Genomic DNA, 144179 nt, shown 5'->3' on the forward strand with positions numbered 1-144179 from the left:
CACGCTGTATAAAATACAAGAAATCAAATTGCTGTAACCATAGTAACGAGAAATAATAAGTACTAAAAATGGTGATGGAAGTTGTGAGATTTTCTGCGCCTGTATTGTATTTATTTTAAATATAACAGTTATCGTTAATTACGCAATTTTATTTGCATTGATAATCGTTCTGCAAGTTTAAGCGCAGCGACAGTTATCAAGAGTGGCGACCCATGTGAAAACAACGTTCGATGAACCACATGTTCGAAATCGTGTTCGTTGGAAGCGAAACAAAAGGTTTATTCCAACCTGCAATGAGGAACATTATCGAAATAATATGTCACCTAATAGTGTACAGTTTAAGGATAAAAGTAATTATGAGATTAACAATATGCAGACAACTTCTAGATTGAATTCTACGGTTACAAATATTGATAAACATTCCAATGTTCAACAATGTTGTTCTGCTGATGGTGAAAATAGTTACATATATCAAATGTTTACATACTCTGAAGAACCTAACCTTCCTGTCGTTCATCGTAGTAATGTATCTGGCGAAATGTGTGGGTTTTGTCATGTTTCATCCTTGCAGACCATGGGTTCAAGGTGAAAGGCTTAATGAAAATTTAATGACTGGCACAAGTTGTCCAAATGCTAAAATTGGTGTTAATGAACCAAATACAAATAACAATTACTGTGATAATTCACAAAGTGTTTGATCGTTGTATTTCTCCGTCTTTACCTGTAATTACTGTTGGGGATAGAGGAAACAGATATGTAAAAATAAATGAACTGTCTCATTTACCCAAATTTTCTGGGAAAATAGAAGACCAATCGGCTCGAGAATATCTAGAACATCTTAATTCCATGCTTGATCTTATGGGCATTTCAATTAACAAAAGGATACAGAGTATTCAGCGGTGTTTCACCAACAGAGCTGCGTACTGGTATAGAACTCACAAACGTATGTTTTCTTCATATGATCATTTTCAAAGGGAATTCATGAAACAATTTGCAAGTCCGGAAATAATACAGTCTCAGTTATCAGTATTAAAGAACAGGAAGTATAATCCTACAGTACATGGTGATTTAGAAAGTTTTGCGTTGAAAACATATTCTAATTATTGTAATTTAGTTGAGAACCCAAACGAATTGGATGTTATTCAATTAGTTATTAGCCAGTTACCAAATAATATAGCTAATAACATAACTTGTCATGAGATACGTTCTATGGACCAGTTAACAACTATGTTAAGGAAATTAGATGTTGTCCGAACTAGTAGAAGAGGACTTATTTTCCTACCGGAAGAAACCGATAATAGTAGTAAGGTTAAACCCAACAAGAATCCTGACAGTATGAAATCAAAATTTAGTGTCAAGCAAATTAATGTTAAACACACCAAAACCACTTGCTCGTCTTCTACTCAGACTTCGTCGATGGGTGCTCAAGTACCCTTTACTAATGAATTTTGCGACGCTAATTCAAGATATGGACTGTTTAGAGGTAGCAATGGTAGTTTTAGAGGACGTAGAAATAATCGAGGCTATTCAGGATTTTCATATAATAACAGAAATAATTTCAGATTTCAAAGAAATAATGCATACTCTGGTATTTCCGGTGACATTACAAATAGGCATTATAATCAGGATGCTGCAAGTTCTCAGTTACCTAACAGTAGCCAGAATGGAAGGATTTTCTACAATAGGCAAGCGCAGTATACAAGTGAGCCTGCTCTCGCTCCTACTTACAGTCAACCTGTTAATGTGACTTCATTACAACCACAAGATGCATCTACAACTTCTGGAATATCAAATTCTCCTTCTGGAAATGTATCAAGGACCTTTACACGACAATCTGGTATTGGAACATCTTACCAATCAACAACAAATTTAAATTAAAGGAGCGGATGGAAGTGCCTCGTTCACTCTGCTTTCTTTCAGAGAGGCCAAATTTGAACAAACGAAATTCATTTCAACACAGGAAAATATGAATGTACGTGATGATAAAGACCTAATATCGGAACCACTACAAGTGAATTTTTTATTGGAATGGTTTGAAGAAAAACCTGAATGAACTGTTAGTGATTATGATATTCCGGTTCCATTAACTGAAGTTCCAGTTATTCATGGAATTATTTGTCAAATACCTGTAGTTTGTATTATAGATTCTGGAAGTCAGGCAAATGTTCTAAGTTTTGATGTTTGGTGCAAACTATCGTCTTTGATTGGCAACATTAAACTGGATAATATGGAAGATGTAAAACTCACCGGTTTCGCTGGATCCAAGAAGCGTAAAGTTGTTGGTAGTAAAATTATTAATCTGCAGATAAAACACGAATATTTTTCTATGGAGTTCTTTGTTCTTAAAGAGTTGAATGCCGATGTCATTTTAGGAGTTCCATTTTTGAGGAAATATAAAGCTGTAATTGATTTTAAAGAAGAGAATGTAAGTTTGCTAAATGAAAAAGGAAAGGAAATTTCCTGTTTTAACTCGGCAATGTTTTTCTACAGAAGATTCGAAGTATTGTACAAAGTCTAACTTTTGTTCCAAAGATACATTAAATGATAATGAAAGTTATTCATGTAGATTGTTACGTGATGCGTCAACTTTGAATGATGATGTAGAATATATGCCATCTAAGAAGTGAGTCGGTTTTTAGAAATGATAATTTAGACAATTTGCAGAAAGCTAATTTGTTCAAACTTCTGTCGTATTATCACGTACAATTTTCAGATAAACCTAGAAAAGCAACTGTTGAACCTTACAAGATTCAATTAGATACTGTAACACCTATTACAAGCACACCTTATCCCATACCAATATCAAGGAGACAATCTTTAGAAGAAGAGCTTTCCAAGTGGGAGAAATGGGGAATTATTTACCAGGATTCTTCACCATATCTTAACCCTCTACATATAGTGCCAAAGCAAGGAGGTCTTTGGAGACCTGTGATCGATTTTAGGAAACTTAATCAACATGTTATCTCTCCACAAGTGAGAGTAGAAGCAATTAACGAAATGTTACAGACCTTCCTAGGATGTGTTTACTTTTCTTCAATTGATTTATCATGCGGTTATTTTCAAATACCGTTGACTGAAGATTCATATCCTTACACAGCTTTTTCTTATAGAGGCAGACAATATCTTTTCTGCTATCTTATTTATTTATTACTTTGTTTACATGGATAATGTAAAGATAAATGAAAAATAAAGTAATGAAAGTAAAATGAAAATAATAATGAAAGCAATACAGTTTGAATACGAGCAGTCAGGCCCTGGATTAACCATTAATTACGTACATTGCTCATTATTTTTACTAACACAATGAAAAAATATAGCTTAGAAGAAATTAAAAATAAAAGCAATACAGTTTCTACATGCACACACACACACACACACATTCACACACAAGTACCTACATAGAAAGCATAGTTCGTGGGCTAAATGTATAACGTATTTCTTTCTGGGAATTTAATCTAGGTTCAATTGTTTAGCATGTATAATTTTAATTGTCCGTTTGGGATTCGATCAGCAGTCTCAGTGTTCCAGGACAGAATGAATAAAATATTCTCCACCGATTGCAGAAATTTTGTTGTTTGTTATTTGGATGATATTCTAATTTTCAGCAAAGATTGGCCTCAACATATGCAACATGTAGAACTAGTTTTACAAAAGATAAAGGGTGTCAATATGTCTATTAAATTTTCCAAATGTAAGTTTGCTTACAAAGAAATCTGCTTCCTTGGACACATAGTGTCCGGTGATAAAATTATAGTTGATCCTGCAAATAATTCAGCAATTATTAATTTTCCAGTTCCAACTAACAAACACTCCTTGAAAAGATTCTTAGGATTGGCTAATTGGAGGCGAAAGTTTATTGAAGGATTTGCTGAAATGGCACAGCATTTGTATGATCTGTTGAAAAGGGAATCAAAATGGCAATGGAATGATGTTCATGCTTCAGTTTTTGAAAACCTCCGCAAGTTACTGATATCTCCAAAGGCTTTGTATCAACCAGATTTCACGAAACCTTTCAATGTCAACACAGACGGTTCGAAGAAAGGAATAGGAGCTGTTCTATGGCAAGACTCAACTGAAAATTCTGAAGATGGACCACGTATAATTCAATACGCTAGCAGATCTCTTAAAGGCAATGAGTTGTCATACAATACTCACGAGATTGAATGCCTAGCAATATTATTTGCTTTTGAAAAATTCTACATTTACATAGCTGGAACTAGGGTGAAATTGTTTACCGATCACCAATCTTTATCTTGGCTAGAATCTACTAAATCTTTGAATCCATGATTAAATCGTTGGAGTTTGAAATTACAAATGTTTGATTATAACGTACATCACGTGCCGGGAAAATCTAATGAAGCTGCAGATGCTTTAAGCAGATATCCTGATTTAAGTACAATTTTTCCAACTCTATCGGAACTATATGTACATAACATAAGTCTTGATTTTCTTGACGAAGATAGTGTAACATTTTGGCAAGAAAGTCAAAATTCGGATTCTTATTGCAGTGCCATTGTACAAAAGTTACAAAATGGGAATTTGTCAAAGAATATAAAAAGGCAATATTCGATTCAAGATAATATATTATTCCTGAAACATTTGAAACAGGACAAGTGGAAACTTGTAGTACCTATTGTTGTTGTACCCAAAATTCTTCATAAATTACATGACTTACAAGGTCATTTTGGATACTATAAATTATTTAATAAGTGCAGAAGTTTATATTATTGGCCTGAAATGAAAGTTAGTATCAAGCAGTATTTGAACGACTGTTTAACATGCGCAAAAACTAAACAAGCTCACACAAAAATTAGTAAGGATGAATTGCATGTATATTCCACTACTCCACATGATATGTTATCAATAGATCTTGTTGGACCGTTACCCAAATCACAAGGATATAGTTACATATTAACAATAGTTGACACGATGTCCAAATTTTTAATGGCATATCCGTTAAGGAAGGCAACGTCACGTGAAATAATTAACAAATTCAAGCTCCAGTATTTTTACCACTATCCAGCATGTAAGGTAATATTATCAGATAACGGTTCCCAATTTAAATCACAAGAGTGGAAGTTATATATGGATGACTGTAACATAAAACATATCACCACGTCAGTTTATTCCCCTTTCGCAAATCCTGTGGAAAGGTACAACAAAGAGTTAATACGATTGTTACGATTATATACTTCGCAAAATCATCAGGACTGGGTAAAATATTTGAATCATGTAACAGGACTTCCCTGAAAACACAAGTACTTTATCGCCAAAGCACGTATTAAGGAAAGATATAAGTCCAAAACTATTGAGTGTGATGCAAATAAATTGAAGATAGTCCCAGGTGATATTATTTTAGTGAAAAATCATGAACATAGTAGTGCAATTAACAAGAAAATTCATAAGTTTATGGAATTATGGGGCTTGGACCCTATATAGTTGATGCTGTGAAAAACAATTATACAATTTTGATGTCTATGGACGGAAATAAGATAACAAGGCAGAACTTGTCAAATATCAAGAAATTTAATTGTTCTGATGAAAAAAAAGAAGAATTGCTTAAGCTAATGTAATTGTTATGAAGTGATGCATAAGTAGCTGTAAATTCGAACACTAAGATGACATTTTCAGTACAAAAAGAGTGTTGTAAATTTGTGAATTGGTACATTATGTCAAGTGAACTCTCATTATCCTGACGAGTGTATATTAAAAGCAGGACTCAAATCTTATATATTATATATAAAAAAAATGTTATCTTCTTTTTTTACCAGGAGAAGGGGAGAGATTGAGACTGTCCTATTCTCAAATTGTCATGTTCAAAGTTAATATTATTTATGTTATTGATGTTGTTTTAACTTATGCATGTTTGTTTTAAATATATATATATATATTGTTATAATCATCTTATCACGCTGTATAAAATACAAGAAATCAAATTGCTGTAACCATAGTAACGAGAAATAATAAGTACTAAAAATGGTGATGGAAGTTGTGAGATTTTCTGCGCCTGTATTGTATTTATTTTAAATATAACGGTTATCGTTAATTACGCAATCTTATTTGCACTGATAATCGTTCTGCAAGTTTAAGCACAGCGACGGTTATCAAAGCTCAGAAGAGAAGAAAAATCGAACGGAAAATGTGCAAAAAAATGTTCATATTAATAAGATGATGATTGCGTTTCAGGAGTAGGCAATCTTGCCCGCTTTCTTTGAAAATCGTAAAACGTAGAAAAGCTCAGTAGTAGTCCCGTGCGTTTAACATGGCAGTCATCTAGCATGAATGCAGTCAGTGTTATGAACCCCCTGATCCCAGCGTGGAATCTTCACAGGAATGGGGAATTTTGGAGTGAGGAAAGGGGTTGCTTATTACAGGGAAATTTCCCGTCTGAGCCAAGAACATCAGTTCTAGTGCAGACAATTAAGACAAGAGGGAGAGGTCATTGGCCTCTTCAAACTGGAGGTGAGGAGAAGTTGGGGACTTTGTTGGCTGCCTGGGTATGGTTTTTGCTTATGACCGCACCGAAAAATAAACGCACTGACAAAGGCTACCGCTAGATACTCTGTGGTCTGGTCTGTAGTGGATTTGCATCGGGTTCATGTCCTTGGTGCACGGAACTTTTTCATTTCAAAGCAGTTGGGGAGTATGTGCATGAATTATATATTTGTGAATGATATGTGCTGTGTTGTGTAGCAAACTAAAATAATTAACGAGCAATTTACTTGGCGTACGTATGATGAATTTCGATGAATTTTTGTTTTAAGTCCACTTTGTGCACAGAGAGAGAACTGGACTTCTAGTTTAATGTGGGATCCGAACCACTATGTGATCAGAGGCCTGCACAAGACCTGGAGCAGACCCGTTCGCGAGACATCGCTCCTGAAATGTCATGCAACCTGCGCAACACCCTCGCTTGAGCAGCTTGTCTGACCACCTGCCCAGATCGTTCCTGGCAGGCATTGTAGACCCGCCGGGTACCCGCAGTCTTACGATACCTAGTAGGTCTCAGTTCGTTCTTTCCATCAACTGCAGACCCCTCCCTCTGCATGACGTAGTTGCTTCGAGTAGAAACTGCAACGGGCCCACACCGTTTTGCGGTGTTGCCAACTGCAATAGATTTTCACTACTTAAAAAAGGGAACTCAAGCTTCGTAAGCCACATCACCAATGAAATGAGATTTACGAATGTTGCTACCCCCCCACACACACACACACACACATTGAAATAGGTTTTCCGTGGCACAGGATCCATAAGTATATGTCGTAAACAACCAATATACGTATATATAGTGATATAGGGCAGGACTGAAACATGTCACGTTCGACGCCGAGGTCGCGAGTCGAACAACACACTGTTCTACTGCGAACACCAGGGCCGTAGCCAGCCAGGGGCATTGCCGTTACCCTCGTTTGGGGAAGGGGGTTTCAAGTACTTGGATCAACGTGCCAAGAACAACAATCACAATAATAGTAATAAAGTAGCATGAAAGGCATTATTATCCTCATAAATCACGCAAAAAGGGCACGCAAAGAGGGGGTAGAAGTCCGTTCTCACGTATTTGTGTTGAAACAGAGGATTAGAAATATTTTTTTTCAACACGTCAATTTTACATTAGCTAATAATGGAAAACAAGCACACAAACTGTTTTTGAAAGAAAGAAAGTGCATGATAAATGCATTCCGAATGTACATACATATGGCATGTAAAATTTCCATCTACAATATTTTCTTTTCACATGGAGCGACGTATTACATAATCAATTCATCCAACTCGTAAGAAACCAACATTAATAGCAAATAATACCACGGGCCGCCATAGCATTCTCTGTTTTAAAACTTTTCTCACTTAGATCGTTCGGCGCTCAGGGCCGACTCCCGCTACCCCTTTGCTACGGCATTGAACTTGATGAGACTGTATAATATTTTATAACATATTTCTACTTTCGTAAAATTTGAAATCAAGGGGTTGCAATTACCCCTCCATTCCCCCACCCCCCCCTGCAGGTGCCGTTGGCCGTCTGGAATGAAAATGCAAGAAAAATATGAAAATTAATTCCATCTTGAGTACCCTTTAGCCCTGCTACTCTTAAATTCTGCTAGCCTGTTTTTTCTTGTACTTTAATGTTTGACCCCCACCCTGACCCTCCGCTATACTTACTTTCCGTCCAAGGTTGTGAGCGATGCACCCTGCCCCCTCTGGTTGCGCCACTGCGTGCCTGGTTAAGGCACCATGCAATGAAAAACAATTAGTTTTCAGTGAGGAGATTTTTGTTTGCTCGATCATTTATTTAGATAAATGAAGCTGTAATACTGCGTGCATTTCCTGGCAATAAGATAAAAACTGCTTACGCTGAACTGAAATCGCTAAGTATATAAATTCTCCTTGGAGGAGAGAGCTCCTCCTAGGACTTCGTAGGATTTAGGAGCTACGTAAGTAGGCAACACTGGCTGTAGCTGTCCACGTGGTGATTAAACACCTGGAGCAACACACTGCCGGAGGGCTGTTTCCTTCCAGCAGGTTTTGCAGACGCCCGGGTCTTGTTGAATGCCAAGTTACCTTGTAAGCGCAGAGCGCCTTGAAGACCAAGAACCCGGGTAAAGACTCAAGTCGACTCGTTGCCGTGGGCAGGCGAGCAGGTATACCTGTCCTCGCGGGCAAGCGGGCAGTGGGTAGGTAAAAGGCAGAATATGCAGCCCTCTATATGTGATTCCACCGAGTATCCATAATCCGGGATCACTATGCCAACGATGAAGATTGGTAGGTCTCGGATGCTCCAAAAGAAGTATTCGATGTATCAATGTAAGAAGTTTATTATATATTTTATTGTCATGTCTAAGCCTACATAAATATTTCACAATATCACATCACTTCAAAATCCCGAAAAATGAACAAAAAATACACCCCCCGACCTCCATGCAATTTTTGTCCATTCAAACATTATGATAGAGATAGACTAGATTCTGTACCCAGTATACACCACTGAATTATATTTCTAGTGGTACCTCTCATCATATGCTTAAAGCATATTTTGTGCCTTTCCCAGAAAAAAAATCTAGATCCGCCTATGCCAGTAAGCTATAAACTCAAATATAACTGTATTGCTTTTCTTGATTAGATTTGTTTTGTTTAATAAAGCACTTACTTTCCCCCTTTATTCACCGTAGGTACAAAGCATTCCCTGACATTCGCTACGAGACTCTGCAGCAAGCGGCCCAGCATCAGCGCTAGTCTTTCCCGGTGAACGGGCTCCATGACAGTCGCTAGAGTCAGCTATTAAAATTACAGTTTTCATATTGTGTACTAACCTTGACCTCAGAAGGTGTTGAAAATGATATCCCTCTGCTGCAACACATTCCTGGCATCTCCGAAAGAAACTGGCATTTACACGTGCAAGTTTGTCTACTGTAATTCTCCCAATTTCTCGTACAATACGGATGGTATGCAGATTGTCTTTGTATACTTTATTTTTTAGATTTAAGAATTTTAGCGGCTCTAAATGCTGTGGTGTTTGAAACACCCGTTTCTTGTGAGAGGCGGCGGATCGATTTCCGAGGAGACTGTTCTAACCCTAGTCCTATCTCATAGTTTTTCCTCAGTAAGTACACGTGGGTTTTTCTTTCCACTTTTATTCAGAACTGACCCTGTTACTCTAAACTTTGTTACGAGGTTTAATATAGTGGTCCTATGTGGAATGGGAACACCACGAAATTTCGTTGCAAAACGTTGTCGCACTTCTCCACAATTCCTCTTTCTGAAGTAACACTCGACAAGATAAATCCTTTGTTGTAATGTAAACTTTTGTGGTGCCATATTAAGCCACAATCTTCAACACACGGACACGACACAACACAACTTCCGAGGGAGGATTATACTGCCGTCAGTCTGCATCAACAGAAAGGGAAAGAGAGCGAAAAAAAAACACGACTGTAGCGTGCAACTGTCGCAGACACCGTTCACTGGAAAAGACAATCGCTGACGCCTACCCGCTTGCCGCTGAGTCTTCTGGCGAATGAGGGAATGCTCTCTACCTACCAACTGGTGGTGTCACTTCTCCATGCCTCAGCAGAGGTGGGCAATCATCCAAACAGTTATGGGGTGATGTGTGGTCAGCATGATGAACTCCCAGAAGGTGCTGTAGGTTTCCATGACAGGGTTAAGCTACTCATTCGTAGCTCCATAACTTCATGATGGTGAGTGGCCATCGGTCCCATACACTTGTCCCTATTTTAAAACAGGAGCACATTTGCACTTAATCCCAAGGCTACAGCAAACATCCCTCCACCTAACAATTTCTAGTTTGAGCAATGGCTCCACCAGGTACTGAAACTGGGACCCCTTGACTAGTGGCTCCTACACCATCGGAAAGGCAAAAGAATCTTATGCACCATGTCCATTAGGTAATGAAGGATTGAACTATTTTCCTCATAATAAACATTACATATATATCTATATACATTATACTGTATCTTACCAGAGGCTTCACTTAAAAGTTTCACTCATTGACATTTCTCCCTTAGTCACCAAGATGATTACAGTATATTACACATTTCAAATTGATGTTTATTTCTGTAATAGCATTTACCATACTTTTACCCAAAGCTCAGCCCATTTTCTGTAGAGGCACCCAAATGTGGCAGAAAGGTGACATAAAATAAATCAATCATTTTCTCTGGGGAGAGTTGGCAACACTGAATCGATGTTTGCGAGCATAGCGTTGAATTTATGTCCACCTCTGCCAGTTTGGCACTGATGGCAACGAGTATGGTATCTTTCTTTTGAGTCTTGTAGATAAGGGCACAGAAGGGTGCTGTTTAATGCACACCTGTCATAACTGATAGCTGAAAAACAAGACAATTCCCTTTGCTTGCATTGAAGGGAAGATAATTATTACATTTGGTTATTTAAAAGCTGAAAATAAAATAGAATACCTTTGAAATACATCAGTATTCCTCTTTCTCTGAACTTTGCAAGAAATAATTTGTGATTGGGAAGCAAATAACTTCTTTCCATCCCAGTTAAATGCCGCAAGTGTCACCCACCAGACGAAGGTTACAGAATATAACCTAGAGAGAACAAATCTTCCTTTGCTGGTTTATTACTGCTGAAGACACTTCCTTACAGTGGTTAGCCTCTACAACCTTGAATCATGTATTGCCTCTTGATTTTTACCATTACAGTTTTGTCTGCTAAGATAGAATATACATTATCATGTGATTTATTGATTTAATAACAGCAGTAATCTTCTATTGACTGCACTTAATATTAGGCACATCCAGAAAGTAAGTTTCCCCACTCGCACATAGGTGGCAGGCTATGCATATTGAAACCGGTTTTGCACATGCGTTAGAAGCACATGCCCTGGCTAGTGAATGTCCTGGAAGATGCCTCCCGAAAGTCCTCAGTAGCATCGCGGCAGCGATGAAACATGGTGGCTCTTATTCCATCTCCCGCCACGTGTGAGGTTCATTCGGTGATCAAGTTCTTGAACGCACAAAACATACAGCCGATCGAAATTCGTCAGGTGTATGGGGCAGACGTCATAAGCAAGCAGATGGTGCGTCGTTGATGCAGAACATTTACTGAAGGCCGGCAAAATGTGCATGACGACGAGCGCAGTGGGCGGCCATCGGCCATTATGGATAAGCTTGTGGAGCAGGTGCAGCAGCGAATATTGGAGGATCATCGCATCACAATCATGGAACTCAGCAGACATTTCCCGCAGATTTCTCGGTTGCTGTTGCACGACATTATCAAATGCCTCTAGTTCCGAAAATTGTGTGCCCTGTGGGTGCTGAAACAATTGATGCCCGAACACAAAGAAAAATGCATGGGCACGGTGCTGACATTTCTCCAGCGTTACCATGATAATGACTATTTTCTCAACCGGATCATCACAGGGGATGAAACGTGGGTTGCATACAGCACCCCCAGAAAGCAAGCAGCAGTCCATGCATTGACGTCACACTGGATCTCTTTGCAGGACGAAGTTCAAACAGACTGTGTCGGCATGAAAAGTGATGTGCACGGTGTTCTGGGACAGACAAGGCATTCTGCTAATCGAGTTTCTGCCCCGAGGTGAGCCTGTGAAAGCTGTTACTGTGAAACACTGGGGACATTGCGAAGAGCCATTCAGAATAAGAGACTGGGTAAGCTCAGTCCCGGATATGGATAGGTGCACTGCAGCCTTTCTGGACAGGTTCGGTTGGGAGGTTATCGATCATCCATCGTACAGTCTGGATCTCGCTCCCAGTGATTACCACCTGTTCTTGCACCTGAAAAAAAGTTCCTGTCCGGTCAACATTTTCACAGCGACGAAGAGATTCAGACGGCTGTCACACAGTGGTTCGGCACCCAGGAGGCAGACTTCTACGATGCAGGTATACAGAAGTTGGTCCCACGCTATGACAAGTGCTGTGTCTGTGGCAATAAATCATTGAATGAAATAATGTTTCTTTTTTGTGCACTACCCCAGGGAAACTTACTTTTTGTGCACTACCCCAGGGAAACTTACTTTCTGGATGCGACTAATTTATGTCATTGCATATTTTAACCTGTTGTACCAGTATGAATAAAAATATATCTGTTGATTCCCAAGGGTGCTTCCAGACCAAAGTGACAAGCGACACTTGCACCTTGGAAAAGAACCTTCAGATGTGAATGAAGCTTTTAGTACCAGAGTGGTAAGGCATGCTGCACATGCCACCTAAGTCTGGTGGTTGCACATGTGCTTTGCATACTTTTTTACATGCTGAAGTGCCCAGTGCCACTTGTCACATTGGTCTGAAAGCTCCCTAATAGAAAATCAATCATTGGTATGACCACCATAAATGACAGGGTGCCTACAATTTTGTATAATAATAATAATAAAAAAATGTCGTTTTTCCACACCAAGTCATTAGGGCAATTCAAATATTTACACATTTGTACAAGAAGAAAACAACATTTTAGCTAAACTCCACACTTAGAAAACCCACTAAACTAAGTTAAAAGTAATAACAAGATGAAAAACTAAACAAAATTAACTGTTGTGATAGGGCCATCAGGAGTGAGGTTTTATGTCATATTGACTGATAATTTTTTTACATAAAAAATCATAATTATAGCATAAATAATACATAATTACTGTAAATTTAGTAATATGTGTAGCAAACAGAAACCAACAATTACAACAAGAAAGTAGTAAATGCCAATAGCCACCTACTGTAGTAGATTTCCAGTTGAAAATACAGGGTGATTCTTACAGAACCGGCCTGATGAATTTGCTAATAATGCTGAAGGTGATGCATATAAAAACTCACAAGTAAGACAAAGTAATCCATAAGCTGTGCTGAGTCGAATGGTGTGCAGATGATCCGACAGGTGGCAGCACTTATGCTGCAAGGTTAAAGGGCACATAGCAGTGTACGTATGAACATGTTTGCAGTGTCCAGGCAACAGGCACCCAATATCCCCCCTTCCCACCCTGGATTTTTTCTTTTGGGGTTTACTGAAGGACAGCGTGTATGCAAACAAAGGGTGTATGCAAACAAACTACATAGGTTACAATTCATTGATTGATTTGGCATTTTAAGTCCACTTTATGCACAGTAAGGATAATTGGGACTGGACCTACAGCTTAAAGTGGGATCCGAACCACTATGTGCCTCCACCAGGTATCGAACCCAGGACCGCTTAATTACAAGGTGACAATGCTACCACTGTGCCATCAGGAAGGATCTCGTACGTTACAAGCTTTAAAGAACAACATTTCGGCTGATATCAGGAATATCACCGGATAAACACTACGGCGAATATGCAAACGCAGGTGGAGGCGTGTCTTCTTGAAAATGGCGGACACTTTCAACACATGCTTCATCACAATGAACAATCAACGGCACACTATTCAAGGTACATCATGTATAAATTACGTTAATATCTGTATGGTATATTTCACACAAATATTACTGCTCATTTTGTCGGGCCGGTTCTATAAGAATCACCCTGTAGTTCAAAATATGGCACTCCCTTTTTCTACAAGGAAATTTCTACTGTAATTGTCGGTAAAACTCAGTATATCAAACTGTAGCATAGCTTCTGCACAACATATTTAACATTTCTTGCTTGTTCTTTTTCTTCTTTATTCAAGAACCAACTTTTATTGTACTTCTGCAAAAATATGGATTTTTCCAGAAACAGCAAATTACCCAGACATTCCCCCCTCCCCCAAAGTAAATTCCCTGACCTTTTCAGGTTATCCAGAATTGTAGACACCCTGAATGAGTTTTGCCCTTTCCTTTTCTACCTAAAATCACTTGTTCAGCCACTCGGTACCAAACGGTTAAATTAATTGAAGATATTGTAACAGTTGGATGAAAGTGACAATATTTGACACTACACTTGTACTTTCTCTCTCTCTCTCTCGCTTTCTCTCTCACACACACACACAGGAAAAACTAAATGGAGTGGAATTGCTGGACATGAAGAGAAAACTTAAGTATATTGCTCATGCAAAAAATGCACTATATTATGTTTAAGTTAGATTTTTTAAATACGACACAAATCATATATATACAAGATTTCAAATATTCGACCTTTGTACCAAATAATTTGAATTTCATACTTTCTGTTTTCCAAGTGTTCTTCTGAATTCATTCACCATTTTCCCAGCTGCATAATCACATAATCATTGATTCTCTTATTCTTATAATACATGGAATCTCACTTATATCTACAGTTCAAACAAAACAAAATGGAAAGAGACTGAGACAGAGAAACAAAGAAAAGCAATGATTCCATTCAGTAGCAAACAAAATGCTAAGCATGTACTTGAAAAATACACCATAAATAAACAACACACACACACACGCACGCACAGACTGAACTCTTAGACGGGAGTCAGAATCAAGTATAAAATAACAATATAAATTAAAAAGTAACCACTGAAAAGGCCAAAACACTGATCATGTGTTCAACTTACATCACAAAATATTAGGAATTATTTTTGCATATGATTCCCCCCTCCCCCCTTTCCACATGTCTTTTAAAAAGCAATTTACTACAGCTAAGTTATCACCTGATTTATTATGAATCATGAAGACATGTCAGAAAATTAAGATATTTACAAGCAGTTTCTTTCTTCCCTGTGAAATCCAATACTGTGAAACATAATGTGGTCACCATGAAAGAATAAAATTAAACACATATCTCCTGTTTGACATTGTCCACAGAGCTTTCACATGGAAAATTTGGCCCTAAAGTAGGGATTTTTTTTGACTGTCCACGGAACATAGAATAAAATAGACAACTGCCACAGTGTAACAATGCATCCATGACGACGAGCTGTATTCACCTATGAATAGCTTGTCCTGATAGAATGTGGGGGCTTCCATTAACCACGTTTGTAGTAATGCACCGTATCAAGATGACCACTCACATTCTGGAGAGAAATATTACTGAACTGCATCGGTTGCGGCAGAGAGATGTCCAGTTACAGCCATTGCATAATCAGAGTATCAGAGTTTCGTATTGATGAGCAAGTAAGATATGCTGCATCGTAGCGACACACGTTCCGTAGAACTTACGCACTGTCTTGTCTATTTGGAAGTCGATTGCATGCATTCACTATTTCATCAAAATAATAAACAACAATGGAAATAGCAACTAATCACCACTTTTTTTCTCTATTTGAATCCAAACATAGCTGGAAGAGTTCTGCTAACAGATAAAACAGCTCTAAATTATGCTGGCTCCCCTTTGTCAAAATGAAAACTCACTTCAAACCCATTCCTATCACCGTTTATTCTTTTGATACCACACTTCCTTGCAAGTCGCACATATTTTCCTTAAACATCATGGCACATTACTGGGTATGCTGGGTAATATTCTATTGACTGGGTGAGTAATATTATGTATATGTATTTATATATAATTTACAAGGTTCAAAATCAACATTTCGTTTTTTTCGACACTTACCACTAAAGGATGGTTCTAAAGTTTCCACCACATTTCCCACTATGTAAATCAGATTGAGGAGCAGCAGAGGAAAGACACAGACACCTCTCACTTCCCTATATTATGACAGGAGGTTTCAACGCCAGCAGACAAAGGAAGTTTATGAATCCCTTTTAAGTTGCATAAAAATGGATAATAATAATTATGGAGCTACGTAGTAGTTCTACTTAAATACATTTTTACAATTAAACACACAGTTTCACTCTGCCTATGATATTTGTCTTTGTTCCAGCCTTACTTTTGCCAGCCTCTTCTTTATTTTATATATTATATATATTTATATATATATATAAATATGTATATATGAAAAAAAAGCACTAGTTTCATCAAGGAAACGTGTGATACATGCACAAGAAACCAACGAACAGTGGGACGAGGGACTACGTGTGCTGCAGTGAACAAACGAATAATTATGGCTCTTGCACCTACTCAGCCCCTCCTCCCCACTTGAACAGATCAGTGGTCTCCGATTTGCTGCATTGCTACCTCTCTTTCCCGTTCCTTGCTTCATGCAATTTCCCCTTCTTCCTCCTGGACTCTCTCAGACGAACACCTTTGCCTGGGCATCTGCTCCGGCACTTGCAATGTATGGCTTGGATGGGTGGAAGGCCACGTCGAATATGCTCTCATCAAATTTCTTCCTGTGGGCAGTGATTTCTTGCACGCACGTCTTGTTGTCAAGATTCCATAATCGAATACTACAATCATGGCCTGAAAATGGAAAAAAGAGCACATTTGTATCAGGGTGGATACTCTATGACTAAGAGTCCACGTATAACTCCAGATTTTAAATGCAAAATTTTCCAAAAATTCAAGATCGTGCATTGTTACATAACATTTGTGTTAGTGATAAGACACATAAGAGGAACAAGAAAAATAATTTGTATTTTATAGCATGTTATTGATTGGTTGACATAGTAACCGTGTGTAAGATGTATATGAATGGCATTCAAGTTATGTTGTTACAATCTAAACCTACGTGTTTTGTATGTCTTGTGTGAGTTTAGATAAGGATGAAATCACATACAACACAAGCCAAACATCTATGGTGCAGTCGTACAGGATATTCTTGGTGATCCTTCGTGAGAAGTGGATGAAGACGACACGATGAGTACACGACAATCATCATTCAAGCCTAGGTTTATGCAAAAAAAAAAAAAAAAAAAAAAAAAAAAAAAAAAAAAATTGTGTCTGCTTCATCAATTTCTACGGTAGGAAACCAAGATTACACGGTTTGTGTATCGTTTACAATAATTGTACAAGGGCAAGGTTAATCAATGTGTTACGGATTGTATCTATGGCGTATCATTTACAATTATTTTACAAGAACAAAGTTTAAATTAGTGTGATACAGCTTGTATCTACGATATTGTGATATTAAGTTTTCAACAATAATGAATATGTTTGGTATGAATTTATTCTCTGAGTTCCGGTCAGATTTGGAAGAAATTGAAGATTATTTAACGAGGTTTGAACAGTCTTGTTTGGCTCACGATGTTAATGAAACCAGAAAAGTATCCATGCTGACTGCAGTTATAGGGTCTGAAACTTTCAAACTGCTGAAGAATATCCTTGCATCTGAACCAGTCGAACAGCAAACGTATTCGACCTTCAGGGATAATCTGTTTAAACATTATGGCCAGAGAATAAACAAATACAGTGGAACCCCGATTTTACGTTCATCGATTTTACATTTTCCTGCATAATACATTCAATATTCACAGTCCCAATAGAGCAAAATGCTATATAATTTTCCTCGATTCTACATTTTTCCGCATTTTAAGTTTTTTCAGCTTGTTCCGCTGAAAAACGTAAAATCGAGATTCCACTGTGGAATGTTTGAAGTTCAGGCAATGCATACACGAAAGTGGCGAGAATGCAAAACAATTTATGCAACACAATTTATGGTCCGTGTTAAGCAACAAGCACTTAAATGTAGTTTTGACTAGTACTTACAAAAAGCCATTGTAGAGCAAAAAATTGTAGGCATTCGGTCTGACGCCATTAGAAAGAAATTACTGTCTGAGCCTACATGGACTCCAGCAAAATGTCAAGATATTGGGCTTCAAATGGAATTAATTTAACGGGAAACACAAATATTCGTACATCGTGAAAAGGAGTGTAGTCCTAACATAGTTGTATTTGCTGGGACACAGAAATTTAAATCAGGTTTCCAGTCTTCACAAGCACAGAAAAAGAACTTCGATAATTCTCAGAATAGAAGTTATAAAAGCACCGAAGAATGTGATAGATGTTCCAGAAGACATGATCCTGGACATTGTCCAGCAAGAAATTCGATACGTTCATTTTGTAAGAAGAAAGGTCATTGGCATGTAAAATGCAAGTTTAGGAAAAAGAATGGTGGAGTTGCGAGTAAGACAATTACAACTGATAAAATATCTATGTCGAATATTAAACCTTTAGATGTTACTGTGGGTGAATAAAGCATACATAACGTTACAAGTTGAAGTTAGTGATTCTCATGCACCAGAAGATAGCCCTTCATCGAACACAGAAAATACACAAGTTGAAGATGAAACACTCACTTGTTCAGAAGAAAGGAGAGTTAATTTCAAGCCAAAAACTACAGATGGCACCAATGTTCTTGTATCAGCAGAACCGTACGTAGTTGATCTGTGATTTGATAAGTGAATTGTGCGATGTGAACTAGATACTGGATGTACATTTACTCTGTTTAATAACAAGTCTTTCAAAGAATTGTTTCCTCATCGGCGAACACAATTCACGTCACTAACATTACGAGGTGTAAATAACGATATGTTACAGTTGAAAGGTCAATCTTTCGTTGATTTATCATTCAATGATGTATTGTATAAATTACTGGTTATATTAAGTGAAGAAGAACTGCATTGTCCGTTGAATGGGCATTCATGGCTCCACAGTATTCAACCAGGTTGGAGAAAATTGTTAACACTGTGTCGGCAAACACAGGCTCTGAACGAAACAATAACGCATACTGGAAAGTGAAGGTTTGAGAGCAGATAATTTATTATCTGGCAAATATGCATCGTTCAAGACAATTTGAGAAAATTGGTATTGGAACACCCCAATTTGAGTTCATTACAAATGGATGCCAGGATCACGAAAGTTCTTCTGTTTTTGAGGAATTCAAGATTAGGTGAAACACGAAGTTTGCCTTCTGCACTAGTGTTGGGATTCCAGCCAAGACTCTGGTGGATGGTAACAGATATGACTGAGCAGGAAAGGCGAGTGGATTGCCCACCATTTCTTGGATCACGATGGGGCTGAGTAGAGGAAGAGACTTGACCAAACTACATATCTTCCGAATGACCCAGTTTGGGTGCAGACCCCGAAGGCAAATTCGCCAAAGCATGTACCAGGAATGGTCTTGTCTAGAGTCGTTTTCACGTTCAGAAGACACAATGGGCTCTTATGGGCAATGTTTTTCTTATGGGAAATACGAGCACGCTGTTGTGAAATTTCTGGATTTACAAATTTAGCTTAAGTAAAATTGGTACCTGCAGTGTTGCAGGAAATTTTGTAGAGAATATGATGGTGAACACAAAAAACTGGTAACTTGCTTACATAATTTTAGATAAATTAAAAACGCAAATTTTCTGTGAAAACACAATTTTTACATTGTTTTCATTCCTAACGTTGAAACATGCCGTAAAATTGATGCATTCATTATTAAAAAAAATGACACTGTTTTTTAATTGTCATAGGTGATGGTGGTACTCAGAATTTATCAATACTTTAAAGCATATTTGCATTAAAAAATATTCAAATAAAGTACGTGGAGATTTTTTATATTTGTGCAGTAGAAAATGTCGTCGCTGGCCATTTCTTGTTCTGTAATTCCAAGTAAAAACTTCCAGCGACAAAGTTGTGAAGAAAATAATTAAATTATTTTTTATAACCACCCAAAGGTTCCCAGAAATATTACTTCCATGCATTTGGAGTTCCTTTTTAACCCGAACCGTGCGCGAAGGAAGGAGACGTTGTCTGGCCATCTTGAGCTGGCTCACCTCAGCATTCCGGCTAATCACCACCAAGTTTTCGTATTGTAATTTTATTTCCATTCAGTAAAAATATGAACTTCATGCAGTTTGTTATAATAGAATTGAAATTACTTAAATTTAATAATTGACAATTATTTCCATTGCTGCTGTTGTGAGCAACATTAGTGCTGTCGCAAATACACGTTTTTGTTTACATTACTGTCGACATTAATACTGAAATGAAGATCGCCTTTCAGTTTCCAACGTAAACATAAATTCATAGACACCATATTAACCTTTGAAAGGCTTTCCAACACGTGACAAAATATGGGGCTTCAAGATAGAAATATGACATGCCTTGTTTGCGTCAATCACATCTTATCAGTTCACATGGGCCATAACTCATTTGTTTGTTTGGGTTGCAACTTGAATCTAACCCATGTGCCAGGTTCCCCTTACTTGAGTGAGAGATCTGTTTTAGTCTGTTTAGACTTTTTCCCTCTCTCGAAAAAGTGTTTTCAGTTGTGTGAGCGTTCAGTGATTTTTACTTTTTTAAGTGATTTCTGAAGTGTCATATTCGTGCATTACACTCGCGTGTGTAGTGATCGCAATGTATCATAGTAAAAAGGATAACTGTAACGTTCACAGTATAATATTAATATTAATAATTACATATAATTATCATTATATATACAAAATATGTAACACCTTCATTGTGAAGGAAGGTCATCATTTCCCGGCGACATGAGCTAGTGCTGTATTGGCAACACTGTGCGGTTTCTCCATAAGCGCCGTTGTGTCTTCTGAACACGAAAACGACTTTAGAGTTGGCAACAGCATAATATATTGTCTAGAGTTGGCAACAGCATAATATATACAGTTCAATTGTTGGATGGATCGACATGCGTGGTACACATCAGGTGGCTACGAAAACGTGAGTGTGGACCAAACCCCTCATCAACAGATGTACCTCACAAACCTCGAATTGACACCAGCAGGACAGCCCGAAGACGCAGAGGGAAGAGAGAACGAAAACCAAGCAAATACAGACACTGGGTGCACACCACTCAGAAGATCGAATAAACAAGAAAAGAGACTCCAGGAGGAGATGATAGACGCATGACAAGAGGAAGAATAATAATTTGTATTTTATAGGATGTTATTGATTGGTTGTCATAATAACCATGTGTAAAATGTATGTGAATGGCTTCCAGGCATTAAAATTACATTGTTACAATTTGAACCTACATGTTTTGTATGTCTTGTGTAAGTTTAGATAAGGATGAAATCACATACAATACAAGGCTAACAGTTAGAAAGTTTTAAAATTTCATTGTTGAGATCTGCCCTTCAAGTAGCATAACAAAGTAAGGATTGGTTTGTGTTCTGTTTTATTTTTCCACTAGAAACAACTTACAGATCTGTCAAAAAATATCCTATACTTCTAGGTCAAATAAAAGGAAAGTAACTTTGAGTTGTTATTTTAAGTCTACTTTATGCACAGGTAGGTTAATTGGGACTCGACCTACAGTTTAAAGTGGAATCCGAACCACTATGTCTCTCCACCAGGTATCGCACCCGAGTTCGAGTCCTGGTCGAGCCTGTATTTTACACTGAAAATTCTACATAGTACACTATGTCCTGCTGAATATTACTGGGCCTCTCCAAAAGCATATATTAGCTAATTCTGTAATCTTGGAATCAAGATGCCTCAGGTTAAGATCCCACTTTATACTGTAGTTCCAGTCCAGATTAACCTACCTATCTGAGCATTAAATGAACTTAAAGAAAACTTTTTGAACTTTCTACCTTCTCTGTGAACTGACTTCTTATTGAGTAGAAATGTTTTCATAATATAAGAACATTTTAACAGAGACTAGAACAGATACTAGAGAAAATTTAGAACACCAGCGATTAATTGTAATGTTAATTCTCGGGCTGAGCTGAAACAGATACTGATGTTTTGGTATTGGTTCAAATTTAATAAGTGGTAAACAAAAAAAAAAAGGGTCACAGGGTCCTCAAAATACATAATACTAATTACTTTAGCAATAGTTTTGCAGGAAGAATTTGCATTTGTGATTCAATAATTTTCTCATGTGAAAATGAATAAAGTGGCCCGATTTTATATTTTCCCGCATTATACATTCAATGTTCATGGTCCCAATAGAGCAAAATGCTGTAAAAGTTTTCCCGATTTTACATTCTTTCAACTTGGTCCCCTGAAAGAAGTAAAATCGAGGTCCACACTATTTTAAAGCAAGACTCATTGATATTGTATATTTCAAATGGAAACTATACCTAAACTATACTTTAAATTAATATACTGAAAAAAATTACTCACTTCTCTGCAAAACTGGTTTTTATGATGTTCCACTAATTTCAGTGGCCACTGCCACAAATCGAACATCATAAAAAAACAGTTTCACATGTAAGTGAGTACTTCTTTCACATTAATTTGCTACCACACTCCACGAAACATGTATACTTATTGTTTAAATTTCCAAGTACAGTAGAACGTCGTTTCTCCGCACACTCAAAAAGCAGGCACAGTACTGTAATTTAGGCACGTACTGTATGTATAAAATAAACCTGAACTGTACATGTTTTTCTTTGTTAAACAAACACATGTTCGATTATCAGCAAAAATCGTTATCCACATAACCTTCGGTCAAGCAACCAACAAAAGGTGAGGAGAGAAGTGTTGATGTTTAATGCCTATTTTGGCATTTTTAAGTGCCCATTTTTTTCATTATTAATGATGTCTAATTCCATGCTTCTTTTTTTGTGCCTGTAAATCTAATTCACAGGTCTAACAATAAAACAAAAAAAACAAAACAAAAAAAGACATACTTCCTGACAAGAGGTACAATCCATTTGGATCCACCGCTAGACTTGTAACAGCATCTAGGTGAGCTACCATTGAGTGAACTAGTTTGCCACTAGAATTGTCAAAGAAACGAATGTGTCTGTCTTCATGTGCTGTTATGGTAAGAGGTAGTGTTGGATGCGTTACTACTCTGTTTATCTGATGGCCAATTATGTTGTTGTCCACCTCCTGCAAGAGAAAATAGAAAAATCAGTTCAATCCAAAAGAATAGCGACATTTTACTTTTAATAAGAATCTACTGGTTGATTTTTTTTTAATATTTCCTTTATTTACATAACTATTAGTGCGTTAAAAAACACAAATCAAAGAAAAAGATGATCCCAATATCGCTGATGGTTTCTCAATGTCTTTACACAGTTTCCTTATTTATTGTTACGCTTTCCCCAGAAGATTCGAACCAACATGCTTCCTGTAGCTGGAGCCCAAACTATGATGCCTTCGATTGCATGGCTATGGTTCGGGGACAGCCACTATCCATACTTCTTCCGAATTTCTCAAGTAAGTGGAAACAATAACAATGGATCATTTACTTATTATTTTTTAGTCAAATGTAATAACCACATACCTCAGTCCCTTAATGAATTGCGTAACACTGAACAGGGTGTAAATATCCATTAAATTAAGAAAAATGCACAAGTTTCATGAATGCCGCACCCAATCCATTTGCCAGAGGCATATGGTATTTTTGGCTTCTAATATTTTGACTATGAATAATGGACCTGGGAATATTTTACAGCAAAAGTCTGATGGATCCATACTGCATTTGCAACTATTCCAAACAACTTATATTTAAAGAAGCTGACTTTGTGAATGTGTTGAAGCAGATAATTAAAATGAATTATCACACCAACTGTTTCACACACACGGGAAAAAAAAAAATACAGTAGCTTTTCATTGAGTAACATGAGGTTAGCTCATTGAGCCCAATCACTGCTGCATTCTGGTTTTAAGACTGGAGCCACTACTTTTGTCTTTTTCAAGTAGGGTCGTAATTATCCTCATGATGCTGGTTCACTACCGAAATTTCAGAGATCTCACTGAGGTTCATAGTACTGCTCGCACCAAAGGTTACAGTACTAACCATCTGAATACGCAGAAGTTCGTAGTTTCACAGCTTATTTGAAATTATAATAAATGTTTACCACTTTTTTTCAGTACACTGTATAATTTTACTTACTTGGGTAGTCTCCAGCCTAACGATTGGTTTCCCGGTTTCCAAATCATACATTACACAATGTGACGAATTGTATGCAGTAACCATATGATTTGGTTCATCCCGAACAAAGTCTACAGACGTTGGGCTGCCATCTGAAAGAAAGGAATTTTTGGATTAAAGGAGGTGGAAGGCAATCACCACCACAACGGCATATCAAACTTCATTGTACAGTACATAATTTTTTTCCTTTTTCTGAACGTGAAAACAACACATGTAGTAATGTAATTCTGAAGAATATTAGCATTTCTACTACAGTTTAATGGTCTGCAATGGTCCAGCTCATAGGATGTTCAATAAATGTACATTCATGTATCAATAACCTTTATTCTTAAATTCTTGTGTTTTGAACTTCAGTATGAATATTAAGAAAATGTGCACTTATGTACATTCCTCTAATCACGGTAACAATAAATTTACAATATTTCTTTCTTGTTCCTTATTCCAGATAAAGTCCACATCACATTTTCAAGATGAGATATTTAACATGTCTTTGGATGTAGATATCTATAATGAAGATATAAAGATTATCAACATTATATTACAGTGAAATCTCAGTTATACGTTTTATGGCAGACAGAAGGGAAAAAATGTATAATTGAGAAAAATGTATTACTGAAAGATAATTAAAATGATAAAATTAAGTACACAAAGAAAGAAAAGGAGTGCTACATTTACACCAAAGTTTGCTGTATTGCACTGATCTGTTCTAAATTGTATTGTAAATTCACAAAATCACGAGAAATAGACAATGAAGGTGCTGGGGGGTGCAAACAAGGTTTAAATGCTTAATCCGTTCAGTTAATTCCCTGCAAAAAGCCATGTTGAACATTACAACATTTATCTTGATCTTATGCTCACCGTAACTCTCATTTTCCCGATCTATACGTTTTGCAAGCCCTGCCAGAAGGCTGTTCCCTATGCCTAGCAACCTCTCCCTCCCCTGGTCCTTGCTTTTGCAGCAGTCTCATTCATTTACCATGCGAACTTTGAACTCCTGCCTTACGATCAGGGAACAAGCACACTATTGCCAAAACGATAGTCACTAAAGTAGAAGTAGAGATGGTTAAGTGTAAGAAAAGGCTTGTGCCTTAACTTCGCCATCCAAAAGAAGAAGTAAATAAAATAAATAAATAAATAAATAAATTCTGCTTGCTCTAGGGTTTTAATTAATACATTCCAAAAGTGTGACTCAGCTGTCTTTCTTCTCCCTCCCTCCACAAAAATGTATGTGGACAATTGAGAACATGGTTCAATCACTATTCACACTTCTTTACAGACACTTTTACATAATCTTTCCTAATAAATGGGAGATGGAGGGGGGGATGTACTTGGAAAACTTTCCTTCCTTCTTGTTGCCGGGAAAGAATTAAGAAGAATTTGCAAACCGCAGTTATCCGAAATTGGTTTGGAAATGAGTGAAAAAGTCGCTAATCTCCTCTCACAAGAGAGAATTTATCTGCAACTGCTGTGCAGGGGTAAGGAATGATTTAATGAAGCAACCTTCTTTTTATTGCAGCTATCTGCACAGGAAATATTTCTCATGTGTCCTTACAACACAATAATCCTTCCCCCTTCCTTTCTGCAACTTGGTTCGGGAATAAGTAGGCTGCTGACTAAAAAAATGAATGCTGTAGTCCAACATAAAGGATGCAATTTTTCGTTCTTGTCCTGCCTTCTGATAAACAAAACCGTACCACTTATCTTGCAGATAACACAAGATTAATCTTTTTGAACACTAGAGCCAGCAGCGTGTCCAGGATTTTCAAGGAGGGGGCTTAAATATAATTTTTTTTTGCCTCCTCGATGGAGTCGTGGTAATGTCATTGCCTTGTAATCAAGGGGTTCCGGGTTAGATACTCGGTGGAGGCACATAGTGGTTTGGATCCCACTTTAAACTGTAGGTCCAGTCCTGATTAGCCTTTGGTGCATAAAGGGGATTTAAAACCTTTAGCGGACGGAGCTTGACGTGCCTGCATTCCCATTGAACCCGGCACCTTTTCAAGCATGCACTTTTCAAACTTACTGCGAATACAAAAAAATCGTAGCTCGAGAACTAATTGTTGTAGAGAGAAGGAAATTGATTTTGTTTTCTTTCTTAAAGACAGGGCTTTTAGCGGAGGTAAAATTTATACATTGTGCCTCCCAATAATTAGGGTTAACCAAATCTGGAGGGAAGAACGACGAAAGACCAGTCTATGAGGATATGTAATGCTTGTGCCACAACTTTGGAAAAAATAAAATGAAATTATGGCGTTTAGAACTATTTAGTCATTACAGAATTTCACTTCTAGCATCAGTTCTTTGGATGATGGATGGACCAACTTTCGAGAGAAGCACGACAGAAGACCACACACTATCAGGATATGTAATGCTCATGCTGTAACTTTGGGGAGGGGGGGGGGAATGGAAATTACGGCATTCAGAAATTTTGTGTAATTAAGGAATCTCTCTTCTAGCGTCGGCCCTATGGACACTGGATGGACCAAATTTTGAGGGAAGCACAACAAAAGACCACTCTATGAGGATATATAATGCTCGTGTCGCAACTTTGAAAAGAAAGAAAAATGAAAATTACGGCATTTGGAAATTTTGCGTAATTGAGTGTCAGCCCTATGGGCACTGGATGGACCAAATTTTGACGGAAGAACGAAATCAGAATTCTCTATGAAGATATGTAATGCTCCTGCCGCAACTTTGAAAAAAAAAAAAAAAAGAAATTACAGGGTTCAGAAATTTTGCATAATTATGGAAAAATTCAAACTTTGGGCTTTTGCCATAGCTTTTTCCCTAGGCCCTTAATTGTCTGATGTTTCTTAAAATGTTGCTTTTGTTCATTCTTACATTTAGAATTTAAATTTTTCAAAAAGATGCAGTGGTTGAGCAGTTATAACCTTTTATCTTCAATTTATCCCATAGTAACAAAAGGGAAACTAAGTGTTTTTTTCAAATGGTGGTTTCAGAAAGAAAATGCTCACAGTGTTTAGTATGATCTCTGCTTTCATCAGAACCATTCACACGGTAAAAATAAGTCACAGTGGTCAATAATGCGTTTATCTGCGATTTCGTTTTGCACAAAAAAAAGTTCTGCAACTTCTCTGTCTTCAACAACCGTATTAACTTTAAATATGACGTTAATAAGACACAGCAGAACTTCCTCCCCCCCCCCACCGTTCCTCGAGGCCACAGTTAACTCCCCCTCCCTTCTTCAACTTGTTTGTAATGTATAGGACAGGCTGGGAAGTGTAGTGCCAGTGACTTGTTGGACAGCTTGAAAAATATCAGTTTCCGATCTGCATTAGGCAGATATGACTTGCCCAATGCAATGCAAAGAACAAAAGCAGGATTATTTAGCACAGGCCAATCTGGTTCAAGGGTGCATTGCGCATTCCATGCCCTTGGATGCAAGTGACATAAATATAATTCCAAGTCGAGAGTCTGGTCCCATGGTTGCAATTGATAAGAAAACCTGTTTGGGAACGGGTGGCAGATGTTATCATCATGGAAATCTTGAACTCCAAGAGCAGCATTCTTTCGAGTAAGCACAGTTAAAAAATAGAACTGAAGTATTTTCCTTGTTGGGAGTGAACTCGTTGAACATATAACTGGAAAAATCGTAAAACTAAAATATACTAGTATGCAGCCTTAGGGGAATTGGCAGACTGCCAGAAAAAATGTACTAACGAGCAAAATGTACTATTGCAAAACGTATAATTGCGATATCACTGTATACCTACACTAATGTACAAAATGTACATATTCGTGATCCATCTTTTGTGCAGTCAGCCAATAATGAATTGATACTGCTAACAATAACTGTCTTTTTAAGGAACTGAAAAGTAGGCATGGACTTTCAATTTCATCCTTAAAGGGTTAAGTTCTTTAGCTACACAGTCCTCTAAGCCAGATGTCTGAAAGAGAAAACTGAGTGTACCTTGCTCTGAAGCATATGTGGAAAGTAGAGGATTCTTATTCTGTGGTGCCCATAACCGGACCGTCCCATCTGCGGAGCAGGACAGGATCTGAAGGTGTTGACTGTGGATGCTGAGACCCCACACTGCATCCGTGTGACCTTCCAGTGTGCCTGCTAGAACTCCTGGGTCTGAAACAAAGAGTTTGATCACATGTTTATTCATCACACACCAAAAAAAGTAAACAATGGTAAACATAACAGTAGATGATGTCCAGAACCAAAACTGCCAATACTGATCTCCTAATCCTAAGTCATTCCAAGTGGGGGACACACACACACTAAAACTAAACTCCATGGTGCAAGAGTACCTTGAGTGCCTAGGCCTGCCAGATAGGTTTTTCAGTGAGTGACACTGTGTTCAGCATGTCGAGTCTCTTCGTTGCTACTCTTTGACTTTTGAGACAGGAGTCAACTGCAATGTTGCTTTGAAGTAGCTACTCAATTGTCTTCACGATGCTGTGTCAGCACTGAAATTTTTGAGCTTCCACTAGGGATCAAACCCAGGGCCACTCGCATCAAACACAAAAGTGCTAACCATATGGCTACACTGGGAGCTCTTACTAACATGCTACTTGTGGAAATTTACTGAAAACTCAACAACTTTTTGTAGATAATATGTCTATGCCTTTTGTCCAGCAGCAGTGTATTTCTCACTTTTTTCTTGCTCTGAATTTATTAACTAATATTTGTATAGTTATTATAAATTGTTTATTAACACACCTTCTTACATACCTTGATGTACAAACTCTCAAAGTTTAGGAAAATGGACATGCAACTCAAATGTGTGCACTTTGAATTGCTCTACTGAATAGTGCCAGGCTTGTTCCCGTATTACACATTGACTTGCATGCACAAGTACGTGTATTCATTATTGGTGAATAAACTCTGAGAGTTTCTGTATCTTGTAAAATGAAAATCATAACAATACCTTCCTTGGTTTTTAAACGGTGAGCATTTATATATCTATCCCTCTGAGCGGAACATGCTGAATATATATTGGTGAAGTTCCCTCATCTAAAAACTATGCCAAGCTAAACAGAGAAGTTGCTTATAGTATTAAGTATTCTGACCACAATAAATATATGACAAACACATGCAGGGTTGTTCTTTTTAATATATAAAGGAACTTATTTCTTGAACAGTCCGATATGTTTGTACTCTTTCTAGGGATATATACCAAGAAAAAGTATGAATGTGATAATACTATGGCAGACACCACACCAAGTGTAAGAACTCACCAAATGAATCATACGGGTCAATGTTGGCACTGGGCAGGTTCCAACAGTGTATGGCTCCATCCATGCCTCCACTGTAGCACTGCTCTCCACTCGAGCTCATTGCTAGGCAGAAGACAGGCCCCGAATGTGATCGAAATGTGTACAATGGTTCCACGTCCAACGAGGCTGACCTGGAACAAAGAACACCATTATGCAATAACTTCTGGCTACAAGCTGCAACAACTTCCTTTTTCTTTATTTTCCTTCTATTACCTAACACACATAAAACTTTCACAGAAAAGCAAGAGTTAAGTGTCAGCTAATGTTTGCTTCACATCCTCATTATGCATTGCCAACTGACAAAATATTGCATTCTGGTTTTATCAATGTTCTTCTTAAAAGTTCACATAGCCGCTGTTAGATATTAACGAATAATACTCTTAATGTTGTATTTATGCCTGTGGCGACATCTCATCCTGGCTCCTCAAAACTTTTTAAGCTTACATACTCCTGATTTCCACCTTTCTGCTTGCTTCTCCCTTTCCTCTCTATCCTGTGGCCTACTTTCTTTATTATCTTACCATCCACCCCCCCCACTCTTACTTCAACTAACTTCCACCTTTTCTCTTATTTGGTCTTGAAAAATAAAATCCTGAAAAAGTTCTGGAGTAGCATGATGGAAATTTCATCATAATAAAAAGTACTTTAATACTAACATTTACTATACTATTTTGTAATGTCACAGTTTTCTGCATGTACTTTTTGTATTTTTTAACTAGAACATTTTAACTACTTTTTGTATCATGTGATTCTGCAGGATATTTAGTACATACAAGGAATAGAAAACAGCACAGGCCTGGAAGAAAAATCAAGAATTCTATCACCCAACATACATACGTGTAGAATGATATCACATTAAACATACTCACAAAATTTTTGACAGAGTAAACAAGAAGATAAAGCTCAGTCTACAATTCTGTTATTTTTCCATTGAAGTATAATAAAAATATTTGTGGAGTTGCACACTTGGCTTATTTAAACATTTAACTCCTGAATATTTAGCATAAAACCAAATTTATAAATACTGACAAAGTGTACAGATAAATCATTCAAATAGCCAGATTATAAGGATAATAGTACCTAACCCTTAAACATCTGGGCTTCTTTCATGAAATTAGCCTCAACTTCAGGCCTTTCCTAGTGCAAAAATTGAAATTATGCACTGCTCATAATTAAGATTTGGTTTCTTTATTGAGTTTGAGTTAGTTTGAGTTCTTGCACACGAGGCTAATCGGGATTGGACCTGCAGTTGAAAGTGGGTTCTGAAACACTGTGTGCCTCCACTGGGTATCATAACCAGGACCATTTGATTACAATTCAACAACGTTACCACTACCATATCAGGGAGACCCCAAGTATCTGGATTGATTGATTTGGTTAACCTGTTTTACTTCACTTTTCTGCCACTTTTGGCTAATTGTGAGGATGAGGAAGAGAGATGATATGGTGAAATTGATGAAGGAACACTCACAAATAACACCCACATGCAAGCTGGAATATGAATCTGGGACCTCTGGCACTGCAGTACACTCTGTTAACATTCTTGTTACGAAGGCCAGCTAAAATACAACATCTTAAAAACTAAGAATAAAAGTTACAAATTATACCTTGTTTGTTTTGTTCATTACAGATCAGGTTCGCAAGTGTTAATAAATACCCCCAATTACATCATATATCCATGACAACAATCAAATTCCTGTCACACTTGAACACACATGTATCAATACAAACATAAATCCCAGAACATTATCTGAGAGACAGCATGCTCCTAAAGTTACCTTCAAGATCATGCTGGGATACTGTAAATTATTCCAGGAAGTGTTTAAAGGTTAACCAAAACATTTTTAATTCTAGAATAAATTATGCAGTCCTGGAAAAAAAAAATCACAGGAAGGATAGAGTAAGTGATGTATTTTCAACTGTGTACCCAACAGATCAAAGTTACTGTGAATTATAAATTCTCCAGACAACCGAGTGTTCCATTTTGATAAAAAAAAAAGGGCTAATTATCCTGACAAAAAAGCAAAACTTACTTTTTTGCAGGCACAGTTTTCTGCAAATTCCACAGCTTCAGAGTATGGTCTTCACTGGCAGTGATGAGGACCGGTTCCACTGGATGGAATGCTAGCGCTCGCACAGCGTCAAAATGACTTCGCAATGTGTATTTGGCATTCCAAGTTTTCCTAAATGCTTCCTTTGTAGTTGATACCTGCAAGCAAACAAACATACACAACCCCAATTATTTTGTTGGCTACCAATAAAGCAAAACATTAGAATATTTTCTCACACAACATTTTCAACACTGTCCCTTTATTTTAGTCAAAGGGCTGAAAAAAATAGGTTACACTGTAATTATCAGGGGTTAAGTCTCTACATGAAAAAATCTTGGCATTCTTAAACAAAATAAACTGAAAATGCTATTAGGTTTTTGATATTTTATTAATTACTACAAAAGTGAAAAATGTTGTTTTTTTCTTTCATAGATTGGTCTGTAGTGTGCATGTTTTCAGTTTGGCATAAATTTTTTCAACATTGATGACTAGTTTTGTTGAATTTGGAGCTAAATTGGAAGGTAAGTGTCAAAGTTCAATTTCAGACACTGGTGTATGATTTGGACTGTATTTGGATATTAATAGACCCATCTCCAAAACGCAAGCATGCATGTACAGATTGTACATATACATCACAATGGGCACACACAGCAGCACGTGGTCACTGCATAACACAAAATGATATCCAAGATGGAGAAAAATCAGAAACTGGTTTGGTAGTTACGTTGTAGAACATTGGTACAGGATGCCAAAGACTGAGGTTGAAGTGGCTTTTCAAGTGGGTTCCATACCATTGTGCAATGCACCTCCACTGAGGATTGGACACTGCACCCCTTGATTACAAGGAGGCAGCATAATAATTATGTCATCACTCATCAGAGAGGTCAGACACGTGACATTCAATAAGTTATACTACCAGTATTTACGCATGTAAAATGCATGTGCATATATAATGTGCACCTTGGTTTTTGATGGGAAAAAGCAACAAACAATTATGTCTCATATATAATGTGCAGTACAATTCAGGTTCAAGAAATGGATTTCCGAGTTGTAGGTCGTAAAATTGTTACCATGCCGATTAAGACAAATTACATTCAACCTATTCAATGAGTAACCTGTTGCTATGTGGACCAGGATGAGAAAATCATCTTGTGTCTACAATGTGTCACCAACACATGTCACCCCCTCCTCCCTCCACCGTGTTTAGCATTACAAAGCTTTCACTTCCGTAACTACCTTGTTTATTCTGTAGTAGAAGAAAAAGAGATTAAAATTATGTTAAGGGTTTGCAGCGCACAAGAAATTATTTTCTATTATTTATCTCCAGACAAACACCACTGATACACATTCCATGTGATGGGAGGTGTATGGTTGAACTCTGCCAGAACGGTGTCATTTTTCTGAGTGTGTCAAAACTACTACATTATGAAGTGAAAAATCATTAGAAACATGTTTTTTTTAAAAAAAATATTATTACTAAAGAAATCCAACTTGATAATTTGTGTTTGCCCTTACTGATATATACGTGTTAAATGCAGTGACATAGTGAAAACATGCATGGTTTAATTTTGCTGTCCAAATTATTCCGTGCATAATACACACCACAGTTTTGAGGGGCAAAACTTTGGAAAAAAATGTGCACACATGCGGAGCTTCTCCTCAAAGTTCTGCATTGCCCTTGCCAACATTACGTCTGGCACAGCGGCATTTTCTGCGCATGCTTGGGAAAAGAGAGGTCAATGACCAGCCCATACTGCCTATGAGTATTGCAGAGTGTAGTAATCATGGCACAATTGAACGTGGAGCATCGGGTTTCTCCCATAGAGCAGTTCGTTAGAAACAACGATTCGGTGATTAGTGTTCAACGTCTTTTCCATCGACAGTTTAATGTTGCGCATATTAGGGCAGTTCCTGATCGTAACACTATACTCCGATGGGTGGAATCGTTTTGCACAAAGGGATCAGTTATGAAGAGGAAATCAACTGGACATCCCCATATGGCTCTCACTCCAGAACATGTTGAGTATGAGAAAGGCGGTGCGTGTTTCAGAGTCCTTGGCACTCCACTAGGCATCGTGCTCCAACTTTGGGCCTGTCTTGTCGCTCGCTACAGTGCATCCTACATGGTGAGTTACACTTCCATCTGTACAAAATCCGTGGAGTTACCTCAAGTCGAAAGTCTACGTTTGCAAACCTCGTGCAGTCGACGTGCTACAAGTTGGCATTCGTGAAGGAATTACAGCTGTGCCAGATGAAATGTTGGCAACGGCAATGCGGAGCTTTGAGGAGAGGCTCCGGATGTGTGTACAGAAACAAGGATGTCATCTTCCATACTTAAATAAACACTGTATACCAATCCAAACTGAATTTCTTGCCATTGGTTTTGGTGTTAATAAAACGTTTGTATCTTAAAAGTCAAGGACGTTACACTTATTCCAAAAACATGCATTCTTTCTGCACCACCTACACGATTAGAAAAGTATACACACGGCATGTAGCCAAAAATTCTGATACACGAAAATAAAACAAATGTCCAAGAATGAAATACCAAGACAGGGTGGCTACAAACAAGCAGAAATGAAATTCCCTGACTTTTCCAGGTTTTCCAGGACAAAATTTACATTTTTCCCTGACAATTACAAACTAAACTAAATCGATATTTTTGCAAATGGAAATAATAAACTCATACAGATCCACGTATGGTTTTGTTAAGTACCAATATTATCTTCTATTAAATTTACTTAATTTCTCTACTCTCTATGATTTGAATTCAAATTGCAAAATAGTGAATTTGCAAAATTATTACAATTCACAAGCTAAGGAAGGATTATGGAATTTTGTCATACGCAGTAAGTTTAAAATAAAATACTTGATTATTTGAAAGTTAAGACTAAATGAAATAAGAGTGATTGATTAATATGTTGATATTTCCACTGAGGTTTGGAACCCTCTGCTTGCAAAAACTATGAGTGCAGACTCATTTTTCAATGCATAAAGCTACTTCTCTCTTCTCTGTAAAGCAAACAACTTAACTCTTGCATATAAGTGAAACAACTGAATCGAACAAAATAAAGTGTCATATTTCCTTACATTATCAATGGGATTTCTGCTTCAGTACAGTATATCCAAGTGAAGTGCTGTGAAACTGACAACATGCGGTTATACCATTAATGCTGACAAAAAGGGTATGTAAGTATTAGAAATTTAACGCAAGGAATTTATAGAATTGCATTGTATAGGTACCTCATTTAGCTAACCAACACATTAAAACAGGAACACTCTAATAATAAAAGCTTCTGAAAGTTCATATACGAGGGGCATCCTGAAAAAAGCTCCAATGGTGCCTATACGCAGCACTAGTGGTCGGAGAGCAACACACACACACATGCAGGAAGGAAGAAGTGGCATGTAGCTGTAATCTGGTACAGTTGCAATGCAGCCGGTTTAGGACATTTCTAGGTTAAAGATTGCAGCTCTCATAAAGTCTCCCACCTACTGCGATGTAGCCTACATTGCACACTCAGAATTTGGCTCAGAGCCACCAGCAATCGTGTGAGTTGTGCAGACCGGACGTCGTGAGTGATAGTATGGTCAGACGATGGTGCAGACAATTCACGGAAGGCCAATCGAATGTGCACAACCCCATACAGCTGAGTACACCCGGGCCCTTTGCATCACTTTAGGTGAGCGATCTTAGACCACTCCCTGTACAGCCCTGGCCTTGAATATACCGACTTTCATCTCTTTGTTTAACTGAAGAGGTTTCTGGCAGGGCAAGGATTTGACAGCTATATTGCGGTAGAGATCCTTCCAGTTTTTGCTGTCAGACACATAAACCATGGGCATACAAAATCTAGTGCCATGCTACGACACATGCCAGAACAACGGTGGTGATTATGCCAAAAATTAGGTTAGGACTCACTGTTACTAATGCAATAAATTACAACTGATATTCTTGCTTTATTTATGCCGAATCGGTAGGGACCTTGATATATATTTTTTTTTTCTTTCAAATTGGTGTATTTTCTTATTTTTTATTTTTTACTATATGGTGTTATTTTTCCCAAAATTCACATTTTCATTTTAGCGCATTTTCTGGCAAATATCTGAAATTATACCTACATCGTGTTTTTAAACTACTGTTTCAAATTGAAAGTCACATGGCTTACGCCTCTTCGCGAGAGTTTCATATCTTGAAAGTTATTTTGGGAAAGTAATTTTCCATACTCCTTCATTAATTTTAAGGTAAGGATTTTAGATAATGGAATTTTGGTGTGGAGTTAGGGCCTCACACTTTCTTCATCACGGCTGAAGGTGGGGGTGATGTGATCAGCACCACACACCTGGCTACCTTTATCCCTCAAAGTTTCTTCAAGGTACCAGCTTCATTTGATGCTGGGTGGGTGCCGGAGCAGTTTGAATAGGTGGAAAACATCCTGGTTCTCCCCTGCAGGGGATCGACCCCGGGTCTATCGCATAGTAGTCAGATGCCCTAACGACTGAGCTCCATTATTACTCGCTCGACAAACGCCGATGGTGTGCACTTAGCTTGGTAATTCAAAACATATCTGGTGCGACAAATACGAAGATGTGGCTCTCGTGTGACGGTAGATACGCACTCGATCTCCTGTTAGAACCCTGCCACTTTGCTCTGTGATGCAAATGGTTTTGATAGAAGTTGAAAAAATCGTGGGAAATAAATGATTTAATGTGGCTGTCGGAATTATTTCACGTACGTATAACTCTATAGTTTACTCTTGAGTAAAATGTTGGAAAACTTGCCATGTTCTATGTACACAAACATGGCCTAGAAAAGACAAGGATATTGAATTTCATGGACTTTTTCGTTGTTTTAGGACATTTCTTTAAAAAAAATTGCTAAAAATGCCAAATTCTCATTATTTCGATATTTCGAATGGGCGAAAAATGTGTCCAGACATCACTGCACATTCCTAAACATAATTTCGCAGCAATTACCATTTTTCACGGTTTTGGCATTTGCGAAAAATTGGAAATTACTTTCTAGCCACCCCTCGTATAAATCAGTAGATGGAAAGCAGGGCTGGCAGAGAAAAGTCAATTCTTGAAGGAAGTGATTTGCTGTTATGATTGAATGATTCAAGTAAATATGATATTAAAATATTTACGTATTTATTATTAGTATTTTATTTCATAATATTGGACATTAACTTCACTCAGTGAGAGATTTAAGACCATCTCTCACGAGATTAAACAGACAGGCCAGAGAGTGGTGTTAATTTCATTGCATTACTAGTGTTGCAGTAAATTTGAGGTTGGGAGCATGCACTTGCCAATTTTTATAACGTTCACCAATGCAGATTTATGTTTCACTTTTTCGTGATAGTATTCAATATATATCCCGTTTGGTTGGATTCTTCTTGATATCTAAGAATATTGCAATGTCACTGTAAACGTATATTAACTTGTGCGAAACCAGTAATACGTCAGGATGATAAAAGAAAGCCTTCGTAAACACTGCTACATTCAATAAGGTGAAGTGAGCCAGAAGAGTAATAGAATTCCAGCAGCATATTTGCAGTCTAAAGCTCTTCTTTTTTATGCATGCGATTTTTGTTCAATGTTGCAGTCCACGTAATTTCTGTCGCATGTTGTAGTGAGATACTTTGTCGGGTGGCGATATTCGACAAAAAATCGTATGTATCAATGGAACATATTTGTTTCCTTCATTACCCAACAAAATGCCTTCCTACAACGTCCGACAACTATCGGACAGCGCCACCTGCTCTTATCACCTCCATCTGTTGACAAGTCCCCTTAATACTCCCATACGGACAAGAAAAAATGATAATTCAATGCATTTTCCACGTAATATTTTAGAGGCTTAACCTTTACTCCTCCGATGATACCAACCATATTGTATCATCAGAGTAAGGTCGTACTGGCCCGATGATACCATATGGTATCATGGCGCTGATTACGAAATTAATATGCTTTTTGGACCTTCATACTCTTATGTTTGGGTGGAAACTCTGACACAGGTCTGGAGCAAGCCTGGGAGTTTCACATTTTGGCTCATTATTCAACTTGTATGGCACCCAGGCACATGAAACATGTTTCAATCTCTTCGGAAACATCCATTCTTTGAAGAGAATACTAAGATTTGCGCCTTCTCCCCAAAATAGCAGGACAAGAGGAGGTAAACTCCAAATTTTTATGTTGTTTTCTTTCATTGAAATTCGGTGGTCACGACCCCAAACCCCCCTTCCTCGGTTCGGTGTTCTGAATTGAACACGGTTGCATGCTATGATGTTTTAGCTGCAAACCAAAACTTATCCGAAGTAGATTGCTCCCATAGTACCAGAGTTATAACAATTTTCCTCCAAAAATGCAAATTACCTATTTTTCGTAAAAAAAAAAAATATTTTGGCTTATTATTCAACTTGCATGGCACCCAAGAACATAAAACATGTTTCATTCTCTTGAGAAATGTCTATTCTTTGAAAATAATACTAAAGATCGTGCCTTCTCCCCAAAATAGCGGGAGAAGATTGGGCAAACTCCAGATTTTTGTTTTTTTTTATTGAAATTTGGGGGACGTGCCCCCAAACCCCCCTTCCTTCATCCGGTGTTCTAAATTGTACACCGTTGCATGCGCTGATGTTTTAGCTGCAAAACAAAAGTTATCCGAAGTAGATTGCTCCCATAGTGCCCGAGTTATAACAATTTTCGTCAAAAGTGTGTTCGAAGTCAATGAAGACTAAATTCCCTGACATTTCCCTGACTTTTGACACCTCAAATTCCCTGACTTTTCCCGGTTTTCCAGGTCTGTCGCCACCCTGCAAGAGTAGCATTATTAAATCAGTAATGTGGACACTTGGGAGAGAATTTGGATTTCTCCTGATTCTACAAACATTTCCTTTACATGTTTCTTGAAATTTCCTTGCTCAAGCAACCTGCATTAAAAAAAAAGTCCAAACTAATGAACACGGAGTGATACACAAAGGTTCTATGTTGACTCCTTGGTCAGACAAGAAGCTGGAGCGTTCTGAAAGGGGGCAAATGTAAAAACTGAGGACTTACATCATAAGCAGTCTCTTCCTCATTGTTCACTGTGAGTTGAGCCAGTTCCCCAAGACCCAGGGTTGAGTCGAGGCCTTCTTCCTCTCCCAGGCCTCCAAGCTGCTGCCGTGCACCTGACGGAAATGGTAACCCCGTTCCCCCTGTGAGTCCTGGAATACAAGATTGTTTATTTGGTGATAAAGCCAATTTTAAATATGTACACAATTAGAAAAATAGAGACATAGGGAACATTTGCAACTGTTTGTGTTATAAACTTTGATTTGTTTATATATAAATATGACAATCCTGCTACGGTATACTTTAATATATTCTAGACATTTTGATGGTTCAGACATGCATCTTTTTCAAAATCTACATTGGCCGTGACATTGAAAAACCATTGAAATATATCAAAGAAGGAAAGTTGTGCAAAAATTCAACAGCGCAGTTTTATTATTATTATTATTATATTTTTTTTTTTTTTTTTTTTTGCAAAACACACCTTACTTAAAATATATTCCTCATACTATATTTCTTGTATGTATCCTCATAATTGAAAAGCCTGCACCTTTATATTCAAATACATTTATTTTACAAGAAACAGTTTACAAACCTACAATACTTCTATTGTACTGAAATTGAAGTATGTCATACCTCCATGAGAATATGAATAAATAAATAAAAATAATAATAAACAAAAAGATGAAATATCAGGTGTTGTTATGAAGAAGTAATGATAAATTCGGTTTGCAACCACAGCTGGCATCTAAATGCTAAGTCTTTGGTTAAACAACAAGGGTCTTTCAAGGTTGACCGGGATTTTCGTACGTAAAAAATCGAAGAATAGCAGGATCACGATGAAACGTGCGGGTGACGTAATGTATTCCTTCGCGAGTAACTAACACCCGGCATGACGTATTTTGCGTATGCGCAGCAGTTGCGGCGAACATGGTGGCAAGCAGTGTGTCTGTGGCTGTGGAGCAGCGGTGTGTAATCAAATTTCTCGTGAAGGAGAAAGTGAAACCAGCTGAGATTTTCAGACGATTGCAAGCACAGTATGGTGAACAAACGATGTCGCGGACAAGAGTGTACGAATGGTGTGAGCAGTTTCGCGAAGGACGGGAGCTGGTGACAAATGAAGCGCATGGTCACATTCGCCCGACTGCAGTCACACCAGTGAATATCGCACGTGTTGAGCAAATGATTCTTGAGAACTGGCGAGTAACAGTGCGGGATATTGCTGCCGAGGTGAATATCAGTGTCGGGAGTGTTGAGACAATCATTCACGACCACTTATGTTTCCACAAAATCTGTGCAAGGTGGGTTCCCGCCAGCTGACATTCGATCAGAAGTGGACACGTAGGACGGTCTGTGAACAGCTTCTGAATCGGTTTCGAGCAGGTGATGAATTGTTGCAATCCATCATCACGTGTGATGAAACATGGTTGCACAATTCAACCCCAGACACCAAAAGACACAGCATGGAGTGGCGGCATAAAGGTTCCCCACCCCCCAAGAAAAGCAAAACGCAGCCGTCCGCTGAAAAGATCATGGCAAGTGTCTTCTGGGACATGAAGGGCGTTATCCATGTGGATTTTCTGGACAAAGGGAGCACGATTAATGCCCAGTATTACTCCACATTGTTGAGTGGTGCTGTACAAAAGTCCATTCACAAGAAAAGACCTGGGATGTTGTCTGGAAATGTCATTCTTCTCCATGACAATGCTCGCCCTCACACGGCCAATGTGACAACAACAACTCTGGCCGACATGCGCTGGGAAGTTCTGCCTCATCCCCCCTACAGTCTGGATTTAGCCCCCAGTGATTATCATTTGTTTGCACCCCTTAAAGACCATCTGGGAGGGAAGAAATTCACGACAGACGAAGCACTGCGGAGCGATGTCCTCCAGTGGCTACGACAACAACCAAGTTCTTTCTACGCCAAAGGAATTCAGGAGCTGCCAGAACGATGGCAACGGTGCCTCGGCACGCACGGAGAATACTTTGAAAAACTGACATAGTTTGGTGTTTCTTCTGCTACCTATTTCCTCTGCAGAAATAAAAGTCCCGGTCAACCTTGAACGACCCTTGTATTCTATTCACAGTAAAATCGATGGAAAACTTACTCCATTCAGAAGGATCACCCTGCCGCCTCTCATCTGCGGCTGCATCCTCTGATTCTGTCAGAAGGTTTAGTTCATTTAGAACTTCCTCTGCTTCAGCATCAACATCATCTGCAACGCCTTCATGGAGCAAAAGGCCCTGAAATACATCATCAACTAATGTTACACTGTTGCAAGGAAATAAGGTTCATATTCTGTAATTAGTGAAAACAAGAAGCAAAAAGATTTACAGTATTTCAAATCCCTTACAGGGATGTACCATCCATGTATTCTTGAGCCTTCTCAAGTCAAAACAAGTCCTTCAGATGAGCTGTGACTGGAATCTTGAACTACGAATGGCCAGATCTGAATCCTGAATCATCCAGGTCCTGGGTAATGATTTATCAAGGTAGCCAAATGTTTGGTTACATTTATCATAATTTCTTCAGTTAATTGCAATAATGAGGATGAATGATGAAATTAAACAGGGTTTGAACCTGGGATCTCTGGATTTGTGACATGTGAAGCTGAAAACTACACCATGGTGGTTGGCAATTCTTGGTTCCAGGAGCAATTTTAATTTGCATTTGGTTTCCTGGCTCTCAGTCCCAGATCCAAATACTTTCAGAACCAGGTAACCTGGACTTCTTCTGCTGTGGAATACGTTCTGAAATGAATTTTGTGGAATAACCTGCATATCCCACTGTGAATTTTCATAATCACTTCCATTATCTGGAAACATCAGAGTGGATTACATCATTCTCAGAAACAGAAAGAAGTAGTCAGCAGGTGCCAAATTGGGGAGAGAGGCTTGGATAGAAACAGTTGTGTTATACTTTACAATTGAATGCTTGCAGACTGGAAATGAAAACCATGTACAGTGATATAACAAATAAGACATTACTTCTAAAGAATTTCAGTTTGCAGTGCTAGTAGCAAAATAGGGAGTATTGATACACGGACAAACTATTTTGAAAGCCTGACTTCTGTTTAGACTTTGTACTCCTAGATATAGATTTGTATGTCTCTTGGTAACATTAACAAAACAAATTTCAAATTAGAAAAACAGAATATATGACAGACGAATGAAAGTGACCTTGAATCTGAATGAAAACTTAGGAAGCTTTCAGACTGAAGTGATGAGCAACAAGATGTGACAGGTGTCATGTGGGAGCCACTCATCATGTCACCTGTTTGTTTTGCAGATCGGAGGGGTCTTTATCACTTCAGTGTGAAATTCTCATGTCACACATCACTTGTTACTTTCGACTGCAGCTCCCTGAAAGCAACCTCATTTAATTATTTATTGAGATAATTTCAGATACAGCACAAATGGCCATTTTATGCTGATATTGTCGAGAAAACAAATTAAAAATAACACAAAAATATGAACAAAAGTAAGTCAAGATGGCACTATTATACATTATATTACAGTGGAACCTCAATTTTACATTTCTCAGAGGACCAAGTTGAAAAAACTTAAAATGCGGGGAAAATGTAAAATTGGGGGAAATTTTATAACATTTTGCTATGTTGGGACCATCAAGATTGAATGTACAATGCAGGAAAATGTAAAATCAGGGTTCCACTGTATTTACAAACATTTCTTCCTAATGGAAGACCGAAAGGCGTACCCTGTATTGAATATGTCAACACTTGATGGGAGGTAAGATATTTTTTTGAATTTCCAGTCTAGGTTCTTTTGTGTAAATTAGGTTTGTGTTATGTGTTGTATGCATAGGCACTCTAAAGTAGAATTCTGAAGGAGTGTGTTGCAGCAGATTTTGCCACTGACAATTTTATATAGATAATTGAAGTCATTCTGCAATGAAGCTGATAAGGAATCTGTAAGTGTGAATGGGACAGGAGATGTGGTGTTTAAAAATTGCATAATGAGGGAACCCTGTAGCAAACGATGGCTAGGAAAAAGTGGAAGGCTGAATGGATTCTAGAGAGCTGCATGGGGCATGCCATGGACCAGACTGGAGAGCAGTATTCTATGATTGGGGAAATGAATGACTTGAGGGTGAGGGCTGAGATGCCACTAATTTCTGTGAAACGATACAGTATATCCAAGAGAGAGAGACAGCCTTTTTTGTGGTGCTTGTAATATGTTCCTCAAATGTGAGCTTTTCATCGAAAACAATGCCAAGGTCTTTGTGAGAGGATACTGCTTTAATGTTATTAACACAGACTGAGTAAAATGACTTGAACAGGTTCTTTTTGAGAGAGATAGTGAGAGTGGTACACTATTCAGGATGTAATGTGAGGTCCCATTTCAGACACCAGGAAGTAAATGCTCTTATGTCATGCTGGAGAAGATGAGTATCGTTGGAAGTGGAGATTTCTCTGAAAATTTTAGTCGTCTGCAAAAATAATGTAATTACTAGAGGAAGCTGTGAGATGGTCAGCAAAGGTTGTCGACGAATAATATGAATAAGAGAGGTACTAGAACATTACCCTGTGGAACTCCAGAGGACAGGAAGAAAGTTAGGTACAGTACCTGGAAAAATGACACATTGTTGTTGATAGCTAAGGTAATCAATCTATAAGTAGGATTAGAATGTTGAATCTAATGCATAATTTGTGAATCAGGTGACTGACAGTATCAAAAGCTTTGGCCAGAGCAAAGTATATTACATCTAATTGTGAATTGTTTGAAATATATTTCATAGCATGTGAGAGAAAAAACAGACGTTTGTAAGACAGGAGCTACCAGAAAGTAAACCATGTTGATTTGGTCTTAAGTATGGAGAAACAAATTTATATAGTCTGTCTTTGATGAATTTTTCACAGATAATGGACAGATGCGATAGTAAGGAGATTCTGCAAGAAGAAACATGGTTCTTGTAACTACTTTTGTGAATCGGTGTGATGTCGCTTGTTTCCAAGTGTGAGGAAAGACACCTTCTGAGAAACATCTGTCCAGGAAAATGCAGAAGGGATAACACAGAGATTCCACCTTTTTCCTGAGGAACACGATGTTAAATAGTCCAGTCCTAGAGCATGGCGAGCTGGGAGAGATGACAACAGATTTTTCACCTCACAGGGTATAGTGGCAAGCGTCGTTAGAGAGGACGGCAGGCAGAAGTTACCATGGAAATTTATTCTTGTTAGCAATAACTACTCACATATACATTTAAAAAAAAAAAAGAAAAAAAAGAAGAAAGAAACCACAACCAAATGTCATGTCTGTTTTCCCTGGGAGCAATGCACAAAACTACTGATGTCAGCTATGAGCACTTCCATGTTGCAGATGCCTGGGAGCAGATGGTACAAGCTTCACTTTGTTAGCTTCTATCACTTTACTTTTACTCTTCCTTCATTTCTTTATTGACAATGAGGATGAAAAGCCCACAAAAGAGAAATTTTAGTAGTTATTTTGCGCTGGACTTTAACAAGTAAGAGCATAAAGGATAATTACGTTCTGATCAAAACTCAAATAACAAAATTGACGAGTTCCACTGCAACAGTGAAAAGTTTGTATTCACATCCTGGCCCTGAAAGGTGTGTTGTGACACAAAGCATAGTATTAGTTTATCTTTCATGGTAAGAATGCTCATGCTGTTACTTTTCTTGTTCAATACTAGAGCTTTTCAGTTCCCAAACATAAATGAATGTGGTAATGGACAATTTGGTTCCATATTACTTCATAGGAGACTTAAGCTGACACTTGTACAGCTTGTGTGATTGATTTATTTATTTTTTTACTTAATTTTTCTGTCACTTTTCGCTAATCACCAAGATGAAGATGATTGAAGAAGGGTCAATCACAAAGAACACCCATGCTCAGGCCAGAATTCGAACCTGGGAACTTTGCCATCAAAGTGCACTGTGCTAACCACTCTGCCATGGAGGCAGGCTCACAGCTTTTGTAAATAGGACTGAGCCGATGCATTAGTATCAGTCCAAAATTTTCACTAAAAATCCTAAAAAAGATTCCTTTCCAAAGTTTAGCAATCTCGATAGGTTTGCAAATGACACAGGATATTTTTGCAGAGTTTAAATTTGGAATCAATAACTGGATCAGCTCAGCCCAATTTCAGACATTTCACTTGATGCATAAAAAAGCAGCATTCTCCTAGGATTTCAAGAGATGTAATATAATAAACTATGCAGTAATTTAAAATATATTCTCTGACAAAACCTTACAGCAAAATACATGCATACGATTAATGCCTATAAATATCAAAATAAACTTACCTTTCCTTTCCTCTTAGCTTGCTTTACATCATCTTGATCCTCGTCGGGAGCATCATCAAGATCATCACTCATAATATCATCGTCATCATCCATATCAACATCTGTCTGAGTTAAAAATTCAAAGTTGGCCATCACAGCTGCTTCAGTATCAAGAAGCATTGCTTCCGTGAGTGAGGAAGGATGGGCCTTCAAGGAAACGAAAAAGTATCACTTGTTAAATTGTTAATTAACGTGGCATTTATTATTATATTTATAATATGGATATTTTTCTGGACAAAACCTGTTCACCACATTTATCATCTCTGGTGTTAGAAATTAAACAGAACATATGCAAGTGGAACCACAATTTTAAGTTCTGGAATTTTACTTTTTCCACATTGTACATTGAATTTTAATGGCCCCAACATAGCAAAATGTTGTAACATTTTCCTTGATTTTACATTTTAACAGATTAGTCAGTACCCTATTGGTATTGGTCAATACAGGTACGTTGGTGTATTAATTTATTGGTAAAATTACTGATAAACATGGCTGTGCTGATTATCGGTATTAGAAAGTATCAATAGGAATTTCATCACCAATATTGTCTGATAATTCAAGTTCAAGTGCCATGCAAAGTCTACAAAAATAATGTGCGACACATTTGTGGAGTCTAGGAGCAGCTTAGATTGAACCACTTTTCTTTTTCTTCTTAATGGAAAGGCCTCCCCGATGGCGCAGTGGTAGCGTTGTTACCTTGTAATCAAGGGGTCCCGGGTTTGATACCTGGTGGAGGCACATAGTGGTTTCGATCCCACTTTAAACTGTAGGTCCGGTCTCAATTAGCATTACTGTGCATAAAGTGGACTTAAAACACCAAATCAACCGATCTTCTTCATGAATTCAACTTATGACACATTTGGATTGTAACAATCCCATGGCAACATAATGGGATCATTAAAACCCAGAATTGTCCATGATTGTACAATGTTCTCACTATGAGTTTTCAAATGTAGGGACAAACAATTTCTTATCATATTTTGTCATCAGATATTTACAAAAAAAAAATATTTGTAACAATAACAATATTTGTATCAAAAAATACAATAAAAAAATGAACACCGTGAGCTCACCTTTTTAGCTGGTGTTCTCCTCCCTTGGTTCTCGCATACCCTCTTGTTAGAAGAGTCATTACTATTAACTGACTGCATTGGCGCATTATTCAAATTTTCCTCGTTTTCTGTATTGTTATTTAATCCCAGTAAAGAGCGAACGCGGTTCGAACGAACATCTATTATCGTATCTGTATATCCGATTTCCTGAAGGTATCTAAAAAAATAGAACCACACAATAATTATAACTTTTTATTACAAATGGAACTACTAGTCTAATTAAATAAAGCTAGGCACAACAAATCAAAATTGCGGTTTAACATTGCTTATATGTACTAACAGGTTAATCGTGATGAATCAGGCAAGGGCAAAGATAGGAAAATCATTTGTAGCCCTCCTTAAAGGTAATATCTGAGCATCTGCATGGAAGCACATTAACAGTAACATTGGTTTCATTTGGTTGTTATTTATATATGAAATTGTGATTAATTTATTTTGTATCACATATACTCTTTCTATGCTCCACTTTAAACTAAGCGAACACTGGCTGAACTGTTGCTGGAGACCGAAGGTACGTAAGCTTCCCAGAAAATGAGGAAGGGCACGTTAAGTTTCAGAATGGAGAGTTGGTTAGAGAAGTTGAACAAGGAGGCTGTGGTCCATTAGATTATCAGTTAGGTCAAGGCAAAGAGTGGCATAGCCCTTCATGAGGACAACTGCTGGTAAGATAAGAAAAGGTCTGCTTTGCAGAGGGGAGACCAGAAATGGCTTGATCGCTTGGGAGTTCATTCTAAAATACTTTATTTTTTTGTGTGTCGTGTTTTCCTTTGTTCCTGCTCTGTGCAGTTAAGATAATTCAACATTGTAGTTAATAATATGGGTTAATATGTACTGACTGTGTATTAACACACACCCCCCTAGGCATTAGAAGAGGTCTCCAAATGATACCTAGATAGTTGCCAATAGGAAAATAAAAAAAATTGAAAAATTAAGTAATGCACGACAAGACGTTGGATTTCAGTAAACATGTACGGTAGATCTGAAGTGCAAATGGTAATAGTTCTGGTAAAAGCCATACTGGTTGAGGAACAAATTTGGAGTAAATGTAGAGAGAAGATCAATTTTGTATTACTGTATCAGAAACACTGGACATTCTCCTTTAGTTTCAACCAATGTTTAAAATTTAGGTGCCAAAGCTTGAAACTTGGTTGCCAAAATAGACTCAGTAGCAGTGTCAAATTCAAAACTGGTAAATAAGACAAATCTCCCTGTCTGCCTGTCTCTCTCTTTCCCTCCGAGTGTGTGTGTGTGTGTGTGTCCATGCATTTGTGTGGACGACACAGCAAAGTGCAATTTAACCTTTTGAGTCCCAAAGCCATTTTCACAAGTAAGCCTCATGGTCCCGAGCCGATTTTGAGCAAAATGCAGAGTTTCAATTAAATGAGTGTAGATCGGAGACTAATTGCCCTAGAGAGATGAGTGATATACCGTTGTACGCGGAATGAACCAGAGATTCATACGATATGAAATATATGCAAATTCGGCATATATATGGAGGGGGAAAGGGGGGAAATCCCCTGAAAATACTTTTTTTTAAAAAATGGGGTTTCGCCCCCCTCCCACCCCCTCGAAAAAAGTACATGAAAGTGTCGACATGCACATGAAAATGATCGCTGACATGTAAGGAACACAAAAATATTTGCATTATAATCATATGACCAATTTAACTTGAGTTGTACATCCCAAAAGGAATGGTCGGCACACCACTGATTCAAGCTTCAAAATGCAGCGGTACCTTGAAATGACTTTAGCTCAGAGACTATTTGCCCTGGAGATATGAACTATATACCGTTGTACGCAGAATGAATCACAGATTCAGACGATATATAATTTATGCACATTCGGCCTACATATGGAGGGGTAAAGGGGGGAAATCCCCTCAAAAATACTTTTCTTTAAAAAAATGGTGTTTCCCCCACCCAAAAATGCACAAAATGCAAAATTATGCAAATTTGGCATATATATATATGGAGGGGGAAGGGAGAAAACCCCCAAAAATTATTTTAAAAAAATTGTTGAAATGTTTGAAATTTATATTTTCCCTTGAAAAGAGACGCAAAAGAGAAGTCCCTTTTCCTGCCTTTTCACGTCCATTTTCATGAAGAAAAAAAAAAGGTGCAAGAAACATTTCTGTTAAATACATGTGTTAGGAACAATATAAAACAAAATCGAAATTCTAGCCCAAAATAGAAAAGTTATAATGTAAAAACTACGACCTTGACACAGCATCTCAATTGAGATGCTTGGGACCGTGAGGGTTACTTTTAGGTATCTTGATCGAGATGCTTGGGATCCAAAAGGTTAAAAATAAACTTCCAGATTATTCTATGCCATGTTTAAGTGTTAAAACGCTCCTGCTATTCAAGAGAATCGAGTTTATTCAACATTATTTACACACACACATTTTTTTCATTCGACAATTTCCATGACTTTTCCAGATATTTTGAGGTATTTCCAAAATGCCCCAACCCTCTCCATCACCTTGTACACAGGCTTCAGAGACTATTCCAGGATTTCCAGGTATGTGTAAACCCTGTGTATAAACACCAAGACTGGAGACCTAAGAGATTGAGTTGGGCACCAACCCAAAAATTTGTTATACTTTGCAACCTCTAATTTTGAACAGTGATACTTACTGCCTTAAAAGTTGTCTGCCCTGCTTCCAGCTGACGTTGCTGATTGACGTGAAGGGTGCTTCTCCATCCACCTGGGCTTCGGGACCAGAATCTTCAAATATTGGTGGCTTCATGTCACCTTGCTGTAATTCTGTTCCATACTTTAATTTGTGGTACTTTGCTCTGTAAGAGCAAGAAAAAAGATGAAAATGTTTAAAAAATTGCACAACAAACAAATTCTATTACAGAAGTGGAAACTAGACAATAGGTCTAAATTACCATACCACACACTACATGGCATAACTTTCTACTGAACACCAAAGTAATAATTTTATGGAGATAAGACAATGGGTCCTTTAAAAAAAATGGGTAATGTAGATTTTCATTTATTTTCTTCATTTAACATTATTTTTTCCCAACTTATGCTAATCATGATAATTAAGTGAAATTGATGGAAATGATATTCACAATGAACACTTGTTCCCAAGTTGGTAAGGCAGTATCTTGCGTCACAACCTAAAATTATGTATATTGCAAACCATTTCAGGAACATCACTGGCCGAGTTATGTGGTTAAAACACAGAGTACATAAAGTTATTATTAATTTAATAATGACTCACACCTAACGATATTTGTGGTTCATGCACCGACTACTTATATTTTATTTTAATTGGTCAATTTTCTGCAGAGGCAGAATACTGCACAAATAACTGAAATACAACAGTGTCACAAATATTCTGTTTAAAAATAACCAGGGTGTCTACTATTTCGTGAAAACAAAATTCCCTGACTTTTCCAGGTTTTCCAGACCAAGAACAAAAATTTCCAGACCTTGCCATTAGGGCAATTAATGTACATGAACATGTATGTACAGTAGCAGAGATTAGGGGAGTGTGTGGGGGGAATTGCCCCCCCCCCCTACCTTTTGCCACACCAGTATGGTCTCTTAATGCTATCTCTTATCTACCAAGAAAAAAATTAACTGTCCTCGCCCCAACCCCAAAGTTTTGGCACCCAGTCAAAGGTGATATATGTAACAAAGTCAAAGCACTTACTATCAGCGACAAAAATATGGAGCCCTCGGTTTGCATGCTTGTAAAATTGTACTCCATGGGAGGAAAAAAGTCAAATATACCTCATTGGAAAGCTACAAGTGTCTGCTTTTAGACAAAAGCAAGACAAAGTGATCTTAACTCTGTCTAGTTTCTATTCAGAGAAAAATGTTTGTAAAAGTGTAGTTTTTCGTGTATTTTTTACCTAAGTCGAATTCAACTGTGTGTAACTTCGTGTAAAACCATCCTAAAAATATGATTTTTTTTGTGATTGAAGCTTGTTTATGTGGAAATATATTAGCCAAATATAATGGTGCTATCAGCTCTGGAACAGCCACAAGTAATGATTAATTATGAGTTGTAATCTCAGAAATGGCCAGTCCAATGGTTATGAAATGCATATCAAAATGATGGCCGTAGAAAAAATCAAATTTCCATATTTCATTCTTTCACACTGTAAGAATTGAAAACAACAGAGAATAATTTTTCTTGGCAACCGGTTCCTGCACAATTCAAATCGTTGCTAAGAACAAATGAGCTTTCTTGCCAAGCATCGCTGCTTGCCCTTTAAACTCTGCGTCCAAGCAGCTTTGACACGGGAAATGAGCCGAAACAATGTGTTGCGCAAAGGAAAGCATTGCAGAACTGCCGAAATTTTCTTTGTCACTTCTGTGCTTACACCTGCCAAGAATTATTGCCCGAATTCCCACATAGTCATGATAACACAAGTTCGCATATTTGTTTGTATGCACAGTATTGAGTGATGGCGGTTCTGTGAAGTGATTAAACCAAGGTGTTAATTACATGGCGGAGTGTTTGGGGGTTACATCAGCACAGTGGAAAAGGTATGTAAAGAAGAAGGGAACAACAAAAATTTACATCGACCCCATATTTTATTGGGCAAGTTTTTGCAAGATATGGTGAGAAGAAAGATACACGACTTTCAGTTTAATTATCCAGTTCAACAGAATCCATTATGAACAGCATTTTATATTTTTACCTTTCACTCATTACATTTATTGAAAATTTATTAGTTTTTAGTCCTTCTGTCTCTCTTATTAATGAACCACTGGACCCCGTGGCAGAGTGGTCAGCACATCGCATTACAACGCCAGGGGTCTTGGGTTTGAATCCTGGCTTGGGCATGGACGTTTGTGATGTCTATTCATCAATTTCATCATATCATCACTCATCCCCATCCTCGCAAATTAGCCAAAAGTGGCACAAGAAGCGAAGTAAAATAAATCAAATCAAAATAATAAAAAATCAAATCTCTTAACGAGCCCACAACTCCTTGCTTATTACAAGAGTTGCAGCTGTGAAACAGACAAAAATATAAAAGCAATGTTTCAGGTGGAATGTATAGCAACACGTTAAATGCTGAAACCACCACCACTACTCTACATGATGATTAAGTGAATTTTGCGAGATAAACACAATTTACATGCGTTTTTGCTGAAAATATATTTTAAAATATTAGTTGGCGTGAAGGCTTCAAATGCGCAATTTTTTAAATATAATTTTTATGCATTTCTATCGCTAGTACGCACCTTGCTGTTTCCCTTTCTTATGAAATCGCTGTACACAGCAGGTGCGTTATTATTGTATACATAGAAGACGATCTCTCAACAACTTCATTCAAATCGTCCTCATCGAACATCCTTGCACTCAATATATGTGTTTAAATGTGCAACATAAAATAATACTGGAAAATGATGTTCATATAAAGCAGAGTTGAGTTGTTTTCTCTCTTTAAGTCCACTTTATGCACAGGTAGGTTAATCGAGTCTGGACTTACAGTTTAAAGTGGGATCCGAACCACTATGTACCTCCACCGGGTATCGAAGGAGACGACGTTTATATGAAGTTAACAGCTAAAAGAAATGCTCTCCCCCCCACCAAAAAAAAAAAACTGCAGCACAGCAGTACTCCATTTGCAACAAGAGAAATATTTCATTCATTACTTTATGCAGTGACAATACTTTTGATTGGCTTGACGGAACGCATTTGCGTGATTCTCGCAGCGAAGTGCAGCGAAACGGAAATGCTGTGGAAGTCACTTGCAGCCCGCGGAGTCTGAGATTGGCCACACCCAGCCATACGTCATGCAGCCGTTTACCATATTAGGAGTGCGAAACAATAATTAATGTCTGGAACCATATTTGAGGTACACACACTAACCTTCTGGTTATATCAACAGTGTTTGCAATTTCATTGAATTTGTAATTATGCATTTCAAGTTTGCACGTTTCCCTAAAATGTCAATTTTTGAGGTATCTAGTAAAAATATGAATTTGATTTTTCTACAGAAGTACAGAAATAATCAAACTTCATGTACACAAAATCTCAAAATTGTATCTACATTCAATTATGAACTGAATGGTGTTAAGTTCCCGTTCGTGAAAATTGGAAGAAAAACTACTTTTCAGTGATTTTTTTATTATAGTAAGAAAACAAAGTTAAGATTAATTTTCAGATAACGCTTTTAAAAAAGTAGATACTTGAAGCTTTCCAATGGGGTATATTCAATATTTTTCCTTCCACAGAGTACAATTTTACAAGCACGTAAACTGAGGGCTCAATATTTTTGTCATGGATAGTAGATGAAAATTCACACTTAGTCACACTCAAGTTTAAACTCAAACTGTAGTAAATCAGATTAATATTTTCACCACAAAGCATACCTTATCCTCTTGTACCTGTATATTTATCGGAATTTACCACTATACTAGCAAGCTTTCATTATCACATTATGTGAAATTATTGATGGCCCCCCTTCACCCCTTACAGCCATCCAATCCACCAACACATTATAAAATAATTGTTTTACCAATTTTTTGGACTTAATTTATTTCCATAACAATTCAGTAGTCATAAGAAAAATAATATATGAAGGGTTCGGGTGTAAAACATAGTACGTGACATTTTGATCATTTCGGAGTTCATTAAGAAAAAAGTTATTATTACCTTTACCATGGATAAATTGTTTTAAGTTGTATTTACCAATTTCAGAAAGTTTCACTAAATACAATGCAAATTGCATGACATGGCAATTTCACTAAAAATTTAAGAATGGAACATTTTACTTTGTAACTCAAAGATGATCAAAATGTCACCATGTTTTACACCAGAGCCCTTCAAATATTGGTAACTTAATAACAACCACACACATAAGAAAAAAAAAATTCATGCAATGATGAATCAAAATAACAAATTGATTCGATACACCTATCAGGCTGCGGGAGGCAAGACATCAACCTAAAATGATCTACAATTATATCAGAAGTTAGTAAATGAGAAGATCTAAAGTTTTCCCAAGATCCTGCAATTAGAGTTTAATGTGGCATATCTTTACTGCCACATCCATCTATTAAAGAATAATTTCATTACATGTTAAAGTTCTTATGAACCAAGAAACTATTTTGAATATTTTTATTTATTCCATGTACTTTGTTATGTATTTTCAAATGTGGAAGGTAGTTCCACGGCTTGGGAGTTTGGCGATCTCTGCTTTAGACTAACTATACATAACAATTAGGGATGAGCCAATACTGCCGCTGCTGTATCTGTACTGACATATCAGTTGGAATTTATTCACCAATACCATACACTATTTTGTGGGATCTCCCCAAATGCAGAGCAATGTCTTCATGGAATTTAATTATCCTGGGAATTATACCAAATTTTAAGTTTTCCACCAGTATTGTAAGAAAAAGGATTTTCTAGCTAATTTCCAGCTATTTTAAAATTCCAATATAGTTTTGACTATTGCAATGCAGTTGATCGATCCTTGCTGAAAGAGAAATACTACAACAGCCTGGGTTATGAGCAGACAGGAGCATTTAAAGTCCCTCAGTTGTGCTTCATTGGGACTCATTCATCAATCATAAGATTTTACCTGAGCTTTGTATATTTTGCTTCACATTCCATGAAGTTTTCCAGTTCTCGGGTGTGTGAGAAACCTATAACTTCTCTAATTGTGAAAGTTTCAATTCTAATTGTTATATAAATAAAAGTTAAAATGACCATACAACTGTAAATTAAGAAAGACTTCAAAGTAATCAAAAGTAATCAATATCTTATATAAAAACAATTTTCAGAGTCCAAACCTACTGATAAGCCAAGGTATGGCATCAGACAGCATTTGTTATGGACAGAGATCTTTGTTTAACATGGAGATAGAAACTACAAACTCCAGATGTAAGGTATGCTTTGTCATTGAATGAATACCACCTACTACAACCAACATTCAAACTTTTAAACAATCTCTATTGTACAAGGTCTACAAAAATAAAATTTTTCCAGGAAAATAGTAAATTTCCCTGACTTTTTCAGAAAAAGTAAAATTCCTTGACTTTTCCAGGTTTTCCAGACTGGTAGACACCCTGTTAACCATTTTGATATCTAAAAATGCATGAACATAGAAAAAAACTATGGTGGTGGTGGGGACAGTCATTATGCAAACATGTCTTTTATGGCACTGGATATAGGTTAAAATCTATATACTACAGTGACTACTGGTGGAGTTAGCATAACAGATTACAAAGCCAGAGTTATCAGGTTTGCACTCTTCTCACGGGAGTTTCAAGCCTTATCCAACAATGCAGGAAATTTCGGGCAATGATAGGGTCGATGATCATTCACGATCATTTACCCTATACCAGGAAAAATATCATTAGAGGTGAAAGTGGAGTGGTGGCAGGTGAGTGGCGAGTCCAAGAACAAAACTGCTTTCGCTCAAGTTTCAGGAATTCTGAACATTTGAAATTATGGTTAGATTGTCTGAAGGAAGGACTATCTCAGAATTGTCACCCCGTTGTATTTTGTAAAGTTTGACCAAGTATTTGAAACTTGGGTTTTTGAGTTGGTGTTTTAAGCCCACTTTTTGCACCGTAAGGCTAATCGGGACTGGACCTACAGTTTAAAGCGGAATACAAACCACTATGTGCCTCCACCAGGTATCGAACCCGGGACCCATTGATTACAAGGCGACAATGCTACCACTGCACCATCGGGAAGGCTAAGTATTTGAAACTGATTTGCCGATGTTGATGTCTGAACTTGCATTATTCCAATATGCCAGATGTTTCAGGCCAGGGGAATTTGAACCTCCTTTCAATATGACCTTCCAAAATTTAATTTTAGGTGCCACATGAATCCAAAAAATTTCATCTTAGTGTAAGCACTGATTGCATGTCATGTACCAAAATTCAAATTTCAGAACTTTTCACTTACCTTTCCTGTTTTAAAGCATACTCCAACATCTTAATCCGCCTCACTAGGTCATTTTTTAAATTCTCTTGCCCTTTCCTCTCACCCTGGAGAAAAGCTATTCTGGCCTGAAAAAAGAAGAACATCAGATAATTTTTATATTGAATTACAATATTATTGCACATGTACCACACGTAAATTGTTGGTGATTTCAATATATCTGAAATTAGATGCCATTGCTGACACTCACATTAGGCACACAGGGCCACGAATTGAAATATTTCATGGAATTCAATGTACTAAAAAGTAACATGTTAGTCCCACCTAGTTTGCTGCAGTTTTTGACTCTCTCTGCATTCGCGTGTCTAGTTGGTTACATGGTGCAACACTGACTCGTCTACTTTGTTGATTTTGTGTCGAGTAAGGTATTTGGTGACTGCACCATTTGCGAGGTGTGTGGTGCATGATTACTACTCAAATGAATATTTGAAGCAGCAGACAGGCATTTGTTGAATCTTCTGAACTTGAACACCGTTATTTGTTTACTTAGTGCAACATCATTCCCTTGTACCAGACTGACACTATGATACACCTGCACTGCACCTATTATGTGAAATGGTAAGTGTTTTGTCACTTGAGAAAAAGGAGGTAAATAAATTAATTAACTTTCCTCTGAAAGCTTGTTAATGGTAAAATAGGTTCCTTTCATCATCCCTTGCAGTTAAATTTTTACAATACATACACAAAAATTCTTTGTTCTAAAGAGTACTATGTTTGGGCATTATAACAAAGCATTCCAACGGCATGGATGAGTTCTCCACATGTTGTTGATCCAGTGTTCTGCAATGAGCCTACCATCACTGACAGCAGCTGAGTGTCTTTTTCTACACTATATTCCAGGAATATCTTCTTTTAGTACAATTGATACTCATCAATTTTGTGAAATTTCGGTACCATTTGACCCTCTGTACTCCCTAGAGAAAGTGAAATATCTTGCATATGAGAATTTTGTTGTTTATGAATGTTTTCAGTTGATTTTAGCTCTTGGAAATGTGTTATTGTTTAGTAAAGTACATCTGTTACCTTAGTGTGTTACTTTACCTTGTGACAGAACAGACTATAGGCTTCGCGCAAGTGAATATAGCACCCAAAATGACTTTCCAAAACAGCAGGTATAATTTTATGTAGTTATGTTAGGATTGTTAGGTTTGGTACTGATAGTTATTTTTGGCATGTCGTTTTGCTATTTTAGTGTACATATAATGTATATATATATATATATGTATAATCATATAGTGATCTATAATATCATCTATATATTTTTATGTTATGTCACTCTTCTCACACTTTTGGCTAGAAGTGATGATGATTAGATGAAACTGATGAACAAAAAAAAAGAACACCCGTGCTCAGATCTGGGACCTTTGGTGGTGCAGTTGAGGTCAAAAACCGACCATTTAATGTGCTCAGCCTGTAATTAAAACATCTAATGTCGGATTAAAACTTATAGATACTAGAGTTTGGACTCCAATTAAATATTAACCAGTAGACCCACATAAAAATGGGTTACATCAAAATTTAGTCTATTCACTTCTGCGCTAATCTATGCTACAGAATTTTTTCGAGTTTTTTCTTTTTCATCATCCTGAGAACAAAAAAAGTGCAGTTTATTTCAGTTTTGCAAAGGGCCACTATCTCTGAAATTCTACAATTAAAAAACTGATAGTCTGACTGTGATCAAATTTTAGTACCGTTCAGGCAGAAAAGGTTTAAACACAATCGTTAATTATCAGATTTTTAAAATGTCAAAAAACGGTTCTCATCAATTTTATGAAACAACTTTTTCTTAGTATTGGGTAGTCATACAAATACAATATTGGTCTTGCTTTGAAGCTCCTTACATCTGTTTTTAAAATCCATTATCATTGTCAATTCACATAGCAAAACTGATTTTATACAGATTTTCATTCAAGGGAGTAAAGATGTACCTGCAATGTGGCAACACCAAATGCAATTAACTCGCATTGACAGCCCACAGTTTCCATGGTTCAACAGACAGTAACTATGTAATTAGGAATTTAAATGATTTTATAGCATTTTAAATAATGCTTTACCACAAACTATGTTCGGTATATGTTCAGTTTTGCTATTGAATTTGGTGAAGTTTTCACACTCAATGATCTTATTTTTTGTTGATGGATGTTAATATTTTCATTAAGTATGTGTCTGTTGTGCATCATATCAATTTGCTACATGCATAAGTGCACACACAATTTTGACATTTTTGCTACAATTTTTTTTTTTTATCTGTGCATAAGAATGAGATGGCCATCACTTTTATTAGTACTTGTTGTTCAGTTAGGCAGCTCGACTTAACAGCTCTCTCAGTAAATATATTTTGAGAGGGAGTTGCACATGAGTAGGTTACACAGTTAGGATCTGTGCCTTTGCCTAACATTCTGTAAATTTAGGGGGAAGTCTCTCTCTCACTATACAATGAATTGAATAAAAATACACTTTAGTGGTGTTTATTAGGATCTAAGAAAGGCAAAAAAGCAAACATTTGGTGTAGAATAATATACAAAATACTAATCATGTTAAACCGTAAAAAGTGCCATTATCATTAAACTGTACATAAACATGGCGGCTGGTATTTTGCAAACTATCGTTAAAAAAAATTGCCAACATTCAGCTACAAAGACCCTAAAAATTAGGGATGATGGCCAATACCAATAAAGTACCGATATAAAATTTAGTGATACCGATAACCGATATTCTACCAATGAGATATAAAATTAGAAATGGTCCTTGAAGAACCTGAAATGTTCATTGATCTCCTTAATAAATGTGTGTTTCGAGGTGAATGCAGTGCAAAAGAAGTTGAATATATAGACTTTTTACTTTTTTAGAAAGAAGGGCATGGAGATTATCCATAAAAATTCCAACAAAATGGCAGAATTTTGCACTAAATTATAAGATATTTATCAATATATTGGATCGGTAAAATAATCGGTAATTTTACCGATATGCCTATAACGGCTGATACTGATAAGAGTACCGATTAATCGGTCCCATCCCTACTAAAATATTTTAAGTTATAATTATATAATACATCCAGAATATTTTATTTTCACTGGAAGAAAAGTTCTGAAATTATTACAGTTTCATTAACACACTCAACAAACATTTCCATGGTAGGTTCCAGAAAAAGCCTTTCTATAAAGATATTTCTATGTGTATGGTGCCAAAGACCATACAGGTAATTTTAAATGTTTTTTAAATAAAAAATCGATTAAAATAAAAAATCAACAAAAATGATTTTATTAAATGAAAATCATGATTTTTTCATCCACCCTGCTTAAAAATTATACAGCTAATTACCCTTTCAAACAACTTTACTTTACAACTAGAAGAATCAAGTATTACTTCTTGCATCTTTTACTGCTTTCTTGTAAAACAAGAACCTCATTTGCTATATAATTTCTTTCATCTTGATGTTCAGTTTTATTTTCCATCTTCTGCAATGTTTCTGCATAACTAATATGTTCACATTTACTATAACTTCAAATCATATATTTATTACTTCTACAATTTGTCACTCCTACCACCTTCATTGGATCATATACTTCATCAATAGCCACAAATGATGTTTCTTTCAAATTTTCTAAACTCGCTTCTTATTGAAAACCACTTTCCGCATATCCATTGTCAGCTGATAAAATAAAATTAACTTAACAGTGACATATACATGAGAGGAATTAAGTATCAAGGACACTTGAAAACAAAAAAATAATAATAATCTTATTCATCACTTTGGATGAAAAGTTTCCAAACTTTCAATCCCTTTTCACTACAAATTTGTGTAATATCATCTTCAACTGAAGACACTTTATATCCATTCACAACCTTTATTCCTTTTCTTGAGAAAAGTTTTATTCGATCTTCCATGTACAGAGAGCATTGAATAATTTGCTTATGTAGTAAATAATTGGCTGATCTCACTAGAGGTCGACAAATCAACAAAAAAAAGTGTCATTTCTGACCTGACCATATCGGATTTTTCTGAAACTCTACTATTTGGTAGTCTTCATGAAGATATGAAATCCTGAGAAATTGTAGCTTCCTGTGTGGCGTAGTTATGGAGTTTTGGGGGCTTGAAAATACAAAAAATTGTCGATTGTTAGTCTGCACCAAAGACTTTCATGGATAATTGCTCTTACCCTAATTGGCATAGAGAGCTGGTTGTAGTCTTGTTTGAAAGAACACGAAATAAGCTTTCCAACTGTGTATCACGTCACTATATTGAGAATAAAATATTTTCAAGGTCATCCACTTTGACCTTTGGAAGATGCATATTTGTGATTTCCTTGGAACTGAAATATATTGTTAACACAAGGTTACACTATAACATAACTGAATTTGAAGTTGGGACGATTATGGGATAATTAAAGAAAAACAATTTAATTAGTATAAGTGTATTATTTCAGCAGGTCATTTCTAGAGGAAGTTTGCAACCTGCACTATTGCATTGCAGACTTGCTAATGTGCAATACTTCTGCAACTAGAAAGTGAAGAATGTGTGCAGGAGTCTTGTTTGAAACAAGTGTGGTAGAATGTTGAATAGATAGTGTGTTTAGTGTGACAGTTTTAATTTGAGCTGACTTTCTTTAAGTAAGATACCTTGATCACAGGCATCATGGCATCTTCCAGATTAGAAAGCCTTGAAGATTTTGAGATCCGTGGAAACCTTGACAGTCCATGTTTTGAAATTTATAAGTATCACCTGGAAATTAACACCAAAGCAGTAACAAACAATGGATATCCACAGACAGATCAACACTTGAAACATCAATGAAGACTGCAGAATTCATAGAAATTCTAATCGAAAAAATGCGCACCTGATCGGAAAATATGCCTTTCATGCCAACAAGCATAATTTCTCAAGCAAGAAACAGTTCTTGATAGGCACTACATTGTACTTTGTGATTTTGCAGAAAATTACTCCTGCCTGTGTGTTGCAAGATGCCTCACAACGTCACTGGAATAATGGTCAAGCAACAACAATACATACATTCACTATTTCTTCTGGAAATCCCAGTACTTCGACAGTCATAACTGAAAATTTGGTTGCCATATCAGATAGGATGATAAAGCATTAGTTCACTTACTCCAGAAAGTACTTATTACATTTTTGAAGATAAATTTTGTTCTGATAACCTGGCCAAGTTATTTTACTTTTCTGATGGAGCAGCAGCACACTACAAAAATTGCAAAAACTTCATCAATGTTGCCTACCATGAGGACGATTTTTCTATGTTGTGTGACCGATTTGCTAAAGTTAATTCCATTCCAGGAATCCAAAGGGTTCATGCAGTACTTCCTTTTACAAAAGGTGTCATACATATGAAACACTATTCTGCATGTGATGAATATATAGAACATCATTTCATAATATGTTCAAATGTCTTAGAATTTACAGATATTACTGGATATTTTACTTGTGTATATAATAACAACTGGTGTCTAGTGTGTGTTCAGAAAGTGTCTGAAGACACCGGAACTTTCCAACAATTCAAGGGTACAAGCAAGTGTTTTCTCCATTTCAACCTCACGCATTACAGCCTCCGACCACCCTTGCACATACACTTACAAATATTTTAACAATATAAAGGGTTTGTGTGATTCCAATGTAGCCAAAAATTTTAATTTAATTCAATATTTTAAATATATATACATTTTAGTATATATATATATATTTAAAATATTTAATTTAAGATGTGGAGTTTACATTTGCCATTTCACATACCCAGACTCGAAATACATCTACAAACACAAGTCACAAATATTACGGAATATGTTGATCTATGAAAACATGTTAATTGTATAAAAATTTCAAACACAAATTTACCTAATCAACTTAACGATATCTTGCAATAAAATCATCCATCTGTCAGATAGATTTTTCTGCAAAGGACACTAAGTAAACAGACCGAAAGAATTCGGTTTTATTTTTCAGACAGCTTTCTTCTCATGAAAACTTGCCTCAGGCCATTAACCCCTTCCCTGTGTTCTGCGTAATATTATGCCCTTGGTCAATATAGCTTTATTCTGTGTTGGGCATCCTAAATGCATTATACTAAGGTTCCGATTTACTTCTACATTCATTCCCATGCTTCTACGATATTTACTGTCACTTGTTGATGGAGAATCTTGTCCATGAGAAGTGCAAAAGGCAATTTTCAAGTTGTTTTTTTCAACATAAATAACTTTTTTTCGAGTCCAGACAGTGCTTAAAGAAAGGTTCAAATTTCGTGTGACAATGATTTCCAAAATGCTACAATGATTAGTCTTTGTGCTAGGAGAAATCATAAAACAATTGGAACCATTACCTTTTTTGCTATTGAAGAAGAACAACCTTTTATTTAGACACGATTTTCAGTGTTGATAAAGAAGAAAAAGAAGAAGTTGAGAGGAAAGTAAACTGTTTTTGTGTTATGCTGACAAAGTACAAACGTGAGTTCGTTTGTGTGCCACGTTTAGTCAGTTGCTTTATGTACATTTTTTTGGTGTTGCGTTATTTGAACTGTTGGTGATTTATTGTTGGTTTTTGAATTTCTAATAGTATTGTCAAACAGAATTGCAAAATATTTTTTCCCTCATACCTATTGAAGATATTGCAATGAAACTTGGAGGATGCATTACGTATAGACCATAGTATTTTTCAAGGTAGATTATAATCAATTACCTATATCCAGGGCCGGTCCAGAGGGCTCCAAAGTTACCAAAAGGAATTTTTTCGGATGGAAATTTCACGAATTATCCTCCATTAGTCTCTAATAGTATTGTCAAACAGGATTGGGAAATATTTTTCCCCTCATACCTATTGAAGATATTGCAATGAAACTTGGCAGACTCATTACGCATAGACCATAGTATTTTTCAAGATAATTATAATCGGGTACCTATATCCAGGGCCGGTCCAGAGGGCACCAAAGTTACCAAAATGGATTTTTCTGATGGAAATTTCCCGAATTATCCTTTCCTCATACTTGATGTATACATGTGCATGGTACCATTTGAAAGCCTGTTATATTCTGAAGAGAAAGATGTATGAACCATGATACTCGGAGGAACTGTGCTGAAGCAATATCTACTTAGTATTCCTGGAGCATATAATTCACGTATAATCCCCAGAATTCAAGAAATTCCGCGTGAGTAGCAGCCACCCTGGCATATCCATCATTTGGATTATCAGGATAACCATTATCTTGAAACAAACTTCTTCCGCAACAAATGCTAGAAATTACTTTCAAAATGTATCACACAATAATTACCAGAACGAAACCTCTGCCCCATTTGTACGCAACTATGACCGTTAATGTGAAATCCAGACCACTGTGCAATGTGCCTCCACTGGGGATTAAACCCAAGGTACCTTGATGACAAGGTTACACTACTATCAGTGAGACATTGTCTGGATACAACATTTAACATTTATGAAAAAATAAAAAAAAATAAAACAAATTATTCCAATGTCATCTACAAAAGCTAACAGTTTCAATTGTGCAATAGTTTTTGCAGAAAGGCAAGGAATGCATCTAAAATACTGGAAAAGGTTGTAGAAGTAAGTGTGGAGTTTGGAGAAACAACATCTGCTTTAAAGGTGCAAAAAGTATTATCTGCGAACAATATGTTGTGAAAAGTAGATTGCAGCTATCTGAATTGTTCTTTTCACATGGAAAATTTGCAGACATGCATGAGATGAAGGAAAGTATGGAAATAACGGTAAAAATCTGATAGTCCCTGGACACCTATAACTTTTTCGTTTTGTCAATTTTTGACATTCGTACTTACCTATCTGCTTCACGGAACATTCTTGAAGATTCGTTCATTTTTTTTTTATGAAAGTTATTGCAATTTTGCACATTACGAGTACTTTTTCCTCGTAGTCTTTCCACTTGCCTGAGACACAATATGGCGCGTACACCTTCCTAGGTAATCGCGTGTCGTGCTCGTGTTTTGTCGATTTTCATTTGTTATGCAGTGTTTCAAACTTTCTAGGCGTTTCCCAAAAATTTTAACTTCAGATTCGTGATTAGGAGCCCTCAATTACCGAGTATGCCAAATATGAAGAAAATCGGAGAGGGGTCCGGTCATCTCAAGTCGTTCCTATCGTAGAATTTTGGCAATCATTGTCACATGAAATTAGAATCATTCTTAAAGGAATGTGCAGTGTTTGGTTTTCGAAAAAGTTATTTATGTTGAAAAAACAGCTAAGTTATTTATTCTGAAAAAAAAAAAAACTTTAAAATTACCTAATGCAAGCATGCACGCTTCCCATGGACAATGTATGTACGACAAGTATCGTAGACTAGTGGGAATTAATATATAACTCAATCGGAAACTTTGTTGAATGTATTTATGGACTTTATTTTAACCAAACCTGGCCTGCCTAACTTAACTACAAAAGCATCTATTGAACAAAATCTTAAGTTATCGCTAAAATTCCACAGTATGTGTTAACAGAAGTAAATCGAAATCAAACCATGTTAAAATTGCATTCATAGCATGATGAAATCACAATAAAACAAAAGGAAAAATCACATAGGAATATACATGAGGGAAAAATCGTTCTCCAGAAAAGATGCAGAAAGTAATCACTAAGACTCTGAAGTATGTAATTTGAACCATGTAAAAAATGCCTGTGTACCATGATAAATTCGGAATTAAATAATCGGAACTTGGGCCATTTACACTTCCTGTCCATATTTCTGTGTGAAATGTCCGACTGTAATTTCTCAATATGTTTATGCGAGCAAGTTAGCCACATCAGGTTTGGCGCTCATTGTATTATAATGAAGCTTGTATATGCTAACAGTGCTACTATTTATATGTTTGAGTGAGTTGGGATGGATTGCCATTGCATATTACACTTTCCCGACATATGCAGCAGGTGCAAATGTATTCACAAAAAATAACTAAGAATCGACAATATACAGAAAGTCTGTAATTTACTTCCTACTTCTCATGCACTCCCGGTGATGTATCTGGAGTTACGATTTGGGGGTCGCGTGTTAAAATTGTACATTTATGTGTAGAAGTCGTAAATAACGTTATTTACCGCGATAATTCTGCATAAAGAAACACAGGCACCATCTTTCATGTACGAACAAATGACGTTCAAAAATTTGTTGCGTTGGCTAGTGTTGCCACACTGTTCAGAGCATTTCTCGTGGAAAGCGATTGAGGTTAGGCAGGAGAGGAATGCGGGCTTCAATTACAGGTAAGTTTGTAAGCAACAGTGCTTCGCCGTTGATTTCAGTAAAAATGGCATGTTCCGTAGTGATGAAACATTGTTCGTCAGTTACTTGCTACAAAACTAGCAATTGCTGATTGAAAGTGATCATTGGCCCACAAATCATTCATGGATAACCATTTCAGGTAAGGTTAGGTTTAGTTAGGTTAGGCAAGGACAATTATATTTAGTTTGTAAAACTACGCATATACTCCACCACTGATTTAAGGAAAAATGGTGTGTTCCGTGAAACACTGTTCGTTGGTTACATGCTACAAAACGGTAAGACTGCAGAATATGGGCTGCTTAGGAGGAACGTGATTCATAATTTTTTGGTAACGTTTTGTAGTTAGTAATCGGGAAAAGTAAGTTTTAAGATGCGGAAAAAAAAATTTCTTTAAAAAAACAGAAAAACGTGTCCAGGTTGGGCACGAAGGACGAAGGAAAAGGCATATTCCTGCACAAATCTAGTGAAAGCAAAAAATGCCTATGTTGTTAGGTAGCTAGGTTTAGTTCACTTAGCCTAAATAATAATTAGTCATTGTATTTATGCTAATGAAACCTAACCTAACCTTGTAGGCATTCCTCGAAGAAATAATGAAAGAAACTGTGCGTAAACAATATGGACACGAACAAATGGAGAAATGCATTGCTTTTAGTAGCAGGAAAACATTTTCATTATATTTATGCTATTGGAACCCAACCTAACAGGCCTAACCTAACCTTGTAAGCATTCCTCGTCTGAAATAATGAAAGAAACTGTGCATCTGTGGGTGGAATCCGGAGCGACAAATCAACTCGAATGCCGTGAAACGATGGGTCTCACTTATCGCACAACACTTGAGCACGTAAACAATATGGACGCGAACAAATGGAGAATTGCATTGCTTTTAGCAGCAGGAAATACATTTTTTACGTGCAATAATATAATAGTAATCGTAAAAGGAACACCAGAAAATGGAAGTAGAAGGTACGTACTTTCAGGGGATATAAATTTTGTTTGTCTATTTAGAGGAAAAAAGCAGCCCATGTTCTGCAGTGAGACCTCAGTGAGGTTAGGCAAGCACAGTTATAACAGTTCGTTCGTAAAAGTTATAACATTACATTTGTAAAACTACATAAAAAAAATTCAATCGGCTTTTTTTTTCAAATTTCCACATGTGACAACAGATTCGTGATTAGGAGGCCAAAATTAGTTAGTATATCGAAAATTAACAAAATTGGAGACTTTCTCTATATTGTCAATTCGCTCCAAAAAACATACCACAAATTGGTTCCTCCAAATTCAAAGTTACTTCACTCTTTATTTCCAATAATCTAAATGGCTTCCTTATCTTCTTGTGTAATATGCGAAAAACAACATACTATAAACTTGGTACTGATTTGCACACAGGGACATATACACAATTTAAAGCAACCAATAGTTAATAAATGTGCAGTTCCCAGGGTTCATGATAACATGTGTTGATGACAGTGGCATATTTCAACAATTCTCACTACTACTGTTTTGCATACATACAGAAAAATATTATGTTTAAAATATTATGCAAAAGAACTAGGCAATTAAAATTATATCAAGATACAGGTTAACATAGTTAAAAATTAACAAATTAGATAACCATGATATGTCAAACATGAACATTATACGCATGTTTATTAGTTCAATAACTGCCTTGACAATTAAGGCTAAGTAGGTGCCAACAATCGGCAAAAAGCAAATCACACTGACATTATCGATATTCAATAATGACACTTTAACAGACATGTCGTGTACAATTTTGTTCCGCAGAGCAATGCACAAAATGACACTCCAACTTAAAATTGCCAGTTTACTTCAGCATACTTTATAAGGTGCAGTAGTATCAGTAGTAACATTCATTTTCTCTCAAGAAAAATATTGTCATGAATAACTCTACTTTCGTCTACTTAATTTTATACTTCATTAATATAAATGGAAAGTGCAAAGCCGCGAACACACAAACCATATTGTAGTTTCTGTAGTTCACTTTAATGATTTCACACAAAACTAGCATTAAGTTACCTGTAATTCCGCTCTCTCGACTTCCCACTGTGACCTCTCCATCTCAAACCTTGCCCATTCATGTTGAATAAAGTGTAGTATTCCAGGAATAGAATACTGTGTTCTTTGGTTCCCTTCGTCATTCTGCTTGTTTCCAACATTAATTCCACTGCTTGTAGGGCCCAGCTGTCCGTTTAGATTTTGAGATGGAGAGCTTTCTTCCATAGTTGGGCCACCACAATCGTAACTAGTGGGAATCTTCATGACAACATGGTCGCCATTTACAACTTATCTACTTTCAACTCTTAATTCAACTCAAGTCAAACATAGGTACTTCACACATAAAAAGTACAGAACTGAGTATCAATACAGTGTTTATTATTATGATAAATATTTATAACAACACTTCTTATACTGAAGCAACGCCATCGTAAGAAAAATCTTTAACAATAACTTATACACGTAAATCACAGCTTTCAGCCTAGGCCAACTACGTGAGTCTGGTCGTGACAATTCGTTCGGACCTGCCCTACATGCTTCGAATGTATTAAATGCAATGTATTGACGAAAGAACTTGCCATATTCGTAAAAATATCGCGGATACAAAGTGAAATTGTACTCATTATTCACTTCCTTTCTAAAAATAAAGAATCTCTAACAGAGGTACAGTGCAACTAAAACTTATGATTAATCTATAATGTTTAAAGTAGCGAAATCAACACTTATTAATTTATGCAAAAACAGAATTAGTGGAATGTAGGAACGATGCGAAAATCATCTTTTCATATTTACAAGCACATATTAAAAATCTCCGTGAACGCAAGGTCCACAAACCTTTACTACTTTTTCTCTAAATCGAACTGAAATTCAAAAATTAATGCACGATTCCAAATATGCTAACGAAAGCGTAGAAATTTATTAGACGCAATTTTAATCCGAACGCCACAAAGATTTGATATAATTAATACATTTATATAGATAGGTATGTGAAGAAGGTGTTAGTAAAGAAAAGTAAGGGAATTCAGCGATCCGTCTCCATTACATTAAAACAGCAACCTGAGTAGGGGCGGACTAGAAGCAAAGCTAGTTAGGATGAGATTATTTGTACACCCAACAGCAAAAAAAAAAAGAAAAAAGGTGAACTGTCCATCACAGTTTAAATTCAGTCTGTTTTTGTACAATATGATAATAATGAATTGAAATAAAAGTAGAGAACAATTTGCCTAAAAATATATGCAGTTGTACGAAACACATTCATCTTTTGAACGCCGGCTTGTTGAAAAAGAAATTAACGCCACACGAACTCTACAAATCGTCGGCACTGTCTCCCCTTCAAATTTACGTTGCAGAACAAAGGTTCGATTTCGGGTGGAGACCAGCACAGCAGCGTAACTTTGGAGGGGGCGGCAAATCTCCTCTCCCCTTGAATTACCCCATGGTGGCTACAATACACACTCAGATTATTTTAAGAGGGAGGTTCAGTAGTATGTCTATGGAGAGGTTTCAGCTGACGACAATGATATAACGTGTCCCAAAAAATGTATACACGCATTTTCAAAATTAAACGTTCATTGTATTTTGAAGCACAGGTATAAATACAAGCATAGGGCGCAAATAATATCACGGGGCGCCAAGGCATTCTCTCACATTTTTTTTTTTCATTTAGATCATCCTGCACCCATGGCCGACTCCCGCCGCCCACGAGCTACAGCTCTGATTTGACGAGACTTGAGAAACGCAGACAGTGCGAGCAAAGCGAGCAAGAACATTTAACGAAATGTATTTTTATCGCATAAATTTTGAAATCAAGGGTGGAAATTTCTCCTCTGTGCCCCTGCAGGTGCCCTTGGCCGCCAACGTTTGCCTCCCTAGAATTGACTTCCGTCGAATGTTGTGGGGCAATGCCCCCCGCCCCCTATGGTTGCGCCACTGAAAGTCATAAAAAAGAGGACACCGCAAAAAATGGCAACTCATTTGCCACATAATTTAATCAATATAAAAAAAACTACCAACACTTTGCTCACAGTTCGATATCCGGTGGAGGCACATAGTGGTTCGGATCCCACTTTAAACTGTAGGTCCGGTCCCGATTAGCCTTTCTGTGCATAAAGTGGACTTAAAACATCATCTCAATCAATCAATCACAACTTTGCTCACAGATAATTTCTGATTATTCAATAATTTGCTGTTACCTTTAAGCAACGAAAGCAAATCTCCTAATCTATTATTTAAACTACGAATATCTCTAGTTTGAACAGGGACGTAGTTAGGTTGATCAGTTTGGGAGGGGGGCAAACGTAAGATTTTTTCTATGAAACTATTTATACACCATATAGGCCTATACTGTATACATACATTATATACGTATGTATGTGTGTGTGTGTGTGTGTGTGTGTGTGTGTGTGTGTATATATATATATACTCTTGAAAGAAAAGGAGCAAGGGCCTCTTTGGTGGCTAATGGTAGCATCGTCGCCTTGTAATCAATGGGTTCCGGGTTCGATACCCGGTGGATGCTCATAGTGGTTCGGATCGCACTTTACACTGTAGAACCAGTCCCGATTAGCCTTACTGTGTATAAAGTGGACTTAAAACAAAAACTTAAACAATCAATAAATTGGAAAGGAACATCATTTTCTTCTGTAGCCCCAACGCTCTACGGATATACCTTTGCGAAATCCACAGCCATTATTCGGGAAACTAAATGCAGAATGAACTCATTAGCTTAATGGCTGATACACCAAGAACAATGTTATTAGACTTTAGATTTGTAAATTTGCTGGAAGAAAATTGAGAAGTAGATAAAACCCTTTTCCGTGGTTTTAGATATAAAGTGCAGGAACCAGGTTTACAAGTATTGACAACAGTGCAAATATGAAATGTGTGCGTAGTGAGTTCAAGCTAGGCATCTCATGTATACAGTTTATACTGGAATCGAATCTGGTATCTCTTAGTTCAAGACGACCGCGTTAAGCACGATTCTATAGGGCGGGCCCGATTCTTCTATGGCATCTGATTGTTCACTTGGAGAATGATGATGATAAGAAATTTTATGCACACGTCTAATTTCTTAAAATTAATCTTATTTGTGTGTGGAAAACTGAATATATGATGGCACTGGATAAAACAAAGTTCCCACATGCTCAAATGATTACGCTCTCGTCTTTGGTTCGGCAGGTTCAACAAGGGGTCCCTGGTTCTATTCCCGATGGAGGCACATAGTAGTTTGGATCTCACTTTAAACTGTAGGTCCAGTCCCGATTAGCCTTACTGTGCATAAAGTGGACTTAAAACACCAGTTCAATTAATCAATCAATTGAAAGGTTCAAGGTTCGATCCCTGGTGGTCAGGCCGGTAGCCAGAATTTGATTTCGGAAGGGGCTTATCCCTTATCAGCAGCCACCATCTAAAGGCGAAAAGGATGGGGGGAGGGTAAATGCGCTGAAGATGAATTTCTTGGTATATTGCAACTAACCATATACAAGATGTTTAATCCTGTTAATGAAGTAAATTTAATTACTACTACACATTATACAAATCAGATATTTGTAGGATTTCGGGAAAGGACTGCAGCCCCCGAGCCCCTTCCCTGGGTATGTGCCTGCTTGTATTAGTTCCAAAATTTGTGTGCTGTTCCAACATCGTGAGGACAATTTGGGAAGTATACTTGAAAGCGATATGGAAGCAAATTCTGCTCTCGAAACAATGGGACTCTGTGATGACCACGCGCAACCGAATAAAAGAACTCTTCGCAGGCCTTGTCCCTCAATATTAATTTTACTGACTAATTGTAAGTTTTTCTCAGCCTCTTTGATGACGCAGTGCTAGCGTCGCCGCCTTGTAATCAAGGGGTCCCGGGTTCAATACCCGGTGGAGGCACATAGTGGTTCGGATCCCCGATTAGCCTTACTGTGCATACAGTGGACTTAAAACACGAACTCAATAATTGGAAGGTTTCAGAAGAACTAAACATGGCTTTCTATGCATCGTACAACTTTGCTTCTTTTCACCCTACTTTTACAGTTTATCTTCCTAAGAATTCCACTGAGTATAACACGCTACGAAACCAGAGGTCCAAGGTTCGGACATTGGACAGGTATGGTTGTATCATGTTTGTTCCATCGCCATTCCTTCAGCTCATCATTCATCCTCATTGTCGCATTTAACCCAAGAGGTAGAAAGCGGCGTAATATAGAAACATATAAATGATTGATTTGGTTTCTTTTACTTCTCTTTTCTGATACTTTTTGGCTAATTGTGAAGATGAAGATGACAATGAGTGATGTGAAATTGATGAGAGGACCATCATAAAGAACACACACGCCCAGTGCGGGATTCGAACCAGAACCCCTGGCATCGTAATGCACCTTGTTAACCACTGCACAACAAATAGAAACATAAAATGCTTGATAAGTTATTTGCTTCTCCATAACTCATGATTATATTATAAGTATTATTCGCTGTATGACTAGGGATTAATTATATTTGTATGTCTAGCCAACTTAGCCACCTAAGCAGCAGCAGCTTCCGCATTTGCAGGTGGAGGCTAAATGAAGAAAAATCACAGAAAGTCAGAAATATATACAACTTTTGTAACATAATACTTATAGAACATGCAGACGGCTGTAAAAACAATTGCTACATACCTAGTTTCCTTCCTTAATTGAAACGTGGTTTATTCTTCATTATACAATACATTAGATCAACCACCCTGGGAGTCAAACCCAGGATCTTGTGTGGTAGTCAGACTCGCTTTTAGAATGCCAATATGTTGGATATTTGGTCGATCCGTCGATCTTGATCCATTGTTTCCAGACGAAGACAATCTGGCAGCTTCTCATTCGACATTTTACTCGCAATGTAGGAAAACGAGATCACAAACACTTCGTGATGCTATCTTCTCGCGTTTACAGAAGTTTACCACCGCTCGGACAACAAATCCTACTTCAAACTGACAGATATCAACTGTCCACCAAATCAACAGATGAACCGACCGCTTCGATGTTTCTCCGAATTTTCAGAAAGTGGCTTTTCCTTTCCCTCCTTGCAGGGCAGGTTATTAGCTGGAGGGTTGAGTGCATGTGAGAAGAACCGCTATTTCATTCATTCCCGCGCCGAAAAAGGGACAAGCAATATAATTCTGTTCTTGGGATTTCAAACGCATGGGGATATCTTTTCTGAACCATAAAATAATTAACCCAGAAAGTTCTAGCCACCCGTAGCTAAATCTTCCTGTTTGTGTCGTCCTTTCGGGGCCCATGGTGCCAGTGCAGGGCCAGATGAAGAGAAAGTGCGGGTTTTGGGGGATCCTGGATCTGGTGTGCAGCAGGGAGGAAAGTGCATTTTCAATAGGTTTCAGACTTCCCTGACCGAAGCGGACCACAAAAATTAACTGCATCCCCTCCCAATACATCTGTTTGTGTTCAACAAGCAAGAAACAGGGAAATAAGAAAGAAAGGTCGTGCTTGGGTTCGTGCTACTGACAATTGAAGAAGTGTTTCAAACTGCAAGCAAAATTTACTGAAGAATTATTTTGCAATATTTGTCATCAAAGTAAAATTTCCAGCAAATACAGAACAGTTTCCCGGGCCCACGTGGACGTTTGCCGGGGCCAGTGTCCTTGCATGCATCCCCTAACGACGTCCCTGAGTTTGAAGCACAGAATTTTACTCTTTTTCCAATTCTTGGATATTGGAATGCAATATATAAGTGAATGCAAATGTAATAAGTAAGTTTCGGTTTAACTTATTTCCAAAAATTATTATTATTTCCGAATTTAAATTTTAGGTAGTTTAGGGACAAATATGATTTTAATGCCAGGAACATTTCTAGCAGTTTTCAACTGCAGGGGAAAGTGACAGCAACCTTACACTTTACCTCATCATAGACGTCCGGAATGGGAGCAACGGCCCCCCTGGAAAATGAATGTCAATTTAAAAATTATACATTTCACACATAATTTTATTTGTCACAGTAATTTATGTTAATTAATATAATTTCATTGAATAAACATGATAATTTCAGACTGAAATAGTGTTATTTGAGGGGGCATCACTATTATGAGTAAAAATATGCCTCTTTTGCCCTCCTGAAAAATTATCTTGCTGGCCCCTCCCTGGAAATAATCCTGCGGACGTCCATGTAACTCATATTCGTTTCTTCCATCCTTTAAAAGCTGGATATTTTCTTGCAAGGTCATTGATGAATTTACACTTTTGCTTCGTTATTTCATAAAAGTAAATATCGCGTATTTTTGACTCGAAAATGAACTGGCCGACCTCTGTGGCGGAGTGGTTAGAACACCTCGTCATAACTCCAGAGGTCCCAGGTTCAAATCCCAGCCTGCGGATGGCTGTTTTTTGCGAGTGTCCCTTCATTAAAATAATCATATCATCGCTCATCCTCATCTTCGCGATTAGCCAAAAGTGGCAGAAAAGTGAAGTAAAATAAACCATATCAATCAATCGAAAAGGCACTGCTCAGATTGATTACATGTGTTCCAGAAGTCTGATTGCGAAGCAATGCATTAGAATAATACATACTAATGACTAGAGGTGTGCGGGGCAGAACTTATTTTGGTCGGGACGGGAAAAATTCGTGATTTCCCGACGCTGTGGAAATCACCAATTATACGTTATTTTCCTTTTCTGAAATAAAATTTCCGAGATGTGTCAAGACACTTACAAGGCAGAAAACCACTTTCTTTAAAAAATGACCATTTGGAATTATTTTCTTTTACCGACCCGCACACTCGTACAAATGACTCAGTCGGGAAAGTGATCGTGTTCGGCTCCCGACTAACATGGCCTTAAATAATGATCGTTGTGTATGGAAGCATTCTCTGTGCAGCACATTTGCTACGGCCGATGATATACTCTTTCCCAGTGGCGTACGCAAGGGGGGGGGTTACCGGGTTTAAACCTCCCCTTGAGCTTTTGCAATATTATGGAAAATGCTGTAGAAAAAAATAAAAATTGCTACTTTATCACAGCCAAAAATCTGCGACAGTAATAGTAATAATAACAACAATACTAATAATAATAATTTGAATTATATTTCCATGCAGCATGTAGAAAAGCACAACATTCCAAAGACAATCTAAGCCGCGGCAAAGTTCAATTTTGCAATCTTTTTTGCAAAATGCTGCGCAGTGACTCTCGCGAGAATTGTGAAAATTCCTTACTTCGTCGCAGTATGCCGACGTTATTGCGAACGTTCTTCCCGATACTGATTTCGCATCCCCTTGTGAACTCTCAAATGATGTTGAGTCTTCATCCACATCATTAAATAATGTTGAAGAAGTGCTTTGTTAATCACCTAGAAGTGATAAATGTCACTGGCGAAGCTAAGGCATAAATACTGGGTAGGCTGAAAAATCTGCTTATATTTTTTTATACAGCAGGTCCTTGCGTCGATTCTTCTTGGTCGCAAAAGTATCAATTACTCTTTCCTTGAAGCCTTGATCAATAGAAAGTTCTTTAACCAGTTTTTTTCAATGGCTATTGTACTGAGAGAACTTAATCTTTCATTTTTAATTGAATTACGGAGATAATTTTTTACTCTCTTGAGGGTGCTCATACTTCTTTCGGAGGAAGCTGTTGTAACAGGGAATGTCAAAACCAACTTGATAAGTTGTGTTACTTCTTTGTAGATTGTTTGAAGATCATTGCTAACTATGAATTTTAGAAGGTCTGCAGGAGGTAAATGCTTTTCTTCATCAGCATAGATATTCTTTAAATCATTTTCTAATCGTTCTTTGTTGAAAAATGGATATGTGGACAGAAGGTTATTTAATTTCAACACTGGAAAATGTAGTTTATATCGCCCAAAGCTATTTTGGTCTAGAAATTCAACAAATTTTATCTTTTCAAGATCTCCAAAACGTATTTCCATTTGTACAGTCAGTGTGTCCAAGATTTCGTAGGTTAAGCATTTGAGAGCCACGAAGTCTTGTTCACTTACATTTATTCCACTGCAAATCCTCTTAGAGTTTTCAACACATAATTTCACAGTATTATATTTTTATAACATAAATACACTATGTGACACACACACACACACACGCGCGCGCGCGCATGCACTTGAAGCAGGGACGTAGCTAGGTTGATCAGTTTGGGGGGGGCCCAAATGTCAGAAATCTCTCTATGAAATCATTAAGAAATTTAACAACGAACAACATTATGTATATGTATGTATGTATGTATGTGCGCACACACACACACACACACACACACACACACACACACACACACACACACACACACACCAGTGGCGTCTCCTGACCCTGAACTTCAGGCGTTGGCAAAGAAGGAATGTTAACCCCTCCCCCTCTCATTTCTGTGAACCAATATTACAAGTTTTCTCCGTGCCTTTTTGGTGTAAATTTATAAATATTTAGAAAAACATTAAATTACATAAATTATTTTAAATGAAGTAAATACTTCATTTAAAGTATTAATATATTTGAAGGGTAAGGAGACATTTAATATGTTCAATACTTCGCCATACAATTAATTTTTAAAGCACGAGTTTGCAACCAGAGGGGTTGGTGGAACTCCTACCTATCACCCCGGTTTTTCCCCTTACCCTTCATTTATCCTTCCAAAAAGTAAAATTTGAAAAATCAACTGCTCATTACTTAGTTACTTGCATTCCAGTCTATTCATCTTTCTTTAGAGAGAAATGCGCTGATCGCCGCCTCATAAAATTTGGATTTATCCCCTTCTCGCAGCTTAGAAAGTAATTCTTTCTGGATGGAGATAAGACTTAAATTCGTCATCCGGTTCTGAGGTTGAGTAGATCGGCAGAATGTGTGGATCCTCTTCAGTGATGAGAACGATCTCTCGACAGATGACGTCGTGGAAGGAATTGTTGCGATCGACACTGCTAATTTATATATTTATGTAAACTTACCCACTAGATTCGTGATAATTTACAATCTCAATTGGTCTTTTCTCTGATCCTTCAGTGGAAGCATACCAAACATAAAGTTCATTCTTCTGCAGTTTGGTTAAATTAAACACACAGCCATAAATTTCCTACAATTTATGTATACGAGATGGTGAGGAAAGTTTTCTCTTTTATTCAAGTTTTATTCAAGTTTTGTGGGATTTAGTAAATCAAAATATTGCAATTTTTCAAATGATGCGAATCTAATTGTTATCTGGTTGCTGATATTATCAACGATTTCAAAGTAAAGCCTCCGGCAGTGGTCTTTCTGTGATTCGTTGTTCAGTCGCCTCCTTTTCATTTCAACAATCTCTTCCTCTTCTACTGCACCAGTTATATAATTCCATAGTGTTTCGAAATTCTCACTTTCCTTTTTCAGCTGTTGTTGAAATTCAGTTATTTTATTACTGCAATACAAAATATCAACATTTTTAGACTGCAATATAATGAATAATACGTCTGAAAAGGCAAGCAAGTTGGATAAAGCCTTTTTTAAAAATATATTTTCGAAGTCCTTCAAGAAGCTAGAAAATCCTCTGGAGTCATTGCAGTCAAATGATCGAAGTCTCCACTCTCACTAACATGTTCAAAAAACATAAGCAGTGCTTCTCTGTTGTCATTGACTGTCCACACTAGCCTAGAGGTAAAATTTCATCTGGTAGGAGCTAATGACGGGAGCTTTCTGGACATGAAAGCAGAAAGTTCGTGTAACCTCTTTGGAGAATGAGATTTAAGTGATTTAGGACCACAAAATAACACCTTAAGCTCTTTGTTACATTCTAACGATCGTTGCAGCACCAAGTTCATTACATGAACATAACAATGCGTATAAAAAGCTTTCGGATAATTTTCCAAAACTTTACTTTAAAGGCCATTCAAATGACCACTCATTACAGAATACCCATCGTATGTCTGGGCAATTAATTTATCCCCACACTTATATTTATCCATTATTTCAGTCACGTGACTAAAAAGAGCTCCTGCAGTTTTATCGGCGCTCATGTCATGAAATGCAAGAAATCTTTCAATGACTTTTTTTCTGTGAGGCCGAGAAAAAACGTAACACTGTTGACACCTGAGATTTTTTGCTAATGTCTGATGTTTCATCGACCATGATAGCCACAAAGTCTGTGTTTTGAATTTCATTGTAGATTTCATCTCTCAGAACATCCGAAACTGAATTTATTAAATCATTTTGAATGCCTGCCGAAGTACCGCGAAAAACTGTAGAATTTAATAAATGTTATTTTAATGAGGGATCAAACTCGGCACTTGCAATAAGGAATTCCATGTAATTGCCCTTATTTAGAGATGCTGCATTTTACTCATGGCCTCGGAATGGCAGTTCTTGCTTTGCTAAATAGCAGACGGCGTTAATCAACCTCTTTAATATTTCCCTGTTCTCTTTTACTTTTTCATTGTGTAGCTCTATTTCAGCTTCTCGTTGAGTATCCAAAAGAACGTCAATTCTAGTACGGGTGGCAACAAAACTACTAAATTTAAAGAAACTTTATTATAAAGATGCAATTCAGACTCGCTGTGTTTTCTCACTGCAGTATTGAGATGATTCAAATCCGCATACCCTTGATAATTCCCAACACCTTTTTTAGTCTAGAATAATAAACATGTCCAACAGTAAAATTTATTCACCACATCACACCCGCAAAGCCAGTCTGAAATTTCACAGAGTTCTTTTCGAAAATGTCTCTCAAAACCTTTTCCAGCACAACTTTTTCCTTTAACACATGTTGACATCGTGAGATTCGAACATGGTCGACTATTGTCAATCACTTGTTTCTTCTCTGAATACGAAAGCGAAGAAAATAAATTATTTAAATACTTTTGCACAACACTTTCACTATTCTCCGTCTTAAAATAATCACGTCACTTCACACCACACGTTTAAAAAATAATGCACAACAATCACGAGCAAAACAACGCGGAACGCGGGGCGAATGAAAGCCAAATCGTTGGGAACAAATACAACGCCTTGAGAAGGTAACCATGCTGGTGGGTGGCAGGGTGCGCATGCGCGGTCATGCTATGTTTTGGCAGTGGTAAGACGTTGGATTTCCTCGCAACGCCCTGCCCGTCACGGACCGATCTGCCTGCCTGACAACAACTGCGCGCTGCGCCGCGTTCGAAAACTACCGGGCGCTCGTGACTGACAATTGAAGAAAAACGCTCAAAATCGTAATTTATAAAAGTACAGATACTTTCTTCTTTATTTCATTTTCCTTTGGCCGTTGACACACGACTTACACACCCAGAGAAATCGCCACTGACACACACACACACACACACACACACACACATCACACACACACATACATTATGAGAGTGAGAGAGAGAGAGAGAAAGAGAGAGAGAGAGAGAATAAGAGACAGACGTTGTTAAATTAAAATCAACTCTCATATACACACGCGCGCCCCTCACTGTTAATTGCGAAGATCAGGATGAGTGAAATTGATGAATGAACACTCACAAACACCCATGCTCGAACCCGGGACCCCTCGCGTCGTGGCGCGATGTGTTAACCACTCTATCACGGGGGGCGGCTAATGAGGGTTTGCATTTGCCACTGAGAGACGCACGCACGAAGAATTAAAACCACACACACGAACAACGCTTTTTTCGCCACGGGACGGCTTCCAAAATGGTAAGGTGCCTCCGACCGAACTGAACCGAACACAGGCTGAAGACAAAGATGGTGAAAATTTGCCGACAACGGAGGGCGGCACATGAGCTTTATTTGTGAATCCAGCTTTCCACTATTTCCTGTCATGAACATTCCTCGCGAAAATACAGGTACCACAAATGGCTGACCCCTTGTGTTGATGGTGAGAAAGGACAAACTTTTGAGGGTGGCCCGCCTACACCCTAATGAATTCCCATGTAGCACACATTGTTGGGCCAACGTTGGGTGATTGTCGGCATGGTTGGGAAGTGGTTGGTAGTTCTAGCCAACGAATATCTTACGTTGGGCCAATGATTCACATTGTTGGCAGACATGGTTGTCAATTACGCCCATATTGTAGGTTGGCCCAACATTGCATTCAAGGTTTGGTACAGTGGCCAGTGACGTTATGCCAAACGAGAAAGAGGGAGTAAAATTTCCCCTGTCGATCAGCAAGACCCTACAGTGGGAAATAAATTCTGTTTAACGTTAAAAAATGTGCAAAAGCAATCACTTAAAGTGAAAATGACGTGTAGAATTAGATATTTCCAGAGCTTGAACATTTTCCGTCCCGAAAATTTCCCGACTTCCCGTCGAGAATGTCGGAATTTAAAAAATTTCCGACCCAAAAAATGCTGTCCCGCACACACCTCTCAAAACAATCACTGGAAATAGCGTGTAAAATTCGAATTTTATGAAGTGTCGGGAAAAATAAAATATTTCTCGTCCCGAAAATTTTCCGATTTACTAGGAAAATGGTGAATTTTACCCGTCCCGACCAGAAATTTTCTGTCCCGCACTTACCGAATGTGAACGAATAGTGCGAATTCAATTTCTATTGCGCTACAATGTAAAGCTTAGGGCAACCAAATGAAGAACGAAATTCTTTCAGGACAAAACGAACCTCGGGCTGTTGCCGGAAAGTATAGCAAAGAACATTCTCAATGAATTTAGTTAAATATAGACGTAAAAACGATGGTGTACTCTTTGATTTGTTCATCCTCCGGAGAATTTTTTTAAAATAATAATTTCACATAACGATTTATATCGAAATACATATAATCGATGTGTGTTTGAAAGTCGATTGTGACTTTGTGATGGCGGCCAAAGTGGATACGGATATGTGACGACTGACGAGTTAAATGTTTTTTTTTACTGAAGACGACGTTGAGAAAGGTAAGTGATACACTGATTTAGTTCGATAATAGTACAGAGAATGAAAAATAATGTTATAATTTACTTGCAGAGTTATTCATATTTACATAGTTATAAAAGTTATGCATTCCGAGGCAGTTTTTGGTAACGGTTAGATTTTTAAGAATTTACAAAATAACATTGTATGTATCAACATTTTCATTATTAAGCATGTCTAGGAACCTACGACCAAAAATTGGTGAGAGTATCACCATGATATCGGGATGTAATAGATCGAACATGTGCCAGTTTTCTTTTATTGGGGACCAAAAATTCAATTTTTGTGGGTCTCTTTAATTGCAATTGAAATTATAAATTATTTCCTTGTTATGCATTATGAGAAACATCGACGATTTTTTCGAGAGAGACTCTGAATCACACAACCTCAACGAAGAATGTTGAAAGAGTATTTTTCGTATCTTTCCAGTTGCCAGTTGCTCAAGTTCCTTTTGTTTTATTGTGATTTCATCATGTTATGAATGCAATTTTTACATGGTTTGATTTCGATTTACTTCTGCTAACACCTATTGCAGAGTTGTAGCGATTGCTTGAGATATTGTTCCATATGTGCCTTTGTGGTAAATGTTTACTATCCTTCGGACACCTATAACTTCTGAGTTTCGTCAATTATTGACATTTCTACTTACATATCTGCTTCACGGATCATTTCTTAACATGTATTCACGTTTTTTTGATCATTTTTTTTTTTAAAAAAAAGTGTTTTTGTAACTGAAGAACGTACGTTTCCGCAAATGGTTTGTGGGGCTATGCGGGAATGGTGTGTGGGGCTATGCGAGAATGTTGTGTGGGGCTACTCATATTTTTTTCGAAACCAATTTTTAACTATTGTGACCCTACCTAACCTAACCTTACCGGAAATGGTTTGTGGGGCTTTGCATCAATGGTTGAATTTCCACTATGAAACATTCCCACATCACACAAAACACCTTCCAGATGTTAGACAATACTACAGGAACTTATTACGGTAAGTAGTTTCTTCTGTAGAAATGAAGAAATCTGTCCGAAGGATAGTAAACTAGTACTGGAAGGTACACTAACATGTTTGTAACTGTACAACGACACACTGTAGCTATTTTCCTGTTTCAATTTGTAATATGTATATTGTACTGATTGCAAGAGATTGATCTTTTACTTTTACTGGCATCTTCATTCTAGGTGAAGGCAAAGCAACTTCGGCTCTACAATCTACATCTGGGTCAGACAAGAGAATTGCAAATTGCCAGTTTCATGGGAGCAGTTTATCTGTTATTTCACGTCATCGGGCAAAAATTGAGAATAGACTGTTAGGAATACATGAAAATCAGAAGCTTATTTTGGAAAATTTGAATCCAACATTGATATCCTCAAATCAGCCCTTGCCTGAAAATCTAAAGCTTCCTTGTCAAACAGAGGATGACATTCAGATGGTGGAAGAGTGGTTACTTTCTTCTCCTGAGCACATGAAGCAGATGGTAAGTTGACATATTTCTGTGAGTGAAATCATTAATGTCAAACTTTTTTTTTGTGTGTTAATCGAGCAGTTAACATTTTCAGCATAATTGACTGTAGCTCAAAGTGGTATGTAATTTAAGAGAGATCAATTACATCCTAAACTCCATGTGCTTCTTTTACTTCAATATAAGTTTCACTGAACAAATCATGCAAATTGAAGTATTTCAGTTTTCATAAAAATTTTGATCTCCGGGAGACGTCTCAAATTAGTTTATTTTGTTATTTTTCACATTTGTACTTACCTATTATGCATTGCTAAAGATTCTTTAAGGTGGGATTTCGCTTTTTTGACTAAAATAATTTCAATTTTGCACATATCGAGTAATTATTGTTCATTCCTTTTTCGCTTGCGTTACACACAATCTGGTGGGCAAATCTTGACTAACGTTGTCTATCGTCAGTGGGTGTGCAGTGTTTCCAACCTTCCTAACCAAAAAATAACTACTTCCCTAGTTAAAAGAAGGGTTATCTTAGTTATGGTAGGTTAGGTTAACATAGTTAAAAAAAGGGTTACATTAGTTACGTTACATTAACTTTGTTAGGTTAACATACTCAAAAATCATGCACATTAAGATGCAGATTTACATAGGTTATGTAACGTTAACATAGTTACAAATATGTGTGGTTGGAAACACTGACCGGGGGTTACGTCATGAAATGCTCACAACATCTGTTTTATGTAGTGGAAGGAAATAGAGGCAACAGCTTTTGTGCATCAGAGAGACAAACATTAATCTAGAAAAATACATGATTTACCAGCCAAATAAATTGAACGATGGAAGAAAACACTTCCATGACCTTTCAAAAGTGTACAGAAACTCAGTTCCGTTCTGTAAAATTGAAGAAATACGTTTCCCGGAGATTGAAATTTTACGATAAAATGTGTACCTTGTATCGCCCACAGTGCAGTCAGTGCTTCTTGATTGAATTAATGTTTCGTTGTAGGAATCATACATGAGTTTCATTGGAGGCAAAAACCTACAGCAAATTGAGTGAAGAATTCTGGATAAAATATTTTCTAATGCATTGGCAGCAAGTCATAACTGGACTGGAGAACACAACAAAATACCTCTCCGACATTTGAAATTATTGGAACTTGTACCAAGTAAGATAGAAGGCTGTTCTTTTTTTCTTTTTTCAATTTGTAACTAAATTTGGCTGTAGGGCCATTACTTGTTGATGTAAAATCCAAATAATGTACATGATGGAAAGTTTTGGAACATTTAGTATTAACAGTAAGCATTCTTTTACATAAGTCATTAAAAATCCTCTACATTTCAAAAATGTATTCTAAGAAGAAACATTTTTATTTAAAAAAAAACTTATTTGTTGTTTAATTTTACCATTGTTTTTGGTATATATATTTTTTTACTTCAGCTGTCTTATTTACTTAATAGGAAAAACTAATATTATTTCATGTAACACTGAAGTATTCTGCTTTTACTAGAACAGTGTTCATAAGTGCAAACTCATTTGTCACATTTCAGCAAGCCTGGCTCAGTTAGTTGAGCTTTCACTTTATATTCAGAAGGTAGTGAGTTAGATCTCAGATGAGGCCAGGCTAGCCATGCAGTTTCTTCCCTGCAGTTTTACATGACTCACACGAAATGAATATTGTGGCAAATCTCTGTAATTCCTTTCTCATCCTTTCCCTACCATATAGTCATGGGCTTCCGGATGGGGTGCATCCTCACCCCCCCCCCCCGGAAAATGAAAGTCAACCAAAAATTATGTATTTCACACATGTAATTTCATTTTAGCCACAATAATATCTGTTAATTGTTGCATGAACACCATAAATTCAAATTTGAGCAATTTGTTTTTAGGAAACAACACTATTTTTGGGGGAAAATGTGCCTTGTTTGCCCCCTACCCTGGGAAAAAAATACCTTCCTTGCCCCTCCCTGGAAAAAAACCTGCGGACGTCCATGCATATAGTATAAGTAACTGTCTAGATGTGAAGGATTAATGTCACCCAACATGGATAATATGTGAATATTAGTTTCCTTTCATGGGAAGTTTAATCCTCATACTAAAGATAGGCCCAAGTACACATATCATATGGTATGTTACATTTGAGTTCATCCATGGATCTAACAGTTTGAATTGTTTCTAGTTTCAGTTCGAAGGAATGCATGTACAACAAATGCATCAGATTATGAAATACACTCAGTGATACAAAGCTGGTTCCGCTTTGTCAAAGATAGAGATGGCAGCCGGGAGCAACGTAGAAAGGAAAAGGCAACTGCAGGAACATCAAGAAATAAGTAAACAAGTAAAGACTGGTGATAGTTTTTCAGCAAGATATGAGAGACGAGTCATTTCTAAAGCTGCAGAAATTATAATGAGTGAATTTCATGAAGTCCCTTCTGTTTCAGGATCTACAGACATAATTCAAAGTGGTTCTGTTGTTCAGACTACAAGTTCATTTGACTGTATCAAATCTATACTTTTGAATGAAAATGAGAATTGTATTGTGGGAACAACCTCACCTGATGATTGCTTCTTAATGAAAGATGGTGGGTGATGTTGTTGTTGTAAACTCCATTGAAAAGGATCGTAGTAATGATGGTTTGTACATATAATTTAAATTGAACATTTTCATAAACAAATTGGACATTTTCACTTCACCTCTTCCAAGCAGTAGATTGTTTATGTTTAAGTTAAAAGAATGTAAGAACAGAGTTATTGTATCCTCAAGTTATTTACATAAAAAGTATATTCGTATATTCTTACAGCAGATTTCGCTGACACATCAGCATTTGGATGTATTCCATTTTGTAATAATAAGCTATTCTATTGAAATGACATTGTGTTCTTTGACACCTAAATTGTCAACCTCTTGCACCTTTTTTCCTTCAATAAATACAATAGCATCTTGCTACTTTTTTTGTAATGTATGACGGTAATTATAGTATATGTAAAATTAGTTTTGCTTATTGCCTCCGCTAAGAAATGTTTTACTTTTATAATGATAAATACATAAGTTGTTTTTTTTATCATTCCTTGTATTCTTCTCCAGTGTTTGAAAATGTCTTGATAATATAATCTTAATAAATTTTTATACATACAAGAAATAATGCAATTGTTTGTAAAATATTTATTAATATTATAAAAAACTTGCCAAAAGTATTAACATTGGCATGTTGGTTTTTGGTTTGAGTATTAATGGTTGGGAAGTTTTTTTCCTGTATTAGCCCAATGCTGGGAAATAGATTTGGTTGGAAGATTGTTGGCAAAGTTTTTCCATTGTAGTTGGGCCAACGTTGGGAAATAGGTTTGGTTGGGAGATGGTTGGCAAAGTTTTTCCATTGTAGTTGGGCCAACGTTGGGAAATTGATTTGGTTGGGAGATGGTTGGCAAAGTTTTTCCATTGTAGTTGGGCCAATGTTGGGTAATAGTTGGTTGGGAGATTGATGGCAAGGCGGACATCACCAACAGTTCGCCAACCGTTGGCACAAAAAATTTGTAACCATTTACCAACGTTGGCCCAACCTTTGTGTGCTACATGGGTTTTAGGGCAGGAAGATGCGGAAGAGATGAAAGATGTTTGTGTGGGGGGGGGGGGGGCGAGATTCTTGGGCCGGTTTACTCTCTTTGTTGGAAACAGGTCCACTCCTGAAATATAGATGTGCAGTTATTTTTATTTTTACTTCTTCAGAGCACTTTCCTAGGTCTACTGAGAAGTGGGAGAGGAGGGTCATACCAGGGACATTGGGAAAGACGCGCGGCTTCTTGAGCCCTTTGTGCATTGGTAACTCCAAGACGGGTGTCCTAGCTTTCCCCGTTTGGTGCGGTTTTTGTCGAAGGAGAGGCAACTGGAAATTGCCACCCACATCTACGAAGTATTCAGTTTTATGGTTGTGATTATTGCAAATTCTATTATAGATAGAGGTTCAGATTTTTAACTCTCGTAAAAAAGGGAGTCCACATTACGAATGTAGGCAAAGGTTATGGTTACACAAGCTCTTAGTAAACTGTTGATTGATTGATTTGGTTTATTTCGAGGCGATCGTGTTATAAAAAAAATAAAACTGGTTGTGGACTTCAAGAATGTGACGTTGGATAACAACTTTTACATACATTTATGGTCTAATTTCTTAAAAAATAATCTTGTTTGTGAGTGCAGAACTAAATATTTGATGGCACTGGATGTAACAGATTTCGCACAGCTAATGGCTAATTTTATTTTTTATACGTGAGCGGAACGTAGCTTTTTATGCACCCTGCGATGGTACTTTCCATCAGCCCACTTTTACAGTTTTTACAAAGGATTCCGCTTCCGACGTGTAAGCGTAATACGTCATGAAACCAGAGGCCCCAGGCTAGTCAGGCATGGTGTATCATGCTTGTCCCATCACCATTTCTTCAGTTAATCATTCATCCTCACCATTGCGATTAACCCATGATAGAAAAGCAACGAAAAATAACCAACCTAAAAATGGAATTAGAAAACGTTCTCTCGAAATTGTATAAGTTGAGTACACTGCCCCACGGGAAGAAGACTTCCGCTTCCGTGAGTAATGAGTGGTTCATTTGCTTCATTTTACTTCGCTTTTTATGTCACTTTTGACTAATTTGCGAAGATGAGGTTGAGTGATGATATGATGAAACTGATGAATGGACATTCACAAACATCCATGCGCAGGCCGGGATTCGAACCCAGGTCCCTTTGCGTCGTAGCGCGATATGCTAACCACTCCGCCATATTCTTGGGGAGAAATTATACAAATGATAACAGGAAGCACCTCGTAAGTAATTTGTTCCTCTATATCTTATGTAACTATTATTCGCTACATAGCTTAGGATTAATTATATTTGTATGTCTATATAGTAGTTGCAACTTTGTCACCCAAGTTGCAACTGAAACTGCCACATTTGCCTCTGGAAATAAAGAAAGCCAAAGAAAGTCATGCAGAATTTGAAAAGCTAATGTATCTAAAACGTGTAGATTATTGTTAATAATTTGCTACACACCTGCATGGGCGTCCGGAAGGGGGGCAAGGGGGGGCCGTGCACCCCTGGAAAATGAAAGTCAACCAAAAAATATGTAATTCACAAATATAATTTCATTTTAGCCACAATAATATGTGTTAATTATTGCATGAACACCATAAATTCAAATTTAAACAATGTTTTTTAGGGAACAACACAATTTTTGGGGAAAATTTGCCTTCGTTTGCCCCCCCTGGAAAAAAATACCTTCCTTGCCCCTCCCTGGAAATCCTGCGGACGTCCATGAACACCTGGTGACTTATTCTTCACTATAGCCATGTGTTAGCGACAATGCCCCTCCCCCTGAAGTTTTATCTTGCAACTTCTATCACACGCACCACACTATGACTGTCTATGTAATCTGAGACAAGAATGAAAATTGCTTCCAAAGAGCTTGGGAAGGAGTGACGTCGATCCCGAGGGACATCTGTTACCGCTTATCAGTCAATCGGTCCGAATTTTGACGTGGCAGGCATTTTCAAAAGACCTCCGAGTTCCCTTAACTGGACCGGCAATAGAATCATTAGCGGCAGCTTCTGCGTTGCATCTGTTTATTTTCGACAGACAAGTAGAAAAATGCGGATTAGAAGGGCAAGTCTTGCTTTGGCGTTCATGAAGCGGGAAATTTAAGAGCAGTGTTTCAAACTGTAAGGAAAATTTACTGAAGAACAATTTTGCAATATTTGCCATCAAAGTAATATTTCCAGTAAAATACAGAAACATTTGCCAGGGCCACGTAGACGTTTGCGGGGGCCAGTGCCCCCCCGTGCCCCTCCATAACGACGTCCCTGACTTGAAGTAAATTAACATTCAACAATGCAGCGCGTGAACGACGCACTTTGCACAAGAAGACAAGAAGCACAACAGGTTGGTTCGCTTTCACCCAGTGAATCGGCAGTCCCCTCCCCTTACCCTCCCCATTCACCTACACACAGCTCACGCTACGAGGGCCACTATTTATATTTTGAGCCTAACAATGAAAAAACAGGAATTTGGCATTGAAAACTGCTTTATTGTTTTTCGAAGTATTCTCCTTTATGGTCAATACACTTTTGCATTCGTTCGAACCATTTGTCAAAGCAGTTTTTCCAATCTTCTTGAGACACCTCCATAATATGGTTTTTGAACGCATCAACGGCATCTTCCGCCGACGAAAATCGTTGTCCACGCAATTTATTCTTGACATTCGGGAACAAGAAGAAGTCATTGGGTGCCAAATCAGGACTGTACGGCGGATGACCCATCAATTCGATTTTTTGACTGTTCATAAAGTCGGTTGTAAGACGAGATGTGTGACAGCTGGCATTGTCTTGATGAAGAATGATCCGACGGCGTTTGTTTGTTTTCCGTATTTGACCGAAGACCTCTGGCAAACAAATTGTTGTGTACCATTCAGAGTTGACCGTTCTACGTTCCTCTAAAGGCACAGTTGCCACATGACCAGTTTTCCCGAAAAAACAGGCGACCATTTGTTTCGATGTGCTTCGAACGCGAACAACTTTTGTTGGATTTGGTTCATCTTGAAACACCCATACAGTCGACTGCTGTTTACGTTCCGGCTCATATGCATATATCCATGATTCGTCACCTGTTACAATCTTATATACGTCTTTTGAAGCACCACGATTGTATTTATTGAGCATTTGTTTGCACCAATTGACGCGAGCGTCTTTTTGAGTTTTTGTCAAATTGTGTGGGATCCAACGAGAACATACCTTTCTCACAGCTAAATGATTATGTAATATTTTATATATGCTGGAAATTCGCGCACTAGTATAAACAGCACAATATTTTGTTCCACTTCACTTCACTGTCACTATAACACTGCAATGATGAGGGATGATATCAAAAGCGAAGTTCACACTGTCGAGCAAATCCATAGAGAATCCACATAATAGAGGGGGAAGGTGATGAAAGTAAAGAGGGCAAGGAGAGAGGAAATGGAACCTTTTTTCGAAGGAGTCTGTGAAAGAGTGCCTGACGTTGTGTATTCCATAGCGGGCATTGAAAAAATAAATGGGTGGGGGTTTGTTTATGTTCTCCACAGGTACAATTGGGAGAGGGAGTTTGGTGAATTCTTGCCAGATGATCGTTTGTGGTCACGTGTCCCGTTCTAAGGCGTAGGATACAAGTGATCACTTCACGAGGCATTTTTAGGTGATGAAACCAGGGTCAAATAAGGAGTTTATCGTTGAACCATTTATAAGTAGTGGTTTTTGCCACTGCGGCATGAGCCCAATTTTCCCACTGGGAATGAATTTTTTTTTTGACCCGAGGTAAAAGATCAGTATAGGCAAGTCGGATAGGAGAGGGGGAAGGAACGTCCACAGCTGTTTTGGCATAAAGATCCACTAGGTCTTGATAAGGATTAAGATTGCTATGCGCTTTGACATAAGTGAACTGTACTCGTTGGTCGTTGTGGTGGAGGTGAAAGTACAATTGTTGTCGCGCAATCTCCAAGGCAACATAAACAACACAAATGAAGCTATTGACAAAACATTTGAAGTACGTTATGGTCAATAATGACAGACGATTCCGTGCAAACGTCAAATCGCGCCTAACTTCAATCAGTGTTGCCAAGGCTCAAAATATAAATAGTGACCCTCGTATAGCTGCCTTTTAAACGCGTTCGGACCGAACGCGCTCTCGTCTTTCTGGCCTGACTGGCGACATATCTGGAAGATCGGCGGAACCAAACGTTCGGATTACATAGTTTAATTCGTTTTAACGAACTTTGATTGTTACAGGGTACAAGAACATTTTAATTTCAACATTTTTGGGTAGGCTAAGCCTCATAGGAGCTTCGCCACTGATAAATGTGTTGGAATGTCTATAAACTTACTTTTGAACGAAAACATAGACTCAGTGGAATTTAGCAACATGTATTCTCGCACCTCATCATCATCCTGGGTGAGTTCCATAGGTAAAGGTAATGTAAATTTCCCCGTGCATATACAGTATGTAACACTGTTATTCGTACACATAGAATTTCCGAGGAAAAAATGTCATCTACTAGTAAATAATGTAAGTTACTGCAATAAGGCCCGAACCACAATAAAGTCCACTGACTGTTTCTCTAAAACTATGAAGAGCGACTGCCAGATGGCAACATTCTATGAGAGCTGAAAATACTCAAGGAAGAACATTACCCGTAATTCCTGCATAGTATGAGTCATCGCGGAACTGGAGCAGTCCGAAGTTTTGTTGCTGTTGCAAAAAAGTAAGATATAACTTTCAAACCACATATTTCGTCTTATATATGTTCATGCATTTTAGACAGTAGGATAATACTTGGTCTTCATGTAACATTAACCGTGTCCATTACAACAGCAAAGTGTTTCCCGTTGTACTTTTATTGTACTGAGCTGTAATATTACGAAACGGCATGTCGTGCCATGTTACACAACAAGGCCCAAGAGCTTGTGTGGTATGCGGGACATGGTGTCATGAGGAGTGTGCTGGAATACTACCTCAGGACATGGACATTTTCACTTGCCCCCCCTGCTAGATGGACTGAAACTGAATTTTAAGCTTAGACTTTTATTTCGTAAGTGGTTAATAATCTGATGAATGTGATCTTATTGCTTTTTTGTGCTTTGAAGCATAGTTTTGTAACAATTTACCATCGAACTTTCAGAGTTGCCATGCGGGCCTTATTGTGAAATAGAGTACAAAATAAGGCCCATTGCAAACATTTTTTCATCACATTTTATTTTGTATTTTGTGGAATTGTACGATTGCTATATACTGATAGTCTGTAACCAACATAATGAAGTTTCATGTCCTGCAACAATAATTGTCGATTCTTCTAAATTGACAGTTTCAAAGGCAAAAATTTTTAGGTGGACCTTATTGCGGTAACTTACCTTATAATCATTTTCATATGTACCTGGAAATTAATGTTAATGAAGGTTTCACCAACAAATGTCAATAAAATTGTATGTTCAAAGTGTATAAACAGTGCATATAATTTGTGTGAAAAGAGAAAAACACGCTGTTTCATGTAACATTGTTATTTGTACAGGCAAGAGTTTCAATCTTCCTCGCATACAGCACCACCGCTATTCGGGCAATTTCTTGAAGTTTGCAACTTCGTAACAAGTTTGAACATGCAGGCGTGCTCCCCGTCAAGTGGAATGCTGGCATAGGTATTGTTGTAGGCCTATCGTCTATCTATCAGCATGTTCAAAATGGGCAATGTGAAGGAACTTAGTTCCGATCTGAAGGATGTTATTATAAATTTGGCCCTTAGAGGTTATTCGTTAAGAAAAATTGACAAACAGTCAATAAATCACACTCCACAGTTCAATACATAGTAAACAAATTTAGAGAGGAAGGTTCAACACAGAATATGCCGAGAAAACGAAAAGAGTTGAATAAACGTGATGAATGCTTTATTTTAAAAAGAGTGCTAGAAAACCCCCGACTAAGTGTTCCTCAGTTACGACCATTAGTAGAAAATGTTGCTGGCAAGATGATGTCCGATCAAACTGTCCGACGTGCCTTGTGGAAGCATGGATATCATGGCAGAATACCACGAAAGAGGCCGTATGTAAATAAGGTGAATCGCAGGAATAGACTTTCATTCGCGAAAGAGCACATCCACAAGGACCAGGAATTTTGGGATAGTGTCATATGGTCAGACGAGTCCAAGATTAATATATAAATGTCAGATGGGATAAATAGGGTCTGGAGAAAATCAAATAAAGATAATGATCACATTAACACAGTTCCAACAGTTAAACACGGTGGTGGTTAGTGATTTGGGCTGTGTCATCCAAAGGTGTTGGTACCATCCAGTTTATTGATGGTATTATGGATGCATATGTCTATTTGGACATATTGAAGAACAATATAAAGCAGAGTGCCCAAAAAATGGACATGCCGCCTATCTACAGATTCCAACAAGACAATGACAGAGCATAAGGTGAGAGTTAACATGAATTGGCTAATATGGAATGTGCCCAAACTACTACAAACACCAGCTCAAAGTCCAGACTTAAATCCCATTGAGCATTTATGGGCAATTTTGAAGAGGTGAGTCCATAAAGCAGGCGTCAAGTCCAAACAAGAGTTGAAAACTGTTGTGCAAGCCGAGTGGAATATGCTCTGAAACATGTCGAAAACTGGTTAATTCTATGAAGAACAGGTGTCAAACAGTAATTAAAGCCAAAGGATACGCATCAAAGTATTAGAACTGTCAGTCAATTTGTTCTGAATATAATTTTTTCTTTTATATTATTAAGTGTACGAATAGAAAAGTTGTACAAAAAATGGCATGTTTCTCTTTCAGTTTCATTTAATTTATTATTGTTATTGGTTATACAAAATTTGGGTACGATTTTATGTTCCTAATGATATTAGTTATTGAATTGTAAAGAAACAATTTCAAAAGAGTGTATTTCCTTTCAGATATTAAAGCATTTTCTTTAAAAATCTGTGTGTACGAATAAGAATGTTACGTACTGTAGTACCGTGCCATGAAGGCACATGAAGGCCCCATATATTCTTGATCCCGGACATTTTGCAGGTGATGTTATCAGCACCATACTCTGGCAGTCTTTATCCCCCAGGGTTGATCTCAGGTGCCCATTGATATGAGGCTGGGTGCGGGGACACGGCTGGATATATTCCAACCAAATCCGGGAATCACACCCAGATCTCCCACGAGGTTGTCAGACTAGACCCCCGCGGCTCCTTGGATGAGTTTCATATTTTGATTATTTCAATTAATTAAATATATTTCCTTCTTTTTATGGATTTTCTTCACACTTACAACGTTTCACCTATCATATACAAATAACCATTGATTAGACAATTATTTCGTAACAAAGAAACAAAAAATGCTCCTAGAATTTGTTAACAATCAATTGAGAAAGTAGCTTTGCTCTATTGCTTTCATAAATATATTTATGTAACTCTCTACTACTTAATAATAGTAGTGATATTAGTTGTAAGAGCAGCAGTATTAGTAGTATTATTAGTAGTAATGAAACTAATTAATTATAAGTATTATTAATTAATTAAAGTATAATAAAACAATGGTAATGTGAATTTGTAGAAAGTTTTAGAAATAACCCCCCCTTGATGAAATCCTGCGTACACTACTGCTCTTTCCAAAAAAACAGGACATTTACCGATTTCTAAAAAAATCCATCAGGATGCCGGACAGACACCTAAAAAGGAGGAAATGTACGGATAAAAGAGAACGTCTGGTCACCCTAGCAGTGACGTCGAAAATTGGGGTAGCAATCAGTGGGATGCCCGTTCCCAAGGGGGATTGGTGTATGTCTTAACCCCCCCCCCCCTTAGCACCCGGTATTTCTAACAAAAGAACATCAAAGACAGGAAAAGATTGCAAAAATAGGAACGAGTAATAATAAAAAAGTACAAGTAACTCCCATCCCCATTAAAAACTCAAAAAGTAGTTGATTTGACAACTAAGCCAGAGATTCCGGGTTAGAATCCTGGCTTGACCATGGGTGTTCTTTGTGTGTATCATCAATTTTATCATATCATCTTCACGATTAGCCAAAAGTGGCAGGAAAACGAAGTAAAATAAACCAAAACAAGCAATCAATCAATGATTTGATTTGACTTTTGTTACTTAGCATCAATATAGTCATATTTGGTTAATCACGAAGATGATACGATAAAATTAATGAAGGAACAAACACAAAGAACACCCATGCCCAGGTCGGGGTTCGATCCCGCAACTACTGGTGTTGTAGCGTTCTGCTATAATCACTTCCGACAGTTGGTTGATTTGGTGTTTTTAGTCCACATTATGCACAGAAAGGCTAACTGGGACTGGACCTACAGTTTAAAGTGGGGTCCGAACCAATGTGTCCCTCCACCAAGTACTGATCCAGGACCACTTGTACTCCCCCACGGAGGTCGGCCGACATCAAAGACGAGAGGAAAGCGCTAATCATTTGTATACGTGGGTATCGGTAAAGAAAACTAGATTTTTCCTGTGGTAATTTTCAATTGGATTTTTGAAACACCATCTTTGTGTATGATTAACGTTTTTTCAAAAATTTTGCATTGCTTGATTTCCCTAATTTCTCCATCTCACAATACGATCTCATTACTGAAGGATCCGGGATCGAGCCCTGGCCTGTGCACGAGTGTGTGTTTCTTTGTATCCACCCTTGACCCGTTTAAATTAATCAACGTTAATCGTCATGGCATAAATTAGGTGAAGTGATGAAAGAGAAAAAAAATAATCCTCCCAGTGCATCTGCAGGGCACTGCGAAATCAGGAGTCCAGAGTTCTCTGTTTATGATTGCCCTCATGACTTCCATAAGTTCATTAGCTACTTATCGCGATTAAATCTATACAGCTAGAAAAAGTGATGGGAGGTGGCAAGGAGATACACAGGTAACAATACACACCTATTTGTAGATTCTTCAATAATATTCAATTGGCTTTTAGAGTTCTGGAATAAATTTTTCATTCCAAATTGTTTAATTCTTCACTGCAGAGTACAACACATATGAACAAGAATGCACACTTGTCACGGGTTCAAATCCCTTTGTGAGGTCCTTACACCAATTTCATCATATATCACTCTCATCCTCATTTTCACGATAACCAAATGTGGCAGAAAAGTGAAGTAAAATAAAGCAAACCAAGAAACGTGCATTCTCTTGCCCAAATAAATATATCCGTATTTATGACTGTTTAGCTCACCCAATTGTTTTCATTGGAGGCCAAAAGATTAGTATATGTAAATAAAACACTACTGAAATGAGAGCAGAGAGAGAGCGTGAGCAAATATTTGTTATTTAATCATTATATATTCCACATTTGTAAAAAAAAAAAAAAAGAAAGCACAACAATTTTGTCTGCACATAATACGTTCTCATTTCACAAATAATAAAACTACATCCCATATTATACATACACATTGTACAACATGTAAAAAGTTGTGTTGTAAATACAGAGAACATAAGTGCTGCAGAAATCCTCCCCTTCCCCAAAGTTCTTTAGAGGTTTTACAATGGAACAAAGGGGAAACCAATCCCCTGTCTGTTCCTATAGGAGATAGACTGGAGCACTTGAAACCACCACCTTCCAACCAGCAAAAGACAATAGACTGGAGCACTTGAAACCACCACCTTCCAACCAGCAAAAGACAATAAATATTGTGATTTGAAAATAATTAGAGATGTGAGATTGAATGATCTATCTCTGCTAGACTAACTACTCCTCAGTGCAAGTCACTGCACCCTAGTAATAAGAGAAAATTAGATCAATAGTTACAGATATTTATTAGAAAATGAGGTTTCTAACAAAACACACATTGAAACTTTTGGTTTAGGAATGCCAGATAGTTTACAAATGAATTAACCTGGTTTATGGATAAATTACTAGTGGCAAATGGTTTGTTTGCATACACATTATATTTCATGACAAACTGCTAAATTTTTCTCCATTCATGGGAACCCAGAAGGCAGGATATGAGGGTCAGGGCACCCCTTTGGACCCTTCCTGATGCAATATGACTCAGCGGCAGCTGGTGGCTTTGAATGACATGAAGAGCTAGGACAAAAAAGGGGTAATAAAGGAAATCAGAAATTAGATAAGTCCAACAAAGAATTATATTGGCTGTGCGTCCAGTTCAGGGTATAACACATGGAAGAGAGGGTGACATTTGAGTGCGTTCACTAAAGGCCACTCCTTACACCCCAGTATAGAGAGTTCCAAACCAATGTGCAATGCACCTCCATTATAGGAATTAAACTTGGGACTCCTTGATTATAAGGATGGCAGTCTTAGCCACTACTAAAAAAAGGTACAGTAGGTCGCTGACGGATCCACAACCTCACCCACTGTTGCACTTCCTGATCCGAATGAAACCGACGTCCACGAATGTCTTTCTTCAGGTCACCAAAAATGTGGAAGTCACAAGGGGAAAGATCGGGGCTGTACAGAGAATGTTCAAGCATTTCCCAGCCAAATGTCTGAAGCTTATCCCTCACCAGATTGACAGTATGGGGACGGGCGTTATCATGCAAAAGGATGATTCTGTCCGACAGCATTCCAGGGCGTTCTGACATTATGGCAAGTCGCAGTTTCTGCAATGTGTCTGCATAGCACTGCACATTGATTGTGGCTCCACGCTCTAGGAAGTCGACAAGCAGAGGGCCCTTGCAGTCAAAGAAGAAGCTCATCATGACCTTACCGGAACTCGTATGGACAGCTTTGGATTTCTTTGGCGGGGGAGAATTGACGTGTTTCCATTGTTGGCTTTGCCGTTTGCTCTCGGGCTCAAAATGGTGGCACCACGTTTCGTCCCCTGTGATGATACATGACAGAAACGCATACTCTTCCTCGTGGTACCGTTGCAAATGACTCGGACATGCAGTCATTCTGTCAGTTGATGCGGAACCCACTGCGTGCAAATTTTTCGGAACTGCAGGTAATCTTTGATAATGGCATGCACAGAGCCATGACTAATGCCAACCTGAACACGAATTTCTTCCTCTGTGATTCGTCGGTCTTCCCAGATCAGACCATCGATCCTCGCAATCACATCAGGCGTAATGGCTCGATGGGCCTGTCTTGGGGGCGGATCGTCTTGCAGTGATGTGCGTCCTTCGCGGAATCTCTTCTGCCACTCGTGCACACTTGTCAGGGAAATGTAGTGTTCGCCATACACTGTAGACATGCGACGATGACTTTCACGTGTTCCAGCAGCCTCAGCTACCAAGAAACGAACCACACCTCTCTGCTCTTCTTTGCTTGCCACCATTTCCAATGCTGGACGAACACACTTTTCACTACGCTCACCTCCTGAGCAATGACGAAGCAACTGTGTGGACCTGTGCGTTTTCACTATGCATTTCTCCTACCCTACAGATGGCAGTATCGATACGTAACAACAGTGTTGCCAACTTTTGCAAGGAATGTGTTTTATGGTGGGTGTTCGGTTTTCATTTGACTGCTCCTCATATATATAATCAGAGTAAGAAAATTATGCATTTTTATACAAAAGTTTGACATTCCAGTTCCGAGCACAGCCAAAGCCTACTTGATCTCAAGTTGGTCACACTGCCGCTATGGATGATGGGAAACCAGCAGCCTCTGGCAATTAAAGTGGTGGCACCATTGGCTGCAATTCCGGATCTGATTCTGTTTGCAGCATTCACTTTACTCAATTTCCTACTCTATTTATTCTTATCTGTAAGGTGTGTTATATATAGACATATTCTCCAAAATCTCATCTTTACATTGATGTACGATAGACATCACAAATTTGTTTAATAACTGCAGTCACAATAATTAAAGCTATCCCTTCCGATGGAAAATCCAATTGATTTGGATATGAGAAAAACAAATTTTAGCTTTGTTTGGACTCATGAAGTCACGCTAATATGGCCCCATTCAGAACCTGAGTGATTAAATTATTAGGGCTGAGCCGATACCACTTTCAACCGATATGAATACTCTCACCGATACCGATACTTGTGTAATTCCAATTTAAAATAACAAAGGCTTTATATATCTGTGCGCGCGTGCACGCTCTGTTACAAAGATGCATCTCAAGTTTATAGTCTTTTTTTAGATCAGTGACAATCGATCAGATGTTTCAAATATGAGAGAAATATTATAAGAAGCTAAGTTCGAGATAATTGTGTCGTCGCCCCCCACCCCCCAATGTTGAAAAATGAGATCATGCCTCTTCAACCCCCTCTAAAACTAAGGGATCAATTTTCCCAAAGTAACATTAAATCATCCCTGAAATCAAGATTAATTGGCAATTTGCCAGCCCCGGCTGGACACGACGTCTAAAACTAACAGTAAAGCTGTAATGTAAAACGAATCTAGTCTCCTTCTTGTCCCTTAACAAAGAATAAAAAATTGTAAACGAAATGTAAGGAGATAATGATAACTAACCAGTCTCTTGCTTCTATATCAGCCGATTGGCTTCAGTAGTGATATTCCGACGTGACTTTGCTTTTGACATATATACGTTCTATCCATTGGCGTATAAGAAAATCCAAAGCCATCACTACACATTCCAGAAAGTAAGTGCCATCAACTGTCGTTCAAAGAAAATTATTCCCTTGAGTTCCCTGTGCCGCCAAAACATGCCTGTTGAAACCCAGTTATCCAGGTCTGGACAAACAAAAGTCTAAAGTTGGAAAGGAAAATTGGGTTTAACCCAGGTATTTGAATTTCCAGGAATATGCTGTGTACATACTATGTCTGAGACACGTCCACCATGTGGGCAATGACTGTTTTGACTGCGGGAGGTCTCTAAGGAGAGAGATGTCCACAATACACCAGGTGCCTTGTTGGCACCGGGACGTTATTATTGTTACGGGGGATTATTGTTACGCGAGACAGCATCTGTGGGAACAAAGTCTGCTAGACTTCGAAGGAACTCCTATGGGGATAATTTCCCGTTACCCTTGATATGTAAGATACTTGGCCGCGAGTCTTATCTGTGTATGGATTCTTCATCACATACTTGCCATTCACGGAACTTGAGTGCACGTTCAACTAACAAATGCACAAATACAGTTTTTTTCAAAGCCAAAGGTAAGTTGGAAAAGGTTAATGAACCTTTGAAGAGGAACCAAATTTGGTTTTGGCCATGCTTCTAGCAACTCAGACAATGGTATCGGCTAGTATCGGTGCAAAAATATCAACCAATACATCGGTATCGGCTCAGCCCTATAAATTTTCAGTTATTTTCTAGTCCCTGTAGTCACCCATCCATGCATTTCATAATACATTAAGTGTTTATTGTACATTCTTAGTCTGTTACAAAATTACATTAATGTTAATGAGTATTTCTTTTGTTTTTAGTATGGCAGTGATATTTGTGCAAGTCTCTTCAACATTTTATTAATCATAGATACATCCCCATTCTTGCAATTAATCTACACAACAGTTAGAAAATTGACACTAAATAATGGAACCCCATTCTTGCGTGAAGGTAAATAAAAGTGGTACCTAAACTAATTCTTTCTTTTTTCTTATTAATTATTATATACTGCTGGAAAAAAAAACTGACACCTTAATATTTGACATGAATTGAAATTACTAAAAAAAGTATACATACCCTCCCCTTTGAAAATCTTAGGCATGCCACTAAGCCCGTTAATTTTAATTTGCTTTCTGTTGAATATATTCAGGTTTTCTTATTTCCAATAATTTCTGCAACATTTAGTTAGCCTTGGAATCAGAATTTATGAGTTAACACAAAAAATGCAAGTCTCGGCCCATCTCCCAAAATTTATATGATATAGCAATGTCAAGAATTTTATCTCTGGGCACCATTTACAGTCATGGACACTTCTGTACATGCCCAGACACAAGGGATCTCACACCAGAAAAGGAAAGGTGAAAGCAGGAGAGTGATAAAAAAAAGCATCAAATGTTAAAAAAATAACAAGGCTTCCAAAAACTTATTTTATATTTAATGCACTTCTTTACATAAGACATTTCTTTAAATAAAATTTAACCATAAAGCAACAAAAATCCTCACAATTTCATTACATATAAACTTCAAATTTGTAACTTCTATAACATTTGTACTAAAAAATACAACAATCTAAACTCTGACAACTATCAATGGTGCTTCTTCGCAAACGTCACCAATACAAGCTCTATATATTTACAACCATGCTACCAATTGCATGTACTAAATACAGGGAGTTGGTTAGAAACCCACCACAAGATGTCAGCAGCTGTCACAAAAGTTATTTTTCTGACAACATGATGAAACATTTGCTCGATGTCAGAATTTCACACTCACTGAAAAGACACACACTGCACTTCCACTTTTGTAACTCCAAGTGTCACTTCACAGTGTTTGAGTATTATTGATACTTCCACGAATACTTAATAAAAACTACATCCAGAGAGCAAATTTCATCAACAAAGGACAAATCAGGTACAAACAGTTGTAGTTTTAAATTGCTAATACATGAAATAAAGGGCAAAACCTCTAATCTTTAATAAACCTTTAACCTGCTTGTTTGATAAAGAATGTGTATGACAAAAGTAATTGAACACTAATATAGTGGAACTACAGGCGAAAGAGCCTGCATAGATCAGTATCATACTCCCGCTACAGGGGAGGGGTAGAGTGGAGAATGGAGACTTTTGGACGAAGGTTCTTTTCCTTGTGGTCACTTTGTAGCAGTTTCTTTCTTCTTCTTTGGGTGAAGAATAACTGTGGTGTGAAGACCGAAATACATTACCCTTATTAATAATGCATGAACTTTAAAAAAAGTGACCATGTTTTTCCCATTTTTTAACCTTATTGCTTTTCATTCACACATTTTTAAGTTTCTGAAGTGCATCACGCAAATGACTGAAACGATGAAGAAACAGAGAAGAAATATGTAAGTACCCTGACTTCTATTAATATTTTTAGTACTCGTAATGCAAATTTTTGCAGAGGTTTAACCTTCTTTTCAAAGTTATGTGGTTACACCTACTGTTCGACAGGCTTTTGCCTTCAATATACGTAACTTTTCCTTCCTTCAGATGAATTTGGCCAGTGCATGGTTGGGAACTCAGCCAATTCATCCTTGTTTTAAGTATGGCTGTATAGTTTCTTACCTTTCTCTAGTGTGTAGCAATTTCTTACCCTGTGCATCACTGCCTTTTCTTCTCATTAGGCTTATTTGTGGTCAGTGACTGAGTATCATTCAGCACATTTTGTACAAATTCTCCTTTGTAATTTTTATCATTTTTGTAGCTATGTAAGATCTATTCAGAAGAAGAGGACATTGAAAAGAACTCATAATTCATAGTTCAATAATTTTTCCATGCTTTACAGGCCACTGCAAGTAATTATATCAATACTAAAAGAAAATCTACATCATTTTAATGCACATGCAGGATTCTCACTTGTCACTTTTACAATGATGAATTGTTTTAGGAACAAATGTTTATTTATTTTAAAGATTGGTTCTATAAAAGCTGTTAAATTTGCTGTAGGAGAAAAATTATTAAACAAAAATACGTTAGAGTATTCAAATTGGTCTACTTACGCAAGTGAGTATGTATTCTTACGTGGACGACGTTTCGGAAGCTTTACTGCTTCCTTCCTCAGGTTGTCGTTTTCAGCTCGGAATATCAAGCCATGTCAGAGAAGTGTCATGTAAGGATACTGGGTGAAAGGTTCGGGTTAAAAACACTTCATAGTGCTTGACCTATACAGAATTAAAACCACTTTGCTAAAAACCCCTTAAAACTCACAATAAAACATGTAAAAACCACCGCTACGGTAAACTGGAAATGAGATTAGACGTGGGATAGAAACCAGCATAGCCTTAGGCAGCGGGGAAAAGAAGAAGCTCATTAAAGAAGTGAAGGAGGGGAATATCCCCACAGCATTCGGCATTCCAAAAACGCACAAGGCACTGATCCCACTTAAACCAATAATCCCCACCTATGAACACCCAGGGTATGGGTTGGCAAAGGAATTAATTAAAAGAATGAAGAAGATTAATGTTAACACCCAGTATAGCGTTAAAAACTCCTTTGAGGTAAAAAAGTCAATTGAAAATTTAGAAATCGGGAGGGATGACCAAATTAGCAGCTTTGATGTAACAAATTTGTACCCTAGTGTACCGAGAGAGAAAGCCGGTGACTGCCTTCAAAGATGGCTACTAGACCATGGCGTGGATATATTGGTAGCATGGGAATATGTCAGGTGGTTTTTTCTTGTAACTGGGTACAATTATTTTCGCGTAAACGATAAGATTTTTCGACAGAAAGAAGGGTTAGCGATGGGCAACCCGATATCGGGTTTTGCGGCAAACATTTTCTTGCATTACTTAGAAAAAGCGGTTATGGAAAGGGTGGGAGTAGACATAAAATATTACTGTAGGTATGTGGACGATATCCTTGTAGTTGGAAAAGAAAAAGATCTTAACACTGTTTTTGTGGAGTTAGGAAAACAAGAGGACAGAATAAGCTTCACTAGGGAGAATTCGGTGGAAGGTAAAATCAACTACCTGGACCTAAGTATTACCAATACTGAAAAGGGGATAAAGACAGGGGTGTTTCACAAACCCCTGGCAGGCAGTCTTTATATTAATAAGGCATCGGAACATTCAAGTAGGGTCAAATCGAATGTTTATTTAAACTTTTTCATAAGGGCTGAGAGGTTATGCAATAATGCCGTAGAAAAAGAAAAGGAAATATCGTGGATAATAGAGGTAGGAATGAAGAATGGATTTTCCGAATATGAAATGAACGTGTTAGCTAGGAGAGCAAGGAAGAATATTTCAAAGGGGAACCCCGATTCTGATAGCAGATTAGAAAAGGAGGAAAAAGAGGAGGGAGGGTTGGATAGTAAAGTTAACTATGTTGGGATACCGTACTGTAAAGGGCTCACTGAGAAAATTGAAAAAACAGTGAAAAAGTATGGTGTGAAATGCGGGACGAGAGCACCTAGAAATATTGAAAAGCATTTCACGGATTATAAGAGGGGGGTAAAAATTCGAGATAACCCTGATGAACAAAAAGGGATGTATAGGATTGAATGCAATTGCGGGATGGAATATATTGGACAAACCGGCCGGAGCATGCGTATTAGATGGGGCGAACATGATAAGAACATCAAAGAAAGGGATCCGAAAACGGGGCTTGCAGAGCATATAATAAACAGTGGGCATAGAATAATAAAAAGAGAGGTTATCAAAAAAAGTAATAGTAAATTGGATAGGAACGTGTACGAAACGGCATTGATATGCGCGGGACACAGAAATAAACTGAACCGGGACGAGGGCAATTTAGATGACGTATGGATTAGCTTTTTTAAAAAGTGGGACAATTTGAATAATAAAAGGGCCCCGATGGGCTTCCATGTCACATCGGAAGTAAGGAAAGCAGCCAAGGTGGAACGGGAATTTTCCTTGGATTGGTGATGAGGGGAAGAAAAAGAGAGGGGAGGGATCTCTCGTGGGAGGGGAAGTACCACTCCGCTGCGCGGCGCCATCTGCCCGCTCGCTTCACCTTGACAGGGAGTTTAGGCTCTCAACGGCCACTCCAGTTTACCGTAGCGGTGGTTTTTACATGTTTTATTGTGAGTTTTAAGGGGTTTTTAGCAAAGTGGTTTTAATTCTGTATAGGTCAAGCACTATGAAGTGTTTTTAACCCGAACCTTTCACCCAGTATCCTTACATGACACTTCTCTGACATGGTTTGATATTCCGAGCTGAAAACGACAACCTGAGGAAGGAAGCAGTAAAGCTTCCGAAACGTCGTCCACGTAAGAATACATACTCACTTGCGTAAGTAGACCAATTTGAATACTCTAACGTATTTTTGTTTATAGATAGTGAGTAACACGCACGAAACCAATATGTTATAAAATTATTAAAATAAAAGTGTGTCACAAAATGCAATAACAATAAGTGAAAAATGAAAACTTTGTAGAGCTTGGAGTGGAACAGCAATTGCCGAAGGAAAGATAGTAATGTGTATTTATCACACATCTGAACACCCGTATGCTATCCCCAAAAAAGAAAAAATTTACTTTGAATTTATAAGAAGGATGTAATGCAGGCCTCATATTTGGATCAATGGAGGACAAGGTAGGACAAGTAGAATTTTAACTTGAAATGAGGAAACCATGCCTGACAATATGGTTTTGCCATTACTCTGAAAGTTGGATTTTGATACAGATTTGGAGTTTGTCTAGAGAGAGCATAACACATGATTGAAACTTGACATTGACAAACGAACATAAACTGCCCATTTGTGGAGAAGCAGCCATCTGCCATCATGAAAATGATTTATATATTGCATTCAAGTTAAATTACTGAACATATAGTGTAAGCTAATACCTATAGTGAGAGGAGACACACTAATATTAAAAAAAAAAAAAAGGACAAGGAAATTTCAGAGAAATCTAAAATTCGGCAATTAAAACAAAATTCTTTTCAAGTGTCCATGGTCATACACTTTTCATTTTGTGAACTTTGATTTGTACATAACAAAAAACTTTTCAACTACTTATTACTTACTATCTTTTAGGTGTAAAGGGGTGCTTAAAGTGAGTGTGTGTGTGTGTGTGTGTGTGGAGAGGTAATCCCCAGCTGGCAAAGTTTTTGCAAAGCAAACCCCCATCTGTTTCACTGCCATCATGTTAGACTATAGGAGCATTCCCTCAGGTGACCCCACTGCACGACCAACATCCCCCCTCCCCCTCATCTAACATTTTCCACTTCAGGCGCTGGTCTAGTGTTAACACACGTGAAACATTAAGGAAATAAAAAGTTTCAGCCACTATAAGTACAAGGTCCATTCAATAAATAACCGGAAAAGTTGTATAAAAAATCGAAAATACGACCATGTTTGGTGTTTCTTTGTTATTTTGTGGTGGCATCCTAGAACTATTAACAGACGGGCCTGGCACGCCTGCCTCGCGAATGGGGTGCTGGGAATAAGTGAAACAAGATGGCGGCACCCTTGCAGGCTTGCACCAACTTGGAGCAGCGAAGTGTCATTAGATTTATTTTACCTGAAGGGTTGAAACCAATCGAAATTCACCGTGGGATGGCAGTGCAATATGGTGAAAGCTGTTTGAGTTGAACACAAGTGTACGAGTGGGCAGAGAAGTTCAAACAGGGTGTAACAAGTGTTCAAGATTTGCCATGTCCAGGATGCTTTGTCTCTGCAGTCATGGAGAACAACATTGCGAGAGTTGACAAGTTGATATGGGAAAACAGGCATATTACGGTGAGTGAGATTGCATCAGAGATGAATGTTAGCGTCGGATCAGCCCAACATATTGTTCATGACGTACTGATGTTCAAGAAAGTGTGTGCGAGGTGGGTTCCAAAACATTTGACACCAGAAATGAAAGAAAGGCGCATGGATGTATGCTGGGAGCTTTTGCGACAGTACGAGGCTGAAGGGGAAGCATTTCTTCACCGTATTGTCACGGGAGATGAAAGTTGGGTACATTTTTATAAACCTGAATGAAAGCGGGCTACAATGGAGTGGCGACATTCTTCATCTCCAAGACCCAAGAAGGTGCGAGCTGAAAGAAGTGCTGGTAAGGTCATGTTGACTTTGTTTTGGGATCACAAGGGAACAATTCTTGAACATTACATGCCGAGAGGTCACAATGCAAACAGTGTGACATACGCAAACCTTATGCATGAAAATTTAAAACCAGCAATTTTGAAGAAGCGACGTGGTCTGGTGTCCAGTGGCATCCTGTTACTGCATGACAACGTGAGACCACACACTGCTAGTCACATTAGCTACAATCAATGACCTTAAGTTCGTCTCCTTACCCCCCCCCCCCCCCCCGTATTCCCCCTGATCTGGCACCTTCAGATTATCATATTTTTGGCCCACTTAAAGACGCTCTTAGTGACTCAAGGTTCGAGGATGATGAAGAAGTCCACGGAAGAAGTCCACGCAGAGGTGCATGACTGGTTACGCACACACCCAAAAGAATTATTTTCACGTGGAATTGGGAGGCTTGTCGAGCGCATGGCGCAGGTGCATTGAACTTGAGGGGGGACTACGTTGAATAATAATAATGTGCTGTATTACATTCTAATAATAGATTCTGTACAAAAAATATTTCCGGTTATTTATTGAATGAACCTTGTACAATGGTCAGATTAACATTAATAGTTCCAACATGGACTTATAATTGTACGAGGACAAATCGAAAAGTCTTTGCGCCTAATTTTTTCTAGCTTGTTATAAGTGTTATTACAAAAGCGAGATATACGAGCGATGCAGTAGGCGTTTCTTGGAACGGGCCTATTGTAACTTTCAATTTCTTCCACGGCACGGCATCGTTATCAATTGGCAAAGATCACTGGAGTGCTCAGGAAGTCCACGCAATATGAGCAGCGAAGTGTTATTCGTTTCTTATGGTGCAAAGGACAAACAGCCACAGATGTCCACAGGGGAATGGAGCCAGTGTATGGGGACAAGTGTTTATGAGTGCAAAGTGTGCAGTGGTGGTGCAAGGAGTTCGAAAATGGATGGGAAAATGTGGATGACACCAAACAACATTGTGTTGATGAAATGGTGAAAGCTGATTGACGTGTTCATCTGAAGGACGTTGCCACTGAACTTGGTATTTCCTATGGTAGTGTTTACAACATTGTTCACGATTCGTTGGGATACCGCAAGGTGTCATGTCGGTGGGTTCCTAAGCTTCTTGATGATGTCCACAAGGACAAGCGAATGGTCATGTCACTGGACCATTTGCAGCATTACGTCAACGAGGGTGACAGTTTCCTGGACCTCATTGTCACTGGCGATGAAACGTGTATACTGCATTACACTCCCCGAGTCAAAACAGTAGAGCATGGTGTGGTGTGTCCTTCAGATGAACACGTCGATCAGCTTTCACTCTTTCATCAACACGGATAATGTTGTCTGGTGTCAGCTAGGAAGGAGGTAGGCCTGATCGCTCATTGTCCTCCACATTTTCCCATCCATTTTCAAACGCCTTGCACCACCACTGCACACTTCGCACTCATAAACAGTTGTCCCCATACACTGGCTCCATTTCCCTGTGGATATCTATGGCTGTTTGTTTTTGGCACCATAAAAACACTAATAACACTTCGCTGCTCATATGGTGTGGACTTCCTGAGCACTCTGGCCATCTTGCCAACAGAAAACGGCACCGTGCCGTGGAAGAAATTGGAAGTTACAATAGGGCCGATCCAAGAAAAGCCTACTGCATCGCTCGTGTATCTCGCTTTTGTAATGACACTTATAACAAGCTAGAAAAAAAATTAGGCACAAAGACTTTTCGATTTGCCCTCGTAGTTATCCAATAACATAACTAAGTTTCCTAAAGAGAAGTGAATGTTTTTCCTTTATGAGTTTTATAATCAAAAGATCTTCTGTTCATATATTATACTGTTTACAACCTCCATAACTTTTCTGGACAAGTAGTCTGAAAGATTATAGGGTTTGCAGGGACTTTAAATGTCTAGCACATTGGTGATGTTCATGAATCAATTTGTAATTCATCGCCCAGAATTCTGCTAACAGGTGGCAATAGGAAATATTTAGTTTTTGATCAAAATGGAATGTAAATACTCTGAAAATAACAGAGGACATTATTCTAAAATGTTCATAGCTGACATTTAATAAAATCTCATGAACATTGTCGGTGTAGACATTTTGAGCATAAGTAGATTGTAAGTACCTGACATGCATTCTTTTGCACCTAGAAGCTAGAACTCAATGCAGAATCTGTAAAGGATAGTTATTACAAACAACAGTCCATAATAAAACAGTATAAATTATACTGGACCATTATAGGTAAAATGTCTCAAATTCTGCAAAATGTTCAATGTAAAAATTGTTGCAAATTGAACTCGCATTTCAATTCACAGCTGATTGTTGGTATTAGCACCACCTCCTTTGTATGTACTGTTGCACAGTTCTTCAAGAGCCCTTGTTGTCATCCTGTTTAAACTGTCCGTCGACATAGGCTCATCTGCACTGCGTTCTTGCACAGGACGTGAATTCTCAACATCCGTAAGGCTCAGATTGTTTGAGAAAGTGTCCGACAGATTCACATCGAAGACACTGTTGTCCATAATGGCATTTGTGCCCTCCACGTTTATTGAGAACTGAGTGCCCGGATGCATGTAGTTAGGATCTTGAAGCCAGGATGTTCCCTGAACGACCGTCGAGGGGCCACAATTGATGTAGCTTGGTCCTTGAATATTCATGCACTGCGGATTTGTTGTTTCCGGTATGTACCTCAAATGCGGGGGTTGCATGTACCCCATGGATGTTGCAGGGTTAATGGCTGTCGCCAGAGTCAGGGGTGATATGGAGGGAGCTAAGCTTGGCTCCATGTATGAGGGGACAGGCTGGGGCATCAGAGGCTGTGGTGATGTACTTGGTAACTCGTACAAAGGAGACACTCTGCCAGGTCCAATAGCATGAGAAGAAACTGAATCTGAAATAGTAACAAGTACTTCAACAAAACACTTCTTTAGAATTTTTCACACTACTTGCTTCAGGCCTAACTATTCTGAGGCACTGAACATTGAATACTGAGAAATGGCATTTCAACGTCCTCAGTATTTTTGGTATCATAGATATTCCAGGTACCCAAAACTCAATGATGGGCTGCTATACCCTGTGGTTATCTTTAGAAATATCCGTCGGAGAAGCATAAACATATTCAAGCATGCACACGTACACACACTAATATATTTTCAGACTCTGCACCGAGACAATGAATGTTAGTATTAATGTTTTTTGTATGTTAAGTTTAACCAATGGGACCAAACACTTTGCATTGGAAGGGGGAGGGGTGAAATGAACAGGCTATAGTTCTACTATTTATTAAAAATATTCTTATCACCTCAAAGGTTAACCTATAAATATTAAAAAAAAGTTATAGAGGCAGTGGAGTACCTATTTTAAACATTTCTATTGTGAACAACTTTATATTTTTACACTGTTAAAATATTGGTATCTGTGGGAATCAATAGAAGCCAATCTCAAATTTAAATATTTCAGTTTTCCAACATTTAAATTTTTTGAATTAGTATCTGATTAAAAAGAAGAAACAAACATACCCGTTGGTTCAGGCTTTACAGAGTGCATCATTGGCATAGGTCCTGTTGTTCTCGCTGCAAGAGAAAAAAAAATCATGTTAAATCATTGCGCTCTGTGCTAACACTCAGCAACGAAGGTTGGCGACACTATGCATGATCGTCACATAAAAGATAATGGTAAAGCATTTTGAACCTCAGGTTTTGTTTTTCAGGGGACAAAGCTGAAGAAACTTAAAATGTAGGAAAATGTAAAATCTAAGACATTTTGCTATGTGGGGACCATCAAGATTGAATGTATGAGGGAAGATGTAAAATCTGGGAATGTGCAATTCAGGTTCCACTGTATTAACCATGACAATACAAAAAACGATGCAAAATAAGCAAAATATAAAGCATGAATTTGTTTTGGTGTCATCACTGCCAAATTATAAGCATTATATGTTTGGGTCCAAATTCATGGTACATAAAAATAAATGAAAATAAGCAACAGGAAGTATCAAGATTGCTTTCAAGTGAGGCATTTTGCACAAGCCCCTAGGCAAAGCTCGTGAGATTATCCATAAAATATGGCCCTGCTAATTATGATGATGAGGATTGACAACTGCAGTGTGTGATGATGGCTGTGTTGGTTTCTCTTCTAAGATGTGAGGTGGAAACATAAAAGTATTATACATTCAACTTAAAACAACACAATAATAAAAAAATGACCAAAGTAAAAATGAAGATGTAGCTGAGAACTTTCAATAGCAATTCTTTTTTTAAATATGAGGGATGGGGGGGGGGAATTGTAAGAATAATAAGGGCACTGAAAGTGGTAAAAACACAATGTGATCCGAAGAAGAAATTGAGAAGGTGGAAAAGTAAAAGACACGCATAATACAGCATCTAAAAAAAGAACTTCAGTGTTACAAGACAGTATAGCATCCATGTATTGAAATTCAAAGATGTTGTTTAAAACTGTGAAACTTGCTACTTGGCGATCTCTAAAAATACCACGTATATCTGTATTATTTGTAATAAAAGCAAAATTAGTTGGAAGAAGGCAACAAATTTTTACAAAATCGTTTTAATACGTTACTAAGTTCTCAAAAGAGAAATAAGCACTCACTACATTCAATGTACTAGGTCATTCAAATATGACCGGGACTGATTTTTTTCCCCCAAATCCTTTATTGTCAAATACTTATTTGCACATGTCACCCCTCAAAGTACTCCCCTCCAGAGTCCATATAATTTTTCAACGTTCTGGAAGCATCTTAACACCCTTTTCATATGGCTGCATATCCACTCACGAACACTGCCGATGATGGCGTCGTTATCTGCAAACCGCATGCCTTCCAAGTCTGATTTAATCACTTGGGGCCAAATAGGGACTGTATGGCAGGTGTGGCAGAAGGTCCCATTTCAATTTGCTGAGGGTTGCTATAGTTGTTTTGGCTGTATGAGGCCGTGCATTGTCTTGAAGGGAGGTTACCAGCTTTCCACCTCTCCCTTCTGCTTGGATCGGATCATTTCCTTCACTTCTGTTGTCAGGAGTTCTGAGTAATAAGCTGCAGTCACTGTTCTGGCATCTGTAAGAAAGTCTGCATGGGTAACCCCCCGCCCGTCCCAAAAAAATGTTGCCATCACTTTCCTACCGAATGGGTCCTCCGCACTTTCTTGGGTCTGGGAGAACCGGTATGCCGCCACTCACGTGATGACTGCTGGGACTCATCATTCTCCATGTGCTCTCTTCCCTCTCTGAAGTACTTGCACCACTCAAACACATGGGTGTGTGAGACACTCTTCTCCATACTGTTGTTTGAGTCTCTGCAAAACTTCTGATGGCTGGACGTTTTCTCCAACGAGAAATTTGATCACAATGCGTTGTTCCATGCTCCGCGGCACCTACTGTTCGCTCATCAATCTAGCAACACTCAGACATGACTGAGCAGGTTCTAACCTGCGCAGGAGGGAGGGTGAGGGTTGTGGCTCTATTCTACCAAGGAAGCACAACTGCTGTGCATGGAAGGTTGTTTGAAAAAAAATCAGTCCCGATCGTATTTGAATGACCTAGTATTATGCCCCTTGCCAGGAGGCACATGTTGGAAGGGCTCTCTTGTCTTTCATGAGTTTTGAATCCTAAAGTCTCATAAAAGCCAATGCTAATTGTGGGGTGAATATTCAGAAGAAAATAGCATTGTGGTGGTAAAGAAATGGATGCAAACACTTTATTTCTAATGATGTTACACAATATTAAGCTAACTAAGTTCATGGCTACATGTGCAATCAATAAAGAATTAACTTTCAATAAACAACATGCTTCTTTCAAACAACACACACACACACACACAAGCTAATATCAAACAACAGTAATAAAAAACAATGACATTAATTTTTTTTTAAAAAAAAGATACTGCAAATGAGCAGGAAAATGCAGTTAATTGGGCATGTATACTGGATTGGTTCAAAGTTCATTCAGCCTTCGTGTGTAAATACTGAATAACAATCATATAATAACAAAAATTTCAGAGAAAGAATTCCCTAACGAGTAACCGATGCTCCTCTTATATTCAAATGATGCAAGTTCAGTACTTGGAGGAAACATGGTGTAAGTTCATTAGTTTGTGTGCGTGTTTACCTTTACCTTAACAAATTCTCACAAAACTGCTGCTGTACATCAACACAACTGAGTATATAAAAAAAATTACACCATGCATACATTCAATACAATAAGAATCATAAAAAAAGTACAGATAACAACAACAAAAGTATCATGGAAAAAAAAAGTGCAGGTTAAAGATATGCTACATAATTATTTGTTGAACTGTTTGCTACAAGCACACGATCATTAACTTTGACAATTCAGATCAGGCACTACTTCAATTAGACTTTTAATTGAAACCAGGAATGTATATATTACAACTGCAACAATGCAAGGGACTGGGTGAAAACATTATTTCAACTTTAATATCGCTTTTCTGGTTTCAACCCATAAGTTTCTAATTAAAGTAGCAACAGTTTCGAGAAATAAACATGTGTAAAAACTGCAAATGCCACACAATGCAATACATAAATATGAGCAAAAGATAACAATTATTACATATGCATGCCTTTATAACTAACATGCACAATATAAACACAACTTTCAATACGAACCAAAACTTTTCCAGTTAATTTTCTTATGCAAACACCAAAAAATCTGCACTCAATAAAAAGAAAACTACAGCATTTCTAATAAAACATTAAAAAACAACAACAAAGATTGTCAGTTGTGCATGCAACACACAGCTTCTAAATTAACATCTTCATATTACTTTCCTTCTATATGGGGTGTTCTTCGGTCTTCATTCTTCAGGTTACACCAGTATACGATACTCTCATCTCTGCCATCTTGAATACGATGAAACAATGGTTTTAAAGCATTGTGAATAGATCTGTTTGTACCAATCTAATGGCATATGTTTTACAATCTGTTTTCATTGTACTATGGTTCTTTTTTATGCACACACATGTGATTCATATCCAAAACATCCACAGGTTTGTTGGAAGAGTGATGCAAGAGGGAGTCCGAGGACAATGACGTCCCATCTCCTCAGTTTTGCTTAGCAACAGCTCAGATGACTGTGTCATCTGGTAGGAGACATAAAAGTTGTAACAGTGAACACAGTGTAGCAGCACTGAAACATAATTGCATGCTTTAATGCATGCAGTTCAAATAAGTTGCACATGAACACTGCCAACCATAGGGAAAGCAGCCGTGCATGATGTTTTTCATGTATTTTACGATGGCACCTTCAAACGTTGTGGCACTCTAGTGGTAAGCTGAAGGAATGACACACATTCAGTTTGTACAAAGCTCTCTTGAATTTTTACTCCATAACCCATAGATCAGCAGTTCTTAACCTTCCACTAGGCCTGCAAAGGCTTGTGAAGAAAAAAAAAAACGATACGAGCTTTATGATTGTCACAAAGGCTCAAGGAATATAGACTGTCAATATAAATATAAAACTTCTTAATACAAAAATCCACATCTTCAGATAGCCAACAAGTCAAGAACAATCTGTCTGCATTAAACGCAACCTAAAACATAAAGCAGGAATAAATAACCAAACGTAACATATGCAACATATTTGTAGAGTTAGGACACAGAATGACTTAGAATATTAAGTCTGATATAACAAAGTCTTGAAAGTGAAATCAAGCACCAGTTTTTGCATTGAAGTACTATTATGCCTTCATTCACTATTCAATATTTTATTGTTATCATTATTACAATAAAATTAAGAATATAGTAATAAAATACCATTAGTGAGCAACTTTAAATGTACAGGGTGTCCCTAAAGGTACTTTACAACTTCAATGTCATATAACGAGACTTGTAATTCACTTAGAGAAACAAAGTAAGTTTTATGTGATCCACCAACTAAAAAGGTTTTGTTCTGTTAGGTAATGAATAACTTCCTTGTCTTTCCAGGTGGCAGAAGCAACGTAATTTGAGAAATGGAGTCTGCACAGGAAGAGACTCAGTGTGTGGCTTGGTATATTGAAGCCAAGTCGTACACCGAAGTCCAGAGAAATTTCAGAATGCGATACGGGAAACCATCACCTTCTCGGCCATCCATAAGAAAATGGTACAGCAACTTCATGCAGACAGGCAGTGTTGATTTGAAGCACCATGTAGGCAGGCCAAGAACAAGTGAAGAAGATACGGAAAGAATTTGACAGCCTTTACAACGTTCAACGCAGAAGTCTATCCACACTGCCTGTGTGCATGAAGTTACGGTACCATTTTCTTATGGATGGTCAAGAGGGTGGTGGTTTCCTGTATCGCATTCTGAAATTTCTCTGGACTTGGGTGTCTGACTTGGTTTCAATAAACCAAGCCACATACTGCACCTTTTCCTGTCAGACTCCATTTCTCAAATTACGTTGCTTCTGCCACCTGGAAAGACAAGGACGTTATTCATTACCTAACAGAACAAAACATTTTGAGTTGGTGCATCACATAAAACTTACTTTGTTTCTAATCATGAATTACAAGTCTTGTTACATGCCATTGAAGTTGTAAAGTACCTTTTAGGACTTCAAAAATTAAAATAAGGTTTGGGGGCCTATGGAACATGAAGAGTTAAGAACTGCTGCTATAGATCACCGCTTCAACATGTGAACTACGTACTATTCCACTTAGCCACTATTGGAGACATTTAATTTGATTTTAATCTTGAGAAAGGGCACAATGAGAAGGCATACTGAATTGTGATCTACAGCTATAAAGTATGTTTCTTTGTTTGCTTTCAGTTTCATTCTTTATGTAGATATTCTGAGAGATTCATTCTGCTTCCTTTCACCTGTTTCCTCCTTTCATGTTTGTGTTTGTCCACATTCACATGATGGTATGTAAAATGTAAAAAGAGTTTAGAATAGGAATATGCTAATATTAAATTTTTACCAATACAAGAGCTGATATAAAATCTATCAACAGAGGAAACCAACACAACTTATCTGGTGTGGTAAACAAAGTGAAAATATTGTAAGGAAGAAGTTTGTTTCCACAATGCTCTTCCTATTCTTGCAGCCAATTATTTTCAAATGTTTGCTGTTTTCATTATTGTGGGTTATGGCATCTGGGATGGAGGTAGTATCATGTCACTGTGTTTACACTCAGCTTGTGGAAGTTCTGATTTTGTACCATTTAATGGCAGTTCAAGTTTTGGTAGTGCCAGCTCAGCTACATTTATGTGACAATCTGAACAATGCATGGCATCTGAGTGTTGGGTGACAATGGTTCTTTATCAGTATGCAATGTTCATTGGATCTTATTTTGCAGGTGATGGCATCAAACATACAACAGACCTGTGATCTTACTATAAATCTGGTGTGCTAACTAATGCGCTGTGGAGTACTTTGTTAGCATACTGGATAATCAGGTCTGTTGTAGGTTCAATTTCCCTCCACCAGCAAAAATAAATTGTTCACCTGAAGAGAAGAGGTGCCTACTCAAAACAAGAGTTGAAATAAGTAAAAGTAGTTGCAGCACTAGACAATAGATAACATTCAATTAACACTGCATGCTAAGAAGGAAACATCAAAGTCTGGCTTTGAACAGCTTCTGGTCACCACAGATCATAGCATGTCTCCCATCACAAGTGTTTTGTTCAAAAGGCTTTCCTCATTGACAATATATTAAAAGAAACCCATCCCATCTTTCAAAAGAAACAGCCTCAAAACTTAAAACACCAGACAAGCATATCCCATCTGGAAGATTGCAGACAGCAAGAGAAAATACAGAACTATAACAAAACTCCGTAACAAACCACAATGGACCAAATCATATGCCACAGTAGACAACATAGCTCGGCACTTCACACCTCCAAGTGGTACAGATCAGAACTCCCACCAGCCGAGTGTAACCAGTGCAGTGAGACAATAGCACCCCCTAAGATGCTGTAACCTATTAATGAAGGCAGCAGACCTTCGAAATTAATTGGCTGCAAGAAATAGAAGGGTAATATGGAAATATAAAACCTTTTCCATATGATAATAGCAAACCGTTAGTTCATGAAAACCAAAATGGTTCTTTCACACTTGAATAACTAAATTACAGTGGGCTTAATTTTACCATATGAAACAGGAAATTAAGTAACTTATATTTCACAAAACAAGCTGTGTTGCATTATGGAGATTTTCTTCTTTAAACTAGGAGCCATTTTCAGGACTCTTGAGAACTAATATCTTGGAAGCAGCTCATTAAAGCCTATGTTACACATATCAGCTTGCAGTGCAGAATGACGATTTGAGCTTAAAGCATGATGAAGCAATAGGGAAAAATTGGATCAGAACATCAGATTGTAACTTGAAGATCAGCATGTTTGATACTTTATGATGGTAGCACTGCACAGGAACGCAAGTTCTGTCCTGCCAGCACTTAATTCACACACCACATTATAGTTGCCAGATGTCTCTTGAGAGATTCCGCATAGCTGAATAGTTAAGAGCTCTTGCCGTGTGGGCAATCCTGGATCTGATTCACGGTGGGAACTACTTGAATAAAGTAGAAGACTACAATCTCAAATATCACCCAATGATAAGCTACTTGGCAGCATGGTGCTATGATCAAGAATGTGTGTGCGGCCTACCTCCACACCCTCTACGTGTAATGTATAGGGACAACTTAACATTTCCAGTTGACTGAATTTCTTTAAACCATTTAACATTTCCTGGGTGGATTCTACTCCCAACTGTAGTGATCAAGAGTTGCCACAAATTTTTTTAATCTCGTAACGGGTATATAAAGGGCAACACAAAGTAGCACACTGCAACTCTTACAATGCATTTATTTACAACTCACTAACAATCACAGTTTAGCATCTGAACACAACTCACATTCTGTAAACAATTCACTTAACAAAAAATCTAGGTCCGTTTCCTGATTAAAAAAAAAATACAGTCATACACTTTGTGTCATGTAACATCACTAAGAACTTTAAGCCACTCATGTATGAAAAACTGTTTTTCTTATCATAGTTATATGTAAAACAAATTACCATATCTTTTTTTTAGTATTCAAAACTTTCCATAAAACATCTATACTAGCTCTTTATGTTAAACAATACAAGAGATATACATCTTATTATATATGAAAATCATAAATGTAATAAAAAATAATCTTCAAAGATAAGGATAAGAAACCCTTTATCTTTATGTTACTTTCACAATGACTAAGGCAACAGTAACCAACAAAGCCTTTTACAAATTTATTATGATTTGATTTGTTATACACTGTACAATACACACATATATAAATCTTATTTCAAGCACGAAAACAAGTCTAAAGCTCTCACATAAAACTGCTGTACCGTATTCCATAGAAAAATGCATTTACGTATCACATGGAAATAACCACTACATGCATCTTTGAAGATGGGGAAATACAACAGCAAACAGAAAACTTTCGAGGCTGATCATAAATGAATCAAATGGCAAATGGGATATTGCTGTCTTGTACTAGAATTCCATTATACCAGCAGCCATGGAATTAGGCAGTTTGCTGGTGCTGCATGTGGGAACTTCAAAGCAAGGGCTGGGAACCACTTTCTTCCACACACGATGTTGCAAAGTTTATAGATGTCCCAATATCAACAGGGTTCCATCTAATTTTGGCAAAACAAATTTACTGGTTTATCTACGCAATTTTTAAAATAAATTTCCAGACCACTTTGTGGTGTTTTAACATAACAATAGATGAGGTGTGGATTTTTGCCTATCTTTTTTTTTGTATTACAAATGTTATTAACATCAATAACAACTTAATATATTGTTAATACTAACATCATAATGTATGGATTTTTGCCTTTTTTATAATTGCTTTGTATTAAAAATGTTATAAATTTGACTCATGCTGTTTTGAGAAAGATAATGCATTATTATAGTGTCTATAAATGCCAATTTTGCAAAATCTCACCGAAATGGATCTTTTTGCACTCTCAACATATGGACCACAGTGAATGCGGAGCAGCCATTTTGTTATCTTTCTTTTCTGCCAGTTTGATAAGATTTATTTTATTATTGCCACCAGAGATCAATAAAATTGGTTGTGCAATAACGTAAGAAGGAAGCCTCTGTGCGACCTCACAGCCTTTCAGGCAGCGCATTTTAGATTCTGACACAGGGAGAGGAAGTGGTAACCAAGATATGGAGAAGAAGGCTATATACTTTTATTCACTCACATAATTATATTTAGTTCCTGAACTTTCTCTTCCCTACTACGTGGAGAAGTGGTTCATCAGTGAATCATTGTTCTTTTGGTTATCTTTAAAATGGCAAGAGACCAATTTAGTTCATTATTGGTTTGGTTGAATGAATATCCATCAAACTGGCCAATTGATAAGAGACAATGTTGTTCTTTCAGAGAGTTTATCTAAAAAACTATTATTTATTTATGTAGTCTTATGGTGCTTGCATATTGTGTAAATAAACACGCATCACCTGGATCAGCGTGTATCTATACATTCGCAAAAAACAGCTGCCTCATAGCAAATTAAGTAGATCTTTAACTCTTGCATCTTCCACTGCACTTACTTACAGGTTCATATGCATTAAACAATCCAGTTTAACGTGCATAAACAGTACACTATAGAAGCTGACCTATTGTTTTCTGTGTATCCCTTCACTAATCACCATTCATCATCATCAGAGGGATTAGCCAAAATTAACAAAAATGTCACAAAAAAATAGCCAAGGAAATCGTTAACAAGTTCATGTTTCTTGCCTATTTTGGTGACTTTCTTATTTTATAGAACTTTTTAAATTGCAAGTTTTTAGAGCCTATAAATCCACACGATACTAATAACAAAGGTTGAAGTGTTAAAGTGCACTTGCTATTCAAGAGAATCTAGTATATACAAAAGAGCAAAAAGTAAACTGTAAATAATATCTCCCATCAAGAACCTAGTTGAAGTGAAATTTATTTTCATTTGCAAATTCTAGGAAAGTATAAACACTTGATTTTTCTTGACTTTTCCAGGTTTATGAATTTTCAAAATTCTCTCACTTTTCCAGGAGAGTGGAAACACTGATCAACTTCTTTCTACAGGGTTGCTATCCCTATTTTTTCCCAGTGCTATTTTTGTATCATGTATGCTGCCAAACAAGGGCATATATTATTACAAACTTCCAAACACAATTAAGTTGTGAGCAAATGTGGCAACAATACAAATTATGCCAACCATCTACGTAATATTGTATTCTCAATATAAATTCCAAAATCTAAAGATCATGCAATTATAATTAAAGAATGAAAATAATCTTACTTTAATTACATTAAAATTTTAGGGCACACAAGAGATGTTGTATATACACGTTCTGTCATGATTCAAGCATATCTCCCCAGATTAGAGCGTCATTTCTTTACAACTTAACTACTAAGACCAGTGGGACAGAGATAGTGAGCTTTAAGTCACCAGAAATCCAACAACTTCTTTCCATTGCTGAAAACCTATCTCAGAGAATACAACTAAAGCAAAGAACTTGGTGGTATCAAGGTGAAGTACCTTGGTGACATGGTATATGAGGGATACAGCTTCCAGTTCTTGTTGAGCTGATTTTTTCTTAGTCTCTAAGATGCTGCAATGTAGTGCATCCTCCTTTCCAAATATTTATTTATAATTAACTAATTTGTTCTATTGTATGTACACAAGGTTTGTAACTAGTAAAAAATAGGCTACAAATACATTCAGCATTATACGTTGCGATGTTAGAAACCACAATGGTCCAGTTGGCAGGGTGTCGGACTGGCATGTGTGGGGGCTGGGTCTGATTACTAGGGTAGGTGATCAAAATGAATTTTTCCAGCAACAAATCGGCATTCTGTGAATCTGGGGTTCATGAAGACTAATAAAATGAGTACATGGGTGGTCTGAGGAGCATCAGTGTGGTGCTGATCATGTCACCTCCACTATGAATAAGATCTTGAATATGTGGAGTCCCTACCTCCATAACCCCTAATAAGCCTGCATGATTTGTTGCAATGAGTGAGGGAAGACTTTATCTTTTACATGAACATAATGTAAATAAACAAGAACTGTGTTAGTCACCAACTATAAAAAGTAAATTATGAAAGTTGTTGCCAACTCTGACAAAAATGGGAAGAGTTGTTAATGGGAGGGGATGTATGATCTCTAAAAGTTGTATTACAATGCAAACAACTTCTAACCTAAGACTTCATGAACCACTATATAGTGGGGTATAAAAAACAACAGAAAGAATCATCAATCCTGGCCAAAAGATGACTAATTTTGTAATCCTATTTTAATTACATGGTGAATTATTTCCTAGTTCACTTTCCAGAAGTTACATTGCAGTATGTATAATTCACAAGACAGAAATGTTTTGATATAATTGTGGAGATGTGTGACATAGAACATCGTGCAAGATAGGTAAATTGAAAGGCAACCATGACTTGGGTTCTGTTTCTTAACAGCCTCAAAATGTTCAATTACTCACTTACTTACACACACACACACACACACACACACAAAACACTATTACATCATTCTGTATGACCGCAAATCTTTTAAGATTCAGCACACTACACAGTCGGACATTATTAGAGAACTGGCAAATTTACATGACAATTGTTGTGTAGTTTTGATAACTCCTTGAACTTCGATGTTTTTAGGGGTTCTCTTAAGTAAGGGCCCATGTGGTTGTCACTGATACTTGAACAAGACCAGTTTAGTTGTGTTTTAGAACATAAGAAAAGCCATGTGGCGCAATTTGACATGCTATGGACTATAGGTAACAGGAGGAGAGGGGGAGAGATATGCATGTAGGAAGAGAAGATGAAATACGGAATCATATCTGTTAGTTGTATATTACATGCCAGTGCAAGCTTTTATGTGAATCACACACAATAAAACAAGCTGTTAGCAGATTTCTTCATTATTTCAGAGGATGTGTCAAGAACAGAAGAATTTGTAGTTTTCGATTGGATTGAAGAAAAAGTTGGTGTTGAAGAAACTGGTAGAGACTTCGATGATGATACAGCATTTTGAGTAGGAGAACGAAATCATCTAGTTGATAGTCAATGAAGTAAGTAGCTCTCTGTATGCTCCATCACCACCAAAACAGGAGAGAACAAAATTTGCTGAAGAGTACTTAGCTAATGCATACAAAGCTGGAGCCATTTGAGTGTCTGTCTAAAACATTCAGCTGATGGCCTGATCAATAAGTAGACAGATTACTTTCATAAGCACTTTAGAATATTGTTAAAGTATCGGCGTGCCACTGGCAGTAATTGGAAGGAATACTGGTGTTGGATAAGATGATGATGGCTCCGAGTTAATCATACAACAATTGACATTGTAGATCTTTAGCATTCTTAAATTCCAAATTGCACTTATTATACCAAAAAATAAATGTGCATGTGTGTGTATGTATATATATAATATGATGGAAAATATTTTGAATCAGGGAAGAACAGTGTGAATATTTAAGTTAACACTAATGATTTTCACACATGAATTAACGCTATGAAACTTTGAAGTTTTCTAATGCAAAAATTCATAAAATCACCCATTAGCTCAATACAGTTCAACATCAGTTTCAGTTTGCTACAAGCTGCAACATTCAAATAGGAACTCCTAATAGAATTGGCTTACACCAGGAATGACTTATTCATGCAGGTATCATTCTCACCTTCCAAAGGAAAAACCATGCTATGATGGGAAAGGTAGGGGGTATCACACAACAAAAGGTCTTCAATAATAAATATTATGGTCTTTTCCATTTGATGTAACTACCAAAAACTGTAGCAGAAATATCCCAACATCTTACACTGGAGTAATATATCCCCACCCCCTACTCTATTAAAATAAGTAGATAGACAATTATTGTGGGGGATATATAACTGAGAATGCCACACTCATGTCAATCCCACCCTGTATGGCCACCTGCTCATATATAGTTCCTAGCAAATTACTGTAATATTACTAAGATCATAAACATAAGTCAGAAATTATGTGGTAACCCTGGGGGTGTGACTATGGCAAACAAAATTTGAAAACTGTATATTTCAAATTCAACCTCTACTAGTATTCATTAAACTTCAACAAATAAGTCATTCTTATGTCGACCCAGCCAGAGGCAAGAAACGGCGAAGGATGATGATGATGAAATAAGTCATTCCTAATTTAAGTACGATATATGAAATATATATGTAATAAATTAGTCACTATTTACAACTGTACACTTGACAAGAGTTACTACATAACTATATTTTTCCAGTTTCAATGTTAAAACAATTTTTGATTTTAAAGGAAAAGGCTTTATTAAATTATTCTAATTTAAAATACTGATTTTTATGTTTCTAAAAACAGCACCTTTCAACAAAACGAAATGCAAATTCAGTGCAATTTCTAATGGACATTATAGAACATTTTACCATCACAGAAATGTATACCAAAATACATACGCCAACTACCATATATTAACCATTGTTTAAGTTATTTTACAATTATTAAGCTGAAACAGCAACAGAAATTTTCATCTTTATTGATTTAAACATATGACTGCACTATCACATAATCAAGAATATGTATGGTAAGTCACACGTTCATAATAAATTATATGAATCTCACAAAGATAACAAGAGAGTATACTTCATTTACTGCAAGTTGAGCTCTGGAGATATCATTTGTTTACCAATGTCTATCTCCACTTTAATGCCATATGGGCAATAAAATTCTTACATTATATTACTTAACAATAATGAAGAATCTTAGTAGGTGTGCAGAAAATATCTAGTGCTCTCCACTATCCACAATCATTTACAAGAGAAACGCCACAGAAAACCTTAAAATTAACAAACTTAAGCAGTAAGCTGTCAAAGAGCATGAATACAAGATAGGTTCACTAGATGATTTTGTTCCTGCAACTGGTTCAGGCTACAACAAAAATGAATTATAATGCTAACAGCCACACAGTGTGCTGCAAATGTTAAGCCGTCTACTGAAATATCAAGGAACCAGTCTTGCAACATTGCAAAGTGCAAAGTTCTGGGTTAGTGTGAAAATAATCTATGAGCTCATCATGAACAGTCTCATCAAAATGAAAACAGTAATAATAAAATTGCAATCGTAATGACTGAATTTTCAGTAACAATTTATTAAACAATTAAGTACAATACAGTTCAATTTTTGCAAGGTGCCAGATAATAATGAATATCCAGAAACAGTTACATTGTCGCAGAGGTAAATTGTAAAATGAGAATGTAACAGTTAAGGATCATTTATTGTTATATGGAAGCTTTTGAAAAAAATATCTGTTTAATACTTAAATGTCTAATCAACTGTTGCTGATTACTTGTTGAAGTGGTATTACATTTCATTTTGTTTATAACTTCTGAGAAAGAAGCATGGGAAATGTGTTGAAACTGTCTCCAGTTTGTAAAAAAGCATTTGCTTCATCTGCATGACCAACAGACCGAGGTGACACTTGCAGAGCCAAAATGATTAGTGTACTTTTGTTTGAAACTTTCCTTTAACTTGGCAAAGTTAGAGTAGCTGGAAAATTCAATTTCTTGCCCGACTTTTTACAGTTCGCTTCTGTGTGGCTGAAGCATGGTCGTGTACAATATAATATTCTTACAGCACAGAAGAAATTTGAGTCACTCAAAATGTACAACGTTATATATATTTTTTTTAAATATAGAAAGTAGGATCCCATCACCTTGACAGAGAGACAACAGATTCCCAACCTCAACCAGGAGAGAGCATTAGAAAAAAAATACTCACGTTTTTTATGACTTATAGGAGCAGAGTCCAAGTCAGGCTTCCATGGTTTTTTCCGTACTACAAAATTAAATCAAAACTAAATGAAAAAAAAATCATCACTTAATCCTCAAGCTGCTCCGAATTACATAGCACTGCTTCAAGATGCTGAAGCTGTGCACCGCACAAAAATTAATAATAGTAAACAAAATAAATTAATCAGTTGAAAAATACAAGAAATCTATGATATGCTTGTGCCTATACTGCATATTATCTGTCCCTGTGCAAGAATTTTAGTGAAGTAACTTTTAACTCGAAACTTTTAACTCGAAATAATTATAAATATCTACTACAGGGAAAACTACAATAAATACTACTACTACTTCTACATTACAGATAAACGAACTTTATGTTATCAAAGCCTGAAACAAATCTATGTATTTATTACTTCCTTTAACAAGCTGCAATCAACAGGTAACAAACTTTTTCATAAATATGCAATCATATTACTCGCATTCGAGTGTAAATTGTTTCAAAATATTATTCTAAGTCAATTTTGACCTCAAATTGTCATACAAGAACAAATGACGGCCTGCCATCATTATAAAGTGTAAGTTCTCTGAAAGGTAACGGAGAATATATACGTTCACACTAAATAATTCATGTGAGACTGATTTAACAGGACACTTTCATCAACACGACAGTTTAGGTATTTTCGTTAGAACATCTGCAGTGATAGGACAATATACGTAAATCGAGGATACGATTATGACAAGCAAATTGCAAAATATATATTAATCAAGAACTTGCTGAAAAAATTATTGACAATTGTGGCTCAAGCAGGGATCAGTTTGCAAGAACTGGCATCTATATGCGTTCATAATTGTGGGCATGTATAGTTTGTAGTCTTAACCTGATTCCTGTATTGTTCCGTTGAGAAACCACTTTGTGGGGAAGGTAGGGGATATTTTACTGTGAAGTATAATGTAAATATATTTTTGCAATAATATTTACTTCTATGCTGTTTCTACAATGGGTCCTGCTTTAAATTGAACACTCCTTATAACGATTTCTCCATGCGTTTCTCCACATGGGGAAGAAGCATGTGTAAACGGACTTAACTTATAATCTGCTTCCCAACAGATATCCAGACAACAATGGTGGAGAACACGATAGTGAAGTTGATACATGTAACAGCAACAGGGTTGAATCAACTTTTGCACTGGGAAACTCCCACATAATAGTGTCATAAGTTTGTGAAGAGAATTAATTTTATGCAAGTTGTGTTGAAGTCAAAGCTGTTGGTTTTGCAGTTCAGTTGGTATAGCACACACAAGGTGCTGAGTTGAACTCTTCGGTCACTTATAATTTTTTACCAGCTTTCCAGTAAGTTCTGATATGAGGTAGATTCTAGAAGTATGTAGTCCAAAACTTGGAATACTTCATTATTCGCTAAAAAAATCTACTGCTTGTCATTTTTTTAAAACATGGTATCATGTTTCATTCATGGAAATCAATCTTAAATTATTTAGCTATCAATAAGCAACCAAAAATTTCCTCCAAAAGCTCCTACTCTATCTATTCAGATTGAGGAACTGGCTGTTGCTACGTACCAATTTTGAAGCATACCTAAAATGACAATTCCAGGAATGTATCCCATACATCAATGTGCTGTAAGTTCTCTGTTGGTTACTTCAGTTTCAAAGAGAGAAATTCCTTAGCTGATTGTTATGAGTTTAAGTGAATTAATTATTTGCCCAATCTTTTTATCTTTGTGAAATAAAAGGAATAAAAAAAAGAATCTTAAACCCCACATTCAAAGTAAAATTTAATAAGATAGAATGCAAATTTCACAAAATATACTACATTCAAAAACATCAATCAGAACTGCCCTTACAGTTTAAAATGGGGACCAACACAACGTGTCATCACTAGAATTGAACACTCCTCCCCTTGCTACTGAAGACAACCCACCAAAAATTAAATGAAATTTCACTAGTCAGGATTCCACAATAAAATTAAATAAGTTCAATGTAAAACTTTCTCTGCACACTAAATTTGTTGAATAGTTTCATAATTGGCTAAATAATAATTGAGTTCATTGCTATTCTGTTTCTTCACATCTTACTGGAGTATAGTGATAACTTGAGCATAATCTTTTCACATTTTTCCCCCCATGATTCAATTATGTCTGCATAGGAGTTACAGTCTTCTACTTCAATTAAAATGTATTTACTTTTGTCTTCCATTTTAAAAACACCAACTTTCATGCATACGGACATTCAGGAAGAATGTGCAACATTTAGATCTAAAAATAAAACAGTATATGAACCACTGACAGCTAAGAAATTCTGAAAAATACATTTGTAGAGACAAGGGTTTACGATCTTCAAATACACTTGGGGTAAGGCACTGTTGCATCATTGCAGATGCAGCAAAACCAAAGTATAATCAAATGAACACATAACAGGAAGGAAAACGTAATTGTGTAATTGGATTTCATAGCCCACGCAGGAAAAAAGTATTGGCACAGTTTCAAAACCATTGCACAAAATAGTATCCTCTCTCATGTAATATTTTACGGTGGACGTGAAACATGGTTAGACTATTAAGAATAGGACTGCAATATTGCAATGTATAAAAACAATATTTGTATAAAACTTGACACAAACTTATTTACATAAATTCATTCTGGTTGTTAAAAATTCATGTAAAATACGATTCAGCCATGTAAATTGTGAACCAAATGTTAACTTTTTCCTCATTACGAACAGTAAAATTGTCAAAATTTACACAAACTTGGCAAGAGATAAAATTTGCGAGCACCAATGCAATTAAATAATTTTAAGGTTTTAATTTAATATATCACAATGTTACTTCTTTTCCATTTCTACTGCCTGCTTTTCAACAACCACTTCTCCAACAGGACTGTAGCATAGAGAAAACTCATCACATTCTGACACAGTGGCTTGGGGAGCCATGTCCGTGTACAGTGCATAATGTTCAGCTTCCGTTAGTTCATATGGCTCATTGGTTGGGGGACTGGTTGGGGAAGGCGGAGTCAAACTATTAGCATTGATGCAAGGTTCTGATGAAGTTCTCTTATTTTTCATTTTCGATGATCCAGAGGATCTTCTGGAAAATAATTTTTGAAAAATGTTTGGTTTTGAGGTTTTTGTCGGTTGGTTGCCGGTAGGTGGTTTCTCAGATACGGTTTGGGGTATGTTTTCCAAGGAACGTTGTACAGGAAGTGGTGGTGGTTGCACAGGGACAGCACGAGGCATAAGCTGAGGGGACCTTGGGGGAAGTGGAGGAACTGTGGTATCTTCAGGTTTAAGTTTTCGTAGCCGCTTTGGGGGCAATGGTGGCAATTTAGAGTCTGCTGACGGGACCTCACGCTTTACAGATTCTGGATGAGTGTTGGTCATGGGACTATCGGCATAACTAATATCCTCAAACGGTATTTCTACCATTGTAATTGGGTTCTTCATAGCAAGCTGGAAACTGGAGTATGTTTGCGACTCATACGTATCATCTATTATAATACGCTTATCTTTATGATCGACCTGCATTTCAGTTTCGTATGCAGGAGATAACGAACTGTCTTCAATAATATTTTTATTGTTATCTGAAAACAGAACTTGCTCGTGAGTTCTAGGTAAAGTTCTGTCAAATATGCTTTGATTCTCTGAATAAATGCATGCAAAATCGTCCACCTGGGACAGAAGTTCGTTGACGGATTTGCAAGTTTCTCCCTGAGAAAGATTGTCGTCGGTGATGAAAGCGTTTCCGTTGACCTCAGAGTACACGCTACCTATATCGATGACAGGCCCTACATCTGTTCCTGTGAGCATGTGCTGAGGAGCACTTTCGCCTATTATCACCACTTCATCCTTATCAGACTTCTGAATCTGTGCATAATCATCGCTCGTGTCGGTTTCCATCTGTTTCACATCAGGTGAAATTGGCTCAACTTCCACCACTTCCCTCTTTTCGCTGTGGTTCTCTGCAATCTGCATTGGCTGGGGCTGAACCAAATTTGCTGGCATTGTCATGAGTGCTGTGTTAGCTGCAAGGATGTTGGAAAATATGCCGTAATTTCCCTTTAACTTCTTTGACCAAAAAGACCTACCTGAATCCATCGGAAGGAAGTCAAATGCAAGAGGTTCGCTTGCAGCACCATCAGATGGACGGCGAAGTTGAATATTGGCTTTCACAATGGATTCCACCTATTAATACGAAGATAATGTTTCAATACACCAAACTTAGATTAATGCTTACATAATACATATCTATAGCACACGACACCGTATAGCTTACTTCTATGGACATGAAAAGAGAGAAATTTGATACAGGTTTTGAGATGAAGTGGTTGTTTAATACCTGCTAGGGTTAGCAAAAAATTACTAATGTCATTCATTATTATTTGTTATAATTTCTAATTGCTACCAAAATGTAAGATAATTGCTTTTCATACATTGCTATTTTTTCTTTTTAACTAAGAAATAATTTGGAAACAATGTTTCCAGTTTGGTGCATTACGCTCAAAGTGACACCTAATAGCCAAGCTTTTTAACACTGGTGAATAGGGATGGTAGGAAGACTAAAAATTGAGACAAGAATGACACCTGATTCTTCGAGACTTGTAGACATGAGACATTACTCCATAAAATCAAAATGAGACTATGATTTAGTGTCTGTTTCTCACATAACTTTTGCCAAAAATAAAAATTACTCCATAAAGTGACTTATTTAGACATATCACTAGGGTGGTTGCCTAATATGTATCATAATTGCAAATCTATGAACCTCTACACATGGGAGCCTTCCAGATGGCGCAGTGGTAACATCGTCACCTTGTAATCAAGGGGTCGTGGGTTTGATACTCGGTGGAGGCACTTAGTGGTTCGGATCCCACTTTAAATTGTAGGTCCAGTTCCAATTAGCCTTACTATGCATAAAGTGGACTTAAAACACCAACTCAATCAATCAATCAACTCTACAGCATGGTTGAATACATTCAGGATAAAAATTCTGTATTTTGAGGGTTGGTGGCATTGAAATGAGACAATCAAAAAAGTTATTTGCCTTAATTAGCTCTATATACTGTGGAAGGCTGAGAGGAGTTAGTCTGTATATATACACTTTGAGACTTTGAAACAACATTTAGAACCAGATGGGCTTCCTCCACAAAGCAAAATCTCATCCTAAATTGATTGATTGAGATGGTGTATTAAGTCTACTTTATGCACAGTAAGGCTAATCGGGACGACCTACAGTTTAATGTGGGATCTAATCATTGTGCCATGTGCCTTCACTGGGTATCGATGAAGAGTGCAGCGAGCAAGAAAAGGAACATTTTGCACATGTTTTAAATGAAGAGGAATGCCAGGATGGCGAGGATGGACCCCTTGATTACAAGGCAATGACGCTACCACCGTGTCATCGGGGAGGCCCTAAATCTCATTCTAAACTATCATCTCAAAATATCATCTTAAGCATAGTAACAGCTAAATTTAGTTACCTGCAAATTTTTGTAGCTTGGTGTTTTGAAGGCAATTCCCACCTGCTTGTGGACATCAGTTGGCTGGAATTCTCCCACAGCTTCCCACACTAACTGGTTATCCTTCTCTTCATAGAAGCGTACTTCAATATCGTCTACAGGAGAAAAATGATTAACAGCTTTTAATTATTGAAAGTTATAAAACGAATCTAAACATGCTAATGATTAAAAGTTCTTGGTGGAAAAAAATTAGAGACTTTGTAGTACATCATATTTCTTTATAGCATGTGCTTCATGTTCATACAAGGGTTAAGTCATAAGTCATGGTAACTATTTTCTTACTCAGGGGACAAAACGAAAAATCTAAGCGTGTTTGAAAGTGTATGGAATGTACCTTCGCTTGAAGCCACCAGATGAAGTCTGAATGCAGGAGACTCTCATAGGGAAGAGGCAGAACACAGGACATTGGACAACAGTGTTTTATTATGTCATGAACAACAAGTACAGTCATGGAAAAAAGTTCTTCCCCATAAGGCTTTAATAGGAGCAAGTAATGCAGGAGGGTAGGCAACACATATTGCACCCTTCGATGATCGGGTGATTTTGCCTGTCTTAACACCGAGAAATGTGTTCCACGCGAAGGTCAACATGACAGGAAAGCAAAGAGGGTCACGTGACTATTGGTTACGTGGAGTGTTGTGCTTCTCCACGTCCCCAGTTCTTGATCCACATTGCAGAAAAAGTAGAGCTGCATGCAATATATGAAAATAGGTTGTTTTCAACTACACGCTTAATTATGATTTTCCCAATTGTAAATCTATCAGACGTGTCTCCCGATTTAGTCGGGACAGTCTTTTACTTTGAATTCCTGTTTTTTCATAGGCGTAACTTGACGGGAGCAGAAAGGGCATTTGTAACCCCCCCAAAAAATCAGGTTTCTTAAAGCTGCTAAAACAGGAATTAAATACTATGATTTGACGCGTCCAAAAAAAGTATTATATTGAAAGATTGTTCCCAAATACGTAGATAGCAATTTAATACTTTGAAAGTGTCTCAGATTTGTTTATTATGTCACATCTTAGTGTGGCACAGGTCTACTACAAAAGTGGAATTTCGTAACAGAAATATGAACCCACTCCTTTTATTTCGTAGCCGATTTCATCTTGAAACTGAAATTAAGAATATTAGTTAACAAGGTAAAAAGGTAAAGTGTTCCCCTGTGCATAGCACCACGCCATGAAGGCGTATAGGGGGTGTGGGGGTAACGCCCCACACTTTCTTGATCCGGTCGTGAGTGGGGGTGATGTGATCAGCATCACGCCCCTGCCGCCTTTACCCCCCAGGGTTTCCCCCAGGTACCCATGTTATTCGACGCTGGGTAGACGCCGGGACCGCTTCCACCGTTAACAAGGTCATTGGTAAACAATAAAAAAATGTGTTAGACCCAATTCTTTAATACCTTATCATAATCTTTATCGCAATTTTAAATTTTGTTGTAAGTCCACTTTATGCAAAAAAAAAAAAGGTAAAGTTCTCACCTGTGCTTAGCGCTACGCCATGAAGGCGTATAGGGGGTGTGGGGGTAACGCCCCACACTTTCTTGATTCGTTCGTGAGTGGGGGTGATGTGATCAGCATCACGCCGCCCCATACTTTCTTGATTCGTTCGTGAGTGGGGGGTGATGTGATCAGCATCACTCCCCTGACCGCCTTTACCCCCAGGGTTTCCCCCAGGTATCCATGTCATTCGACGCTGGGTGGGCGCCGGGGCCGCTTCCAACGTTAGAAAAGTTCCCGGGCTTGAACCGGCCGGGGATCGAACCCGGGGCCTATAGCATGGTAGTCAGACGCGTTACCGACTGAGTCACCGGCACAGATAGACTAATCTGAAATGCATACAGTTTAAAGTGGGATCCGAACCACTATGTGCGATCACCTGGTATCGTACCCGAGACCCCTTGATTACAAGGCCTTACCACTACGCGATCAGTGAGGCGCACACAATCTTTGTATTTCGACCTTTTTAAACCTATATGTATCATATAAGAGGTTGTTTAACGTTGCTATGCCTCTATGGATTATATATAGCCAGTATTCGAGCACATAGCGTCAGGTTTCATAGAATATAAGCTTCTCTTGCATGTTTATGGTTTCCTGTCTGCAGTAGAAAAACTGGCAGGTTCCCGTAGCTTTTCTTTCAATAGTCTTCCAATGGTTGCATATCATATCACTCAAATTTGATTCATTCGTTGCGAACACAATCCCCGATGGCGGAGTGGGATCGTGGGCGCCTTGTAATTAAGGGATCCCGGGTTCGATACTCGGTGGAGGAACATAGTGGTTCGGATCCCCCTTTAAACTGTAGGTCCATTCACGATTAGCCTAACAGGACATAAAGTGAACTTAAGACACCAAATCAAGCAACCAACACAATCCCGTTATTGTCCAGATTATCGAATCCAGAGCCTTCGTCGCGAATAACATAAGCAGGAAGACAACATGAAATAACCGAACAGAAACAGAACCTAAAACCTACATCGGATAGATTGGATTAAGTCGACGATACAGCACGGGTTCTGAAATGAAACAGAATACGAAAGTTGAGGGACCTCTATACGCACCCACTTTTCCTCCACTCAATGGGGAAGATATCCTTCTAGCTCAGAAGCCTTTACGTAGGAGTGCCCTGAGGGAACTTCAAGGCCACTACGATAAAGTGTTCTACGTGCAGCGGCGTATACTCTGGGTCATCTAGGTAATCGCAGATGACCCGGCTGTATTTCTTTTTTTTAATATATATATATATATATATATATATATATATATATATATATATATATATATATATATATATATACACACATTTCCTCGCAATATTCTTCCAAACCAATTTCGATGCATACATTTCCTTGCTTCCAGCGCGCGAATACTTCCAATCGTTTGCCACCGAATGTCCGGGAACCTTTCTCCAGCCGGTGGAATGACTTCAGGGAATCTCACCCTGACGTCATTCCTCCCGCTTTCCTTACAACCCTTGGCGAGGAGGGAGGAGAAAGGAAAGAGGGGGAGGAAACACTGCTTTTCAGGCGCGGTGATTCCGTGCCCAGGGTAAGCTCCTTCTTGTGAGAGTCCACCGGTCGCACTCTCAACCTTGAGAGCCTTTTCCGTTCCCTCCGCTCAACTAGGGAAAACATACCCGGTAGAGTGCGAAGAACAGGAAAACTGAATAACATGGGCAAACCAATTCTACGCTAATTTTCACTTTACATTTGCTTCTGTCTTGCTGATTTCTGTTACTTGAACATAAATTTATCAAAAGGGAAAAGCTTAAATATTGAAGATGAAGCAAACTGAATTAAAATTCAAGGCTTAAGCAATTAAAGCACCTATTTGCTGACTCCCCCCATCCTTGTATTTACAAAAATAGTGATTGTTTCTCCTCTCTAATCTTCAAAAGCAGCGAGAATACTTATCTCACGGAACTGAATATTTTTTTAAAGGGAAACCCCCCTCCCCGAAATCCTACAAATATCTAATTTAAAAAGTGTATAGTGGTAATTCATTTTACTTCATTAGCAGGATTAAACACTTTGCTTAATACGTTCTAATAATCTGAGATTCATCTTCAGGACTTCTAACCCCACTGTTTCAAATTTATGTGGCGGCTGATAATAAGGGATGATCCTCATCCCGAATTAAAATTCTGACTCTGACCTGCAATGATTCGAACTTTTAAAAACCTGTCAATTCGAGCTCGGAAAGGGATTTTTTTTATTATTCATAGGGAATTTCATTCTGAGCCAGGAACACAACAACAGAAGTTTGGCGCGTGAAACTGAATGCGTGTAGTCGTTGGCTTCGTGCTGTGCTTCGTGTTTATTATTTATTTAGGTGTTAGTGTTTGTCGTGATAGTGCTGTGTTAAAGGGTAATGGATGTGATACAAGATTTGCTGGTGAAACCTTTTGGAACAAGATCTTTTCAGGAGAAGTTGCAAATTGTTAATACAGGTAGGCCAGTGTCATCGCTTGAACTTATTTCTACACACAAAGACAAAATCGGGAATATGTGAGGCATTTTCGCAAGCAAATTATGACAAAACACCATGGTTGACAGGAAGTATAAGTGTTAATAAGCTTTGCATTTTTGTTCGCCGTGCTTACTTTTCGGGGCTGAAAAGAATGTATGGACGCGTGACTGTAATCTTTGCAACACTTGTGCCAAACATGAAAAATCCAAAAGTCACATAACTTCCTTTGTTAAGCTGCAATCTTTCGCCCAGACACGTATTGACGTGCAACTGGACAAACAGCGTGCTTTGGATGTAGTACAGCACAAGTAATCGGGTCCTGGAGTAAGTTGAATTTTGCACTTAAATTAATATTGCGGGTTTTTATTTCACTAGTGCACGTCTTTCATTTTTATATTTCACAGGCTGTTTTTTTATAGCTTTATAATACTGTCTTGTTTTATTATTTGAAATTCTACGCGTATAGTAAACTGCAATAACGAGAATTAATTGATTGTGATCGTAGCAATAAGACAAACATTCCGACACAATATTCCTAAATCCAATATGGAGCGTGACATAAATTGCACGGAAACTTTTGGAGTTTGAGGATCAAAAGGTCGGAGATTACCCACTCGTTAGAACCAGCATACGCCACTGTCTACGTGCAATGACGGGACCAAAACATACGTCAGATAGCTGTGTTCCTCCTTATTTCGTACGCCATTGATAACTGGAACACGTGACCTCGTCTTTGGTAGAGCACAAGCCTGCTTGCTTGCCACCACCCTTTAGTTCAGTGACCTTCGCCCGTAGTCAGCAAGAGTGAATGACTCACCAGATACTTGTTGTCTGTGAGGCTACACAAGAATAGATATTTCGTTAGCGGCTGTAAGTATTGTTTCATCTGCAGTTATATCAGTTAACATTTCAATAGTTTCCTAATGGTTACGTTAGTGATAAACATGTAAATTAGTTCTCGAGAGTGAACGTTTTATCTATTTGAACGGGGGATTTTTATAGAGCCTGCATGTATTATTTTTTCCTGAAACAAGAAGAAATTCGAAGACGCAAAAAGAGTTGTATAAGAGTAGTTAACAAAAGGAAAAAAGAAGAAGAAAACGAAAATGTAAATGCTGAAATAAATTATGGTAGAGATCGAGTGAATAACATTTTGTCATGGGGCCTCCTCGATGGAGTAGTGATAACGTCGTCGCCTTGTAATCAGTGGATCCCGGGTTTGATACACGATGGATGCACATAGTGGTTAGTATCCCACTTTTAACTGAAGGTCGAGTCCAGATTAGCATATCTGTGCACCAAACCAAAACTAAGAAAGAAATTGTCACAGTGTAAGAAAATTTCATGTTCAACCAGATACGAAACAAAAGGGAATAATATATTGCAGGTTGGAGTTCACATCTGTAGCATCTAACCAGCACAATTATGAATCGCAACATATCGTATGAGATCCATTTTTATTATACATGTATGATAATATAAGAGAAGTAGAGGAAAGAGAAAACCAAGCGAAACACGGACGCCTTCTCCAGAATTTCAAATCTCGTTACATAAGGTTCTGGGTTGGAGTCCCGAACAGGCATGACTTTCTTGTTCTTGCCCTTTTATCTGCTTCATTTCATCATAATTCATCGTTATGGTTTACCTGCAGGGGAAGAATAATGACAATAATTGCCAATACAAAGCCAATGACAAACAGAACAACTCGATTACGGAGGTGCCAAGAAGAAACGAGACTTGACAGTTTCTCCGCCTCTCGGTTTGTCGAATTGAAAATTGCTCTCCCGTTCTCGGTCTCGACTAGTTAAATATAGAAATCGAAAATGTATGTGAATGAATATACATGTATTTTATATATTCCGGTTTTGTAGGAGATTTCGTGAGAGATGAAATAAGTACTCTTCCATCGTATTTATTTTTATAATTTTTATTCCCTGTTCGATGATCGCGACGATAAGGACGAGTGACCATTACACGAAATTGATGACGAAATAGTCAAACACCCCCGACAAGGACGGTACTCAAAACCGGGAACTTTGGCGACGATATCGAATGTCAATCACTTAATGAGCTTGACCACCGAGCCTGCTTAATGTTGTTTCTGTCAGGTAATTCGTAATAACTGTCAATATCCCACATTCACTATCATTTTCTTCATAATTTATCTTATTGTTGTGATTAACCTGAATTCAAAGAATTAGTTGAAAGGCAAAAATGCAAGATTGAATGTCTCTGATGTTACTTCGTGCCGAATAATATGACGTGGTATTATGATATGAATTTATTAATCATATAATATGCCTATTCATTCCATTGATTGATCCCAATTGAGCACACAAAATATGCTATAATGTCCACTCCATGGAGGAGTGGTTAGCACAGCGCGCTACGATGCCATGGGTCCCTGGTTAGAATCTCGACTTGGGCGTGGGTGTCCTTGGTAAGTGTCCCTTCATCAATTTCATCATAGCATCACTCATCTTCATCGTCGCTATTTGCCAAAAGTGAAAGAATAGCAAATCTAAATAACAAACATCCAATCAAATCGAACATCTCTACCGATTTAATTCTATACGGTACCGAATTCCCACTTTATTACTGCATCTTAAGTCATTTTACAGCATCTCAATTGTTTTCCGATTCGAAAACATTTGGAATGTTGTCTTGTGCAGTTGATTGTGCATTGTTTCGTTGTTTGGATTGTTTAATTAACGTCGCATTAATTAGTTTTAGACCAATCGTGACGGGGGAAGCAAGAGCACAAAGAAAGCGAAAGAGACAAGGAAGAGACCACGGCTTTCTTTAAAGATAGCATTCCGTGAATACAACTCAAGTGACTGCAGAATATTATGAATAAAATTTATTTCGCTTTTTCCTTTTATTTCTGTTTCAGTTATTTTACTTCGCTTTTCTTCTACCACTCGCGTTACTCGTGTCGGTGAGGAAGAATTATAAACTCGTGAAATGGACGATGGTACAAAAAAATATATGCCTCTCCCACGGTTCGAAACTGTCAGTACAAAATATTGTCTTATATTTAAAATTTACGGGCAAATATGGTTTGTCAGGTAGCAATTTTCGCTTATCTCTTTCTCAAGGGGTTCCATTGCCTCTCTGATGTCGTAGTAGTAACGTCTTCGCCATGTAATGAAAGGCTTCCGAATTCAATACCAAGTAGAGAGGCTTTGGTTCGAATCCCATTTTAATCTGTAGGTCCAGTGCATGAACTAGACTTAAACAATTAACGTGTGGCATGTGGTCTGTGATGAGAACCATCATTTCAGCGAACCTTCTTGACAATGACTCTAATATCACTTGATAGAATAGTATTTCCTTACGAGTAGCTCTTGTCAAGAAACCAGTTCCTGAAATTTTCTTCTGGAGGCATCGTAGCACCCAGCTGTTTGTTGTGGCTGGGGCACGAGTCATGTGACTCATGCTATCAAAGCTCAATCCTTCCCGAGAAGTCAGAATCACCAGGCAAACTTAAGCGAATATTTTGTTATTTGGGTTGCATAAACAACAGGCTTTAAGACGTTACGAAATTCTACGTCCCGTGGCCCAGGTATTTTTTTCTCAGACTGTACACAAGACTACACTGTTTAACAACCTTCAAAGTATTCACCCAGGTTATCCACTGTTCGTTGCCAGCAATGGGGCAGGCACTGAATACCATCCGCTACATGTGCAGCTCTAACGTGTGCCACCTCTTGCCGAAATACTGTTATGATCTCTTCTTTGTTGGCAAACAGTTTCCCACGCAATGACTTCTTCACTTTGGGGATGAGATCATAGTCACATGGACTTAGATCAGGAGAATAAGGCAGGTGTGGAAGAACCTCCCATCCCCACCACTGTAAGCGATGCCTAACAATGTCCGCCGTGTGACCTGTCATGTTATCGTGTAGAATAATGGCATTGTCCAAAAGTTCTGTACTGCATGGCACAATTGTGACACCAAAACTGAAATGTAATGCGCTGCATTCACAGTGTGACCCCTCAAGCACTGGGTGGCATACAAGAACACCTTGACAGTCATATGCCAGGATGACCATAACTTTTGTGGGCGACAGATTTTGTCGAACCTTATGTTTCCATGGTGACCCAGGATGATGCCATTCACTGCAATGATGCGATTCAACATGGCATGTCCTTCATTCTGAAACCTCCCCAGATTGATGCGACATGTTTCGTAGCGAGTCCACTTCAGTACCTCTGTTAAGTGATGTGGCACCCACTTTGCACAAAGTTTAAGCATCTGTAGGTCCTTGTGTAAAATGCGACGCACTGTTGACGCCGGTATTCCTGTATGCAGTTATAATTCCGCCACTGTCCAGTGCCTGTCCTCACGTAAACACTGTTAAATCACCATCACCTGTACCTCTCTGTCCTTGGACACCGGATGCCCACTGAGAGGCAGATCGGCAGTTGACACTCTGCCCCGTTTGAAGGCCTCCACCCACCTCATCACTGTTCAATAGAGTATGGCATGCACACCCATTTTCGTGCATTTCTGCCACGGAGAACTGCTATTTTAACGTATGAACGTTGCTCCTACTTCATGACCTCCATTTTCGAACGCTGCCACTCACCGACTTAACTTGGGTGAATGCTTACTACCCCACCGTTGTTCACATACACCATCTGGTGGCTTTTTTCGAAAGTACATTCCATACACTTTCAAATGTATATCTTACATTTTTCATGTTGTCCGCTGTTTGCAAAAGAAAAAAAATAGTTGCCATGACTTATGACTTTACCCATGTATAATGTTACATTGATTTTATTTTGTACTATTTATTATACATATTCTGTACTCTTTTATTAACTCTATAAACCTTTGGTGGACAGCTGCTTCTGATGAACATGGGACTGTAAATGAACCACTTGCGAGATAATTGAGAATGAATTGGTAGGATCAGACACTGACATTTTGGTTGATACCCATTCTCATTGTGCACTGTTCTCTTACACACTTGTCCACTAGTCTACACTAGGTTCTGTAGTCATACCACTAGTACTATTCTATTCTATTCTATAGACTACTGGAGGACCAAATATAAAAACAAAGTATATACCACTGAGATGTTTATTGGGAGAACTCAAATAAAAAGAAAGTTACACACTTTGCTAACAACTGTGATAAATACAGTGAAACCTCGATTTTACGTTTTTTCAGGGGACCAAGTTGAAGAAACTTAAAATACGGGAAAATGTAAAATCGAGGAAAATTTTACAGAATTTTGCTATGTTGGGACCATCAGGATTGAATGTATAATGCAGGAAAATGCAAAATCCGGGAACGTAAAATCAGGGTTCCACTGTATACGATTTCACGTGCACAAGATTGTACAAAGGAAGATATTACACCGTCTTACAAAAAGTGTTTGAAATGCAGTTCTTGCAACACTGTATGTTCTAATAATCATATTTATAATGCATAAAAATAAGTCGAAGAAAATTCTATTACAGATTGCTATATACTGCTGATCTAATATTTTTACAGATTTTGTAATTTTTTTTACTTCCAACAACATTGTGTTTCCACATATTAGATATTTACTTGGTTAAATCAGACTACATGCATTATTGTTATTCTCTAAATGCATGCTAGGACATGTATGTCTCACTGCATGTAAACCTTTCTTGCAGGTCAGTATATGTCCCAATGACAGGTGATTAATATTCACATCATTCCTCCGAGATCCCTGTTGATATTTCTTCATTTATATTCACATGAAGGTGTGACATACTAAAATTACATCACAGTATCGACACCTTCATGTTTAGCTAGCGTGAAAATGTTGGTATGTGGTGGGCTTAGCATTTAAGCTTTTCTCTAAATAATAAATGTGTGTGTGTGTGTGGTTCCACAACTATTATACATTTTGAAATGACTCACCTTTGGCAACTTTTTCACAGAAGAGCATGACCTCTACTCCACCCAACACAGAGGCACTACAATGGCTTAACTTGCATATTACAAGGTCCGACATTGCTTCTGCAAAATAAAAGCATCATCCAAATTAGAATTTTCAAAGGAGTGTCCTAATTGTTGTTACAATACAAGAAAAAGCAACCTTATTACCAGGGCTACGATTTTCATGACTTAGCAGATTCTTTTTGGTAAGGGTGATGTGTTCCCTAACCATATAAAAATTCATATTGTGAAGTAACTAAGTTTTAACGGCATATTTGGCCATTTTTGATTGAGCATATTTTGGTAGATTTTCAGACACATTCAGCATATTTTCGCTTTTTCAAGGAATATAGTCATTTTCGAAGTCTATTATTTCTTACTACCATGTTCATTCAAGTTGTTGAATTTTTTTTACAATTGTACGTCCCGGTTTATTTCCTGAAAAATAGTGAAAAGCAATATCATTCGGCTCAAGTTCTGTAACATCAAGAGAAAAATTTTCTCCAAATAGAATTTTTGCAAAAGAGCACAATATATGATACCTTTTGTTTTTTCCCAAATGTTTCTTCATTTTCGTTGACACTTGTTGTCCCACTTCACCACAAGCGCCATGTAAGTTATTCACAGTTTCATTCACAATCAAAACGAGCAAAGTTTTGGAAAAAAACAAAACAAAGGATATCATACATTGGGCTCTATAGCAAAAAATTAATTGGGAGAAAAATTCTCTCTTGATACTACAGAACATGAGCTGAATTACACTGTTTATTTTAAATATGCTCCTCTTGTGTCAGCCGAAGTAGAAATAAGCTTTTCTCAGTACAAGGCTTTGCTGGCTAACAATAGGCCACTTTTATTTAAAAATTTACAGAATTTATTTATTGTACATTGCAACTCAGGGCTTGTAAGGTGAACTAAACATAGTATGTGCATATGTTAAGTATTGATGTTAGAAACAGATCAGTTGTAAGGGCATATTTTCTAAATTATAGTGCATATTTTTTAAAATTTTAGGTCATGAGCATTTTTTATTTTGCATATTTTGGTGATCTAGCCCTACTTATAAATTGGCACATATTTTGTAGAAACTTAAGTGAAAGAGCAAGGGTCTCTGGCATATCATGCCATTGCTCTACCAACTGAGATAACAAGCATGCCATGGGTTTTTGCTTGTGTGTGTCAAATAATAAGGTAACATACAGCTCTGCTCTGGTAGTTACTACATACTGTCAATGTCATCAATGTTTCAATGTCGACAGTCCACTTGCGGTAACATTGATGGAGACAATTCACACAGGTAAGAAAGTGGGTGCACACGAAAAATGAGATGAAGCCAGGGTTGGTTCAGTAGCTCAGATTGTTGACACATTATGCCAGAGACCTGGGTTCATGTCCTGGTTGAGTCTGCATTTTTCATTTAATTTATACATACTACATATCCTGTGTGTGCAAAATAATAAGGTAACATATAGCAACAATGAGATTTGATGAGCTAGTGAAAAGATACTTGACAGGCCTTGGCTATCATATCATGGATTTCTGTTTAGTAGGAGTTAGTTAGTGTAATGATGAAATCAATTAAACAAATATCATGTCTTGTGTTTCGAACTGAGAATCTTTGATGAAATTGTTAATTGAGCACTAAATATGCTTGCCTACAGAGTATTGGTATCGGAAAGTATCAGTATGTACATACATTCCAATATAATTCTTCAAATATTTCAAACTACAATAACATGGTACATTTGCAATACTCACATTCAATATTCTGAATAACTTTTAATTAAGAAGGTTGTTTTTACATGTGTTGTGTTGTCAACATATTTAAGAAAGACAATATGACAACATGTAGTTGTTTTGCTTTCGAAATTGACCGAACGCAATCCTTCCTCAGGAATGGTAGAAAAGAAAGTTTGTAACATCCCTGAAGAAGAATACAGGTCAGTTTGAAAATTTGGAAGACAAAACAAGGTACGTGTTGTGATTTTGTCTTATTTTAATAACTTCTTCATCATTCGCCGCCAGGAAAGCCTCAAGAATTACTTCATTTTAATTAATTGTTACACTGTTCAACCACTCGTGGAAATTAGTAAGAGTCTCAGCATCAATATCATTTCAGCTCCAATTATAATATTCATTCTGCACACAAATTAAAAAGTAGGCACATATACAAAGTATAATGAAAATTAACAAAATAAAAAAGGAGCAGATCTAAAAAAAAATATCTCACTTTTGTCGTATATCACATCAGACACCACAGGATCCAGTGGGACATCGAATTTCCCTTTCGTAGAACCTTCCAGGAACACTTGGAAGCACAACCTCACAGCGTTTAGATCTATGCTGGAGGGTTGGTCCCGATGAGAAAATCCAGCTGGAACAAATACAAGGATTTGTATTAACAGAACTATTCAAGCCATTTCATAAAGTATTATGGTTGAATTTAAAAGAGCAACGTAGAAGTTCAGATAAACGAGCCCAAAAATTATTATTTAAAGGCAACAAAAACTGTGCTGAATGATCTCAATAGTTATGAACTACTAATGTAAGAAGAAAGTTTAATATTAATGTCACATCAGGTGGTTCAGAGTTTGAATTCTTAGGTAAGAAATAGATATTTACAGCCTACTTGATCATTTACCCACTCTTAATGCATCATCATAACTACAATATTTTCATATTCAGTTATGTAACATAATTTTTATCTTTTATAGGAAAATGTGAAAACAGTGCAACCCCAATTTTACATTCCTGGATTTCACATTTTCTCACATACAAAGTGCAAAAATGCTATACATTTTCCCACACTTTGTATTTTTCACCCTGGACTCCCATAAAACATGAAATGGAGGTTTTACTGCATGAGGAATAATGATTAGATCGAACAGATGAAAAACACAGAACCTTCAGTGGCAACAATGAGTGATGACTTGAGTGTGCACAGCCTCGAATGTGGCTAGCTCAAAGGTATAAGGCATACAATAAATTAATTTTGATCAATAAAATCAAAAACTTCCCCACAATTTTTATTTTCTAAACAGCACAAGAAGAAAAGTTCATAAAAATACATTTTTGGTAGGATGGCTCAAATTACATTAGGATAAAATCAATTGTTAAAAATATTCTCCAATCTAATGACAATGGACACAAAATATAACAAAAATAAAAACATGTATTATGTAGTAATAACAACAATTAGCATTAATAGCAGAAATTGTCATAAATTAATGTGAGGAAAATTTGTTTCTAAAAAATAATGTCCACATGGCCACATTCTTTGATTTTTGAGTCTATTAAAAAGTAAAACCTGTAGAGCTATTGTAACTTCTATTACCAAAGTCCAAGTGATTTAGTGACATTAAATGATATATAATAAATCGATTATGGTAAGCTAAACGTTAATCTGTATTTACTCACTTGCAAAGGGATCCACCCTCATTTCTTCACGAACCCTCAGAGCTTCGTCAATGTCTTTCTTCTTGACACACTGAATCCCGAGATTTGAGAATGTGCATGTCATACTGTCAGTGTTGATCTGCATTGTGCATACACCCTTCTTGCATCCCTCCTTGCCAACCAGGTTGTGAGGATGAGGCCGGTACGGACTGTCCTTTGTAACACACGATACAACCACAACAGCTCTTCCAACATGTCCCATAACCTATATGAGAAAATAAGTCACACCTATAAGATGCTATTGATTGTAAATACGTAAAAACTAGGGATGGGACAGTATGACGATTCCTGGACGATATGCTATTATAACCAGAAATGAAGGATATATCAGCCAGCCCAACAGATCCATCTAGGTCTCCGGACAACGTCCACTTCGATCAAGGTAATGACTACGTCACAAATGTCTTGAAGAAGAATGGAACCTTTAACTCCGTTGACCACACAGGCTCAATTTTCAATTACATGTAAATAATTACCAGTTTATATACCGCTGTAAGAAAGTTATTAATAATGACACAATACAGCAATGAACATCTTGATAACTCCTTAACAAATTAAAATCCAAGGGTGCATGAAATGTTATTTATTACTGTAGTTCATGTAAATGTTCAAATTCAAGAGATAATATTTAATTAAACCGAATTTAAATGGCAAAGATTCAACAATAATGATCAATTTTAGAACCTACGCATCATGACCCCGTGCTTACAATTGCATTAGTTATTTTACAAAGCCCGTACGTCGTAATGTTATTCTTAATAATGTCACATGAAACGAGACAAATGTGTTTACACCTTGTAAATATTCTCTTTTATATTCAAATTACATCAAAATTTGAATTGTGTCTCAATAAAATCTGTATCAATTAAGGCACAATCGATAAGTTAGTCTTTCCTGGGAGATAACAATCTTTACATAAGTTTTCTATAAAGAATGTATATTTACTTCTTCTTGTTTCTTATGAATCAAAGACGTTTCAAATGTTATGAGAATATATCAATTTATTTCCTTGTTAGACGTTTGGATGACCACGATGCTGACTCTCACTGAGGAATCTTCTAATCGGGCTCGGAAATGTAATATAAGTGGTTTACTTACATTACCTTGTCACCTTGGATTGTGAATCCTTGAAGTACAAATATATTGGATCAAATTTCCATCGGCCGTACCTCTGCAGACTCAGGTCCAACACTTTAACTTGAGATCACTAACAAAGCACATCGACACGAACTTAACTTGACGATTTTCACTCTTTTAGCACCGAAACTTAGGTCCAAATTGTAATTCTTACTAAATGTAATACTGGTGCAACAAGCACTCAATTGGAGCTTGCGTCTTCTCAAAACTTATATGCAAAGCTGCCAAATACTAGATTTGTGCCACGAGCACTATATCGGAGCTGGCGTCTTCTCAAACGCTCACGCAAAACTGATTCTACTTCGTTCTATCACAAAATCTTAAGCTAGCAATGATCGAAACCAAGCGGAAAGAAAAATGCTTGTTGCTCATTGTTTCTATAGGCAAAATTATTTTTTCCTTCGCTCCCGTAGCGAGAAAAACAGAACAACAATGTATTCAAGATGATGCATACAGCTTGGCAAAAAATAGCACTCGGAAGGTAAACATTTATTTTAACTCGCGTACAAGCATTATTGCTATTTCTTGATGCTGCAAAACGCTGCGGTGTCTTCTTTAACTAACGGAGTCAACTTTACTAGGAAATCAACATTGATAAATCTTCGTGCGTGTTAACAAAATGAATAAGCACTTTTTTGAAGTACAAAATATAATGTACAAGACATAAAAAAATGTTAACGTATTGACAACATATGGACGAATGTATTAATACGGTCATAACAGATTAATCGGTATTCTATCGGTAGAGACACATATTTTTCGTAAATAAAAAAGCAAAATTTCGGTACAAAATCAGAGTCAATTTCGGGTACAAAAGCAGTAAATAAAATAAAATTTTGCTGTTATAGCGGTGACAAAGCAGTATATAAAATGACATTTTGGTTTTAAAAAACGTGAATATAATCCCAAATTTAATTTAAAAACTGCCCTTACTACACAAAATAAACATATCCGTTCTAATAGCACATTTATGTCATTACCATAATATTAAGTTTATTCCTGTATAAAGGGGTCCATTTTTGCTTTTCAAATATTTACAGCAGAATTTATCAATTTTCCGTGAAATGCATAACTCGCAGGATAATTCTGACTTCAGAAAGTGTCGCGTCGGCATATAAACTCTAAATTTCGTGTTTATGAGTCTTATTTCACATTTTGCAGTTCATTTTGCATTATTTTGTGACAAAACAGGGTAGGAAAATGCACCTCACACCTTTCAAAAACATGAAAAAATAACATTACAATGTGTTATTTCACATTTCGTGTTTTTGTCAAAAACGAAATATGCATGCCTCTATCTATCGGTATCGGCCGATCAGGCATATCGGTGGAATTGAAAAATTACCAATTATTTTACCGATATGATATTTCTATATACAGGTACATTGCAAAAGTTTGGTTCATTGGGCACAATACATTTAATAAGGAGGTCAGTGAATCATTTGGAATTTTATATTGGATCAGTAGAATATTGGTTATCGGTAAATTTTCTATCGGTACTTTATCGGTATCGGGCAAAATTTCATATCGGCCCATCCCTAGTAAAAACCCATCTTCACCTTATTTGGGCCCTGTGGTGTTTCCTACTTGTTTCAAAGTATCTCCTGTTGATATTTTGTAAAAAGGCTCAAAATTAAAAGTGGAAAGCTAGGGATTGGCAGCATATTGATGAGAAATACTCTGTTAGGACTAAACCTCCCTCAGGTGCATATCATGTGCGCCTGGTTTTGTACTTGATGGCATTGATAATATTAAATTCAGCACAACTTCTGTAAAAATTCAAGTAACACAGCATAATAGGATTGATAAAAATAATTTTTCATGTTTTTAAATTTAAATTAGATAAGTGTTTATTTAAACCACATTTAGTGATCTTTTGGATATTCATGCAGGAATAGTTATTGTTATTTCTACCTCTAGTGTGGCTACTATTTCCTACATTTGCAATGAATTATGTTCTAGTGAAAGTATTGGTGTACAGGATTTGGACATGCTACTGTTGGTTTATCAACGAGAGAAATGCCGTAAGCTGTTAGACCAACTCGATGTGGGAAAATCTTAATTACCGTACTTACACGTGTATAGTGCGCGTGCATGTATAATGCACACTCTGGTTTTGGATGGGTAAAAGTGACAAAACATTATATCTCATATAATGCACAGTACAATCCAGTTTCAAGAAATGGCTTTCTTAGTTGTAGGTTGTAAATCTGTTGCTATGCTGATCAAGAGTGAATGACGTCATACCTATTCAATTGCTCATTTCTTCCTTTTCAAAATATATACTTTTTCTTTCTGTGACTAATTTCTTCCATTAAGGAATTTACACACTGCATGTATGTCATATTATTTGGCCAGTAATACATTTTAATTTTTATTATCTTGTTCCTTACGTTTTCTTTCATCCAAAGTACCATAAAAATCAGAATGTTTCTTCATTTCTTGATTAACTTATTTCAACTGCATTTCACATTAGTGTCATTATCTTGTATGGAATACTGTTTCCATATTCAGAAACTGCAGGATTCAAGCTTTACAATGATATATAACATGATAGGCTTCCGTAAACTTGAAAAATCAATGCAAGTGTCCCAAAATTATGTAATGACCCTGTACGGTTTCATGTTGGCTGCCTGAATTATTCCGTGCATAATACGCACCACAGTTTTTGGGGGGGCAAAAATTTTGGAAAAAAGTGTGCATTATACATGAGTAAATACGGTATTTACTTAAGTTTCAGAACAATAATTGTTTTACCAAAACTGTTACAGAGAAACAAGAACAAACCAAGATGACATAGGAAAAAATACATTTTCTTGTTAATGATTGCCAGAAACTGGTTTGCGTCAAAATATTCAACATTTGGAGGTAGGTTATTGTGTTAAGTGCTCAAGCCTATATAAAAAAAGCGCATAGAAGAATGGAGAGCCTTGTACATAGTTG

At 37.4% G+C, this 144179-nt stretch overlaps 3 protein-coding genes and 1 long non-coding RNA gene across 7 annotated transcripts in view; 1 reads left to right on the forward strand and 3 right to left on the reverse strand.

The window, feature by feature from the left end:
- Positions 1-12493: 12493 nt before the first annotated feature.
- Positions 12494-66557, reverse strand: LOC145985120 (striatin-3-like). Its single transcript, XM_083118751.1, has 13 exons — positions 66089-66557; positions 54777-54880; positions 48511-48672; positions 45836-46031; positions 44724-44909; positions 40545-40680; positions 38440-38588; positions 31360-31535; positions 29288-29457; positions 28011-28178; positions 24041-24171; positions 22827-23031; positions 12494-16701 (listed from the first exon to the last, which is right to left on the reverse strand). The coding sequence occupies exons 1-13, from the start codon at positions 66329-66331 to the stop codon at positions 16532-16534; spliced, it is 2196 nt and encodes a 731-aa protein (XP_082974877.1). The 5' UTR covers positions 66332-66557; the 3' UTR covers positions 12494-16531.
- Positions 66558-80193: 13636 nt separating this feature from the next.
- LOC145985840 (uncharacterized) lies at positions 80194-83204 on the forward strand. Its single transcript, XR_014441459.1, has 3 exons — positions 80194-80359; positions 81345-81504; positions 82516-83204. It is a non-coding gene; the product is annotated as an uncharacterized LOC145985840 (long non-coding RNA).
- Positions 83205-94768: 11564 nt separating this feature from the next.
- On the reverse strand, positions 94769-95071 carry LOC145985569 (protein GVQW3-like). The gene has a single exon (XM_083119639.1). The coding sequence runs from the start codon at positions 95069-95071 to the stop codon at positions 94769-94771; it is 303 nt and encodes a 100-aa protein (XP_082975765.1).
- Positions 95072-103690: 8619 nt separating this feature from the next.
- LOC145985121 (embryonic polarity protein dorsal-like) overlaps positions 103691-144179 on the reverse strand; it is a 59077-nt gene continuing 18588 nt past the window's right edge. For 2 of the 4 annotated variants that reach the window (XM_083118752.1, XM_083118754.1), the window contains 5 exons: positions 140061-140304; positions 138874-139017; positions 136626-136724; positions 126717-126850; positions 121217-125421 (listed from right to left, as the gene is read on the reverse strand). In XM_083118752.1, coding sequence (XP_082974878.1) covers positions 124066-125421; positions 126717-126850; positions 136626-136724; positions 138874-139017; positions 140061-140304 — 1977 coding nt within the window. In that variant the 3' untranslated portion in view covers positions 121217-124065. Of the gene's footprint in view, positions 106337-106964; positions 107019-121216; positions 125422-126716; positions 126851-136625; positions 136725-138873; positions 139018-140060; positions 140305-144179 lie in introns of those variants that run through there. The other 2 variants (XM_083118755.1, XM_083118756.1) reach the window with 2 other exon arrangements.

Source organism: Lepisma saccharinum, chromosome 3, assembly GCF_977018435.1.
Source record: "Lepisma saccharinum chromosome 3, izLepSacc3.1, whole genome shotgun sequence".
NCBI classification, from domain to species: Eukaryota; Metazoa; Arthropoda; class Insecta; order Zygentoma; family Lepismatidae; genus Lepisma; species Lepisma saccharinum.

Coding starts and splice junctions, on each gene's coding strand:
- LOC145985120 (XM_083118751.1), bottom strand. CDS start 66,331: ATGAAGATTCCCACTAGTTACGATTGTGGTGGCCCAACTATGGAAGAA. Junction 46,032..48,510: donor GGCAGACAACTTTTAAGGCA/GTAAGTATCACT, acceptor CTATTTTTTTAG/ATACCTTCAGGAAATCGGAT. Junction 24,172..28,010: donor CACATATGCTTCAGAGCAAG/GTACACTCAGTT, acceptor CCTTTCTTTCAG/ATGGCAGCCCAACGTCTGTA.
- LOC145985569 (XM_083119639.1), bottom strand. CDS start 95,071: ATGTCTACAGTGTATGGCGAACACTACATTTCCCTGACAAGTGTGCAC.